This window comes from Chenopodium album, chromosome 22 (assembly GCF_948465745.1).
Source record: "Chenopodium album chromosome 22, dcCheAlbu1.1, whole genome shotgun sequence".
NCBI classification, from domain to species: Eukaryota; Viridiplantae; Streptophyta; class Magnoliopsida; order Caryophyllales; family Amaranthaceae; genus Chenopodium; species Chenopodium album.
The window spans coordinates 6,253,613-6,375,598 of NC_137855.1; the positions used below are offsets into that span (position 1 = coordinate 6,253,613).

The window sequence follows — 121,986 nt, forward strand, 5'->3', positions numbered from 1 at the left end:
TGCATTGCACGGATTGTTTATAGGTACACAATATAAGTTTTTTTTTAATAATATATTTTTATTGGAAAATAATAGTTTATACATGAAAAGTAGAGTGAAAATTGAATGTAATTGTAGAAGATATTAAGTTAGGGGAAAGTGCACCAAACAACATTTATACATGTATTAAATTAAAGCTATTTTAAAAAAAAAAAAATGAGAAAGAGGATTAAAAAATGAAAAGTTAAATGAGATGACATATGACATTGATGAAAAATAAAGTTTACATGTGTCATGATGAGCATCATGGTTTGTGTTTTTAAATAGTAAAAGTATAGATTTTTTGCATGCAGTGACTCATAATAATTAAATTTGTGCGAGACAAATCATCAATACAACTTACTTAGGAAATAAGTATATATTAAATGTCAAGTTTTAATTAGTAGACGTTAATTAACTTGGTTAAAGTCTAAGAAAATGATGTCCAAGATCAAATCTTATCCATGTTCAACTTTTTTTTACACTGAAAAGAAAAATCAAAGTTGTCATCCATGCAATAAAGTTAATTCTTTGAGAAACACATTAAGCCTAGCTAGCAGCCTTATATATTACAAGCTAAGGAGGCAAATAACAATAATCAAGCTAAGGTCATCGTGCATGCAATAAAGTTAATTTCATTAGTAGAACTAGGGTTAGATAGAAAAAATTATTATTGTATGTTTCATAAACATGTACACCTAAATTTTAAGCCTTTAATTAACAACAATTATAAAGCTTAAACAATTACAAACCTCTTGTCAACTCTTCCTTAAAAATATTACAGTATTTTCGGGTGGTCCACTTTCTATGATCTTTAGGTGCAACCGTGAAAGTAGAGGGGAAATTGCAATTAATATCATCAAACTCACTTCCTAGCTCTTAAGGCCTTTATATACTCCTATTCATAAACTTCAGTTCATTCATCTTGTACTTGTTTGTGTTAAAAAGCTGCTCATTTTCTGTCATACATAATAATGGAAACTACATTAGCTATATTCCTGGTTTTTACATTATTACTTTCATTCCTGTTTTCCTCTGCTGTTGGTCAGGATGGTCCTCGAGCTTTCTTCGTGTTTGGTGACTCACTTGTCGATAGTGGCAACAATAACTTCCTTGCCACCACTGCTCGCGCTGATTCTCCTCCCTATGGTATCGACTACCCTACACATCGTGCCACTGGGAGGTTCTCCAATGGACTTAACATCCCTGATATCATCAGTTAAGTTTCACAATATTTATGTTGCATGTTATCTTGTTATGTCTTAAGTCTTATGTGTTAGGCTAATGTGTTTTTTTTTTTCCTTCTTATAATTAGGTGAAAAACTTGGTTCACAACCTACATTGCCATACTTGAGTCCCGAGCTAACGGGGCAGAGGCTACTAGTTGGAGCTAATTTTGCTTCAGCTGGGATTGGAATCCTTAATGACACCGGGATTCAGTTTGTAAGAATCATACAAAATTTATCTTCACATTATTAATTGGTTTGCAATATATTTAAATATTTAATTTGTTCTCATCGCGATATAAGCTTTTTTTTTTTGTGTAAATATGAGCATGTATGGTTAATTTCACTGACAATGTGGTAAGTACAAAATGATGAAAAAAAAACATCTAAGTTAGAAGTACTGCCTTGCTTTACATGGTCCAATTTCGAGTGTGACAACTTTCCATTTTTGGCTTACTGCATGGATTAGTATATTTGTAGCATTTGCTCTTCAATTATTGAACATTTTGTAGACCTTTAATTCTCTCTAACCTAAGCTAGTTCAATGAGCTATATTATATAGTCTATACCATAGTGTACGATAAAAATAATTCATTAATTCCCACGTCTCCATGAATGTACAATAGTTTGATTATACTATATTTGGAAAATTGCATGGATCTTTCATACAAAAAACTATGGTACTCTATTCCTGAATGATTTTGTTCTAAATGTTCTTCTTACTGGCTCATAACGTAGTATGTTACTAGTTAAAAAAAATACTTGTTTTGATATGTAACCAAAAAGTCCCATAGATTATTTCCGAAAAAAGGACTGATGCTGCATTTTTTTTTTTCAGCTGAATATAATCAGAATCTACAGGCAGCTAGATTATTTCCTTCAGTACCAACAAAGAGTGAGTGCCTTAATTGGAGAAGCCGGAGCTCAACAGCTAGTAAACCGAGCTCTGGTGCTGATCACCCTCGGAGGCAATGATTTCGTTAACAACTACTACTTGGTGCCTTTCTCAGTCAGATCTACCCAGTTCACACTCCCTGCTTATGTTGATTTTCTCATACAAGAGTACAGCAGGATTCTTGAGGTGAAAATAAACTAATCTTATTTTTATCTTAAACTAGTGTAACACAATTTGGTTACATTTACCTGCAAATTGCAATACTATGCTGTCACATGAAAACATAAGTGCTATAAATTAAAGCAAGATTACCAAATATATGCCTTTTGTTAATGTCACAGACTTTGTTACCACTAGGCATTTTATGCATCCATGTTGAACTTTTTGTTGTTTACATTTATGACTATATTATGATAGTGGTTGATAGATCCATTTTAAGAACTAGTACTTTTATGTGATGTTTTTAATGAACTATTTTTGTTATATGTTACTCCGTAAAATAAAAGTTTATTAGCCATTTTTTTACACACTCAATTCTGGTTAATTTCTCCATACCTATGCTAGCTAGCAAGCCTAGCCTGCACGAACCGGTTGATGATTACCTCTATAAGCACACATAAAATTTTTGATGCAGAATGGAAGCATATACTTCGTATAGGTTTACATAATTACATGCTTAATTACTTGGAATTAATATGATTGCAGAAATTGTACGATTTGGGAGCTCGAAGAGTCCTAGTAACAGGGACTGGACCACTAGGGTGTGTACCATCAGAGATAGCACAAAGAGGCAGAAATGGAAATTGTGCAGAGGAACCACAAAGGGCAGCTGCTTTGTTCAATCCTCGACTTGTTGACATGATCAGTAAGCTTAACAACAAAGCTGGCTCGAATGTGTTTGTTGCTGCTAATGCATTTAAAATGCACATGGATTTCATTGAAAGCCCTCAATCATATGGTAATTATATATATTATGCCAAATATATTAAAAAAATCAGGGGAGATATATAATATAAGGCCTCTGAAGTAGCATTTCTTGTTCTTATGTAGGGTTTGTGACATCAAAGGTGGCATGTTGTGGACAAGGACCATACAATGGACTAGGAATTTGCTCAGTGGTATCAAATTTGTGTCAAAATAGGGATGCATACGCGTTTTGGGATGCTTTTCACCCAACAGAGAGGGCGAATAGGTTGATCGTTGACCAGATTTTGAGTGGCAACACAGACTACATGCACCCAATGAACCTCAGCACTATAATGGAGCTGGATTCTAGAGTTTGATTAAGTGATAAGCCTATGTATCGTATCGTATCGTAGTATCCATTTACTTTGCTAGGGAGAAATAGGTAGTCCTTGTTAAGTTATGCATGTCATGGATTTCTAAGTTGTTGCAGAGTTTAAGGTTAGTAGTAATGAGTGACTTTGTACGATTGCATGTTGGCCTATTGTGTTTGGGGGGGCTAAGAGGAGTTTTTTAAATGGAGAAGACTAGAACTGTTTGAAGATGGTGTAACCTAATAAGTAATAGATGGATTGTTATGTTCAAGAAAATCAACTCAAACTCCTTTTTGAATTTGTTCTCTTTAATTTATAGCTAGAATTGAAGGTTAATAAATTGTGCATGGCAAAATTGAACTTATTAGCAATTTATGCAACATGAATGTTGAATCAATTCCTCATGCGTGGTTATGAGCACACAAATGGTAGATAGAGCTATGGTTTCCTTACAAGATTTGTACATATCAGATCAGCTCGTCTTGATTATTTAGCTAGTTAATTGCAATCTGTGTAACCTATATGACCGCGACTAATCCGACAATATATTAAATTACGAAGTAATTTAGCTGAAAAAGATTATTTTTATACTAGAAAAAATTGGCATGAAAAGTGAATTATTGAGGATTAATCTTATATAGAGTAGGTGGCTCATAACTGCAGCGCAGTTCATGCATACAGCATATATAACTCCAGGTTCCAGCTATTCAAACTAATCAACAATTGTCACAATTAATTAAAGCTAATTATCGAGTTAAAGTCCTAATCTATTAGCAAAACCAACCTCACTAAAGGGGTGTTCTAGTTTAGGCAATGTATTACTAATTTACTATTAGCAACTCGATTTCCATCATCTTTTTCTCTTATGGTAATACTCCAATTAAGATGAAAGAATGGTCCATCTTCTATACTAATTTGCCGGAGCTAGTTGTATAGTCGAAAAGTCTATTGAATCACCACCTTGTAATCTTGTATTGCCTAGCTACACTATTCCGGGTGCCTAACAGTGTTCATCAATAGATCATTAGTTAAAACCTTTTGTAACAGAGTTGGATTTTAGACTCTTGAGGCTAATGCAGAAGAAAGTAATATGTGGTGGGTAGCTATTTGCATACTAGCTAGTCAAATTAGTCAGTTACTTTATTCTAATTAAGGAGAAATTACAGCAAATTTGTTCCTTGTTTTCTATTGAATATGCCAAAAGGAATATGGTTTGTCAAGCTAAGAAGTCTAATAAACATATAATGCATAAGTGATGAGATCTTGTTCATGCCCTTCATGGTTTTTAGACAATTATGTATAAAGCACTACCATTCATAAGTACATATTGATCAATGCAAATCAATATTATATATCAATTAACTAATTGGTCTCTCAACAAATGATCTAAGTAAACCTTTTGAATATCTTTGCACAAAGTTTCATTGACAAGTTGTCCTCTTGTCATTTTAAACTTTTTAAGTAGGGGGTGTTTGACAATTGGCTTTTGGCCTAGCTTTAGGCTTTTTAGTTTGGTCAAACAACCAAAAAAATATGTTTGGTAGTTGGTTTTTTTGTTGGCATTTAAGCTGGCTTTTCCGCCAAAAGCTGATAAGATTAGCTTTTTCTATTGGCTTTTGGCTTATAAGCCCACTTTATCACTAATAATTAGATAATAACCATAAATAATTTTACCAAACACTTTTGTAAAAGGCTGGCTTAAACAACTAACTTTAAAGCCAATCCATACAACTAATACTTCCATCTAGTCAAACAAGCCAAGTAAACAAGCCAACAACCAACTGCCGATTACCAAACAATTCCGTAATCTATAGGGCGTAATTTATTTTATCAAGATGATTTAATTACTCGTTAAACGTTTTTTTCGAAAGAATTTGCAATAAATTTTTAGAAATTATAAAACAATTGACAAAAGTTTTGTAAGACTTTTTTTTTTTTTTTTTGAGGGTAGTTTTGTAAGACTTTTACTTAGGGCTGATATAGGCAAAAACTGAAAACCCCACAAAAATGCAAGCCCAATTCAGCCATTTGGTCCCCCTCAACAAAAAAAAAAAAACAAAAATTAAAATCCCTTTCTTGGAGAAGAATGAAAGACCTCAACATACAGAGAGGAGAGAGCTAGGTTCTTGTGATTCTCAACTAGAAATCGCACAAATTTTTTTTTTTTTAAAAAAAATTCAATCTTTAGAGGAGAGAGAAAGAGGGTAAAAGAAAGAAAAGGAAGATGGGATTGACGAATTTTGTAGTGACAGTAGCAGCTGTTGGTGCTGTTATTCTTCTTGCCAAAAGCGACGTTAGACAATCTGCTGCTGTTTTCCGTCGCAATGTTCGTCACATTCGTAATTGGCTTGAAGAAGAATCTTCTGCTGCTTCCAAGTATATCTCTTTTTTACTCCCTTTCTTTAATTTTGATTATGGGTTTTTCTTATTTTGCAACATTTGAATAATTATTGTCATTTTATGATTTTATTGTTTGATGGGTTTTGTTGATTGTTTGTGAATTGCAACTGCTATTTGATGAAATTTGGGTTTTGGGTTTTGAGGGTTGATTGTGAATTTGGGTTATTGTTTTGATCACGAGGGTACAAGAGGAAGTTGTTTGTGGGTCAATCATGATTTTTGATGTTCTTTAGCAACTCCCAGATGTTAAATTATAGTACAAATAGTGGGTTATGTTATTTCGATTCTTCGATTACCTGAAGTATACGTGTTTAATTAGATCCTCGACATTTTGACATGGATATGGAAACTTTGACCCTTCATTTTGGACAATTATTATGGAAATTTTTCATGGAGAAGTTGAATTGGACTCTTGGACATGTAAACATGTCTGATATGAGTTCCCAAGTCCAAGTAACAGAGGCAGTTACAGTAACTCAGCGAGGTTAAAGGGAGAATCTCAATAGTAGAGAATACAGAATAGAAATTAGGAAGTTTGAGGCAATTTTGTGCACTGTTGTTGAGGAGTTTAATAGGGGTGAGTTTTTGTATATGAGGTAAAGAAGACTGACTATGTTGAAATATGCTACTCCTGTACTCCGATGTAAGTTCAAGGATTTATCGAGGTTTGCTACTTTAGATTTTATTTTTAGCTACTGAACGGATGAAATGATCAATTTGAGTGGGGTCTTTATACCATGTGGTAGTATAAACTGTTGACTCGAGAGTTTACTACTTATCAGGTTGTGAATACTGCAGTGAATGTTACGATGTTGAGGTAATTGTGACAGTATGTGAAATCAAGCCTTGTGGGCTTTAGAGGAAAGCAAAACTGAGAATTATAATCAACTAATGAAGAATTATTGTTATATATAGATCATAGGCTATTGTTGAAGAAGTTAGGGGAAATTTTATCAAGCAAACCTATGTCGAGGAGTTTCAAATAGTCATCTAGGGTGTGCTTTGTGTAAAAATTGGGAAATGAAAGCACTTTGAAGGAGACTATCAAATTGGTGCTCTTTTATAAGTGTAGAATCCTATTGAGTATTAACGTTGAGTAAAAACTTAGAGAATAGGTATTGAGAAATCTTAGGCAGTTTTGTGCACTATTGTAGAGGAGGCGAAAAGAAGATGAGATCTTGTGTTGGAAGCAAGGAGATTTGACTAGGTTGAACTATTCTAACCAATGAAATGAATCGGTTTTAGTTTGGTCTTTATCTCATGTGGTAGTATAGATTGTTGGTTAATTGTCACGGGCGTCAATGGGTCACTAGGCAATAAGGCATAATCATGGCTAGGGGGCTTTGTTATGGCCTTGTATTCTAATGAACACCCATTTGACGGTATCACAATAATGAGTCATTTAGAGGGTCAAATGGGCTCAAATTCGGTGGTTCACCATATTTTGGGCCAAGGATTAGCATGGAAGGGTGTCGGTTTTCCAAGACGAGATCCTGAAATATGGGTTTGGGCAGCAAGGAGTCCGGAAAAAGCAGGTTGCATCTCTTGGAGGTTCTATGGGAGAGAATTCTGGAGGGGATGACTTTGGAATATTTAAAGAAGATTTTGTACATAGTAGATAGTTTCTTGGTCCTTCTATGTATGTACATAAGTAGTGTACTTCTCTTGTACATTCTAGCATATATTTGTGTAGAACCTCCTTGTATGTAGATCCTTTGGAGGTGGGAATACTCTAGAAGGTAGTCTAGACCCTTCCATTTGAGGAGGTTAGGAAGAATCTAGAAAAACTTTGTAGGTAGGATGGAGTACTATAATTAGGCTCCTAGGGTCATTTGTACATATGAGCCAACACCTTCAAGTTGTATTCTTTCTTTAAGTAATCAAAGCATACTTTAAAACACTTACTACCTCCGTTTCTTTTTAGTTGACACATATTCCTTTTTGGGTAAATTTTTTACCTTGCATTTACAAGCTACCCCACTTGCTTTTTCATTCTCTATCACTCTCTCTCCTCTCCTTAATATATGTGCCTAAATCAAACGCGTCAACTAAATAGAAACGGAGGAAGTATGAACAATCTTTCTCCTACTTAGCCTACATTCGTAGCACATTTAGCTTGACTAATTTGAGGTAGTCATGGAGCACTATAAATAGCTAAGAAGTAGAAGAGCAAATTAAGTTAAATTGCCCTTATTTATTCACACAAGAATCACTACCTGTAAAATTGCACTTATTAGATTTTGTTACTTAAGTTTATGATTTTGTGAATGTGATTTGTGCTCTTATACATTTATACCATTCTTGGTATGTGTTTACTTGATTGTAATCTCCCTTGTTTTTTTTATGTAAGTGTATGAAATGTACCTTAGATTTAGACAAGAAACTAAGAACTTGTTAGCATCTTCCGAATGGCTGCTTTGGAGGTAAATTAGACAAGAAAATTATAGGATTTTTGTCTAATTCAAAAAAAAAAAAAAAAAAAAATAATCATCTTCCAATATTTTTATTTTTTTATAAAGTATTAATCTACTAATTTTTTCTTCAAGATAATTAAAAATATTATTCTTCCAAATAATTGTTTTTTAATTTTAGTACCTAAATTTTCAAGCTGTTTTACTACTACGTTGACTACTACCGTTGAAACCACTACACAAGCATTGTACTTTTGCGGTTTTGTCCACATATTATGAAAAATGTAAACAACAATTATCTAAAGTCATCAAATACATAAGAATCGCAAATTTTTCTCGTATTGACTAGTGGCTCCGACCCGTAGACATCACTAAAATTGGCTAAATTAATCATTCCTTTGTCACCCATTGATCGCATTTTGGGCTTATGATTTAATTATTGGGTTATCATGTGGAATCAATTAGATTTGTATTGATTTTTTATTTATTTACTATTTCCTTCACCCATTGACATACTTCTATGTTGGTTTATTGCTTTATTTTAAAATGATATTGTGAAATCATCATGTGTGCTTTGTGTTTATACTTGGTATTTTAATATATCCCATTTATGTCATTCACTCTTGTTAAGATTGATATTGCACATATGGTGGTGAATAGAAATGTCAATGGGGTGGGACAGATGGTGGCCTTCCCATCTCCATCCCCACCTAAATTTTTCATCCCATCTCTGCAGTGGGTCCAAAATTCATCCCATCCCTGCTTCGGTAGGTACGATTTCAAAATCATCCCCGCCTTACCCCGATATACACCCTTACCTAATCCCAACCCAAATCCTGCCTAATCCCCGCCTCCTAAATACACAATCCTACATAATTAGTAAAAAAAAATGTTAAATATTACACATTTTTTTGTTTATAATATAAGTGTATTACAAAGTATTATATTTACTATTTTATTTTACATAAATTTTTTATAAAATTGTATAAAAGTATATGGGGTGGGGATGGAGCGGGTACGAAGTGGGGTGGATGAGGCAAGGATGGGGCGGGTACAATCTAAAATCTACCTTGCCCCACCACCCGCCTTGAGACCCATCCCACCCTACATGGATGAGGATGAGTTGGGTCTCCTATTTGACACGCCCCACTGACATTTCTAATGGTGAATTAGAATTCTTATACAAAGCATTTAATCGAGGTAATTGGGTGTAAGGGATTGGGAGTGGAGATAAACCTCATAAATTATCAAGCTTAATTCATTAATTCAATTTTGTCCCATGTTTTCAAAAGGCAGGAGCACCAAGTCAAAGATATCGAGCTAGACTTGGCCATTAAAAAAGCATATAGAAGGATATGGCCATATGGGAATGAAAATTGTATAACATGTACGATCTTTCCCCTCTTCTCTAGTCAACTTTCATACGGTTGTGTGATAAAAGTGAGGGATTTGCCCAAACTATCACTATTCATTCTTCTCTTCTCTTATGATTAATCTACCTTAGTCACTAGCTGTAGCATGAGATTTTTAGTTTTTTATGTGGACTTTAGATTGTAGCCTTGTAGGCACACAAGATGAAATCAGATATGTGGAGAAAATTCAATTATATTGTTGCTTATAATGGGTGGAGGTTTGTAAAGGATGTAAAAAACCAATATTTCTATGATGTACTCATAAGATATTAACAAGTGATTATCTTTGCCCAGATGCATTCATATGGAGTTACTGTCATTTTTTTTTCAGTTACTTTTCCACCAATACAGAAGTTTGTGTTTAAGCATTTCAGTTTTAATGAGTTTACTAATTTGCCTCTTTCAGGTCTGCTGAGAAGGCAAAACCCAAAGAGCTGGATAAAGATATTCATAAGAAAGACAGTACAAAGGGAGACAAGTAGTTGTTTTTGGCAAATAGTTCAGGCTACATACGGGTCAACAGAACAGTATAATCAGTTACCGTAGATTTTATCGTATGTACATGGAAGAGATAATTTTATGCTTTAGCTCTCATGAACAAGCTAATTCTTATGAGGTTATCTTAGGTTCAGTTTGTTGTTGACATGATGGAGAAGAGTAATATGGCTTACATTATTCTCATTTTGCAGTCCTTGTGCGATGATTTATGGTTTTGTAAAGTACATTTTTGTAGATGGAGATAATAGTTGCATTGCGTGATCGCTTGATTAATTTTGCGATCTTAATAAATTTGATATCTTATAAACGCTTATGATATCTACTCGTAATAAATACAATTTTGACTAGCAGTAATAGCTTTTGATAAACTCATAATATATTAAGAAATACGAGTAAGTAATAACAAAGAAATACGAGTAAATAAGAACAAGGTTTATGGTGCATGAAATATAATTCATTTTGCGAAGCATTAAGAAAAATCAGATTCACAATCACAATATTTTATCAATCACAAACCCAAATTAGACTTGATATGATCTAACCTTACCCGACCTAGTGACTCAAATTGACACCTCTTCGTTGTATGTACAACCGATTATACATTTATACGATAAAAATAATTGACACCTCTTCGTTGTATGTACAACCGATTATACATTTATACAATAAAAATGATGAAATACGAAATGAATACGAATACCCCGCCAGATATGTATTTTAATTCTTAAACCTCCACAAAACCCAAGCCTTATCCAACCTTCTTCCTCACTCACAGCTCTCCAGCAATGGCGCACATCTTATCCTCCAAATTCCTCCCTTTCAATCCAATACTCCATTATTCTCCTCACTTTCTCTCTCCTCCTCCATTGAAGCCACCCAACTCCGTCATCGTATCGGCGGTCTCATCGCCGGAGCGGAAGTCCCGGCGCCGGCGACAGCCGAAGGGGGATGACTCTTCGACGGCATTGTCGGGGACCGAGAAGAGTTTAAGGCTAGTATTCATGGAAGAGCTGATGATTAAGGCTAGAAATCGAGATGCAATTGGAGTTTCTGATGTTATTTATGATATGATTGTTGCTGGTCTTAGTCCTGGACCTAGGTCTTATCATGGCTTGGTTGTTGCTCATGTTCTTAATGCTGATGAAGAAGGCGCTGTAATTCTCTTTAATCTCTTAATTTGTCTTTATATTTATCTAATTGATGAAAAAAATAGTAAATTTTGGTTTGTTATGTGATTTTGCAACCCTTTATTGTTATGATCATTATGGCCATAAATCTATTGCTAAAATTTTGTATTATTTTTAGTTTTTTCGTCCCACTTTAATATGCCACACTTGGTTAGAGCGTCATTTTCAAAAAATTGACTCGAATTATGATGATTTACTATGGGTTATTTATGTAATGTTTTATTATGATACTAGTATACTACACATCAAATCCTTAGATCATGTCAATTTGTTTGGTTGGTGGTAATAAATGGTGGCAAAGAGGATAGTGTAATTTTGCTTGGAATGTATCATCTTAATTTCTATAATAATGCATGCAAGTATGCAACCCCATCCCTGAACTTTTGAGATTTTCTTTGCAAATTTTCGTCCCCCAGGTGTATTAGATGGTAATGACTAATGAAAATTAGTGAAGACAAAGATACTTTAGGGACTTAGAGGTGAACTAGCATTACCATGAGAATAAATTCATTCCATAACGCTATTTTTTTAATTATATCCATACGGACTGTTATTTTTAACATGGAAAAAATTCATAATTTAATTAGTTAGATAAAATGAGCCTAGTAATTTGGGACACCCCACAAAATAGAAATGTCGCTAATTAAATAGAGTGTGTTTATAATTTTGATTAAAATTTTTGATAGCCATTGAATTATTGGGTTGTATTATTGGTGTTCATTGATGAGTTGAGGATTGACATGGATGTAGATGCAATCACTGAGAAGAGAGTTGAGTGTGGGGCTTATTCCTCTCCACGAGACATTTGTAGCATTGGTTCGTTTGTTTGGGTCGAAAGGCCATGCTTCCAGAGGCTTAGAAATCCTTGCGGCAATGGAGAAGTTAAATTATGACATCCGGAAAGCTTGGTTGGTTCTTGTTGGTATAATATGATTAGCATAGTTTTTGGTGGCATTATGTCGAATTTTCTTTTGATCTATCCATAGTGAGTCGAAATTTTGTTTTCAGAGGAGCTGGTTAGAAGCAATCATTTGGAAGATGCCAACAAGGTGTTTCTAAAGGGTGCTGAAGGTGGATTGAGGGCTACTGATGAGATTTACGATCTCATGATTGAGGAAGACTGTAAAGCTGGGGATCACTCCAATGCCTTGACTATTGCTTATGAAATGGAGGCAGCTGGCCGGATGGCTACAACTTTCCACTTTAACTGCCTTTTGAGTGTTCAGGTGTGAATTTCAATTTGCTTTTGCCTCTCTTTACTTTTTATATTTGAGCTTAGTTGATTAAAAGTATGCCAAGGGATGTAAGTTTCAAATTACTCCGTACATCTTTTTGTGGCCTTGTTGCCTGCTAAAACTTAAGCATGAGCTGTACATGTAGGCGACTTGTGGAATACCTGAAGTGGCATTTGCAACATTTGAGAACATGGAATTTGGAGAAGGTAGGCCGTTATCTTTCCACTGACTCTATGATGTGTTGTTTTGCAACATATGTATTTCAATTTTTGCAATAAAGGATTTTATCCTTGTTTGATTTTTAGAGTTTAAAAATACATTCTTCACCTCCAAAAGAAGCTAGCATGCTTGCAAGTTTTATACAGTATCTGAATTTTGTATCAACCTCACACAACATATGTTCACATGTCATAGACAAAGAAAAAGGAAAACAGTCTGCCATTTAATAGAAAGAAACGAGACACCAAAGGCCTAAAAGACAGCTTGGAGAGTAGGGGAATCATCACTTAAACTAGAAAATTGGAATCATACGGTGATTCTTTGAGGACGCAAAGACAAGGTTCCAAAGTAACATAGCTATGAAACAATTGAACAAGATAATAGAATAATACTTGTATTCAATAAGACCAAGCTACGTACTGGCCTGACAACTTGTAAACATGTATCAGCTATGCTGACAAGTGAGTAGTGACAACATAATAACTAACCTTGCCTAGCATGTACCCACTGCACTGCTAATACATCCCATCTCCCATAAATGAAAGAAAGCTCATGACCACCAATTTTTATAAAAACCTGCAGAATTTGTATGGGTAATTCTAACGCTAGACTGAGCTCATGGATGCTATATTAATAATTGCATCTAACTGTCTATATACCATGGTTTCAGATCTTACATCTTAACTTTTGCTTACCAGATTATATGAAACCTGATGCAGAGACATATAATTGGGTGATCCAGGCATATACAAGAGCTGAGTCCTATGATAGGTGAGTAATTCCATAATGATATTTGTCCATGTATGGGTCTATCAACTATGTATGACTCTGCTGTGTTTGCCTCAATTACTTCCTTCTATGTATGACAACTGTGTTTGCTGCAATTACTTTCTTCCTTTTTCATTGGTTTATTTTACATTTTTTTTTTTAGCTTAGCTGTAGTAAAGCTTCTTTATACAATACTTGTAGAAAACTTGTTTCTGTTAGTAGATGAAGTATCAGAGTTCTTCCATTTGAATTTAAATGCTTTCCTTCTAGTCTCACCTTGTCACTTGGCACCTCCTTGTTTTCCGTTAAATGGATTTTTTTTTTTTTTTTTTTTTTTTTTTTTTTTTTTTTTTTTGCTTAAAAACATTCAATTTGAATTCTGATTCACCTTCCATAAGGATGACAACCATGGTGTCGTTTCAAATATGTGTAACTTTATTTACTTCTTGGAGGAAAAAATAACTTTATTTGGCATTACCAACAGTCCAACATTATCAACACCAGGATTGGTACTAGAACTTTATTTATAAGGTGTGTTGGGGGGGGGGGGGATGGAAAAATCTTAATCATTAATAGAAACATTCAACAATTTTACCTTTTTTTTTTTTTTAATTTTATTTTATTTATTTATTTATTTATTTTTTTATCATAGCCATTGTGTTTGTCCTTTCTCTCCTGTATCTTTAGGCTACATAGCCTTCCTCCGTCCACCCCACCTCCAACCCCAAAAGGATAAAATCAATAACAACCGAGTCCTACACACCAGCTCATATCCTAGTATCATACCTTAATGTGTTGTACATAACCAATTGAAAAGCGAGGTTATATATTGTACGGAGTTTATGAGGAAAAACCAAACATGTTAAAGCTTAAAGGTACTACCAAATATGTTGGGTAGCCAAAGTCGTTTGGGTTTCGCAAGTTCCAAGTATTGAACTGTATGGTTATTCATTTGTTTCTACTTTTATATCCCTTGAAATATTTGCCACTTTTTCTTGATGGGTTTATGAATCTGAATTACTAATATCTTTTTATTTTGTGGATAGGAATTCTTAATATCTTAGTCGCTATTTACTTTAGCTTTAGCAGATATGATGTTATGCTTCCTTTTTTTGAAATTGATAGTATGCTTTTTTTTTTTTTTTGTTTTTTTTTTTTGGGTGTGATTACTTGTTGAGTATTTTATGTTTGTGCTTTTGAGCCATTCAGCAGTGTTAATTCCAAATGCCTTTTCTTTCTGTTAAATTAGGGTTCAGGATGTGGCTGAGCTGCTTGGCTTGATGGTTGAAGATTATAAAAGAATACAACCAAATGTGAGAACATATGCGTAAGTATCTTTAATTTGATTTACTTAGTTATGAGGATTGTAAGTATCTTTGATTTGATTTACGTAGTTATGAGGATTGTTGAATGCACGTCCCTTTTTTATTAGATAAAATTGAGTTTTGTAGCATTAGACCTGGCATATAGCAGTCTGGCATTCCATCTTATTTTTGTGGAAGAGCATGCACTGCTTAGACATTAGTTTACAGTATTGATCTTTACTTCTTGAGAATTTTTTACACTGCATCTTGGCCAATCTTTTTATCAGTAGGATTTTAAGCTTGTAATTTGGAATTAGATAAGCCCTTTCTAATCCAATTTACCTTTTTGTCAAATTTCTTGTGACATTAAAAATGTTAATGTCTTCAGGTTGCTGGTAGAATGCTTCACCAAGTATTGTGTGACACGTGAAGCTATTAGGCATTTCCGTGCATTGAAAAATTTCGAAGGGGGCGTAAAAATTTTACATAATGAAGGAAACTTTGGTGATCCACTTTCTTTGTACCTTCGAGCCTTGTGTCGAGAAGGTGAAAAATTCAACCTTCTTTGTTATGCCACTGGCAGAAATAGCTACTCTATCTTAAGACAGCATTTTATTTCCTCTATACTTCAGCATTGCATGCTTATCCTAATTATGCTAATTTTGGAAGCATATTATGCTCTTGATATTGCATAGTGGCAGAGAATTTATATAGTTGTTCATTCAATCATGGGCTGGGCATTATATTTTATTAAAGAAGATTGGAATTCTCAGTAATGTATGCTTATTTCTAATTTCAAGAGCCAAGTAAATATATGATACAATGTCCAAGCAGAAAATATAAATTTTAATGTCGCTTTCTTATTTTTTAAATTTAATATTATATAAATTATAGACTCATCATCTTTAAAGAGAATCCTACTTTGCGGGAATATTCTGCTAAGTTTCCTGTGCTTTTAAACATGTCTTAAGGTGCCAAATAACATGTTGGCAGCTCACTCTCGAATGCTAACTTGTTCAATCTGCAAAACAATCAATGCTTCAGTTACAAATAGTTTAAATATTCTGATGCTCGGGCTCCTAACTTATTTGCTGTCAAAATTTGATCCTAACTTGTTGTGATTTGGGTGGAGAACAGGAAGAATTGAAGAATTGCTTGAAGCTTTAGAAGCTATGGCTAAGGATAATCTGCCAATTCCATCAAGAGCTATGATTTTGAGTAAAAAATACAGGACATTAGTCAGCTCATGGATTGAGCCTTTGCAAGAAGAGGCTGACCTTGGATATGAAATTGACTACATGGCCAGGTGATTAATGTCTGTTTCTTGAGCTTTGGCTTCAGGCTATTTATATTTGGAAATAATTCTCGCAGTATATCATACGCAAAGAAAATTCCGGTGATTAATTATTCTTTTTGGTAAGCCCCCAGGTATATTTCAGAGGGTGGGCTAACTGGTGAGCGCAAACGCTGGGTTCCTCGAAGAGGAAAAACTCCTCTGGATCCTGATGCAGAAGGGTTCATTTACTCGAATCCAGTGGAAACCTCTTACAAACAAAGATGTCTTGAAGAATTGAAGATACGCCATAGGAAGCTTTTGAAACACTTGAGGAATGAAGGACCAGCTGTTCTTGGACCAAATGCATCAGAATTTGATTATATAAGAGTGGAGGAAAGATTGAAGAAACTAATCAAAGGTCGTGAGAAAAATGTTATAAAACCAAAAGCGGCTAGTAAGATGGTAGTGTCTGAGTTAAAAGAAGAACTGGAAGCCCAAGGTCTTCCTATCGATGGAACTAGGAATGTGCTCTATCAGCGAGTACAAAAGGCTAGGAGAATTAACATCTCACGTGGTCGTCCACTATGGGTTCCTCCAGTGGAGGAGGAAGAGGAGGAGGTGATCTCTTGGTTCTGGATCAGATTGCAATCTCTTGCTATCCTTTCCTGTTCTTTTTCTACTATATTTTTTTATATAATGGTTCTTTAATTAAAAAAGATTGTTTTGACAGGTTGATGAAGAGGTGGATGAATTAATTTCAAGAATCAAACTGGAAGAGGGCAACACAGAATTTTGGAAGCGTCGTTTTCTTGGGGAGCGAGTAATCTATGATAATGTAAATCCCACAGATGGGCAAGAATCAGAACCTGAAGAAATGATAGATGATGCCGATATTGTGGAGGATGCTTCGAAAGAAATTGAAGACGATGAAGCTGATGACGAAGAGGAAGCAGAAACAGAAGTGGAGGTGGAACAAACTGAAGGTCAAGAAGGCCTGGTAGACAGGGTGAAGGACAAGGAAGCTGAAGCCAAAAAACCTCTTCAAATGATTGGAGTCCAATTGTTAAAAGATGCAGACCAGCCAACAACCTCGAAAAAATCAAGGAGAAGAGCTTCTATGGCTGCAGAGGTATGAGAATTATGCTATTTGCTAACAAACACGCATTGTTTAGTGCTCTGCACGTTGTCTTGCCTTCTTTTTTCCTACTGTAGTCATTCTTGCTTCCAAGCACCCTGCCAGCTCCCCACCCTCATACACGATAGTGCTCCTTTTATGTTCCCTGTCCTCCACCCTTTTTTGGGGTTTGGAGATTGGGGGTTGGTGCAAGAATTCTCTGGCTTTAAAATATGTTAGGCATCATGTGTAAGGAACTCTAATTTCCATTTCTGTCAGCAGATGACAAAGTACTGTAGGTCTGGAGTATCATTAATTAGTATGAGATACTAAAAGGAGGTTTTGTATGATCAAGAGATCAGGTGTTTCTTTGTTTTGAGAGAGTTTGTTTGTGGACTTTGAGTGTATCTCAGAGAGTAGTTGTTGGTGAATCATGCTCCCTCCTATCATCACTTTGAAAAATCTTGTTACTGTACAATATAAGTAAATAACTATTATGTCCGGTCTCAGGAGTATAAACTCACTGACTTTCCAATTTTACTGATTAAAGTGTAATTTTTGCATAACTAAGTTTATATGGAGCCTCATTATATACTTTTGGGTTGCATCATGATGTTAATTTAATGCTTTGGTAATTGAGACTTATCAATCCTTATCACAAAGGGGGAGAAAACCCTCCAAAAAAGGGAGACCGATCTCTTGATATTTATGCTCCCTAGTGCAGGAATGTCAGGAAGTTTCTTAAGTTTGTTACTTGCAGGATTAATATAGACATGATGTATTCTGGTGGTTGGAAATATAAAAATTTGGTCATTACTACATTTCTAACAAGAAAGAAAGGATATTATTGCATATGGTCATCTACTTAGTGTTTTAGCTTGCATGTGTATCAGCCTGCCTCACTCTATGTCATTGGTGCAGAATGATGATGATGATGACTGGTTTCCCCTAGATTTATATGAGGCTTTTGAAGAAATGAGGAATAGAAATATCTTTAACGTAGACGATATGTACACGCTTGCTGATGCCTGGGGCTGGACATGGGATAGAGAGCTGAAGAACAGACCTCCAAGGAGGTGGTCTCAAGAATGGGAGGTTGAATTGGCTATTAAAGTTATGTCAAAGGCAAGTTTTTAAATTTATTATAAATCATGAATCCTTCATTTTTACCAGAGCCTGGATTTGACTTTTTTCCAGGAACTCAAGTATGAGAGAAAATTCCAAAAGATTAAGTTCTTTGGGCTGGCGTCACTAAATTTATTGTTTGCTTTACTTGCTGATGTAGATTAAAACACATGTAGATGTTAATTAATTGCTGAAAGTTGTATTCTGTCTCAGGTAATAGAGTTAGGTGGTATACCAACTATTGGGGACTGTGCTATGATCCTTCGTGCTGCCATAAAAGCTCCTCTTCCTTCAGCTTTCTTGACAATCTTACAGACTACACATAGTCTTGGCTACAGATCTGGAAGGTGAGTCTTGACATTTGTTTTTAACTTGGAATTTCTTTTAGTATACGTCTTTTTTAAGAAATTTCATTAATAGATATTCTACTTAATAGTACTGCGTAGTAGATGAGTTAAAATATATATATCTGTAAGTTTATAATGCTCCACATTCATAATAAACAACAATGAAGTCATGCTCTTTGACAAAGAAGAATAATTTCCCCGTAAACAACCTTGTTAATAGAGATTGAAACTGGACAGGGGAATGCTAAAGAAGTAAAAAGATGCTACTGGCTGGGAACAAACTTGAAACTTCTGCCCATTTTACGATTCCTATATTGGTCACTTACTTATTATCTATCAACTTCTGTGGAAATTCTAAGTTCACCTAATTGGTCACTTTTCTGTATACAGTCCTTTGTATGATGAAATCATCACTCTATGCCTTGATCTTGGAGAACTTGACGCAGCGATAGCAATTGTTGCTGATCTAGAAACTAGTGGAATCACAGTTCCTGATGAGACACTCGACAAGGTGATTGCTGCTAGACAAACACCAGACAGCCCTTCTGATGAAGCTTCTTGACCTGTTAGAAATCTATGTAAATATTATTGAAAATTTCCCCGTTGATTATGAGCTGTAAGGATTGTGATTTAACCTAGAAATTTAGAACCATTATCCAGAATGGACCACAGCGTGCAAATCTCAAGTTTATTACAAAGAAAATGGATGTAAGCTTGCAACATAGTGATAGGATTTCTTAGAGGAGACAAATGAATCCTTCTAAGTTGGATCAATACAATTTGGGTGATTGATATGTCTTTCAGTTTGAGTCTATTTTGGCAAGGGCCATAATCAAATTATTGTCTAATTATTATGTCGAATTTCGGATTAGGATAATTATGTACAAGTCAGTTTCTAGGGCCTTGCTTTGTGGTGTATTGTTGTATGAGCAATCCAACCTGAATGGAAATGCAGTTGTCTAATTTTAAATTGTATCTCTAATGATTGTAAATTTGCTTTGCTTCCAAGTTATGTAATTCTTATGTAATCACTTTAATATCACATGTTCTTTTTTTTAAGACGAATTATATATTTCTCATAAATTAAGTGTTTGTTTGATTGACATGGAAATTAAATTACTGTATGAAATATTCTCCGAGAAGTGCATCAATTTGACTGACATACGTGTCAATGCACAAATTTGACTATGATTATCTTAATTTATTAATTAAAATTTATATAAGTTAATTTTTGTATACATATACATTGAGGCTAATCTAGCAAACCTTGCATAAGTCAAAATTGTTATGTAAATGCCGTAAAAGTCAAAATGATTCACTTATTTAGGTGCTAAGAGAATTATAAATAAACTATTATGCTAAATTAATCACTATTTATAAATTCCCTCCATCCCACTCTAGTTTGCCTCTTTATCAGCATCCATATTTTTAAGTAGAGTTTTAAATTTTTGCTATTAATTAGACATTTTTTTACTAAATGAGAGAGAGTGTGAGACCCTAACTTTTAACTAAAAACAAGAGAATTATTAAAAGCAAATAACAATAAGCTCTCACCAAATGTATGTTAGAACAAAGGGGGGCAAAATGGCAAACTAAGGACAATCGTAAAAAAAATGGACAAACTAAGGGCTTGTTCCAATTTATTGAAAACAACTGAACTGATTTAAACTTAGATGAACTGAATAGAGCTGAAATGAATTGTTTATGAGGGAAAGAAATTAGGAACTGAACTAAACTGATTGGAGCTGAACTTAACTGAAATGAAGCTGAACTGAATAGGCCCCAAATCATGACGGAGGAAGATCAAAATTGAATTAGGGATCGAAATTGGGTATTACACTATTTCACACTTGCTTGTGGACTTGCCCTCTAAACACACCCCGCCCAAAAGAGGAACGTAAAGTAGGGCGGGTACACCGGTGGTTGAAGAAGAAAGAAAGTTGACGATTAGAAATTTAGACAAGAGGAAGAAGTTGTTATTAGTAAAGTTTAAGTTACAGAAATACACAACCAACTTCACCTTCTCCACTACTCCTAAACCTTCCTAATTCTCTCTCCTACACTATACTCTAGATCTTTGCTAATCGCTCCGCCATTTTTGCCGCACTACGATTTCCAATCTTCAAGGTTTTGAGCTTCAATTTCTACTCATTTTCATGTTGATCTTTCCAAATTTGTTTAATCACTCTTCATTTAATCCGCCATTTTTGTGCCAAATTCTAAAATTGCAGATTGAATTGGTAATCTTGCGGCATTGAGGAGGAGCTATGGCTGTTCCTGTTGAAGAAGCCATTGCTGCTCTTTCTACATTCTCACTTGAGGTAAATTTTTTTGCATATTTTTTTATTAATTTGAATTTGAATTTTAGGGTTTAATTTTGGTTCATTATGTATTTATTTTATGATTTTGATCATGTAATTCGGGAAATTAATCAGAAATATAATTCAATGTGTATAATTGAAGTCTATTTGCAATGTATGTATATTTATATTAGTATGCACAATTTGCTTTTGAATTCTGGAAGTGATGCCAAAAACTTGCTAAGGTAGTGAGACAATTGATCAAGAAATCAAGGAGATTATATTAAATCTGTAAATTGCAATGCTATTATATATTGTGGAACTTTACTCCTTTTGTTCAGTCTTTTATGGTAACTCAAGCAGATTAAGGATTTGTTTGTTGCAGTGTTTGGATTCTGAACCGACTATTAGGATTTCGTTGGTGTGTAGTATTGAATCTGTATTATAATGTAACATGGAAGACGAGATAAGGAAAGTTGGTTAAGTAAATAGTGGAGGTATACTAGTATTGTGCTAATTTTTGTCTAAGCCTCGTATCATTATACTATTCCAAGTTAAAATTTTCGAGCAACTTAAATTCCATGTAAAATTTTCTTGATTTATATATTGAAGTGAATTGAATACTAGTGTCAAACATCAACAACAGCATTACCATTAATCTATCATGTCCTGCTTTATTTGCACCAAAAAAAAAACCAAAAAAAAAAAAACAAAAAAAAAAAAATCATGTCCTGCTTTATGTTGAGTAAGTGAATATCCTACTTATTTCAATAATTCTGTGCTTGTTTCCTATGACGGAACAACTGAATCTCATGTTTCAATTATTAATAATTGTTATGTGGAAATTTGTGCTCTAAAGAGCTGAAAGTAGCTCAATGTTGCAAGCTACAGTATATTATTGGCACTGCTGATGATTATATTCCCTCATCTCGAACCCTTGGCGATTTGTTTTCAGTCTAAATTCTGAAAATTGTCAATACATACTCACCCTTGGTTATCTTTTTAGGATGACCAGCCGGAGGTGCAAGGGCCAGCAGTTTGGGTGTCATCTGATCGAGGTGCAACTACCAGTCCAATTGGTAAGTATTTCTGTTACTAATTTTTTTTCTTTACTACATCATTAATATTTATTTGTAATGTAATATCTCTTGATCTTTTAACTCCATTAATGCTTATGTGGATTACAAGACATGAAATGGGATGTTTTGTTTAGTGTTTTCAAAAGGTAGACCATACAATGATTAAAGTATGAATTAACTTTTTTTTTGCAGAATACAGTGATGTTGCTGCTTATCGCTTATCTTTATCAGAAGACACCAAAGCTCTTAATCAGCTGGTACACATCTTTGCCTGCAAGCCTCTACTTGTAAATTTTATAAACACTAGATTTACGAACCTCTAAAATTACCTCATAGCTGTCGTGTATTAATTGCCTTCTCGACTGATTATTTTAAATTTCTGTGATGGGCTTCTGCTTGGTGATAGGTATACATTTTAATATATTAACGTTGTTCATGCAGAACACTCTTATCCACGAGGGGAAAGAAATGTCATCTGTACTTTATACATATCGGAGTTGTATCAAGGCACTTCCTCAGGTGAATTTCATTTTCTTTTTTACTATGGGATATAATGATTTTTAATTTTATTTATTTATTTTATTTTATTTAGTAAATGTTATAATCTTTCTTTTGTATTATATACTGAAGCACCATGACACAAGTTATGTATTACCGATTCTGAAACCTCAGAGTTTCAGTGTATTTTATCTTTAGATCTTTTTATGAAATATATCTAGGCAAAGATATCTTGTTCCGCCCATGATAATTTTGTGATTCTAAAAGTTGGGAACAATTGCAGCTTCCTGATTCCATGAAACATAGCCAAGCTGAACTATATTTAGAGACATATCAAGTACTTGATTTGGAAATGAGTCGTCTACGCGAAATTCAACGTTGGCAGGCATCGGCAGCATCTAAAGTATGACCACATTATGTGTTTTCTCTAAGACCTCCAATGAATTACACTCTACCTCCTTGTATTATCTTACCAAAGCATGTATATAATCCCCTGTAATCCAATGCAGCTAGCAGCTGACATGCAACGCTTTTCAAGGCCTGAGCGACGCATCAATGGCCCTACTGTAACTCATCTTTGGTGAGTGAAAAAGCTATTTAATTAGCCTTAAGATCAATGTAACCTTGATTTAAACCTATTTCAACTAAGATGTTGAGCAAAGGGTTTCTGGCTCTACAGTCCCTGTAAAATCTAGGTTCTTCATGTATGAGATTATGTACATCAGTGGAAAATTTTGTTGGGTGTTATAAGAAAAAGTGTCTACATTCTGATCTATTAATTATAAGAACTCTTATTTATATTCCTTTGTTTCATCTTCTGACTTATATCTACGCACAACAATTATTCAATAATATCAGAATGTTTAATTTTTTTTTTTTAAAAGGACTCCATTGTCGAATATGTCGATACGTTGTCTGTCCCCATATAAATTCATATAGATTGATTGCAAAGTAATATCTTGTTGAAGCTTGAATCAGTGCCTAACCTCTGCAGCCAAACTTTTCTTCAGTATATTTTCATCGTGAAGGGGTTTGTTTACTAAGTTTTGACTATGTTTTCAGGATTCCTTGACTGCTCCTTTCTTAAGGATGTTGTCTTTTCTTAACTAAAGGGGAAAATGAAACTAGCATATACATTTTTCATGTGTCCTTGAAATTGTTTTCTTTGCTACAGGTCTATGTTGAAGCTGCTGGATGTTTTGGTGCAACTTGACCATCTTAAAAATGCAAAGGCTAGCATTCCAAATGATTTTTCTTGGTACAAAAGGTATGCTAGCTAATTATACTATCTTGATCTAATTGCTATGTCATTAGTTTTTGTCTTAGCCTTATAATATGCAGATGTTAGATATTGAGCCCTATATCCTTCTCCCATCCTGCAAAAGATTCATATACTTAAAAAAAGCTTGAATAGCTGTACAGTGTAAAATATTCAGATTTTTGCTCCTCCCTGATGTGTCTAGACAGGGAAGTTTCTGATGCTATCTTTTCTTTGGTATATTTTTAATATCATTAGTGATATCTGAATCATTGTGTGTGTGTGTGTGTGTGTCACCCCCCCCCCCCCCCCCCCCCAGGGAGGGGGTGTGGAGGAGATTGTGAATATCTGCCAGACCAGTTCTGTTGAGTCATATATCCTTTATTGACCGCCTCTTTTGAAAAATTTAAATGTAGGACATTTACCCAAGTTAGTGTTCAGTGGCAAGACACTGATTCAATGAGGGAGGAATTGGACGATTTACAGGTATTTCATGTCATATGCTCACTTGTAATTTAATATCTGAATTCTCCAGTTTGATTGATTTAAAATTAAATACTTATTTTATGAGTGTACTTTTTGGCTCAGTAGATTTTCTTAAGCACGAGGTGGGCTATTCTATTGAACTTGCATGTGGAAATGTTCCGGGTGAACAAGTATCCTAACATATACAAGTTGCTGTTTTTGTAAATTTAGATTTTTAGGAATTTTGTTTTGTTAGGCTCTTTTGATTGGTGGCAGTATATATTGTGCAAATGCTTTCTATTTTCCTCCTGGGATTTCCCTTAACGGTGGATAGTGTAGAAGATATTCTTCAAGCTCTGATAGTATTCACTGTTGAGTCACTGGAATTGGACTTTGCACTTCTCTTTCCGGATCGGCATGTTCTCTTGCGTGTCCTTCCTGTACTTGTTGTCTTAGCAACTACATCAGAGAAAGATACAGAAGCACTATATAAGAGGGTCAAAATCAATCGACTTATTGGCATTTTCAAGGTATAATAGATGATGTTTCCATAAATCTAAGACTTGTGGTTCATGATGCTTTTCTGTTATATATTTTGCCTTCTCGAATTATGGTGCAACATTCGATGCTTAGACTTTTCCTATCCTGATAATGTGCAGAGTGATCCAGTTATCCCTGCATTTCCAGATCTTCACCTTTCTCCTGCTGCCATTATGAAAGAGTTGTCATCATATTTCCCGAAGTTTGTCAGTCAAGCTCGCCTTCTTGCTCTCCCAGCACCGCATGAGCTTCAGCCTCGTGAGGCTCAAGAATATCCTTTTTTTGTTCTTCGTTCTTTCTAAAGCAAAATTTCCTGCTTGGCTGCTTGCTAACCTTATGCATTTCAGTATGAACACATGCAAGCATGCCTCTGATAATCAATTTACACACATACACGCATGTGTGCGTCTGCTGTCTGTATGCATGTTTTTGTCTGCAACTCTGTGTACACATGTATTATTCTATTTTTAATCGCAATTTCACACCTGAATACTCTCTCTCTCCCCCCTCCTCTCTCTTTTCAGTTTGTTCCTTGGATCAGATTTTGCTGCCCAAATTTTCTGTCTAATTTTTGAAGGATTGGTGATTTTATTCTTTCTTTTCTGCTTTGTGACATAAATCATTTTCTTGTCCAGTGATCTCTGTCATGAACACAATTTCTGATTACTTCGTCCTCTTTATCGTGTCGCTTATATTTGGAATGTGCCTTTAGTTGGAAAATAATACTGGTAAATTATTATTCAAGAAAACCTTGGTGTACCTGCAAAATGGCCCTTTGGCCTTTGGTTTCTTATGCATTTTCAGGTTATATTGTATAGAATCCAGCAGGATTTTCTGAAATAGAAAGAGTACCCAGCAGGAGTAGTAGGCTTACAGCTTGCTTCTCTGCTTTACTCTTCCTCAGTTTCTAACTCTGTCATCTATGTATCATCCTCTTCTTTTAATTTCTATGATGCACCAACATAACTGAAATCCTCGGCATAATCATCAACTAATTTTGAAAATCGGACTGGAAAACTTTATGTTCATTTAGCTGTTTCCTAAGTTAGTTTTGTTTATTGACTATGAGAGATGTGGCTATTTCTGGCTTGCCTTATGTTCATACAATAGTACAATACAATACAATTTGCAAGAGAATATTGGATATGCTATATTTCTTAACTTACATCACTTATCAGAGACAATATCTTATAGTCAACCATATTAGTGCTATTCGGGCTGAACACGATGATTTTACAGTTCGTTTTGCTTCATCCATTAATCAGGTATTGCTTTTCTAATGCTTCCTTGTTCATAACCTTCCACATGAAGGCATGAAGCACAATGCTGTATATGTGCATTATTTCTAGGATATGCTGAAATCTAAGTTCATTGTCCTGATACCTTTTTTTTTTTCTTATTTTATTATGCAGTTAGATTTATTAAAATCCACAGAGGGTGCTGAAGTTGAGTGGTCCAAAGATGTCAAAGGCAACATGTATGATGTGGTTGTTGAAGGATTTCAACTTCTTAGCAAATGGACTGGGCGCATCTGGGAACAGTGTGCATGGAAATTTTCTCGCCCTTGCAAGGATCAATCTTCTGAAGAGTCAAATAATGCTTCAACTTTATATTCTGACTATGAGAAGGCACTGGCACTTTTTGCATTAATTTCCTTAGTCTTGCAATTTATACATCTCAAACGTGTTCCATCTGCCTCATGTTATTATTGCAACAAGTAATAAGGAATAAAGAGTGGTTCTAATTTGTAAGGGACGTATAGTGCAATGTTTGTCAGTGGTGGGCAGAGAAAAATGTTGTTCACTAATGGACCAGCACACTCAGTGAACCAACAATAATCCTAGAAACAAGCTTACCTACCTCTGAAAGAAGGGGCTAATGGAATTCTTATTATATATATATTTTTAATTAAAGTATAATGTCATTATGTTTTCTTGTAATCAATATATTTGGTTTGCTGTAGGTGGTGCGATATAATTACATTGCAGAGGAAAGGAGAGCATTGGTTGAGCTTGTTGGCTATGTTAAAAGCATAGGATCAATGATGCAGCGTTGTGATACATTAGTTGCTGATGCCTTATGGGAAACAATTCATGCTGAAGTTCAGGACTTTGTTCAGAATACCTTGGCAACTATGCTGCGTACTACCTTTAGGAGGAAAAAGGATCTTTCTAGGTGGGCATTTGATTGATGACATCAATCAAGATCTATAGTTTAATATTTTAGAATCTGCAGTCTATTCATTTCTGTAAGCAACCCCCTGACTCTGGGCAAATAGTAGCTAGCCCCACCTGGCTATTAGTGATGATTGATGAAGTATTTTTCTTCTGGAGGAAAATCTTCATGGAAAGAATTCAAGTTGATGTATTAATCATATAAAAATTGCTATATTTCTGAGGTTGTAGCCAAGTGGCAATACTCTTCATCTCTTGAGGAAAAGCCCCAGGAACAAATCTTCCGGGGGGGGGGGGGGTGTTGTGTGTGGAAGTTAAGCCTTGGGTCTGGTCTTGAGAGAAGGCAGCCGATATCCCAAGGAGTTTGGTCACCAAAAAAAAAAGCCTATGTTCTCTAATGGTAGGATAGTCACTCTACGATATCTAGTATAGTCTATGATTCTATTGTTCTATACTAAAAATTTATTCCAAAATAACATATTGTCTTTACAATGGATTTCTCATTCTAGCTCTTTATAGGGATATCAAATATGTATCAGAGTATTAGACCCCCATTTCTCTTGCTCCGGCCCTTCAATCTCTTCAGTTCCTCCTATCTCACCCTCATCTTTATCCATCTCACCACCCTTACTTAAACTTCTTCGTTCTCCTCCCTTCTATTCTCAAGTTCTCCTGTACCCCGACCCCATGGGGTTTTCTAGATTTAGTGGTGGCTGGGTTGTGGAGTAAGCATGTAGCTAATATCTTGAATTAGTATCCAGATAAAAGTTTTGATGCATATGTAGCATAAGAAAAAGATGTTGTTAACTTGCTATTTCTGTTCAATTTTGCATGTCATCACTGAGGTTTTCTATTATTTAGTCAGACATTGAGTGTGGCCTTCTATGGGGTTGATCCCTTTTCTGGTTTTCCCCACCTAATACTTAGGATTAATCTTTTTTCAGGATTCTGTCTGATATGCGGACCCTTTCAGCTGATTGGATGGCAAATACAAGCAAGCAAGAGAATGATTTGCAATCCCTACAGCAAGAAGGTGAAGAAAGCAAAGGGAGCTACTTGTATCCTAGGCCAGCTGCACCAACAGCAGCCCAGGTCTGCTTACTGTCTGTTACTTTTCTTTAAAATATATATGTAGTTGGCTGGTAGCTATGGCATTTGTAGAGATCCTTTGCTTATTTTAGTGAGAGAGCACATTGTCAAATGGATGATGTTTGGTTCAATATAATTTTAAAAGAGAGAGTTGGATAAGCTGAGTGATGTCAGTGAGTCATTGGACTCAGCTAAGTGCTCAGTTCAAGTCATAACAAGCCGTAGCCAAAACAAACCTAAGCCTTAATGATCCCAAGCCAAGCTTAATCCAATTAATTAGTGAGGAAGCATATTGGTTTTACGATTGCCTTTTATTTTTCAAATCGTGAAATGGTCATTGACAGTAATCCTGAGTTAATTTAGGCTGTGAGCACCGATTAAGTTGTGGCTAGCTGATGGCTGCTCACATAGCTTTGGGTGAATGAACATTGCCTTGAGACTACCAAGCTCAGTCTGGGATGTTCTTGTTTATACACACCGCAAAGTCCTGTGAGAGTCACTTGAGTGTTACAGGCTAGGAGGCGGTTTCATAAAATACAAAAGTTTTTAGGTGTAGACGACATATAATTATAATAATATACGTAGTATAAGAAAAAAAAGAACCTAAACACCTCTAATTAAATTTGCTATAAAAGACCAATTGGAAACTGTTGAGCTGACCTGTGATTTTATATGATCAACCTGCTCTAGCCAATCTTGGCTGCTCACCAAGAAGGCCTAATTCCAAGTGGATCAGTAACACCATAAGCAATATTCATGGCTATATAAGTATAAACATACTATATGAAATCGTACTGGGGTATCACAGTGTGTATAAGATTATAAGCTATAAGTAACTGATTCAGCATTCATTTATGTTAGTTGTTTCCTTCCAAAATTCAGGTCCACTGCCTGCAGTTCCTGATCTATGAGGTCGTTTCTGGTGGGAATTTGAGAAAGCCAGGTGGGCTCTTCAGCAATACCGGTTCAGATATACCTGCTGAGGATTTGAAACAGTTGGAAACCTTCTTTTACAAGCTTGGCTTCTTCTTGCATGTGCTAGATTACACGGGTAATCATCTATTATTCTTAACTCAGCTCATTATTTCTCTCTCTTTTCTGGCTTGTTTGTTTATATAATAACATTTATATTTACCAAGAGGTGGACAGATGCACCTATCCTCCCCAATGCCACAGTTATATTTTGGTCCCTCAATAAATGTTGGTGTTGCTGGAAATAGTTAAATCGTGATCAACTACTACCTCCTGCTAAGTTGTTAATTTTCGATGTAATGCTAGACTTGCTGGCTTCTTGAGAAATTATAACTTTCTATGTAGCTGATCTTGGCTCTTGATTGTGTCTGCAGTGACAATAGGAACACTCACTGATCTTGGCTTCCTTTGGTTCAGAGAATTCTATTTAGAAACATCCCGTGTTATCCAGGTGAAATCACTTTTCAATTATGCACCATTCTTCTTGATGGATCACTTTGCCATTTGAACATGTTTGATTTGAAAGCTAGGTATTTAGTTTTAAATAGAAAATATCCTCCTTTCCTCGTCTTCACCTTCCCCAGCGCTCCTCTCACTTGTTTGTTTAGAAATTAACTTGTTGTATTTGAGAGTGGTATCATGACGAAGATGGTTGTTGTTGTAGTTAATGGAAGAAGTAAATATAGATTATAGCCTTGTCATAAACAGTAATCCCTTAAGTAGTGGGCCAAGTGTATCCAATTCAGCATCATTTAACGTGGAATGTATCCAATTAGATCTAAATTAATTCACTCCAAGTTTCAAAATCACAATGCATTATTATTTGTTGCTGGGGGGGTGGAGTTTTATAGCCTAAACATTACTTCGATATAATTCAAAAAGAATGTAACATACATAATTTTTTTTTTTTTTAAAGGTTAGAAATACAGATACAGAATAATGTTTTGGGTTTACTTCCCCCGAATATAGGGTATTCCCCCTTTGCGATGCAACTGTAACAAGTTGTTTCCAAACAAATCTTACGCTAGGGTAAGTAGTGGCTTGACTTTGGTAACCACATACATAGCTACTTTTGCTTCAAAAATTAGTGTAGAAGAGATCCATTATCACTGTCAAATAATCTGTATATTGGTTTTTGTTTAGGATAAACTGTATATTGCTTCCTACTGTTTCCTTTTAATTCTTATGTTTAGTTCTGCAGTCAATCTATAGTTTAGTACCCAATTCATCACACATATGTAGGCATGACACAATTTGTTTATAAACAAACAAATTGCAATTTTTAATTGAATGCTCAAATAGTCAAATGAATGCAAATTGACTTGTTGCTTGATTGCAGTTTCCAATTGAATGCTCTCTTCCCTGGATGCTGGTGGATTATGTGCTTGAGTCTCAAAATGCAGGATTATTTGAGAGTGTTGTTATGCCATTTGACATTTACAACGATGCTTCTCAACAAGCATTAACTGTGCTCAAGCAGCGCTTCCTCTATGATGAAATTGAAGCCGAGGTACTTCTGATTTACTTGCTACTCTTACACTGCTCATATATATTTCTGTTGGTTATTTCGACATGGGACTTAAAATTTTCTGTCACTCCTTACAGGTGGACCATTGTTTTGATATTTTTGTTTCCAAATTGTGTGAAATAATTTTCACATATTACAAAAGTTGGGCAGCGAGGTATGGCTGGCAGTGGATAGTTTCTTTCAGTCTGATACTTAATACCTTCATACTTTTGATGCTAACACTTTTTTTCATCTGTTAGAGAATTGCTCGACTCCTCATTCCTCTTTGCAGTAGACAATGGAGAAAAATACTCTGTGCAACCTATGAGATTCAATGCACTATTCAAAATGACTAGAGTTAAGGTGAGCATGATTTTGCATGTTGTTTGGGGTGACCATCACTCAATATAGTTTTGTGATCTTCCACCTTATATCATCATGTTTCATTGTGTTTACCAGTGACTTGTTCATTTAGTCATAGGCGTGGTCTTCAAATGTTCCTTAGAAGCTTATGAGAAATTTTCTTGAGTAGTTGAGCCTTGACTGATCTACTACTAGTACATGATGCTGTGATTCGCGCTCATGTCTATGCTGAATTTTTTCCCTTCTATTGCTTGAGGACTTGTGGTCCTCTGGCTCTGTATGTTTTTATTACCTTGATTCTCTGTATGATATCCAAAGGAAAAAAAAAAAAAAAAAAAAAAAAAGAGGGATATGTTATAAGTAACCAGATATTATTTGGATTAGGGGATTTTTTTTTTTTTTTTTTTTTTTTTTGAGATAAAAATTGTACTTGAATTGAAAAAAAACTCTCTTTTCTATTTTTGCCAAAATTTGAATGATATGTGACAGGAAATTGAAAAAAGGGAATATGCTCACTTATAAACAAGAAATAAGAACTTACAAAAAAAAAAAAACACAAATCGTAGTATGGTACCCTTTCACTCAACAACTCAATCTGTGCCCTGCCCCCCTGCAAAAGCCAAAAGGATAATTGCATCCTATGCTATAATAGTATAATGTCTATAAGACACATTGATCTTGCAGTTATGATCTGGAAAGGAGTAAAACCTCAATATATGTTAATTTCCTTCTTTTTAGGTGCATGTTTTATATAAGTTCGTGGGTGGGGCAATGCCTCTTGCTGCTAGGTCAATCCACTGCATCTTCTATCTAACATCTCTTCCCTTCTCCCATCCCACTCTTAACTTTGTTTTTCTTTCAACAATAAATGTGCTCATAGTTACTTGGAAGGAGCATTGATTTGAGATGCCTGATCTCACAACGTATGAACAAGGCATTCAGAGAGAACTTGGAATTTTTATTTGATCGTTTTGAGTCGCAGGATATCTGTGCTATTGTGGTGAGTGCTATTATTTTCTTTGATTCTGTCTTCTGAGGATAATGTGCTATCAAACTCATTTGTTGTTTTCTTTTCTGAATGTTTTATTTTACAGGAATTGGAGAACCTCGTGAATATCTTAAAACATGCCCATAAGCTTTTGTCTGAGGATCTGACAATAGACTCATTCAGTCTTATCTTCAGTGAGATGCAAGAGAACATATCTCTTGTTTCCTACTCAAGCCGCCTAGCTTACCAGGTCTAAAATATACCTTTTCGCATATATGCTACTGTGTCACTCATAACTTACAGCGCTTGAAATGTGGCTTGCCTGTTCCTGTCTATCATGATGATTATTTTGTCATTTTTTACATTATGATAACTTATGAGGCATGGACTGTTGTTGCTGCGATTCTGCAAATGCTGCCAGATATTTTAAATGATATGATGTTGACACAATTTATGAAAAATGCTGTGAGCTCTTGGATTTTCTATTCACTGTTATGAGATTAATTGATCAAGTGATATCCCTGTTGTCTCTGAGTTCATCAAGCTTGTGGACTCAAGTCTCATGTCTTCATGTACCCCTGTCGTCTCTGGATTAACTGTTTGTATTGCCTTGATGCCCCATTTTCTGTTTGACTTTGTGAGAGTGGTATAAATAGGTAGAACATTATCAGCAGATGTGTAACTTTTTTTTTTTTTTTTTTTTTTTTTTTTTTTTTTTTTTTTTTGGTGTGTGTGTGTGTGTGGTGGGTGGGGGGGGGGGGGGTGGTCTTGATGAAGGAGAGAAGTTTAGTTTTTTAGGATGTCCTTTTGAGTTCTTTGTTAAATACATGTCTATGTCACATGAGTTTGGAAGCTTTTTTGGCTTGCTTATTTATAGGCTCGAATATAGGAAAGCAGGATAAACTCTTTGAGCATTTGCTTTCTTTGCTATAACCTGGAGTGTTTGAGGTGGGGTTTCGGGTTCTGGTGGTTGTAGTGGGGTTTCAAGTTTGGGGAGTGGGGGTACTGTTTCGGTCGGTTGGTTGTGGTGTTTCGGTTATGGTGGTTGTGCACTTGTGGTGGGGGCATGTGGTAGGGGTGGGGTTGGGGCTGGTGTTGGTGGCTGGGGTAGTTTTCTTTTTTTTTAAAAAAAAAAAAAAAAAAAAAAAAAAAAAAAAAAAAATCTAACCATAGTTTGGTCTTTTAACCAAAGAACACACATTAATTTCATAATATGCGATAAATCAGAAAAGGGAGGGTTACCAAATCAGTGTCCCAATTTTTATTCAAGTAAGATTTTATCTTTGTTCTGAGAAAAAGATATTGTTGAATTGTTTGTTGCATTATTGTCTTTTGTTTCCTTGTCAATTGATTTCTATGAGGTGATATGGGGACATATAAGATTTTGTTGTAGATTCTTGTTGTGTGTATCACTGTATCCAACACTGCCTTTGATTGAGTTTCTTGTCCTGTCATTTGTAGATCTGGACAGAGATGCAGAATGATTTCCTACCAAACTTCATACTATGTAATACTACTCAACGATTTGTCCGATCACCAAAATCATCCAGTGGTCGAGTTCAGAAGCCATCAATGCCATATGCTAAACCAAACTTTTACTGTGGTAACCAAGTAAGATACCTGACTTATCCCCTGGCTAGACTCAATATAATTCTTTCTATTTCATATTAATAGCAATCATAAACTTAGTTCTAACTAGTATCATTTTAAATATGGTATATGAAACACTTTAGTTGTGACTTGTGAGGCACCAACCTTTGTACTATTATTGGTCTGTTATTGAACATAAGTTATGTAACTATCAAGCCAATGCTCTTGTTTCCCATGGTATGAGCTGAAGTTTGTCATCTATTTTGTCTCAGCATTCTTTTTCTTGCCTTATTGCTCAAAGGACATAAGAAATTTCATAAGTTTCTATTTTTTTATTTATTGTTTCAGGATTTGAATTCTGCACATCAGAGCTTTACGAGGTTGCACAATGGCTTCTTTGGAATGCCTCACATGTTTTCTATCGTCCGCCTTTTGGGAACCCGTTCTTTACCATGGCTGATCCGTGCACTGCTGGATCACATATCTAATAAGGTAAAAAAACTTGTGTGCAATTAGTTATTTAAGTGTCTTCCGTGTACACAACAATGGCCTAATATATGTCCTGCTTATTGGTGGGGGTTAGTGAGACTAAGCCGCAACTCGTGGCTTTATGCTATTTGTGTTTTTTTTTTTTTTTTTTTGAAGGGAAGATGCATGTATTTTTTAAAAGCTGTTTAGTTGACCTATATCTGTATCTCATCTGGTGTTACTTGATGAAACAGATTAGTTCACTTGAAGCAATGATTACAGGATTGCAAGAAGCATTGCCCAAATCAATAGGTTTACTACCCTTTGATGGTGGTGTGACAGGTACAATTTAATTTTTTTTTTTTTTTTTATTATTATTTTTATTTTTTTTTAGGGCAGGGGGTTTCCATTCTTTCAAATTATATAATAAAGATTTATGTAGGTTGTATGAGACACATTAAAGAGAAGCTTAACTGGACCTCAAAGGCAGAACTTAAGCAGGAAGTTCTTCAGGGAATAAAGGAGATAGGAAGCACACTGTATTGGATGGGTCTTCTAGATATTGTACTGGTAAGTCCTATAATTGTATCTGTATGTTCTTTTAATAAAAAATTATGCTTTATGGGTCCTTGACTCCCTAAGGGCTATGTGTAAAAATCTAAAAGTAGATATTTTAAACATTAATTAAGCATTGACGACACATATCAATGCATGATTTTGTTTTATCTCCAAAATTAATGCTCTGTACTATTTCAGGAAATTTATTCAATATTTTGACAATATGTAGCCTTTATGGATATATATAGCAAATCCATTTATTTAAGATTAAAGCACAACTTCTATACTCATGACAATGAATTATTGTTATACAATTGGCACAGTTCAGGAATCCTCACAAACAGTATAACAAAGTGACCCACTAATTGTGTTGATTTGATCTTCTAGATTGAGACTGCAGCAGAAGACCATAAATTCATAGAAAGAAGATCACTGTATTCCAAAATTGTGTATACACTTTGCTACAACTTGACTCTTGACTTCTGATAATCTATGTTTTGACTTGACATAACTATAGAAGGCGCTATTAGCATAAATCAAATACAAAATTTTCCCAGAATTAGCTGGAACATGGAGGCAGGATAAAAGGAAACCACTTTTCAATAAAGATATCTGAGTATCTGACCATATGACGATTGACTTCCCATCTTTGTTTGACCTTGGAGCAGGATAGGTTTTTCTTCTTTTTCTTTTCCCTAAAGTAACTAGTGGTATTAGCATTCTAGAACATTTCTCTGATACTCTATACAGTAGCGACTTGATATATGTTTATAGAATATGCTGCCTAATTTTCATGATTTTCATAGCAGATGAGCAAGAAACAACTTTTAATCATATATACTTCTATGTCGTTTGCATCAAAAAGTGCATAGCATGAGCAGATGAGCTCATCAAGTTATAGCCAAGCAATTGCTTGAAAGCTGAAATTTCTTCTAGTTATTCACAAAGTAGATTTTTTTATTTTTTGTAGAGAGAAGTAGATACAACACGCTTCATGCAACTCGCACCCTGGCTTGGTTTCATACCTAATGCGGATGGGCAAATCCTGCTATATCAAGGTGAGGGTGAAAGCCCTGTTGTCAACCTCATGAAGTCAACAACTACTGCGATTGTGTCGAATCCTAACTGCTCAAATCCAACTTCCTTATACACAATGTCAAAACAGGCTGAAGCAGCAGGTATAAAGACTCCTCCATATTCCAGCCATCTTCTCTATGATCAATTATTTATGGATGTCAAGCATGTGAAAAATACCGAAAGACTGATGTCATAGACTCATAGTTTACGTCATCATTATGCCATAACTACTTGCCTATTGACAAAAACAAAATGAGTTTCGAGTGATTCTTATCAAAGACATGGATGGACAAACCAAAAGTCTTGCAAACTGCTCTATGATTTTTTTGCTATATCATGTCGAAGGAACTCATGCAGACAATTTTCATTGTTTTTCAAACCATTCATTGACAACCATAGCTATGATAATGCTAGATTGCTAGGTATTTTGTATATGCATAACCTAATAAATTGCCTGGTTGCAGATCTCTTGTATAAAGCTAATATGAACACTGGAAGTGTTTTGGAATATGCTCTTGCATTTACAAGTGCAGCACTGGATAAATACTGTAGCAAGTGGAGTGCAACACCAAAGACAGGATTCATAGACATTACAACTTCAAAGGACTTCTACCGAATATTTAGTGGCCTTCAAATAGTAAGTGATGTGCAATTGCAGATTTGCAGGTCTTTTGTTCTTCGTTAATTAGCCATCAGGAACATGTGCTTCTAGATTATTAGGTTTGGTAATTGCCTGAGTATTTTATGCTGTGTAATATGAATTCTAAGTAGTTCCAGGTATAACCACAACGGAAATTTTTTTAGGTCATTGTGACTCTGCAGTCACGAGCTCACTACTAATAACACGGGCTATAACTCTTTGGGCTCATCTGAATAAGTTTTTACCAGACTAAGTTTTTGTTTACAAATTTAATTATTGGATCTAGTGGCATCATTTATCATCAGTTGTGTGACAGAACCAAATGCGCATTAAAAAGATGGAGGTTACGGGAATGCGCATATTAAGGTGGATGTGCGGGAACATTCTAAGAGACGGAATCAGAAATGAGGTTATTCTCAAGAAAGTCGGCATGGCAGGCATTGCACACAAACTAAGGGAAAATCGCCTGCGTTGGTTTGGGCATGTAAGACGGAGACCTGATGGTGCAACAATACAAAGAGTGGGACCATGGTGGGGTTAAATGAGGGAGAGGAAGACCAAAATTGACTTGGTTGGAAGGAGTTAGGAAGGATATGAAGTATATGGATTTGCAAGAGGATGAGGCCTTTGATCGTAAGGGATGGAGGAAATTTTTTGTCAACTACAAACGGAATAATCAATTTTTGTTCATGTAGCCGACCCCACTTATGGGATTAAGGCTTTGATTGATTGATTGTGTGACAGAACCAAATGTAACATCAGTTCTGGTCCTAAAGTTAGATGTAAAATCTGAAACTCTTTAGAATATTGGTGGAAAATAGAATTTCCAAAATGAAAATGTTCTGCATGAGGCTTGGGAAGGCAGTAGAAAATCTTAAGAATGCTATATACCAATATTAGGAAGGAATTTGCAACTGTATCTTCATATCTTATTCCTTCACTTTCCAGGATTTGATGAAAGCAATTTGTAGGCTTTAGGCTGTGTACAATTGTACACTTGAACCATTCTAACAGAGTATATCACCCTAGGTGGGATTCCTTTTTAGAGAATTGGGCTAATGTATGGTGCAGAGTGGTATATTACAGACTTATTGGCCTGATGTAATAAATCATAATGGATGCCATTTACTGGGAATTTAGTTCATATACTGCTTATATCAACAAAAATTTCTGTCATGATGATAAGGCCCATTTCATGTACTTAGCTGGATTAGAGAAAGGAGTAGAACTATGTATTCAATATGGGGAATTTGGGTGATTACCTTGGTGGGACTTGGGAGCATCGTTGGAGGAATTGGGATGATGGTATGATGTGATATCCCATCTCGAGGTATAATAATTATCTTGTGATGGGAGCAAAATTCTCTCGTATATAAACAAATGCTCACAATTTACTTGAGCATGCATCAGTAATTATCAAGATTTAAGAGAAAGGCACTTGAAACTTTGAAAGTATTGAAGAAAGATTTTTTTTTTTTTGTACAATTTCTAATGCCTTTGAACTGCAGGAACATTTAGAAGAATCTGTTCAAGGTGTCCCAAATAGTCATGAGATGCTAGGAGATTCAGTAGCTTGGGGAGGCTGCACATTAATATATTTACTTGGGCAGCAGCTGCATTTTGAGCTTTTTGATTTCTCATATCAAGTCCTTAACGCAGCAGAAGTTGAGGTTACAGAACTTACTCAAATGCATAAAATTGTTCAGGGTATCCAGGTAAGACTTCTTAATCTTCTTATTATCCCATCGTTATAATTATAAGGATTTTGAATTCTATCTACAATGATGCCTTCAGTTGTACATGTCTTTATATGTTGCAAAAACGTTGTCCTGAAATATCTCGGTTCCCAAAACTTGATAATGCATCTCACAGAAGCAGAAACCTGAGTCCTGAGTCGACTAAGCACAGAAATTTTGTTAACTTGTGCTGAACTAATTACTGAGAACAAATCTTTATTGGACCACTCTCTTAGATCTACATATGTCTTTACTCTAAAGTAGTAAGTAATCTTACATGTGGATAAATATCTTCGTTGGAAATAAAGATAATGTATTGTTGTCAGTATTATTTTGAGTATCTTCGATTTCACCTTTATTAATTTGAATCCATTTTCTCTGTCAGTCACAAACATATAATGGTAAAAAATTAGACTCCATGCTGCATCTAGGGATTCTAGACATCCCTAGAGTGACACCACATCAGGATTTACAGGGACGGGTTGGGGTGCCAAGGTGTGCTATAAGAGTTTTCCCAACATGATCGATAAACTTAATTCTGAATGGCTGAATAGGAATTGCTGGGGGGATAGTGTAGGACTGTAGGGTAAAATTTTAAGCCTGTGGCATGGACTATGAAGACAATAGTGATCCTGGGAGGAACACTCTTTTCTAAGAAATAGGGAGACATCTTCTTATAAGAGATTACCCTCATTGCTTTGATTCTTGAACAATTTTACCAAAAAATCTGACTCATGATTGAGATTTATGACTTATGCTTTCTGGAAGTTGTTTAGAATGTTTTGTGATACATTCCTTTAACACCTCAGAGCTAACTGATTTTTCTGTTTTTTGGACTGGAAGGGATGGGAACCCTTGATAGAAGCCATGAAGAAAGCCAGGAGGTTAAATAATCATGTGTTTTCAATGCTAAAAGCTCGTTGTCCTCTTGAAGATAAGGTAGCATGTGCAATAAAGCAAAGTGGAACACCTCTGCATCGAATCAAGTTCGAAAACACAGTTTCGGCTTTTGAAACCCTTCCACAGAAGAGCACTTAATTCTTTCCCTGTGTTAATACCACTAATTCAGGTTAGGTAGCTTTATAGATTCCACCTTATACTGAAGACTAAAAGGGCTAGTATCAGCTACTTCCAAGCCACAGTAAGAGATGCTAGATTGCCAGGGTTTATCTGTATATTAGAATTGCTGAAGTAAATGCTTGTTTTTACTGTCTTACTATCCAAACACAGTCGCTATCGAAACACGGGTTGGCTCAAGTGCTACTTCATGATCAAAAAGGAGCAACTGCAAGTGCTAGCAATAGTTGCTGGACTCGTCGTTGATTTTCAGCATTATTGGAGCGTCTCACCATTGTCTTGTCAGACAGCAACAGGTTGTCAGAATATATGTTATCAACTTGCCATGTATTGTATATGTTTGGTTTGTGTAATTTTGTAGCAATTGTACCTAATGTATACGTAGTACTATGTAATTATCATGCATGTCATAATCCTGTAGTAGTATTTTAAGTAATCGGATAATGTTGATTGTTTATTGCGAATAACTAATTAATCGTAGAACTGTCTGGGTGCATTGATGAATACTCTTAGTCATATCATCTTCCCTGTTGAAGATAAATATGGAGTACGGCACTATGATTAGACGAATATATTATATACGAAGTATATGAATAAAATAAAATAAGATAAGAGGATTAAATTGAGTGAAACATCACAATTCAAACATGTTATTGTCACCATACTCTATATTTTTTCAGATTCAATACTTTTATTTTTGAACAGTTAAAATACAGTTGCGACATCACTAATTTTCACTTTGGGTTCATTACATATTCCTAAGCATTATTTTTTAACTTCTTAGCACATTTTTTAGTCAAAGTTTAATAAAATAAGATGAACAGTTAACCTCAAAGGAGAAGAAAGGGGAGGTGTATGTTGATAATGATCGAACTTTATTTAAATGGTAGAAGCCCAAAGTTAAGAGCCTTTTTATTCAACAAAATAATGAATGTTTGGTGGATTGCTTAATTATAAAATCATGTGCCCTAAAATTATTGGTCAGATTGCATTTGTCGTTAAAAAGTCAGAAACAATATTTTGAGATCCTTTTCCAATTATAATGATGATTTTGCTTCTGCCATGGAAGGTATTTTTAAACCTTTGTCCACCATTATAATGGTTTGTGCTATAGAATGCCTAAATATACATATTTTGTTTATAAAAGACTAAGGGTATGTTCACTTCAGCTAATTTCAGTTCACTTCAGTTTAGTTTCTAGTTTTCTTCTCTCATAAAATATTCATTTTAGTTCAGTAAATGTGAACAATTCCTAAGACCTTATTTACTTCACCTTAAAAATATACTGTAATATTTAGTAAAAATAATATTAGGTTAGTTAAAATATGTTCAATTCGGTAAAAATTAATTTCATTTCAAATAAAAGATAAAAAAAAAAAAGCTTATCAAAATAAGGTAAAGTAAACCGGGCTTCAATATTATTTAATTAATTAAGACCTTACAAAATATATTTATCCTTATTAGACCTTGCCACAAAAAAAAAAAAAAAAAAAAAAAAAAAAAAAAAAAGTGTCAAATCATATTACGAAAGACATGTTAAAAATGTACTACTTTCTTTTGTTTCTTTTCTATTTTACCTACTTATGTACTCTGTATTCTTTTTTAGCATTTTTTTTTTTATCTTTTCTAAAATGAAACCTCAATTTTTTTTGACGCATACCAAAACCTGTAATAGAATACGGAGTAATTTGAACTACTAATTGAGATGCCCATCGTAACTTAAACCATACATTTAACTCGGTCTAGGAGTTTGACATGATTTGAACATAGCATTCATTACTTCCTTAGGCCTTTCATCACCAAGTTGTAAGGGCTGATTAACAAGTAATAGCTTTCTTTATTATTTTGTTAATTTAGCACTACAATATTAATATAATATAGTCCAATTTATTTGCTGGACTATGCTAATTTACTGAATATTCAACTTGCTACTTCTACTAGAACTTGTCAACTTGGCTTTTCTACGCTATTGTTTTTGACTTTTTTTTACAAGTCTTGACTTAATTCCATTGGATCTACAAATCTCTGACTTGTTGACTCTAGTATGAGTCCTCTCAAACAATATTTTCATTCCTAGTTTTTTTGTCCTATTGACTATTGTACATTGCAATTTTTGGCTTTGGTTAAAAATTACAAATGTCATGTAAATTTGGAGATAAATCTAATAATACGACGATAAACACTGATTTGATTGGTTATTACTTATTAATGTTAATCAACTAAAAGGATTAGAGGTAGGAGATGGATTAATTAGTTTACGCTTAGATGGATTCAATTGGATTGTATTATATTCAAGTGAGAAGTTATTTGGTTTATATTGACTTGAGTTCATGTTAAGTTGTATTGTTAATTGGGTTATGAAAATTAGACCAAGATTTGTCCAATTCATTTTTTGTGTAAATTGACTAGAGTTGGAAAACTTTAGTTTTGATGGTAGACATTCACAAGAATCAGACGAACAGACTTGACCTAAATAATCTAATTTATATGTAAAACTCATTTCAGTCAATTAAAGTTAGATGGCCCGAAATTGATCTAAACTAAAATAAAAAATAAGTCGATAAAACTCAATCCATTCTTCATTTAAAATACTTTTCACCCAATTTCAGGTAATTAACTCCCCAAATAAACCCAACTCATACCCAAACCAAACGTCTCGATTTGCATATCGCAAATGCCACCTCAACACGGCCTTTAAATTAAAAAGTTGTGAATTTAAGAGATCACTAAAGGGTGGAAAAGTGACTTTTTGGGAAAATCTGTCATTTTCCTGTACTGAAAACGAAGCAAAGAGGGAAAATCTCACTTGTTTTAAAAAAAAGAAACGTATTTATAATAATAATCTTCAAATATCCACTTCTGGTGGGTTGCTTGCTTCTGTATCTGAAGAGTTGGCCACTTTTCTAAACCCATTAAAATATTTTACCAAGCTTTTCAGACGGCATGATATGAGAGGGATCCCATAAATGGTGATTTTGCATGCTTTGTCGGCCATTTTCATCTTTTATTTTCTTCTCAATCACATAAATTGTTAACTAAATGATTGTGTTTTTTTAACAATTTTATTAGATGGGGTTTTCAGTCTTCCTCTTAATCATCACATAAAGTTTATTCTAATTTGATTTTTTCAAAAATTATAATTATCAAATTGGATAAAGTTTTTGAGTGAAATTTCATCAAGTCAAATACTTTCTTCTGCCTAAAAATCATTTCTGTGGGAAAGTTGAAAACTTTTTGCCTAAAAAAGTTTTTTAAGGTATGCAAATTCTTTTCTTTCCTACACCATTGACTTCATTTTCAATGAATTTTTCACAAACAGTTCTGATTGCAGAACTTTGGGATGATTAAATTGGGTCTAGTTTGTTTGTAAATATACTATAATCTTGAATTTTTGTAATTTTTATGTAAAATTTTCAGTTTTTCTTTTGGGTGAATTGTGAACTGGGTTGTATTGATTTTGGGGTTTGAAACTAATTTTGTAATGGGTAGTTTAAATTTGTCAAATTATTACAAGATTGTGATAGTATTTCTTGTTGTAAATACCCTTTTGAGTGATCAAACAAATGGCCTTAATTTGGAGGGTCAGTACCTTTTAGATTTGAAGAGTAAAGTGGTTGATAAATTTGATGATCTGGGTAATTGGAATCCAATGGACCAAAACCCTTGTAAATGGAAAGGTGTTTTATGTAGTAATGATAGTAACCCAGTTGTAGAATCTCTTAATTTGAGCAATATGAATCTAAGTGGATCAATTTCTCCTAGTATTGGTGGATTGGTTCATTTGATTCATCTTGATCTGTCCTTTAATGGGCTTTATAAGGACATACCCAAAGAAATTGGGAACTGTTCCAATCTTCAAACTCTATCTTTGCAGAACAATCGTCTTGAAGGAAACATCCCTAAAGCGTTGTGCAATTTGTCTGCTTTGACCTATCTGAATGTCTGCAACAACAAGCTTTCTGGCCCTATTCCTGAGGTGCTTGGTAATATGTCTTCTTTGTCAGAGTTTGTGGCATACACTAACAGTCTCAGCGGTCCGTTGCCTCGTTCCATAGGGAACCTGAAGAACTTGAGAAGGTTTAGAGTGGGGCAGAATTTCCTTTCTGGTAGTATTCCTGCAGAAATAGGTGGATGTGACAGTATGGAGTTGTTTGGTCTTGCTCAAAATCATTTGAGTGGGAACATCCCTAAAGAGCTCAGTTTGCTGAGCAACTTGACTGAGTTGGTTCTTTGGGGTAATCAGTTATCAGGGGTTATTCCGTGGGAGCTTTCGAATTGCACGTATTTGCAAACTCTTGCTCTCTATCAGAACAATCTTGTAGGTGAAATACCTAAGGAGCTTATGAATCTTAAGTTCCTTAGTAGTTTGTACCTATACAGAAATGCTCTGAATGGGACTATTCCAAGAGAGATTGGTAGTCTTTCTGCAGCAAAAGAAATCGATTTTTCAGAGAACTTGTTGACTGGAGAAATTCCTACTGAAATTAGTAAGATTGAAGGGTTGGAATTGCTCTATCTGTTTGAGAATCAGCTGACAGGTGTGATCCCTGAGGAGCTTACAAACTTGAAGAATCTCAGTAAAGTCGATCTCTCGATAAATTTTCTGACAGGTACAATTCCTGTAGGATTTCAGAATTTGCCTCAGCTTCTGATGTTGCAGCTCTTCAATAATTCTCTTGGAGGTACAATCCCTCAAGAGCTTGGATTGCGTAGTCGGCTGTGGGTTCTTGATCTATCTTCGAATAATCTGACAGGAAGAATCCCTCAGAATCTTTGCAGAAACTCTAACTTAATTTTGTTAAATCTGGGTGCAAACAAGCTTTCAGGAAATATCCCATCTGATATCATCAGCTGCACACCACTGGTTCAGCTTCGCCTGTATGATAATCGTCTCACTGGAAGTTTTCCAACTGATATCTGCAAGTTAGTGAACCTCACTGCTGTTGAACTGGGAGTAAATCATTTCAGTGGTCCAATCCCACCTGAGATTGGAAACTGCAGGAACCTACAAAGGCTTCTATTGGCGTACAACCACTTCACATTGGCTTTGCCTGCATCAATTGGCAAGATTACGCAGCTGGTGGCCTTTAATGTCTCATCAAACTCACTCAGTGGACCTGTACCATCTGATATCTTCAAATGCAGCTTGCTACAACGTCTTGATCTTAGCAGGAACAATTTTGTAGGCACCTTGCCTGATGAAATCGGAACTCTTTCTCATTTGGAGCTTCTCAAGCTCTCTGACAACAGGTTCTCAGGTAGAATACCTGCAGTTATAGGGAACCTCCCTCGTTTATTCGAGTTGCAGATGGGTGGAAACTTGTTTTCTGGAGAAATCCCTCCAGAATTGGGTAGTTTATCAAGCCTTCAAATTGGTTTAAATATAAGCTACAATAATCTATCAGGGAAGATCCCCTCAAAGCTCGGGAATCTTGCGTTGCTGGAATATCTCTACATCAATAACAACCAGTTAAATGGCCAAATTCCTACCTCATTGCAGAGGCTATTAAGTTTACTCGGGTTCAACTTTTCTTACAATGACCTCAGTGGTCCTATACCTTCTATGCCTGTTTTTCAGGGTGCAGCTCTTTCGAGTTTTGCTGGCAACAAGGGTCTCTGTGGCGGGCCTCTTGGTCCTTGCAGCAACGGCGACTCTTCACTCTCAATTCCTGGTAATTCTGGAAAGGGTGGTTTCCGTCTTGGTAAAATTGTTGCTATAATTTCAGCTGTTATAGGTGGTGTTTCTCTATTCTTCATTGTGGTGATTTTATACTTAATGACTCGCCCAGTCGATATTGTTACCCCAGTGGAAGATAAGTCCCTCAGTGATATAGATTCAGATATGTACTTCTTTCCAAAGGAAGGATTTACTTTTGAAGACCTTCTTGCAGCCACTGATGATTTTCATGACCGATTTGTGATTGGTAGTGGAGCTTGTGGGAAAGTGTACAAAGCAGTTTTACCTTCTGGTAAAACTTTTGCTGCAAAGAAGCTGGCATCGAATAAAGAAGACGGAAACATCAATGACAGCTTCAGGACTGAAATTTCGACTTTAGGTAAAATCAGGCATCGAAATATTGTAAAGTTGCATGGGTTCTACTTTCATGAAGGTGCCAATGTTCTCCTTTATGAGTTCATGCCAAGGGGTAGCCTCGGAGAACTTCTTCATGGGAATTCTTATAATCTTGATTGGCAAACACGGTTTCTCATTGCCTTTGGTGCTGCACAAGGTCTCTCTTATTTGCACCATGATTGTAAGCCTCGAATTATTCATCGTGACATAAAATCCAATAACATACTATTAGATGAGAATTTTGAGTCTCATGTTGGAGATTTTGGCTTGGCAAAAGTAGTTGACATGCCATATTCCAAGTCAGTTTCTGCAATTGCTGGATCGTATGGATACATTGCTCCCGGTATGTTCTTTCTCCACCATTTCTTTCTTTTTCATAGCATATATAATTACATGTGTTTATTTGTACATTGGTAAAAAAATTTGCTAGTATCCTGTTATAATTTCTGTATAAGCATTTGCTGCATCATATTTGCTGATGCAAGTAATTTTCTTCCAATTTCAGAATATGCATACACCATGAAAGTCACAGAAAAATGTGACATATATAGCTACGGTGTGGTCATGCTTGAGCTGTTGACAGGAAAAACCCCTGTACAGCCAATCGACGATGGGGGTGATCTAGTTTCATGGGTCAGAAACTACGTCAAGAAGAATTCATTATCAACTGGTATTTTTGACACTAGATTAAACTTACAAGATGAGAGTGTTGTTGCTCATATGACAATGGTCTTAAAGATTGCTTTGTTGTGTACTAGTATGAATCCTCACGACCGCCCCACAATGCGGGCTGTTGTGTCAATGCTCATTGATTCTAATGATCAAGAAGGTCACTATAATCTCTTCCCAAGTAGGGATGTCAGTTATAAAGACGAACCATTACAATCGTAGATTTTTACTCTTTTTTCAGATCAGATTTTCTTTTGTATCTAGAAATTATAGTTGTTTAGCAGGGCAGAATATCCTTGTATCAATTACAATAAACGGCTAAGCTATCCAAAAAACTTGTATATATATGAAATAATGAGGTCCGGAGGGTTGACAAAAGATTTTTCTATTACAATCGGATTGCATCAAGGGTCTGCATTAAGCCCTTTTCCTTTTGCAACGGTTCTAGATGAATTAACTAGACCATTTCAAGATGAGGTTCCATGGTGTATGTTGTTCGCGGATGATATCGTTTTGGTGGATGAGACTAAGGACGGGGTTAATGTTAAGTTGGAGCAATGGAGGCAAAGGTTGGAATCTAGAGGGTTTAAGCTAAGTCGGAGTAAGACTGAATATTTGGTATGTCGTTTTGGCAATCAGAGGGGGACAAGCAATGAAGTGGTGAGTTTGGATGGAAAGGATTTGACCATGAGTGAATGTTTTAAGTATCTTGGGTCGATCATCCAGAAGAATGGTGACATTGATCAAGACGTAACCCACAGAATTAAGTCAGGGTGGCTTAAATGGAGAGCGGCCACGGGAGTGTTATGCGACCGCAGCATTCCCCTACAGTTGAAGGGAAAATTCTACAGGACTGCCATAAGACCAGTGTTGCTCTATGGTACAGAATGTTGGGCTTCTAAGAAAGAGCATATTAAAAAGATGGAGGTTACGGAAATGCGCATGTTAAGGTGGATGTGTGGAAACACTTTAAGAGATAGAATCAGAAATGAGGTTATTCGCAAGAAAGTAGGTGTGGCAGACATTGCAGATAAATTAAGGGAAAATCGTCTGCGTTGGTTTGGACATGTAAGACGGAGACCCGTGGGTGCACCGGTGCGAAGAGTGGAAGAGTGGGATCATGGAGGGATTAAACGAGGAAGAGGGAGACCAAAAATGACTTGGTTGGAAGGAGTGAGGAAGGATATGAAGTGCATGGATTTACGTGAGGATGAAGTTTTGGATCGTAAGGGATGGAGGAGAAAGATTTATGTTGATGACTACACGGAATAATCATATTTGGTTCATGTTAGCCGACCCCACTTTTGGGATTAAGGCTTTGATTGATTGATTGATTGATTGATTGAATGAGGTCCATATTGCTTGAAAATTCAGCTCATTAACAAGATTACATCTTACATTTTCTTGAACTCTTCCTTTATGCCTTCTGTCTGTTTATCTATTTTGTAGCTTAATAAGTACTTATTATGTAAAAATTTTGGCTCCAACCCGTGGATATACTCCTTGTGGTATACTCTTCAAATTATCTTCACTTTTTTCACGAAAATTAAGTAGGGTTCGGATAGTAGTTGAATTGATAGTTGTATTACTGTACCAGTATATTTTATATTTTATATCATTTGTACATACATATCTAGTAATCATCATGTGATATTAATACAATATTTCATTTTATTAAATGCTGCTTCTTTAAGTTTTTCTTTCCCTTTGGACAATTGAGATCTTGTTTGGATTTTGGTCTTTGGATAGAAAGATGAAGTCATTTTGACTATATTTAACTAAGAAGAAATCTCAAAAGGAGATTAATTTGTACCCAACAAAGTGGAAACCATGTGCCAAATAAAATTAACCAAACAAATGAACAAAATTGTATAGCAGTAATCCATAACAACATTTTCCTTGAGTGGAATGAGATCACCCACCATGTCAATTTAAAAACGATGAAATCATGAATGAAGTCATGTTACATTCTCCTTGTAAAGTATCATTGAATTAACACAAACTGTATAATACAATATATTTATAATACTAATATATAATATGCTTTTGATACTAAGGTATCTCCATTTATATTGAAAACAAATACTACTTTTTAGGAAACAAAATAATATTCCAATGGCTAGTGAAAAAGGTGAAGCTTTTTAGGAAGATGGGCAAGTCTCTTTAAATAGTATTAGTATATTCAAATTGCCCTAAAACTTAAGGGTCGGTATTCCTTTAAACATAGAAGAACACCTTACTAACGAGAGCTCAACTTTTAGGGCCTGTTCTGATTGACTGAATTGAGATGAAGTGAACTGAATATTTTATAAGAAGAGGATATTAGGAACTGAACTGAAGTTAAGCTGAAGAGAATAGGCCCCTTATAGTACATGTAAAACACTATCAACAATAAGATACATATTAAGTCAATCATTATCTTTCAATACATTGATGAAACATGGTAATAATACCCCTTTTGTCTAAGGAACCTTAGGAGAATGTTAATGTCCTTTACTTGCATTGATGGTAAACAAAATTTAAGAGATTTGAATATCAAACCTCATTCAATGAAAATCACATGTATTACTTAGCTAGAAATAAATTTCTATTAATCCACGTTTATAGTATACAGATAGATGTAGAATTAAAACCAATAAAAATCTACAATAATTTGTTGTTATCATTGTATTCTAATTTACTCATTGTACCAAAACAAAAAAAAACTTATTTACTCACAATGGTCACCCAGAGTAAAAGCCCGGAGTTGACACTAATTTGCAAATAAAATGTTGTACTTCGCACTATATAGGATTATCCGGTTATGTATATTTAAAAATAAATAATTAAGGGGAGATATATTGATGTAATTGTTGCACAATTAACATACCTTTATTGTGTTACATTTTTTCCCTAGTTGGAAAAATCACTACCATGTAAATTTGATCTATGACATTCTAAAGCTCCATAAATTTTAGTAAAATAAAACATTTCGGAGTTCTAACATACAATATGATACACATAACTATTCCATCCATAAATTTAGATACGCCGCCAAGAAATAGATGCCGCCAAGAAATATACGTTGTACGGAGTATAAAATCATCCATAAATTTTACTTTATTTCACTCATTAGAATAACTTTCATCATGCAAAGATAATGAATTTAAAAAAAAAGAAAATATGGAATTATTCCTTAAATGTCAACATATAAATTAAAAAAAAATAAAAAAAATAAAAGCTAAACGTCGCCCTCGAATATCTAACTAACGCCCGCAAAATAAATTAAAATTACAAATTTACCCTTTTTTAATCAAAAAAAAATTACCCCCTCAATTTACCCCCTTCTTCATACTACCCACCACTACCACCTCTTCATACTAACCACCACCGCCGCCGCCTCCTCCTCCTCTTTTAACCACCAACTCCTTACCTTCGGTTTCACGATCTACATAGCCGCGTTAATGACGAGTAAAGACAAAGGGAAGTCGATCGCCAGCGGAGAAAATGTTTTTTTTTTATTTTCTGAATTCGCGGCAAACGCCTAGATTTTTTCGCACGTCCTAAGCTCAAACGCCTAGTTCGTGCGAACAACCATGTGATTGTATGAAAAATCTAGGCGTTTGAGGTGAAACGCCTAGTTTTTTAGAATACCCTAGGTTGAAACGCCTAGTTTTTTCGAATAGCCTAGGATGTTTCGAAAAAACTAGGCGTTTCAGCCTAGGGTATTCGAAAATCCTAGGCGTTTGGGTTTCGAATTTTTTGAAAAATTAATGCGACGTACTGATTCCGTACGATTCGACGAGCCTTCGGCGAGCGTCTAAGGTTGTGTTTTGTCGTTGTTCATAAGATCTAACGAATTTGATTTTGCAAAATTTAAAAACTTTGTTTGATTTTGAAACTCACGGTGGTTGGGGTGGTTGTTCGATGAGCGTCAGAGGTCGTTGACCACTAGAAAGAACGGTAAAAAGTATTGTGTACAGTAAAATTGTGAAATTAAGGTAAAATTAATTATTTTAGTAATCGTTATTATAAGGATAAATATGTAATATTATTTTATTTTGCGGATGTTAGTTAGATATTCGAGAGCGATATTTAACAACCCTTTATGTCGAGGAAAAAAAGACCAAAAAAAATAGGAAAACACAGTACAAAAATACAAAATCGAACTCCTTTAAGAAGATTCATACGACAAAACTTTGTGTTATACAAAGCCAAGTACGTATTTAATTCAGGTAACGCCAAACTATCAATCCATTTCCACCCTACACGTGTACGCCCCTGATTTCTCCTTCTTCTTCCTTAAATTTTCCATTTTCTCTCTCCTCTTTTCCTTCCGACAAATGGCGTCATTTTACTCTCTCTCCCTGACTCTCACACCATCTTCACCTCTTTCTTAAAACTTCCATCTTTATCTTTTCTTTGATCTCCCAATTTTTCAAAAGAGAATCTGTAAGTTTTAATTTTTCATAATTTATTGATGAAATTATTGATTATATGAAGTGGGGTTTTTGTATTTTTTGGTAATTTTGTTTGTGATCAATTTGTTGTTGCTGATGTTGATGTTGTTAGGGTTTCGGAATCAACGATGATTTCGTTGCGAAGCGAGTCGCGGCAACAGCTTCATAATCATAGTAATAATCATAATAAGAGTGAATTGCAGTTGGCGAATTTGGCGTTTGATGTTAAATCCGATGTTTCTTCTTCTAATGTTAATTTGAACCATTTTAAGGGCGCTGAGTCTCGTGAAGGTTCTCTTCTTACTCCAATTTTTTTAAATAATTTTCAATTTTTTTTGGTGTTTATGAATTAATTATGATCTCTGAATTCTGGGTTTCATTTTTTTTTCTTTCTTTTTTGGGTGATTGTTGTGAATCTTGTGATGATTAATAGTGTATTCGTTTCATGTTTCGGGTGTGTATAGAGAGTCGCGAAGGGCAGTGATGTAGACGAGAATTAATGTTATGTTATGGGGACAATTCCATATTCTAATACTTGAAACACTAATCTAGCCACAATCCTTATAATTGATAGTGGAATAACTAAGAAGTTTATTTTATATTACTATATTAATCTTTCAGGTAATGATATTCTTGGCACTTAAATTAGATATTAATTCTGTCCTAAATTGATTGTCACACTAACCTTTGTGTATTGTTTTACAATTTTATGTGATAAGTTGTTTTAGTTGGATGAGAGAGGGGGTGGAACCATAACTATAGGGGATGGGAATATATGGGTAATTAAATACTTCGTATTAGTGAGTTCATGCCGTAAAAAGAAGAGTGACATCTAGTTTGGGACGGAAGTGAAGGGAAAAAAAGAGTGGCAATTTATTTGGGACAAAAGGAATATGAATTATGAAGCAAAGGGGTCTTTTTTTTTTTTTTTTTTTTTTTTTTTTTTTGAGGGAAACGCAAAGGGGTCATTGTATATGAATGGATTAAAATTATGTAACAGGACCATGGTGGATTATGTGCTAGTTTTGAATCTTGGTAATCTTGTGATGTTTCTTCAAAAAAAGATTCAAGCTCTTCATTGTTTATATCAAACTGAGTTGGAAGCCTATTATTGGATGGGCTTCTTGCTCACTGGTATTCTGGGAACTAGTGCCAAATTTACAGCCAGTCTGTGGCGCTTCAGTTTGTGGGTAGGTGAAGGAAGATTGCATTATTCGCTATTATGTTGTGCTAATATTCACTCTAATATTTTTGGATTGGATGTAGAAGAAGACATGTTGCTGGGTGCTGCACACCAGTTGTACAAGAGTGGTGACTATAAGCAGGCTTTGGAGCATAGTAATACTGTCTATGAGAGAAATCCGTTACGGACTGATAATCTTCTTCTTTTGGGTGCTATACACTATCAGGTTATTGTTTTTCGATATTGGTTGTGTTTCTGGTTTATTTTTTAAACAGACTTCAGCTGTTCCTTACCATTTGTTTTGTCATTTTGCAGCTGCATGATTTTGATATGTGCATTACTAGAAATGAAGAGGCTATACAAATTGAGCCCCATTTTGCAGAATGTTTTGGCAACATGGCAAATGCATGGAAGGTGTTTATAATGCATTGACATGAGATCTATTAAAGCTTTAAATATATATAATGGCTGGAATGGACTTCAATTCTTGGTTTCTGTATGCTTCTTACAGGAAAAAGGAAATGTTGATGTTGCAATCCGCTACTATTTAATTGCTATTGAGGTATGTTCTTAGTGGCATATCTGATATATGCATATTATGTTGTGTGGCTGATCAGGCTGACCTTTGATTTGTTTTGAAATGGAATTTTGTTATTAATTATGGTTGGTATCAAAGTGGAAGCACAATTGTGTTTAAAGGAATATCCAGTTCAGCCTAATTGTGTTTAACATAAACCTATATAAATGTTGATTTTAAAGTGACCAAGTCGAATCTTGTTCTTTCCCTAAATTTTATTACAGTCTCATTTTCTTGTTCCTAATGTTCAATGATTTTTTTTTATTTTTTTTATTTTTACATTATGCTTACAGCTCAGGCCAAATTTTGTGGATGCCTGGTCGAACTTAGCTAGTGCGTACATGCGTAAAGGGAGATTGAATGAGGCAGCCCAATGTTGCCGCCAGGCTCTGGCATTAAATCCTCTTTTGGTTAGATCTTTGTTCCTGAATGCCACAACTTTGTATTTATTCCTTCTTCCTCCCCCCCCCCCCCCCCCACCACCACCCCCGTCTCAACCATTGTCAAATATGGTTCAAAGTCAAAAGTCTGGATTTCAATGGCATATATTGGCTAAACTTTCTGTGCATTTGATCAGGTCGATGCACATAGCAACCTTGGGAATTTAATGAAGGCACAAGGCTTAGTGCAAGAAGTAAGTCCTACACTATGTTGTGTTGCTCCTTTCTCTTAAAGAGATATGTTAGTTACTCATGGTTAAAGTGATGAATATAGCAGTTCGTCTGATAAGATGTTGGTCAATATTGAAGATAAGATATATTGTTGTATTCTTGCTCTTATTTCAAGTTGCATCTAGCTTTTTTCATTCTTTTTTTTCTTTTCCTTAAATTTATTGGGTGGGTGTGACGAGGAAAGATGTCCTGGGTGAAGTGCTTGTGTTTGTTGAAGGTAAATGCTTGTTGTAAACCGTTGCTAATTTTGGTGGTCTGTTACCTATAGATTGACCACACCAATATGGCAACGTGTAATGTTTAAGATTATGTTATCTAGCAGTAATCTCCATCTCCATCTACCATGGACTCTAAATTGCTTCTCCTTTCTTCCATCTCATCCAGTCTTTCAATTTTGGACTTACTGTATACTGGTTTTCAAAATATTATTTTATTTTTTTTTTAAAAAAAACTTTTAAGCCTATGTCTGCTTAAAGCATTTCTCTTACTTTTTGTGTTTTGGTTTTCCAGCTCCATGCTATTCTTAACCCTTATACTTCATCCTTCAGTTGATTTCCTTAAATGCTCACCCTATTGGTTTTTTTGAAGAGATTAAAATGGTAGATGTCATTATAACAAGTAATGTGGCTCTCATTATTTTTTATATTTCTGTTCACCTTAATCACCAGTAGAGTTACTGATTGGAGTAATACATGTCCTTAACTGTCTTGATTTACAGTCCAATACAGATATCAATTCTTAGCTACAGGGCAGGCTCAGATGTTGGTTGGTCTAGTTGTTACTTCCATCTCCGAGACTCCATATTCTAGAATCTATTTTTGTGCAGGCATATAGTTGCTATCTTGAGGCTTTACGTATACAACCAACTTTTGCGGTTGCATGGTCAAATCTTGCTGGCCTTTTTATGGAATCGGGTGATCTTAATCGGGCGCTTCACTATTACAAGGTAGTTAGATCTCATTTGTTTCCCTTTCTTTCCCTACTTCTTGTCTACTCCTGTGTGCAGATTAAGAATGTACTTTTTTTCCCCCTAAATCAAAAAAACCACTTGTGACCTTTATTTTTACTTTTCCTCAGGAAGCTGTGAAACTTAAACCATCCTTTCCTGATGCATATTTAAACTTGGGAAATGTTTACAAGGTAAATTGGTGTGTACTGTGTAGTGCTTATTGCTATGATGTTGAGTAGGTTAGTCAACTAATTGGTGCATGAAGAAAATCATTCCTTTATCTTTACTTTTTACAGGCTTTGGGAATGACTCAAGAAGCTGTAACGTGCTACCAGCATGCTCTTCAGGCACGACCAAACTATGCAATGGCATTTGGTGAGCTTCTAGCTATTTATTATCTGCCTCAATTACTTCTTATAATTATTAATAGTTTTGAGATTTTATAAAAATTTATAACAATGATTTCTTAATTGTGATGTTCTGGTTGTTTCTTCCCAAAATTGACAATGCTTTTTACACCCATTTCTGTGGATGGAATTACGTTCTTTTTTTGAACCTTGGGTTTGCAACGATAACTTGGTATATCCCAAGCTTTCGAAGACAACAGCGAATTGCTTCCTAGTTCCTACCATTGGTCCAATGGATAAAAGTCAGATTTTGCTTCACAAATTATAGAGCTTGCACTATAAAGTAGGCCCTGTCCATTGGTAGAAGTTTGCTGTGTTTAGGAAATTATATTAGCTATGCTCCTACTCCACCTTATTTAAAAATTAGAATAACAAAATGTCAATTATGTACAATATCTTATTTCCCCTCTATTTTTATAGATTATCTTGAAAGTATAGAGATGGACACTTGAAATATCTTTAGTCATGCTATTGAAAATACCCCTTTATTCAAAGCAAATACCTTCAGTAATGAGGTGGAGGAGTTATTATAGAGAGCCTGCAAAAAATTGTGTAAAAACCATTAGAAGGATTTATTTTGCAGAAAGAGTGGGCCTTGGCATATCCACACATGCCTTGGGAGTTGGCCCTGGAAACATATGTAAGAGTGCCCCCCTTTTTTTCTAACGTCAATTGGACTTTCACAAAATCTGGATGTTAATTTAGAGTCAAACAGATCTAAACTAAACAAGTTGATTATCATACTTATGAGTATGAGTCTCACAAGTTCGCACAAGTTTTTACGGAAACTCAGAGAATCAATTTACTCAACTCTTATTTAAAGTAGAAGTACATTCCTATAACCCCTTATATAATATGTATTATTAAACTCTAGATTCCCCCAAATATATGAATAAAAAGATAAATGATACTTGCAGAATTTCAACTTTCCTAATTTACATATGAAATTCTTCATCATAAACTAAAAAGATTTGTTATGTTTATGCTATAAAGACGCAGTTACTTGTTTATGATCTGTTGCCTTCAATTTAAAGTTGGGATATTTGATTGCACAAAGTTTTTTTTGGTTTTATATTATAAACTCAGTGCATATTTTTTGAAATTTCCACCAAATTAACTGTATGTTTGTGATATGGCATTGTGGTCTCACCAATGCCAGGTAATTTGGCTAGTTCGTATTATGAGCAAGGGCAGTTGGATTTGGCAATTCTTCATTACAAAGAGGCCATTAATTGTGATTCGGGATTTCTGGAGGCTTACAATAATTTGGTTTGTTTCTGGATACCTGTTGATTGTGAGGAATCAGGATGTATATTCTGCATATTCTCATGTTACTAGACCTGATTTCTTATGTTCTCTTGGTTAAGGGTAATGCACTTAAAGATGTGGGCAGAGTTGATGAAGCAATTCAATGCTATAATGTAAGTTTTTTCAGCTGGAAAAATGTTTATTATCCTGGATTTTACACTTACTAATTGTTTTCATCTAATACATTGATTTATTATTCTTTCTTTAGCAATGTCTATCACTACAACCCCATCACCCTCAAGCTTTAACCAACCTTGGAAACATTTATATGGAATGGTAACACTTCTCTTCGTTTTCCTCTATTAGTCTTTTTATATTCCTTGGGCTTTTGTTTGGGTATGTCTCGTACAGCTTTTACTAGCAGATATATTTTTTGATCAGGAATATGGTGGCAGTGGCAGCTACTTATTATAAGGCAACTTTGAGTGTCACATCTGGATTATCTGCTCCCTTTAACAATCTGGCAGTTATATATAAACAGCAGGTAATTTGATCATCTGGTTTCTTAGTTGTTTATATCTGATTTTCTTACACTCAAGTCTTCGGTCTTCCTGACTATTTTTTTTTTATTTTTTTTTATAGGGAAATTATGCAGATGCTATATCTTGCTACAACGAGGTTTTACGTATTGATCCAATGGCTGCTGATGGGCTTGTGAACAGAGGAAATACTTATAAAGAGCTTGGAAGAGTGACTGAAGCACTCCAGGATTATATTAATGCTATCAACATACGACCAACCATGGCTGAAGCACATGCTAATCTGGCTTCAGCTTATAAAGACAGGTAAGAATAATACTACAAATATACTTTTAGTTTTGTCGCTGAGCTGAGTAGTAATACATGGAGCATTCGTCTTGCAGTGGACATGTGGAGGCAGCTATTAAAAGCTACAAACAAGCATTGCAATTACGCCCGGATTTCCCAGAAGCAACTTGTAATCTTCTCCACACTTTACAGGTACTAGTGAGAGATGAAGGTAGTTTAGAATAGAAAGTATCTGCTGTGAAGTATTTAGGTCAATTTGAAAACAACTTATGGCTTAGTGCAAAGATAATGTATACTAGTAAATTCAGTGTTTTCTCATATTTTACATTTTTTTTTTTAATTACAATCGGATTATTGTATTATACTTAGCATTATTCAAAGTTTTTCCATCAGTTTTGGCATAAGGATTTTTTTGATGCTTAAATTGGAGTATGATCATGTTCCTGTCCTGTGGTGAATGCATTCATGCTCAACTTCCATTGCCAGTTATATTGAAAGTTCTGTCAGATGTAACTATTAATTTGTCACTTTCTTACAGTGTGTTTGCAGCTGGGAAGATAAAGACAAAATGTTTGCTGAAGTTGAGGGAATAATCAAACGACAAATTAAGGTTAGAGAAGCACTTTTTATATGTAAATTTCTGTGTATCTACCCCGGGATTGTTAATGCTGTATATAACATGGAAGTATTCGGCTAACTTTACTTTTGATTATATTGAATTTGATTTCAGATGTCAGTTCTTCCTAGTGTACAGCCTTTCCATGCAATTGCATATCCTCTCGATCCAGCACTGGCTCTTGAAATCAGGTATCCTTGCTTTTCGATTTCTGTCAACAGGAAGTTTTAATGTGAGGTCTAACTTATATCTTCCATCTCCTAGCCGCAAGTATGCGCAGCACTGCTCAGTGGTTGCATCCCGTTTTGCAATGTCTCCCTTTAAGCACCCTCAACCTATTCCAGTCAAGAGTGAAGGTGGCTATCAGAGGCTTAGGGTTGGGTATGTCAGATGATCTAGTTGTGTCATATCAATTGGAGTTTCTGGTGCCATATTCATAATATGTGTTTGGGCTTTGCAGTTATGTGAGCAGTGACTTCGGTAATCATCCTCTTTCACATCTGATGGGTTCTGTGTTTGGTATGCACAATAGAGAACATGTTGAGGTATGTCACTATGTCTGTGGCTATATCCTGAAGTTTAGTTTCTACCTGTTTTTTCTATTTGGTTTCTGTCCTCTTTTTTTTTGTGGTAATGAGATAAAGCTTACTCCTTAGGTTTTCTGCTATGCATTGAGCCCTAATGACGAGACTGAGTGGAGACAACGAACTCAATCTGAAGCTGAGCATTTTGTGGATGTTTCTGCTATGTCATCAGATATGATTGCCAAAATAATTAACGAAGATAACATACAAATTCTTGTGAACCTCAATGGCTACACCAAGGTAAGTATAATTAATCTGTTCATCATCTCGCATCATTTATTAGAAGTCATTTGCATTACTTCCAGCAGGAGCCTCTCAAATTTTTTTCTTTTATATTCCTTTCATGTGAACACAGGGTGCCAGAAATGAGATATTTGCCATGAAACCAGCACCTATTCAGGTTTCATACATGGGCTTTCCAGGAACGATGGGTGCATCATACATTGACTATCTGGTTACTGATGAGGTTGGAGGGAAAAGTTCTTTTGCTGCGAATGCATGTTAAATTGATCCTATTTCTTTTTGCCTCTCCCCTCCATAAATGCTAATAAGTAATATCTTTACTCCTCCATTCCAGTTTGTATCTCCTTTCCGTTCTGCTCATATTTACTCCGAGAAGCTCGTTCATCTCCCTCATTGCTATTTTGTAAATGATTACAAACAGGTTGTGTTTCCTGCCTTTTTTAATACCTTTGTTTTGTCTTGTACAAAAGTAATTATTCAGCTAATTCGGCATTTTTTTTTTACTCAGAAAAATAGAGATCTATTGGATCCAAATTGCCACCCCAAACGCTCAGATTATGGCCTTCCAGAAGACAAATTCTTGTTCGCATGCTTCAATCAACTATACAAAATGGATCCTGAAATCTTCACTGCCTGGTACATTTTTCATTTTCTTTCATTCTCTTTCATTCCATATGATATGCATAGCTACCTACAGCAATTTTTGTCTTCCTTATTGTATTATGCAATCACTTCTTTTCTAAATAACAGTTGATATCATGCTTTTTGTTTCAAGGTGCAATATTCTCAAATCTGTACCAAACAGTGCCTTGTGGCTTTTGAAATTTCCAGCCGCTGGAGAATCAAGACTACGTGCATGTAAGTTGGTTTTATTCCTTATTTTTGAAAAGGAATTTTTTTTTCTTCGATAATTATCATGTATACAAATATTCTGACCATAATTACTTTTAACTAGTTAGTGCTATCTCCAAAATTTAGAAAGTACCTTCACACACATGCCTGCTCCAACTGCAGACCTCTACCTATAACTGACCATAATTACTTTCACTAGAAAGTGCTTTTCTCCCAAATTTAGAAAGTATATTCATGCCTGCTCTATCTGCAGGCCACCATCAAGTTATTTTTTATCATCATTATTCTTCATTTGTTACAGATGCTGCTGCTCAAGGAGTAGGGCAAGATCAGCTTATATTTACAGATGTTGCTGTGAAAAATGAGCACATCAGACGCAGTACTTTGGCTGATCTATTTTTGGACACGTAACAGCTTTTCCTAATTTCTTTTATTATTAATGGGTAGTCTCGTACTATTGATTAATCTTGCTTCAGTTTTCGTTGACGCATGAATGTTGTCTTCCAGGCCGTTATGTAATGGACACACTACTGGCACAGATATCCTCTGGGCTGGTCTACCGATGATTACTTTGCCTCTAGAGAAAATGGCTACTAGAGTTGCTGGCTCACTTTGTCTTGCTACTGGACTTGGCGAGGAGATGATAGTGAACAGGTAACCATTAATGGTATTTAAGTGGTTTAATAGATTAGTTGAATTATTGCATTTTCCTCATGCTACAAAATTTTTCATCTGCACATTATCATATTCACATCCTATAAAGTGGATATGTATATACTTTGGATAAGGGTTTTCCCTTCTGAGAGAGATTCATCAGTTAATGGGCATGATAAACTACATTAAGTTGTCTGCCGTGCAAAATTTTTGTTTCCTTGCTAATTAAGTTTAGCTATTAAGAGGAGCTTTGATCTCCCATTGACCACTCTGTTCTTGGTATTGATAGTATTGAGGAGTATGAAGAGCGGGCAGTTTCACTGGCATTAAATCCTTTGAAACTCCAGGCCCTTAGAAATCAATTGAAGGCTGTCCGTTTGACTTGCCCCCTGTTTGACACTACTCGTTGGGTGAGATCTCTCTCCCTCCCTCTCTCTCCCTCTCTCTTTCTGTGTTATTGACGACTGACTGAACTTTTCACTTGGATTCCCAGGTTAAGAACCTTGATAGAGCTTTTTTCAAGATGTGGAATTTGTATTGCACAGACAAGCATCCTCAGCCATTCAAGGTCACTGAAAATGATATGGATTTTCCTTTCGATAGGTAGTAAAAACTAGCTGAACGGGATTGTACATAGCTTGTAGAGTACGCACATACTTGGTATATATCATTAGTGCTTGATGATACCTGAAGAGGACTTTTTTCTTTCAAGGTAAGGGGTCCTCTGATAATGATTGGGAGTTGTAACATTTAGAAATAAGTAATGTGATTATTATGTGCTTCTGATCTATCTAGCATGTAATTGAGGGTTGAGCGATTCGCCTGTTAACATATTATGTATCATAGCAGCAGAGGTAGAGAGAGTGATGTTCCCCTGGCCTTCACAGGTTTATCCTCCCGGTTCTTTTTTTCCCCTCGTCTTTGCATTGCTTTCTGCCTAGCAGTTGCAATGTTGTTGTATGTACAATTATTATTTTTGACTACGAGATTTAAGATGATCAGCATTATATATGCAATAATGCAATATATACTCCTTTCATCCATTTTAAATTGTGCATTACTGAGGGTGAAAATATACTACCTCCGGTTCAATTTACTCGCAACAAAGAGGTATTATTTGTGAGACATTAAATATTCCTTTGTTGCGAGTAAATTGGACCGGAGGTAGTATATATACCGGAGTACATCATATTGGTTTGCAACATGATTAAATGATGTATTGAAGTAGTAATCTAAAAATGATAAAAGTTTAATAGACTTAGAGCATGTTTGAATTAATTTGAGAGATCCATTTCAATGTCCTCCCTAACCCATGCAGTATTCACGTACATCACTTGATTGATATTTGAGCATAATATTTACACTAGCCTAAGGGCTTGTTCACTTCAGTTTAATTTCAGTTCAGTTTAGTTACAATCAGTTCAATTATGTACAGATTAGATCCTAATTTCCTTCTCTCATAAAATATTCATTTTAGCTCTATTTAGTTCAGTTCAGCTTAGTTCAGTTTAGTAAATGTGAATAGGCTCTAAGTCACTTGATTGATATCTGTATTTTGAGTCCAATGCACGATTTTTTACTTATGCTATAATGAATTTTATTATTAATTCAACAATAATTTGCCAAAATACAAAATTTAATTTTCAAGTGACATAAAAAATTGATTGATTGATTTTAATAACTATACCAAAGACATTAAGGGCAACTGAATATTGTTCGTTTTGGTATTGATTCAAAAAGGCAAGCATTAAGTTAGGTGTCACTTAGCACTTTCCTCAATTAATCAAGTATATTGCTCGAGGCCTAAATACTACGGAGTAGTTAAAGATAGTAATAGAAAATTTACATTAACGAATGTACCAGTCAAAATGGATCGATTAAAAAAACGGAGGGAATATTTTCCAATGGACAATGGTTAATGGTTTATGGATTGTGTTTCCTCCCTCTCATAGTCTCATTTCCTCTCTTCTTCACCATAATAAGAAACCAGAAGAATGATATCAACTGCAAAATCAATCCTTCGAAACTCTCTCCTCCATTCTCACCCCACCTTCCCATCACCATTACCTTCAACCCCTTTCTCTCTCCTCCATCTCAACTCCCCCTTCTCTCTCCTCTCCACCTTCTCCTCCAATGGCGGAAACCCCACCTCCTCCAATGGCGGAAAATCCCTTTCCTCCTCCACCAAAAACGACGACTACTTCGCCGCAATCCACCACATCTCCAACATCGTTCGCCGCGACATTTACCTCGAACGAACCCTAAACAAGCTCCGAATCACCGTCACCAACGAGCTCGTTTACCGCGTTCTTCGGGGGTGCTCTCGTTATGGGATCCAGTCTTTCCGCTTCTTCAATTGGGCGCGATGTAATTCTCTCTCCTCTTATTCTCCTACTTCGATTGAATACGAGGAATTGATCAAAACCCTAGCTAGAACTCATCATTGGGAGACAATGTGGAAGGTTCTTCATCAGCTTTGTAAGGAATCTTCCTTGAATTTCTCAACTGAGGTAATTGAATTTGTAATTCGTGAGTATGGTAGTAAAGGGTTTATTGATGAAGCTGTTAGGGTTTTTAATTCTTGCCCTAAAGTTTTTAAGTGTGAACAAACTGTTGGTGTTTATAATTCCTTGTTGTTTGCTTTGTGTGAGGGGAAGAATTTTTATGGGGCTTATGCTTTGATTAGGAGAATGATTAGAAAAGGGGCTATCCCGAATAAGGAGACGTATTCGGTGCTCGTTAATGCGTGGTGTAAGGCTGGGAAGTTGAGGGAGGCTCAGGAGTTTTTGGAGGAGATGAGTAAGAAGGGATTTAATCCGCCTGTTCGAGGCCGGGATTTGTTGATTGATGGGTTGTTGAATGCTGGTCATATTGAAAATGCCAAGGGTTTGGTTAGGAAAATGGCTAAGGAAGGGTTTGTGCCTGATATTAGGACGTTTAATTCGTTGTTGGAAGCAATTTGTAAGTCGGGGGAGGCTGAGTTTTGCATTGAATTGTTTAGTGATGTGTGTAAATTGGGGCTTTGCCCTGATATTGATACCTATAAGATTATGATTCCAATTGTTGCTAAGTTGCATAAGTTGGATGAGGCGTTTAGGCTGCTGCATTGCTCGATTGAGGAGGGTCATAAGCCTTTTCCGAGTTTATATGCACCGATTCTGAAGGCATTGTGTAGGGCTGGACAGTTTGATGACGCCTTTAGCTTTTTCAGTGACATGAAGATTAAAGGGCATCTGCCAAATAGGCCAGTTTACACGATGTTGATTAGGATGTGTGCTCGTGGGGGTAGATTTGTTGAGGCTGCAAACTACTTGGTTGAGATGACTGAGATAGGCTTGCCACCTTTGTCGAAAAACTTTGATATGGTCACTGATGGATTGAAGAATATTGGGAAGCATGACCTGGCAGAAAGGATAGAGCAGTTAGAAGTGTCTTTAAGAGGTGCTTGATATGTCAGATGATTGCGGAGCACAATTTTATGGTGCTTAATGATGTGATAAGGTCATCACGCTTGTTGATGGCAGAGATGTGACTTCAGCTCAAAGAGGCATATTCATGGGAAGAGTGGTAAGATTTCTATCATCCACCTCTTTTTTTTATTCTTGTTAAATCTTGCCGTATGCTTGGTTTACTAATCAGGCCTCTGGCTTTAATTGGTTGCTTGTATGATCCGTAGACTGTAACCTGAAATAATTACCACTTAGCAGATGTCTCCAAAGAGATTAACATTATGCATCCAGGTTCTTAAATTTATGCTTTTTTCTATCAGAGTGGTCTGAGAAGTGAGAACATTTAGTTGAGGGGATAAATTAAAATGCAACCTAAAGTGTTTATGTTACTCCGTAATTATGATAAGCAATAACTATGATAAGCGATAATCCTATTGTTCCATGCTCTTTTATTCTACATTAGTGAGAATATGTTTGCTGAATAGGTCATTATATGCTTTTAAAATCAGGTCTTTTCATGTATATTTATGGCTGTAAAGTTGGTATCTTTGATTTTTTATCCAGTGTTTAATTCTTGAAAATCCAAGGTCTATCTTTTCACATGAATGAGACTAATGAGGAATTTGGAAAATACTTAGAGAAGAGGGACAGCTGGAAAAATGTGTAGTAATCTTTCATTTGTGAGTATAAACTTAGGTTACAGCTTACTAGAGTATTGATTCACGAGTTGCCCGTGGTTTTCATCATGCCAATATTTTAGTGTATCTTAATGATATAGATCGTTAAACTTTGGTAGTTAATTGAGCTTTGGCTTACTATTATGTGCTGTTGTGTAATATCCTGCACTCCTGCAGCCATATCAGGTTGTAACTTAGAAATGAACCCGAACCCGATGAGCGTAACTTGGTGATAGAATTGTGTAACAGCTTTTCTTCCGCACATTTCCCCATCATGAAAGTTGATTTTGGCATATTCCAGTATGAATTTAATATTGTGCTTCCACTACATCCCAATCTTAAAAAGAACATTTAGCTATAGAGATCTTTGGCTTTAACTTATTGTTTGGATGGGAGGAAATGAAGAGAAAGGAAGGGAAGACAAAGGGAGGGGGACAAATCACTTTGTTTTGGATAATGGATTGATGGAAGGAAGGGGAGGTAAAAGGACGGATTCATTTTTCCTCCCTTTTTTTTTTATTTAACACTATCCTTCTAAATTGGAGTGATTTGGAGGGAAAATGAAGCTCCACTTTCCCCTTCCCTTCTTCCTATTTCTTTCCCCTTCCTTTCCCTTCTAAATTGTTATCCAAACATGAAAGTATGTTGACATTCTAATGTAATGATGTAACCTTTACACTTATACCTTCTGATTTAGACCCCATGTCTAAGGATTTAAATGCATCATCATATCATATGCATAATATTAGTGCTTGTGATGAGATGAAATTTTTTTACTGCATTTCAGGGGGTATAGTAAGAAGCATTTACGTCACTTGCTGAGCAGTGTCATGAATACCCAAGTGCAAAATTTGACCACCAGGCTGTGAATTAATTCATCGCACTTGTCCTGTAAGAGCTCCAAAACTGATGATTGATTGATTCTACTAGATCAAGCTTATCTGACTGACTACCTTTAGCTCCTTGGGACTCATCGCTCCTGTACCTCCCTTTCTCTCTCTGTCGCTCTCTCTTCCCTTATTTACCATAGGTTGGAGTTGTCAATGAGCAGCAGTCAAGTCAAGTGAAGAGCCTGGTTTACTTTTTTCCAACTTCCAGATCTTGAGCTTGAAGATCTAAGCGTCGGTATAAGCTGTTAAAGAGGATATCTTCCTTAGGACAATGTTATAAGCTGTTTAGATTGTTGTATCTTTATAGACACACTTATGATTAATCTAGTTCAGATACCTTAACTTTACTGTTGTTGGTTTTCTATCAAGTTTTTTGTGGATTCTTAGAAACATTGTACAGTACTTTAATTCAATTTTGATTTGAACCTATCTTAGCCTTAGCCAAAACATAGTACGGAGTATAAATTTGTGGTGACTCCAAATCAAGGCTTCTGTAAGACTAACCTTACACATTTTACACTCCAAATCAAAGCCTTAATAAATTGATTTTTTTTGGTTGGGGCAAATAATTAGGGACTGAGGGAGTAGAATCTAACAAAATAATTTTTTTCTTACGCTTTTGCTCATATAGTTCTCTTTGATCATGCTGTACCTTTATAATGCCAATAAATTAATAACGTTCATTACTATATATTAATAATGTTCCAATATAGTATTTAACAAGCATGTCTAACTTCCAATAAATTATTAACGTTCATACTATATATTTAATCTACAAGACTACAAGTTGCGTATGAAAATTACCATTTTATACTGATCATCAGTGTGGTCATCCACAAAAAATAGGTTATATTGAACTAAAAAATCGAATCCCTCCCCGCGAACTAGTGAATTATGTTTAGTATAAGTACAATCAATTACCTTATCATAAAGTCAAATAATTAGCCTTTAAACAAAAGGAAAAATAACAAAAATCATCCGAACTATTGGGTATCTTTGCATTTTAATCCAAACTAGTCTTTAAATTAGAATAACCAAAGGGGTACTTGCTCACTATGTTACTCGGACTCTTTCATTTACCTCACGTGTCCGTGTCGACACGACTCGTGTCGGACACCGACACCGACACTTGGACACTTCATTTTCAACTAAAAACACAATTTTTTTTCAAGAAAATGGGCGAGTCCGATACTTGGACACCCGTGTCTAATTGGACACTTCATCCGAGTCCAAGTAACATAGCTAGCTCAGATTAGTTTAAACAAGTTAGTAACCTTGCATAATTGTGGTTGATGACTAAATGCAATTCATACACAAAATTTTTCCAGTTCGGATGTACTTGTTACCAAATTAACAAAGAAAATATGATTCTAGATACAATACGTTAAAGAATGAGTTGTTAGTCAATCATTGACCGCACTGCGAGAAGAAATTCGTTTAGCATTCAATCTAAAGTTAAAATTATTACATAGATATTCACATTGTTTTTTCTTCGAACTACGTTCAGTCTATTCATAATTTAATGTGTCCAAATGGAGAGTACAAAAGAGTAATTACAGGATCAACAACCACGGCAACAAATTGATTGTGCAAGTTCTTCTCCTTCACCACTCACTTCACACTAAGGTAAGCTAAATGTGGTAAAATATTCCAACCTTGCCACAATAAATAACTAACCTCAGAAAGAATTTTCAGAATACAAAGATGTTTGTAGACTTGTCATTGACCTGAACTTGCAGCCACATTAGAACTTTCTAGAAAGCCTATCTGCATCACGAAGCTCCTCATCATTGGTCTCTGCCCGTACCTGCTTATCAAAGGCAACCTGCTAGTCTCTAGGAAGTCTTCAACTAAAATGGGGATCACTATCCCCCCACCATCAACTAAGAGGAGAGAAACGCTGCCATCTTCTAAAAGCTGTCAAGAAGAAAAAATCTTCCTGATATACCCTCCACTCAGCCACCTATTTTTCCATATACATAGAAGTATTTGAATTTAATCCTGGTTGAATAAATGAAACTCATACATCAACGATACAATACCAACATAAAGATTGAATTTTAAACAATGAAAGACTATACACACATAAATAGCGAGATCACTTGCAAAGTAAAACAACCAGAATCATAGCATGCAGTTATACACACACAAATCGTGATTTTAATTTTTAAAATACATTATGCACAAATTATAAGACATGGTAAGCAGTATGAAATTTTGGAAGGGGCAATGCATATGGAGAATATAACCACAACTTACCTTCCAGAGGTCATAACAAGATAGATGATCTAATATTGAACTAGCATAATTTGTTTGTACAAAATAACGACAAATTATAATAATTTCTCAAGTAAAATACTTGAATATTCAAGGTCCAAAATATTTGCATACATCACAGCTACTGATAAACTTCTGAAGCAGGTCCTTATTTGAGTCACTTAAATCATCAGAAGACAAGAGGCCAACAAACAATGAGAAAGTGTCTGCATCAGCTTCAAATCGCTTGCCAACCATAATATCACAATAGTATAATGCATTTGATAAGTCATTATTGAGAACATATCCTCTGATGATCGTATTATAGGTTAGATCATTAGGGGGGCAACCATCTTCCTCCATTATCCTCAACACTTGAGCAACTTCATTCATGAGCCCTTTCTTGCAGAAACCTTTGACCATTATATTGTATGTTTTAATATCAGGTTGCAGACCCTTTGATACGAGATCGAGAAGAATTTTGCTGCATCTTCAAGCTGTCCAGTCTCACACAAGTTGTCTATTAGGATATTGTAGATAACAATATCTGGCATAACACCATTATTCTCCATATCTTCGAGTAATTTCACTGCCTCGTCAAGCCGTGCATTTTTGCAATGGCTGTCAAGCAAGGAGGCATAGGTGACAAGATCTGGAGTAACTCCGGCAGCAAACATTTCCTTGAACAGCTTGCGCGCATGTGGGAGTCTATTGGCTTTGCAGAGTCCATCGATAAGAGTGTTGTAGGTAACAACACTAGGGGTTATATCCTTCCGAGACATCTCTTGGAATATGTTTAGGGCCTTGCCAATGTTTTTAGCCTTGCAATATCCATTAATCATAGTATTTAGACTGACAATATCAGGATCCCAACCATTTTCGACCATGAGATCGAGAAGGTTCTCTGCATCTACCATCTGACCACGCAAAAAATATCCATCCAGTAACGCATTATAAGTAATGATGTTAGGAGTCACACCTTTCTCAATCATGTGCCTTAGAATGGACTGAGCTTGATCAACACAACCATCTTTACAAAACATGTCAACCAGCATGCTGTAGGTCTTAACATCTGGTGCTATGTTGCTTTCTAACATCTCAGTCAACACACGCTGAGCCTCATCCCCACAGCCAAAATTGTAGAGTCCTCAAATCAAAGTATTATAAGTGACAACATTGGGTTTAATGCCCTCAGATTTCATGGAGGAGAACAGGTCTAGGGCCTCTTGTAACAACCTGTCCTTACAAAGACTATCAATAATAGTGTTATATATAACAACGTTAGGCTTAAAATGACATCCAGATTGCATTTTCTTAAGCAAAGTGAGAGCAGATGCATTGTCGCCAATCCTACAAAGCCCTTTGACAATAGTACTATAGGTAACAATGGAAGGTTGGAAACCAAGGTTGACAATTTTATTCAACAAATGAGCAGCCTGTGGTAGCTTATCACAGTGGATATAGCCATTAATTAAGGTATTAAAAATGACAGAATCAAGAGGATAACCAAGCTTAAGTCTTTTAGCAAAGATAGAGAACCCAAAATCAATACGACCCAAATGACAGTAGCAATTAGCAAGAATACCAGTAGAATGCATATTGGGTTTAATACCAAACAATTCAAGCTGCCTGAAGAGAGAGATAATGGTGGAATGTGGCTCAAGGCGTTTCAATTTGACAATAGCAGTAAATAACTGATTGAAATACATAACAGAAGGAAGAGGGCGCAAATTGATCATTTGATTATAAAGAGAAAGGGGGTTTTTGAGATCAGGAAACCCTAATTTGGACTGTTGAGTAACAAAATCAAGGGAAAACAGACGATCTTGAGAAGAAGAAAACAGTCGAAAATGGGAAAGAAAAGAAGGGGAAAGAGACTTACCGTCATCATCCAGAGACCAGAGTAGCGTAGTGAGCTCTTGCAAATCGCAATCTTTTTCATCTCCTTGTTATGCTTTGACAGTGTAAGGTTTAAAATAAGAAATGCGTTTTCAACTTTTTACTTTTCAGAATTTATTTTTTTTTTTTTCACTTTTCAGCACCTTTTTCTTTTGTAATTCGTGTAAAAAAAACAAAAAATTAACAAGTGTCCTAGACTAGTAAATTTCATGTGAAAAATCTATAATCTATAATTAACTAGTTCAAAACCCGTGCTATGTACGGTTTTACAATAATTTTTTACTATTTGTTTATTAGATAAAGTACAAAACGAATCATTATAAGTACAAAAAAAAAAAACATAAAAAAGTACAATAAACATTGTGATATACTATAAGATTAATCTCAATGTCTAAATTACATTACAATTAATGTGAGATGGAAGAATTAATAAGATTTTAGTATTCGTAATATGAAAACTACATCCAGATTGCATTTTGTTAAGAAAAGTAAGAGCAGACGCATTGTCGCCAATCCTACAAAGCCCTTTGACAATAGTACTATAGGTAACAATGGAGGGTTGGAAACCAAGCTTTACAATTTTATCCAACAAATGAGCAGCTTGGGGGAGCATATCAGAGTGAACATAGCCATTAATTAAGGTGTTAAAAATGACACAATCAAGGGGATAACCAAGCTTAAGTCTTTTAGAGAGAAGAGAAAAGCCAAAATCAATTTTGCCCAAATGACAGTAGCAATTAGCAAGAATACCAATTGAATGCATATTGGGTTTAATACCATACAATTCAAGCTGCCGGAAGAGAGAGATAACGGTGGAATGAGGTTGAAGGCGTTTCAATTTGACAATAGCAGTAAAAAGCTGATTAAAATAGAAAATAGAAGGAAGTGGGCGCAAATTAATCATTTGATTATATAGAAAAAGGGGGGATTTGAGGTCTTGAAACCCTAATTGGGATCGTTCAGTAACTGATTGGAGAAACAAGTGACGATTATCAAATGTATGAGCACGATTAGGGTGATGAGGGGTATACAGTCGGGAATAAAAATGAAAGGGGGGAAATTTGAAGAAATGAAAAGGAGAGAGAGGAATACCGCCATGAGAGAAGTCTAGAGAAGCACCAGCAATTCTGAAACTCATCTTCTACCTTAGTTTTCTTCGCTGAACAAAGTTTTTTTAAAAAAAGTGAATTCTGCAATTGAGAGAAAGGGAGAGAAAGGAGGGACCGAGGGACTATGAACAACTCATTTTTTGCAACATTTTTAAAATTGGTGCTTTTTTGCAATATTTTTTTAAAAGTGGTTAAATGCAAAAAAAATAAGATTTAAAAGGTAGTTTTTTGTAAAATTTCCTAATAATTAGCACATTTCATTTTATTTTTTTTGTTTGTCCATAAACATGGCTGCATTTTGAAAATGTATCGAGAGTGAAATATAACTCAAATGGTTAGAGCATCTCCAATGGCAAGCTATAAAGGCCTGTAGCTTGCTTTGCCATGTCAACTTTTAGAGCTACAAAGTACTCCAATGGTAGTTGTAGCTTGATTTTCCACATCAATATTATTTTTATTTAAAAATTGTAAAAATTAAAAAAAAAATTTAAAAATAAAAAAAAAAAACTATGAAAAGTGAAAGATACAGATTACAATCATTACATTACGAGTGAATTTGTTAAGTGAAACCTATTGTCTTGTAAACTCCTATTAAAAAAAAAAAAAAAAAAAATCTTCTCACCCAAAAAAAAAAAAAAAAAAAAGTCAATATCACTTATCTATATGTCAGTTGATAATGATGAAAATAATATCTTAATATTTATTATTGTAAATAAAGATAAAAAAAAAGATATTTTTAATTTAATTTATAAATGTTTAATATTTCCAAGCAGTGTAGCTTAACTCAGCAGTACTGCTCAAGAGAGCAAGCATTTCAATAATGCTCCAATGGTTAAGCAACACTTTTATTATTTTCCATATTTGCAAGCAAGTCCTTACAAAACACCATTGGAGATGCTCTTAGAAATTCCCTCTCAATTGCAGAAGATTCAATTATATTTTATTCTTGGTTTGAGGCTCGGCGTTATAAACCTTAGTCCTTGGCATGTTGGTAAGAGGATGATAATCAGTGGGAATTGGCCCGTATGTGGTCTAGTTTGATTAAGGTGTTTTCTGGTTATTGATAGTATTTAAGTTTTTATACTTGTTGGTTTGTTATTCAAATTACTCATGTCCAAGGCTAGGTATTGAACAAAGAGTACGGCACACTTATGGGATAAATGAGTTAATTGAGTAAAAGATAGTATTATTATTTGAAGTTGAATTGATAAAGGTTATTTTCAGAGTACAGAGTTATTTTTTTTTTCCTTGAGGTATCAATGTGTAATGTAGTTTTGAACTACATTGTTTAATTGAGCTAGTATTGTCAAATAATCTATTATTCTTTGTATTCTGTGGTGATTACTCAGCTTTTTGCTGACGTTTGTGTTTGTTGTTTGTTGTGCTATTTGTGTTTGCGGCCATGTCTTTTTCTTTTGGTGGCCCTGTGACGATCTATTTTGGAATTTGTCCTTAATGGTGAGCAGTCAAGGTTGTAACAGGTTGATCAAGTGATCGTAGCTAAATGAGCTCAAGTGTTTCGATTAGTTTGTTATAACAAGTTTGTAAAGTTGTATAAATAGCTCACCTAGATATATTGGGTTGTAATTAATGGGTTTTTGTAAGCCTTAACACTTGACAGGTTGTCGAGTGTGGCGGTGATACCCCTGATTTAGGTGTATGCTTCCGCAATTTTATTTAAAAGTTGTTTATTTTTACTTTAATTCATGTTTATTATTAGCTAGTAAATCGGGGGTGTTACACCCAATATCTTCCAGATTAGTGAGATGTTCCAAAGTGAAAAAATCACAGTGTCTCAACTACAATACGTTCCAAATTTCTGAAAATAAAATCACCAAGAACATGTTTAAAGTACAATCGTGATAAGGGTGATTTTCAGTCATATTGGGCCCAAGATACTAGAAATAATCATAGAAGCAAAAGTGTAAGAAATATTGGTATAAGACCCTGTTCTTTTGAGCTTCTAGGCAGAGCAGAGCAGAGTAGAACAGATTTCAGCAGAGTAGAGCAGATTTCTTATTATTATTATTATTATTATTATTATTATTATTATTATTATTATTATTATTATTATTTCACAAGATTGAAACTTTATGATTTCAATCAACTTAATAAATGATTAAATCAACAAAGTTTAACAAAATTGTTTTTATAATTATAAGTATTCATGTAATTTGTTAGTTCATAAATAATTTTATGTAATTTGTTAATAGAAAAAATTACATGAATAATCCAAACTGTGTTTGAACTTCTACAAACATGACAAATTTTGAATTGTTTTTAAGCAAGATAAACTTTGATATATATTTTCTTTAAACAAGACACAACTTGTATGTGACTTGTTATAACAAATTAAATACAAGTTATGATTAATAATCAATAATCATCATTAATAAGTAACTAATTAGTACTTAATTAAAATAATTACATTATGACTAACCCAATTAACTTCTAATTAATCCTTAACTAAAGCACCCAATAATTAATGCAATCCCCGTATTTATTAATGTTTTAAATATGAAATTTATTTTATTTATAATATTTATTTGTAATTTTCCGGAATTTAATTTCAAAAGTTTCAAATTATTAATTGGGTCAAAAATTAGGAAATTTTAGAAAATAACACCACAAAAAAACACAAATTTTGATTATAACACCACAAAAAAAAACTTTTATTATAACACCATAAAAAAACTCACAAATTTGATTTCACCACCACTTAACGGATTCTTGGATGGAATCCGTTAGTGGGGACACAATCTGACACGTGTCTATATCCTATAGGTTTAAAAAATTGAATTAAAAAAAAGGAAAAATTTTTTTTAAAAAAAAAAGAAAATCCCTAACCCAGTAGCTCTACCACCGCGCCACCTTATCTCAGCCGCTGACACCGTAGCCCAGGTCGCCGACACCCATTTGCCTCCACCAAAACCGGCGAAACCACCCACGCTGCCGTATTTTGCCATCCCCCTCCCCTAAAACCACCCACGTCGCCGAAATTCTCACCCGCACAAACCCAAAAACCGACGAAATCATCTCCCACACAACCCAAAAACCACCCACGTTGTCGAAATCCTCTCCCACACCATCATCGTCGCCGAAATTCTCTCTCTTACCCAAAACTGTCGTCGAAACCCCAACCCACACCAACCAAAAACCACCCTCACCTGACCCTAACCCGTTTCCAGAAATCAATTAGATCGGAGTTGGGCGGAGGCTAAACTGGGTACGGCGTTTAAGGGTTAGGGTGGTGCGTCGTTCAGGTGGTTGGGGGTCGAGGGTGGTCGACTGGGCGAACCAGCATCGGCGGTGGGCAGGAGAAATCGACGCCGGTGGTTAGTACGGTGGCTGGGTTTGAATTTTAGAGTTTTTCATTTTTTTTGTTTTTCTTTTTTTTTTTAAACCGATATATATCTGACATGTGTGTTATGTGGGGCCCACTAACGTTTTTTCGGATGGCGTTAGAAAGTGGTGGTGAAATCAAATTTTTTGATTTTTTGGTGGTGTTATAATCAAAGTTTTAAATTTTGTGGTGTTATAAAATTTGTGTTTTTTTTGTGGTGTTATTTTCTAAAATTTCCCAAAAATTATTTTAGCACAAATTATTTTATAAACCTTCATTTTACAATTTATGCCCGTACAAACAAAATCTAGTCCATTTTACTCTGATTTTGGAATTCAAACCAATTAGCTGCTGTAATGTTATACTTGTATATAAAATCGTATCCAAGGTGCTCGCAAATTAATTGAATTTTTTTTGGATACGATTATCTCTCCAAATCAGAGTGCTTTTGTCCCACAAAGACTTATCACTGATAATGTCATTGTAACATTCAAGGTATTTCATGCGATGAAAGAGAGGTGGTGAAAGGAAAGATGGGAATATTGCACTGAAATTGGACATGAGCAAGACGTATGACCTGGTCGAGTGGGTCTTTTGGAGCAGGTGATGTCGAGATTGGGTTTCTCTTCAAATTGGATTCATTGGATAATAAGTTGTCTTAATAGTGTCTCATTCGCTTTTATGATTAACGGCTGCATTTCGAGTTTTGTGGTTCCGTCTAGAGGGTTGCGTCAAGGTGACCCTATTTTGTTGTGTGCGGATGCTTTTTCGACCTTAATTTCTAAGGCGGCCAATAGTAATCTTATTCATGGTGCGAGAATATGTAGGAATGCTCCTAGAGTATCCCATCTAATTTTCACCGATGACAGTATTCTCTTTGCTAGAGCAAATGTGTAAGAATGCTCGGTGATAGCTGATATTATCAGCAAATATGAGAGAGCTTCGGGTCAGAATGTCAATCTATGCAAGACAGAAGTTGTTTTTAGCAAGAGAGTGTGTCCGAATAGAAGGCAAGAGATAATCGACATTTTGGGTGTTAGGGAAGTTGAGCGACATGAGAAGTACCTTGGCTTACCGACTATAATTGGGAGATCGAAAAAAGCGATTTTTGCTGGGTTGAAAGAAATTAAAGGGTATGGAAAAAGCTGCAGGGGTGGAAAGAAAAATTGTTGTCAAGACCGGGGAAAGAATTCTCATTAAAGCGGTTGCCCAAGCCATTCCGACATATATGATGAGTATATTCATTAGACCGTAATTGAGATTATTAGAAGTAAATCGAAAATAATTGGAATTATATTTATGTACTTATTTTTCCTACTTTTAAAACCTGTATTATAAAGCCGCTCTGCCCCATAATTATACGATCATAAAAAGACTCGCCCTATTTATTTAATAAACATATCAAAGTCATCTAACCCATATCATAATTGTGGCTTTTAATAGGGCTCCAAGGCCTCTTTGAGTTATTTCATTGGAGCGCACTCAACGTTTAACACGTAAAATAATTACAATTATAGCTCGTTATTAATAATAATAATAGGGTAATGCTATATGCAGCCCTGCATATAAGCATTTAATATATTTTCTTTTTTAGTATTAAGTTGAGAATTTATTGACAATTCACGAGTAAGGCCCTGTTCTTTTGAGCTTCTGGGCAGAGCAGAGCAGAGCAAAACAGATTTCAGCAGAGCAGAGCAGATTGAAGCAGCTATTTTTAAGCAGAGCAGGGCAGAGCAGATTGAAGCAGAGCAGAGTAGAGCAGATTTCAGCAGAGCAGAGCAGATTTCAGCAGAGCAAAGCAGCAAAGCAGCTCTAAAGAACGAGGCCTAAATCAGTGTAATAAATGTTTATTAATTATCAATTCTTTCCATTTTTAGCTTCTTATATCTTTTTCCTAATAACTATAGCACGTAATTTATATTAATAATTTTTTAATTAGGTTAAATAATTTTTGATTCATTATATGATATGTATAATATACTTTTAAAAAACAAAAAACCAAAAAATTGATGATGGAGCATATTTGCAGTGTCACTGGTTTGAGTAATGAATGATACACTAGCTGTGCCAATACCTAATTATAGACCTAATTTCAATCATCATCGATTCATCGGATTGGATATTCTCCTGCTTTCTGTTTTTCATATTATTTATTTCTAATTTCCTTATTATAAAATATTTACACATTACATCAAATTCTCTTTCTTTCTTTCAAAAAGACCTCCATTCTTACCTCTCTGAGTTATTTCATTGAAGCGCACTCAACGTTCTCCATTGAAGCTTGAATCTAATTCTTGTATCCCCCATTGAAGCAGCTTCTAAGGTATTTTGTTTCTTGTTGTTATTAATATCATCATATCAATTTCACAATCTAGGGTTTATATTTCATCTAATCTAATTTAATTATCAGTTCTTTAAGTTTAGGGTTTGTAAATCTCAACTATTTGTTCTAAATTCTTAGATTATGAATCATCATAACCAAAAGAAAAGAAAATTACGAGATTATTGAATCAAAAATCCCTAAAATTATGTATTTTTCGAGATAATTGAATATGAAATTAATTAATTTTTTTTTTTCCTGGGCCTAGGGCGGCCGCCCCTCCTGCCCTGCCTCAGGGCATCGATCCGCCTCGTTGTCGAGGATGAGTCAACTTCAGCAATCACAGGTTCATCAGCAATTGCAACAGCAGCAGCAGCAGCAACAAGTGAATCCGCAGCAGCAATTGCAGCAGCAACAAGTGAATTCGCAGCAGCAACAAGTGAATCCGCAGCAGCAGCAACAACAACAACAGCAACAATTGTTGAGACAACAAGCGCAACAACAGCAAGCTGCGCTGTATGGACAGATGAATTTTGGTGGGTCAATGTTGAATCAACCATTGAGGCAGCAACAATTACAACCTCAGCAGCAGCAACAACAGATAACACAGCAGCAGCAGCAGCAACAGCATCAACAACAGCAGCAACCGCAACAACAACAGCAGCAGCCGCAACAGTCTCAGCAACCACAACAGCAACAGCCACAGCAACAACAGCAACCATCTCAGCAGCAGCAACAACAACAGTTGCAGCAACAACAACAACAACAACAACAGTTGCAGCAACAACAATTGGGCAGTGGGAATTTGTCTCGGTCGACAATGATTGGACAAAGTGGGTCTTTGCCTGTGTTGTCTGGCCAAACTGCTGTGGCTGCTGCCCAATTTAATAATATACAGTCGCATTTGCTTTCTTCGGTATGATACTCTCATTGTTGATAAATGCATTGTTGTTTAAGCATTGGATAATGTTTATAGTTTCTGTCTCTTTTTTTTTTTCTTTCTAAATTTGCTATAGTATAATAGCAGTATATTGATTGTTTAGTGGAACCACTATGAATAAAAAAATGGTAAGTTTGGAAAATTGCTCTGATTTTGAAGGAAAGGAAAATATAGTTTAAGACCTAGAAGGAATAGGAATATTACACAATAATCAAATAGAGATCAGTAGTTCTTGTGGTGCAATAATGATTTAAATTCATGGAGGCTCCTTTAATTTTTTTTCTTAAAATTATTCTCTGATTTATATGGTGGAGGCCTGGAGGGTAGTTCTTTCTTAATAGCTGGTTAAGAACGCATAAATTTCATCCTTTTTTACCCCTTGTCTTTTTTTTCTTCAAATTTTGTAGCCTAGGCAAAGGGCGAATATCCTCCAAAGCTCGCAATTTCAATTACCAAATGCAATGGGGCAATCAGCGCATATGCAAGCATTGCAGCTGTTGGGTTTTGGTTCACAGATAAGAGCAAATGGTGCAGTCCCGTATGGGCAACGCATCAATCAAGCCCAGTTGAGGCAGCAAATAACACAACAGAATTCACTTTCGTCACCTCAGGTATAAGTTTACCCCTTAATCCTTTTCTTTATTTTGTGCTTTTGTTCTTTCCATCATTGGCTTGGTTTAATGATTTGAAACTTGCTCTGCTTTTATTACATGTTTAGCTAAAGCATGTGTTGCTTAGATCAGTTAGGTGTTCACTCTCCCAGTTGTAAAAAGGAAAGATTTTTACAATTGGAACCTAGGAAAGATTCTTTTCACAAAATAGGAATATGCACTTTTGACAAGTATTTTCATTTTACTCATATAACAATTGTTATGGATTGTTTTTATGAAGAAAGAGTTTGAAGAAGATTGTCCTTTGTTTCCGCTGAAAGTGTTCTCACTTATGGGATGCTTACTTGAGTAAAATACATGGCATGGTCTGAAAAGAGTTTATGTCTGCAGCAGGTCACTCAGTCCCCAAACTCTCTAGATTTCCCATCTCTTATCAATCCAGGTTTCAAGTTGAAAACTGAATTGTATAAAGCAGTTTTAAGTGACATTGTCTTCATGTATGTTGTACATAGAGGGGTTAGGGTAGCGAAAGAAACCCAAAACATTTAGGTTTAATCCGTCGTCCTTACCAAATTACTCGGTTCCATACGTTTTTTTTTTTTTTCCTTGGATCAGTTAAATTCATGATGTCCTACCCAAACGTTTTCTTCAGTACCTGCATATATTCCAAAATTTGTTAGGCTGATTAGTGACTTCCGTTCGAAAAATTGAAGGTGTGTGTTTACAACCCAAAGCAATGAGAATGCTTACACACTTTTTTTTTTTTAATTACATAATTATGTTATGGCTTTTGTTTAGTCATGTTTGACTTTTTTGGATATCTATTTGTAGACTTTGGATATAAGATGCTTCAGTTCTTGAACAGTTACTCTATCGGTTCCTGCCTTTGAGGCGAGGCAGGTTACTTATATTGTACCTCCCTAGTGGTAGCCCTGATGGGATCTATACTGGGATTGGTGTTGTTATTGACTTTGGCTGTGCGATTTTACATTCAAATAATTCAATCCATTTTGATTTTCCACTTCATGCCACTCTAAACTAAGTGTGCAAAAACAACACTTCAGTGGTTCAATTGTAAAAGTGGTTTCTAAGTATAATTTTTACAAATATGCTTTCAAAAGTATAATTCTTACAATGATGTCGTTTGCAGTATTATTTATTGTTCCTTAGTATAAAGACATGCCGGTTGTTTGGGTATGTCATAAATGCTACATTCCAGTTGGTGTGTCTTTGTGCATGGTATATTACTTTTTAATAATCAAGAGTGAAAAAGTGCAATATACTATGTGTTGGAACCAAAAGGTAATATCAGATGGATTGAGGTGAGAGCAAGGGTCCATTTAAATTCTTGTTTCCTTTTTTTTTTTTTTTGGCGCGAGAAGGGGGGGGGGGGGGGTTGTTTAGCCATCTTTTTATGTTACTCAAGTTTGTTTCTGCTTTGCTTTAAATGGTTTGTCAAAACGCTCTTAATTCTAAAAAGCAGGAAGACATCTTTGCCAGACTACTTTAATTTAATGTCTTGCTTACTCTATACCCAGCTTGTCCAGAACTCTAGATAAGGGCTCTACTGGAACTATAGGATAAGAACTAAGGTCAAGCCAGACATAGATGCTATATTTTATATAATTGATGATCTGTCAGGTGTTGTAGGGTAGGACTCGACTAGTTCAATCTTTAATCCTATAAGCTGTTAAAGATGGTTTAACTATCAGCAACTATTACCTTATTGATTGGCTGAATGTTCAGAAATTATAGAAAATGTGAACAATCTCTTTAGTTACATTAAAATCAGCCAGTCATTAATTATAAAGTGGGTCCATATCTTAGCTGGTCTGTGAGGATGACGTTTCAGCTTCTTTATTATTTAGGCACTTCCAATGCTATAGAGTGTTATGCGGCATAGCGAAATTGAATGGACGAGTTCCCTTCTATTAATGATGCTTCATAGCTCAAGTTTGCCGGATTGCTATTGCATGTTACCTGAATAGGTTCCTCTCGAAGTCTTTGCTTGTTGATAATTTTGTCACTTTGTGCTGATGCCTTTCCCAGGCAATCATGTGCTTGTTTCTTCTGGGTTCACTTGGGACACAAAATGATGAAACCTGATAAAGCTGGGCAATAAATTGTTGGTCTAATGTGCCAGGAAGAGTGATTTTAATGGCAGCAATAACTTTGAGGGGTCAATGACTATGTTGTGCTATTGTGGAAGGAGATGAGTGGAAAAGGATCCAATTTAATGGATTGGCAATTGAATGGGAATATAACATTTGAGTGAAGAGATCAATTTCTGTCATTTCTATTTGATTTCTTGTAATTTGTACTTAAATGATTGATTGTAGGATGTAAATGCTGCAGATAGTATCTATATTTTGTAGGCTACGAGGATGACTGGATAAGTAACGTATCTCTACAAATGTTCAGTGCATGTTTAGCAATATTTACTAGCAGTTAGCACTTAGCAGTTCTACTCACTGTCACTAGCAAATTGGTGCCAGCGTTTCATCTAATTAGACAGTGATCAGCATAACTAGTGGCTAAGTAGTTGTTCCATAAAAGACCTGAATAATATACTGAAATAAAAGATAAAATATATAAAAAGGGTATTTAGGGACTTAAGGTAATATATTGTAGTATGCTACCAATAACTATGTTAGGCTCACTAGATTTCCTAAAACACTACCGCAACCTCTAACCACTTTAAAATTAGCTATAGATTTGATGGGTTCAAAAGTCAAACACTAAGTGCCACCTTTTCTATATAACATGCCATTAAATATATACATATTCTTCCCTCTCCTACATTTTACTGTATATGATAGTGAACAATCTAAAATGCACATAGATGGATCCTAATGCGCTATCGTGTCTCTGTGTTTTGTTCATCATTAATGAGTCCTATACGTTTTACTTAGCCTTTAGTATGTGTGTATGCCCATCCTTTGTGATGAAGAATCTGACGCTTATTATATTTCCGCTTCCAGAAAATTCAGGGTCAGAGCATGTCACGAACGTCATCATTGGCATATATGAACTCTCAGTTGTCTGGCTTGTCTCAAAATGGACAGCCAGGTATGATGCAGAACTCTTTGTCTCAGCAACAATGGATGAAGCAAATGCCCGCGATGTCTGCCCCTGGATCACCATCATTGCGTCTGCAGCAGAATCAGAGACAGATCTTACAACAGCATATAAATCAATCTTCTCAGTTACAGCAGACCATGTCTTTGAATTCCCAGCAATTATCTCAGCTGGTTCAACAGCAGCCCTCAATGGGGCACCCTCAGGTGCAGCAGCAATCCCTGCAGCAAATGCGGCAGCTACAACAGCAACCATTAGTGCAGCAACAACCATCAACGCAACAACAGCAATTACAGCAGCAGCAGCACCCGCAACTGCTACAGCAATCACCAACTATGAATCAGCAGCAGCAGCAACAGTTATCTCCAAGGATACAGGGACCAGCAGGCCAAAAGTCATTAAGCCTAACTGGATCACAACCAGATGCTACTGTATCTGGAACAACTACTCCAGGGGGTAGTTCAAGTCAAGGAACCGAGGCAATGAATCAACTTCTTGGGAAACGAAAGATACAAGATTTGGTTTCCCAGGTGCTGTCCGGTTGATTTTTTTTCATTTCATAACATTGATTGCAGCTAATATATGGAGGATTTGTGGAAAATTGAAAATTGCAGTCTTTATTACAAATCAACTCTGTTTCTGAAAGTTTTTAGCACTTTCCATTTTTCGTGCGTTTTTGAAAGTTCTCAACACTTTCAATTTATTTCTTTTTTGGTAAAACCTTTTTCTACCTTACCCCTCTTATCCTACCATATTTGCGTCTTTTCACTCACTCTTTCTTACTATATCCACCTCTCTTACACCCACTCACCACATACACTCTCCCTCCAGTTATTTTAATTTGTGTGCAAATGATATAAGTTAAACTTTTAAAACAGGGGCAGTATAGTTTCTCATGACCTTCCCAGATTTGGAAATTCATTGCATGTGCTATTGAACTACTGCTAATTTATAACTTGTCAAAACTGAATGCTCATATAGTCATGTGTTAGTAATTGGGGGTATTTATTGGTTTGGTATGGTGCAAGACTGCCTTAATTACATTATGCAGCTAGTGCTATTTCAAGAAATTTTAAGCCTACAAAGTTAATCAAATATTTTATATTTAAACATAAAAACATATACCCTTTTTATTCCACTTTCTTATGGCCTTCTTTTGTCCTATCCTACTTTCTTCACATTGGCTCTTATATGCAATTGATTTGTTCTCAGGTGGATGCACATGGTAAGTTGGATCCTGAAGTTGAAGATCTTCTCCTAGATATTGCTGATGACTTCATTGATTCAGTGAGTGTTGCTATCTTTTTAGCTGATGAATTGCTTAAGCTTTTGATATTGTAGACCTCATTAGTTTTCCATCATGGTTTTGGTTGTGGTTAATGTAATGGTTGGGGAAGGGTATTTTCTTTGTTTCCTGGTAAGATTTGATAGCATGTTCTACCATGGCTCTTGGACTACAAGACATCTGCCAGCTTACTTAAAAGAAAATGTTTTAATTTCTTGTTAGTGTTATCACTCTGGCACAACACTATTATATTGTCATTTATTTACCTTCATGTCGTTCCCACTGTCCCACAGTATCTTTTTTTCTTAAGTCTTGAAATTCTGATTGTTGTTCTTTGTGTAACTGGTTATTGTTGCTCTGCTTTGCAGGTTACTACATTTGCATGCAATTTGGCAAAGCATCGAAAATCTTCAACACTGGAATCCAAGGATGTGTTGCTACACCTAGGTCTCATTTCTTACCTCTTACAAGCTTAACTGGGGCATTGTTTGCCTTATTGGTGCATTTGTTGATCTCTATTATTTTCTGTTATGCTGTACTCTTGGAGGAAGTTGAATCTGCTTCTAGTTTCCATGTTAGTGATTATTTTGTTTTCTACAAAGGAGCTAAATATGCAAGTTGAAGGATCTACTGTTAATTTCTAAGCTGAAAAAAAAGGGATTACAAATCACATTCTGTTTATTGATTTTTTTTTAATTGGGAATAGTATCAATCATATGGTATTGGGGATGACAGTTTAATTTGTTTGCAGCATGATGTCAAGGTACTTGTATATTATGTATTTCAAACTTCACATGCTTATTGAAAAGAATAGTTGAGAAAATGTATTTTATTTTTTATTTTTTTTATTTTTTATTTTTTATTTTTTTATTTTTTTTTTGTCTTTTGCCTTTCCTGTAACTATTATCTGCCAGTTCCAGGTTCCTTTTTCTTTATTATGTTTTCCTTCCGGAGGCTAACCAGAGGATTTGGTGGGAGTATGCATGATCTTGAGATTATGGTTCTGAAATTATTGCTTGCATCACGATTCTAGGTCTCTAGCATGTGTTGTTAGGATCCTTTTGAAAGGTATTAATTTTTGTTTCAAGGAAATACTGGAAGCTTTACCTTGATGAATGGATAATTAAGTATGTGCGCGCATATCATTATGTGATAATGAGGGTTAATGGTATGTTTTAAAACAGGTGGATAAATTGGAAACCCTGAAACTTCTCTGGCTTAAGACTATAGGAGTAATTGTCAACTATCCTATTTTGTTTGTTTGCTGCAACCACCAACATGTAACTAAATTGGAGGTATTGAGTTGTTAAATGTGATGGCTGAGAGATGACACACTGCCTTTTTATAGGATCTCACACTGAAAATTGAAACGATGCTGACTGCCTGACTGTTCCACAGACCTTCAATTGTTTATTGGATAAGTGTTCCATTTATTAAGAATTAGAATATCTAATTGAGCTTATGTCTTCTTAATGTTAAATTTTCCTTTGCAGAAAAAAATTGGCATCTGACTATCCCAGGATACTCTAGTGAAGATCGGAAAAGCAACACCGACAGTGTAAGTTCTTGCTGTGCAAATGTCTACTTTTGTTTGTTATGTACACTTTCTAAAAATTTTGTGATAAAATGATTTTTTTATGGCTTTTTAGGCTAACATAATAATCACTTTTGACTGTTTTGAGCGAGAGGGAGAAGAGTTCACATGGAAGGAAGTCTCTGGCTTTCTTTGAACTCACAGAAACCTAACTTTGCTACTCGTATATATTGAGAAAAACTACGAGGCTATTATTATTAGTATTATTATTGTCATGATATTATGATATTATCATTATCTACGGGGGAAGAGAGATTAGATTAGTTCTAACATGTTGACATCTGGTGGTTGCAGCCCTCAAGTGATGTGCACAGAAAGCGCCTTGATATGGTACGTTTTTATTACATTTAATTTATTTAAATGTCTTCTTTTTTATGTGTTCTTATTTAAATGGCACGTTTTTATGTGCTCTAAAATTGTATGGCAGATACGTGCTCTGGTGGAGTCTTCACAATCAGAATTCCACTCAAACAATTCTAAAGAAATGGTGAAACAAGGACTTGGTAACTTGTCTGGTGCCAACCACATTATGAAAGCCTCCCCTAGTCCAGATCAACTTGTTGCACAATCAACTGCATCTCAAATGCTTCAGCAGATGACAAGGTTCTGATAGAGCGCCCCTGCTTTGTCTGTTCAGCTACAAATGAGTGAACATTTTTGGTAAGCTTCACCTCTGTATTGTAGTCAAAATCTTTGTTATATTCTTGAACGACTATCTAAATAATATTCATTACTTTTTTGTCTGCTGCCGATGTTGTGTCCACAATTGGGGCAAGTGATATGAATTCATTCAATGATCTCATGCATGTCCTAGACAACCCTGAATCCTGCCATGATGGTTCAAGTTTTGATGTACAACCTAGTATAGTGACCAATTTCTTTATCTTGTCTTAGTGTGCTGTTGTAATTGTTTGATTGTGTGTTATTCGTTTAATTATTTTCATCAGCATAATGTAATAAGCAATTACCTCCCTCCCTGTATCATTTACATCCTCTCGCGCTGTAGGTTGATAAACTGTGAGGGGTACAGATCTGCACAGCTAGGCGATTCTGAATAAATGGAAAACGCTAAGATGCGCCGAATAAGATACTGACCAACTCGAGACATGCTAGGAGTTCGTTTCAATTATCCTGTGTATATTATTGTGGAAGATGATGAGCTAAGGAGGTTTGTCTACAAACTACATAGCTGTATATTATGTGCTTTCATAGTCATACCATGCTGTAATTTTATTTATATTCAAGAGTGGAGTTCGAATTTCACGAATGAATTGTAATAGGAAGCATTTTTTATATTCTTTAGAAAAGTTATTATAGGTGAATTTTTATACTGTGAAATTTTGCCCTCGTTAGATTATTCTGATATTGTAATTTGATATGTCCTCTGTCCTTAATTGATCTGAAGTAGACTTTAGACCGCATTTTTATTTGAGATTGTATTAAGAAATAGGCCACTTTATAAAATTAGTACACACATTAATATTTTATTTTTTATGTATTACCTTATATGATATCTTTTGAGTAAGATTTCCATGAAATTATCTTATTAGTGTGGCAAAGATGTGAAATACAACTTTGTGAAGGATTTTTGTGGCATTTTGTTTATCATTTCCTTAAAAGATACTTTGTATTTCTTTCCCGTATTGATCAATTATTTAGGATGGAGAGCAATTTGCACATCTTATGGTTTACTTCATGAGATGACGTAATTTAGGCTTTTATTTGAACTGTTCAAACTTGAGGCCTGCGTCAGAGACCTAGATTATACAACTGTTTGTAACAGGATGAAGGCAGAAGCTCTGAACCTTAGACTTAAACTTAAGGAAATGTTTAGCAAGTGCTATCTCATACAAAATACATAACTATATTCTCAATTCAGATGCCTATTCTGAAATATACAAAAGCATCTGCAAATTTATAAGTAAAAGAGCATAGTATATGCTGGCTACTAAAACTCAGAACTATAAACCAAAACAAAACTACAAAAGTCTTAACTTTGTGCTTCTAGGAAGGCATGGAAGGCCATCTGGGCATCTTTGTTATTGTCTTTGTCATCTTCCTTGTTGTCATTGTCATCGTCATTCTCAAACACGAAGGCAGCTGTCACTGGGGACTGCATATCGCTCACGCTACACCTTAGCAGCTCCATTGGCAAATCAAAGAAGAGGTTTGCAGATTCTCCTTCCTCATTCTCCAAGGAGGAGGCCCAAGACCCACACTCAAACTTCTCCAATGAGACTCTCCTCGATATTGCCATTGGTTCGCTCTTGCACGATGCTTGTGTCATTGTTGATGCTGTTGAGATGGATCTTACAGTTTTGCCCTTTCCTCTAGGAAGGAAAAGGCACAACTTCCCGCATTTAAATTTTTCCTCCGGAAAATTTGGGTCTCTACTTTTGCTCCTTTTCATTGTACTGCTATGGCGATCTACATTGCCAGGTCCAAGTGGTGGCTTGGAAAAGCCACCATGTTTATTACTATTATTGTTGTTATTATTACTACTACTGCTCTGATCTTTTCCCGAGTTGTGGCTTGATTTCTCAAGCCAGAGATCAAAATCATCTACAGGACCGCTTGTTCTCCCTTCACCAAGAGACTTGCTCTTCCGCGTGTTAGCCTCCACCATAGCAAGGTGCGTATCATCCATCACAGACTGCATTCTCGAGAGATTATTTCGAGGAGCAGCAGCAGCCTGTTGGCTATGATTCTTTTGATACTTTTTATATAAACTTTCTGGGGAAGAAGAGTTGGAGCCTGGAAGACTCGAGCTCACAAACTTGAGCTTTGGTGGTGGTGAAGGAGACGGTGGAGCATTAGGGCCCAAATTCTGATTAGTAGGAGGAGAAACCAGTCGAAAGCTGGCTTGCCTTATTGTGTTTGACCCTTGCAATGAAATAGGGTCAACCGAGATCTGTTTCTCCCTTTCCGAGCTATCCCTTGTAAGGACAGCTCTGGGGGGCTCAATAGCAAAGAACTCAGCTCCCTTCTCATTATCAATAGTCATAAAAATACCGGCCTCATCATCACTGAAGTTGCTGCCGTTTGAGTACCGAGCACTGTCGCCTTTAGAGGATGTGCCCATGACAGAAGAAGGAGAAGGATGCATATTTTGTGTATGTTATATTTTGTACTTCGTATATAAAATAAAACTCATAAAGGATGATTGATTGAAATTTGAATAAATGCAAGACAAATAAGAGTATGTATGCAATGAATATATAAACAAGAACGTGCATGGCATATATTTTCATTGCTAAGATAGTGATTTCCATGTCTTTGCCGGCGAATATAATAATAGGTTGACATAAAATTTATTCCCAGATTTATTCTTCATTAGATGAGGTCAACTCCAACTTTGTATAGTAAATAAATTAATCAATTTTGTTTACCTTTGCTGGTAATTACATTAACAATTTAATTAATTAAATAAATCTGTACACCTTTGCCGGTAATTACATTAACAAATTAATTAAATAATTTTGTTTAACTTTCCTTTTCCAACAGAAGTTCTGATTTGCAGCTGTTTCATACATACCAGGGACTAGATAAAATTACATTTAATCAGAAGAGAGTCCGGATGCTTTGTAGCGAATGTTGTTATACAAGGCTTTTGTTGCTGAATTAGTACTTCTAAGCTCAAATTTTATACATTCTATCCCTGGCTTCTGGTAAAACGGACTAGGAGATCCCTGCAATACTGATATTGCATCTGTTGGCTTGTTTAAGTTTCACCGAGGCCTGTCTTTGATTATTGTTTGACGATTTGTAGGCAGTGTGTGCAGTCGGGATAGAATGATTGTAATTTTAGACTAAAGAGTTATGGACTTAAGCAATGTATTCCTGAGTCCTGACTAGCTAAATTTAATACATTTGTGGATAGTAGTTTTCAATAGATGATAGACCAGAAGATTTCACAATTCTTGCTGTCATGTTTCCCTTAGCAGTTTACACTATGTCATTTGCTAAGTTACACATTCATGCTAGCTTCAAAAGCCCTTATAAGTTTTCAAGAACTTGATATTCTATTACAAACATGACTACATGAGAGATGACTTTAGTGAACGTCAGCTAGCTTAGTTGTTTAAAGTTTTACAGGTAACACTCAAGACTTCATATCGATTTCACTACAATAAAAGCACGCAAATGGATACAAAATACAATATCTGCTTCCATGAGCACCATACAAGTTAAAGCAAGCTCAAAAAGAAGTAAAATCAAATGTTCCAAATCACAGATATTAATGCTTTTTCCTACAATTAATCAAAAGTTACACATTAAATATATGAATTACTGATTCACAAGTCACTCACAATATCTGTGTACACCTCTGCCACAGCTGATCATATATATATGCTTTAGTCATTGCTCCTTCCATTTTTCCTGATTATCACTTGCTCAGTTTTCCAAAAATATTTTTAGCAATTTCTTGTCTGCATCATCGATATTTGGATCAGTGAGTAAGCCCACAAATGACGATATAGTGTGATTGTCAGCAGCAAACTCTTTGTTTCTCATTAAGCCAATAAGCTCTAAAGCTCTCCTAACATCCTTACCATCTATAAATCCTCTAATAATTGTATTGAAAGTGCGTTCATTTGGAAAGCATCCATTGTCCTCCATATTCTTCAATAATTCATCGGCTTTTGCTAGCAACCCTTCTTTACAAAACCCTTTTATCGTTATGGTGTAAGCACACACATCATGCAGTCCATTAGCTGTGAGAAAGGAGAAAATGTCCACTGCTTCTCTAAGGCGATTAGCTTCACACAAACCATCCATTAGGATATTGTAAGTACAAATATCAGGGACCACTCCAGTATTCCCCATATCCTTCATTGTTGCAATTGCCTCGTCAATTTGTGCATTCTTACACATGCCATCAAGTAATGAGTTCCAAGTTATTACATTTGGCTTTAGTCCATGAGCTTCCATTTCGTTGAAAAACTGGTGTGCAAGCTTGAGCTGATTGTCTTTGCACAAGGCATCTATAAGAGTGTTGTACGTGATAACATTAGGGGTTAATCCATTAGAATGCATCTCTTGGAGCAGACCAAGAGCTCTATCAATCTTTTTAGACTTGCAGTAGCCATTGATTAAGCTGTTGTAAGTAATTACATCAGGTTTGCAACCATTTTCAACTATCAAATCCATAAGCTTTTCTGCCTCATCCATCTGCCCACGTAAACAATACCCGTCCAATAAAGCATTGTATGTAATAATATCGGGAACCAGACCTTGACTTGTCATGGATTCAAATATGGCCCGTGCTTCATCGACCATTCCTCCTTTACAATAGCCATTGATTAAAATGTTGAAAGTTACAACATCAGGTTTGCAACCATCTTTTACCATCAAATACATGAGCTTTTTTGCCTCACCCATCTCACCATGTAAACAATATCCGTCTAACAAAGTATTGTAAGTGATGATATCGGGAACCAAACCTATGTTAGTCATGTTCATAAAAATGTCCCGTGCTTCACCAACCTTGCCTTCTTTACAATACATATCAATCAACGTGTTGTAGGTCTCAATGTCAGGAGTTATGTTGTTCCTCAACATCTCAGTCAGCATTTCTTGGGCCTCTTTCTGTTGCCCCAAAGTGCACATACCTCGAATTAAGGTATTAAAGGTGACAACATTAGGGGAAATTCCCTTGACTTTCATCTCCTTGAAAAGGCAGAGAGCCTGAGGTAAGAACTGGTTTTTACAGAGACTATCAAGGATGGTGTTGTAAATGACAAGATCAGGCATAAAATGGCCATAAGACTCCATATTTGTAAGGAGTTTGAGAGCACCGGCATTATCACCGGACCTACAGAGACCTTTGAACATAGAACCATAGGTGACTAATGTGGGTTGGAAGCCAAGCTTGAGAATTTTATCCAACAAATGAACGGCTTTGTTGAATTGATTGGAATGAATGAAGCCATTGATGAGAGTAGTAAAGGTGACAATATCAGGCTGATAACCAAGCTTAATTGTAATAGAGCACTGTATGTTATAATATCAGGAACCAATCCTATCTGAGTCATGTATTCAAAAATGTCCCGGGCTTCACCAACCTTGCCATCTTTACAATACATGTCAATCAACATGTTGTAGGTCTCAATGTTAGGAGTTATGTTGTTCCTCAACATCTCAGTCAGCATCGGTGATAATACATGTCAATCAACATTTCTAAGGAGTTTGAGAGCACCGGCATTATCACCGAACCTACAGAGACCTTTGAACATAGAACCATAGGTGACTAATGTGGGTTGGTAGCCAAGCTTGAGAATTTTATCCAACAAATGAACGGCTTTGTCCAACTGATGAGTATGAACGAAGCCGTTGATGAGAGTATTGAAGGTGACAATATTAGGGTGATAACCAAGTTTAATAATGTTGGCGAGAACAGAAAGCCCGAAATCAACAAAGTCCAAACGACAGTAGCAATTAGCGAGGATGGTAAGGGAATAATGATCTGGACGAACACCTAACAAATGTAGCTGCCTGTAAAGAGAAATGACAGTGGAGAAAGGGGGGTGGGGTTTAATCTTACAAATGGATGATAATAGTTGATTGAAATCGATAATACCAGGAAGTGGGCGAATCAATTTCATATGATCAAAAAGAGAAAGGGGGGTTTCAACATCAATAAACCCTAATTTGGATTGCTGTCTAACAAATTTAAGAAACAATTTGGGGTCATCAAAATCAAAATCAACATCAACATCAACATCAACATACTTGGTTTGTTTGGGACGATAAGAGTAAAATCGGGAATGAAATAGAAAAGGAATGCAAGAGGAAAGATGGAGAAGATTACCTAAAAATGGCGAAGAAGCAGAAGCAAGTGAAAGTAAAGCTTTGGTCATCATCATCGTCTCACTCCCAGAACCAACTGCAAGTAAACCAACTGAGAGGGGTTTGAACAATTCAATGAGCAGTAATTTGAAAGCGTTGCTCTGAGCAGTTAGAGATTACATGCATGAGGCATGAATGGGAAGATAGAAGTGATAATGTGATATTACTCATGCCTAATTCTTGAACCGAAAAAGATTCAAGAATGATACTACGGAGGGAGTTGAAGGAGTGAAATGGGTGCTGGGATATTTTTTTTTTTTTATAATTTTATTTGTTTGATATTATTCTCTTTTGTTCTTGTTTACCTTAATTTTTTTTTTTTTTGAGAAAACTTGTATGAAATTTTTTTGACCTTTTTACGCCCGGAACTAAAAAGTGTCAAGATGTTTACCATGGTCCCTAATACCCTCCAGGAGTCCGATTGGGTGGGTGGAACCAACCAATTTGCCTTAAAACAGTCAATTTACCCGTTCGAAACTTGTACCGATTTCGTGAACTCGAGCCTACCACGGACATTTATGACAACATTAAATGGTCATATATGGTTCCAAACGTCATTATATGACCCTAAGATGTATCCCTTAGGGTCTCAAGACTTTTCTCCACCGGGCCCCATAACCTCAAAAATTCCTCAAAAAGCGCGGATAACAGCCTGCAATATTGGAATTTTTTGACCTTTTATCGCAAGGAAGTAAAAAGTGCCGAGATGTTTAGCATGGTCCCTAATACCATCCGGGAGTCCAAATGGGTGGGTGGGACCATTCAATTTGCCTTAAAACGGTCAATTTACCCGTTCAAAACTTATACCGATTTCGTGAGCTCGATCCTACCACGGACATTTATGACAACATATAATGGTCATATATGGTTCAAAACGTCATTATAAGACCCTAAGATGTAACCCCTACGGTCTTAGGAATTTTCGCCATCGGGCCCATAACCTCAAAAATTTCTTAAAAAGCGTTGATAATAGCCTTCAATTTTGGAATTTTTTAACTTTTTTTCGCATGGAAGTAAAAGGTGCCGAGATGTTTACCATGGTCCCTAATACCCTCCGGGAGTCCAATTGGGTGGGTGGACCATCCAATTTGCCTAAAAACGGTCAATTTACCCGTTCGAAACTTGTACCGATTTCGTGAACTCGAGCCTACCACGGACATTTATGACAACATTTAATAGTCATATATAGTTTCAAACGTCATTTTATGACCATAAATTTTATCCCCTAGGGTATAAAGACTTTTCTCCACCGAGCCCCATAACCTCAAAAATTCCACAAAAAGCGTGGATAATAATAGCCTTCAATTTTGGAATTTTTTGACCTTTTTTTGCTCGAAAGTAAAAATTGACGAGATGCTTACCATGGTCCCTAATACCCTCCGGGAGTCCAATTGGGTTGGTGAAACCTTTTAATTTGCCTTAATACGGTCAATTTACCCGTTCGAAACTTGTACCAATTTTGTAAACTCGAGCCTACCACGGACATTTATGACAACATTTAATGGTTATATATGGTTCCTAACGTCATTATATGACCCTAAATTTTATCCCCTAGGGTCTAAAGACTTTTCTCCACCGAGCCCCACAACCTCAAAAATTCCTCAAAAAGCGTGGATAATAGCCTTCAATTTTGACCTTTTTTCGCCCGGTAGTAAAAATTGCCGAGATGTTTACCATGGTCCCTAATACACTCTGGGAGTCCAATTGGGTTGGTGAAACCTTTTAATTTGCCTTAAAACGGTCAGTTTACCTGTTCGAAACTTATACCGATTTCGTGAACTCGAGCCTACCACGGACATTTATGACAACATTTAAAGGTCAGATATGGTTCCTAACGTCATTATATGACCCTAAATTTTATCCCCTAGAGTCTCAAGACTTTTCTCCACCGGGTCATATAACCTCAAAAATTCCTCAAAAAGCGTGGATAATAGCTTTCTATGTTTGAATTTTTTGACTTTTTTTCCCCGAAAGTAAAAATTGCCGAGATGTTTACCATGGTCCCTAATACCTTCCGGGATTCCAATTGGTTGGGTGGAACCATTCAGTTTGCCTTAAAACGGTCAATTTACCCGTTCGAAACTTGTATCGATTTCGTGAACTCGAGCCTACCATGGACATTTATGAAAATATTTAATGGTCATATATATATGGTTCCAAACGTCATTGTATGACCCTAAGGTTTATCCCCTAGGGTCTAAAGACTTTTCTCCACCGGGCCCCATAACCTCAAAAATTCCTCAAAAAGCGTGGATAATAGCCTTCAATTTTGGAATTTTTTGGCCTTATTTTGCACAGTATAAAAAATGTCGAGATGTATACCGTGGTCCCTAATACCCTCTGGGAGTCCAATTGGGTGGGTGGAACCATTCAATTTGCCTTAAAACGGTCAATTTACCCGTTCGAAACTTATACTGATTTCGTGAACTCGAGCCTGCCACGGACATTTATGTCAACATTTAATGGTCATATATAGTTCCAAATGTCATTATATGACCCTAAGATGTATCCCCTAGGGTCTTAAGAATTTTCTCCACCGGGCCCATAGCCTCAAAAATTCTTCAAAAAGCGTGGATAATAGCCTTCAATTTTAGAATTTTTTGACCTTTTTTCGCACGGAAGTAAAAAGTGTCGAGATGTTTACCATGGTCCCTAATACCCTCTGGGAGTCCAATTGGGTTGGTGAACCTTTTAATTTGCCTTAAAACGATCAATTTACCCGTTCGAAACTTGTACCGATTTCGTGAACTCGAGCCTACCACGGACATTTATGACAACTTTTAATGGTCATATATGGTTCCTAACGTCATTATATGACCCTAAATTTTATCCCCTAGGGTCTAAAGACTTTTCTCCATCGAGCCCCACAACCTCAAAAATTCCTCAAAAAGCGTGGATAATAGCCTTCAATTTTGGAATTTTTTGACCTTTTTTTGCTCGAAAGTAAAAATTTCCGAGATGCTTACCATGGTCCCTAATACCCTCGGAGTCCAATTGGGTTGGTGAAACCTTTTAATTTGCCTTAATACGGTCAATTTACCCGTTCGAAACTTGTACCAATTTTTTGAACTCGAGCCTACCACGGACATTTATGACAACATTTAATGGTCATATATGGTTCCAAACGTCATTTTATGACCCTAAAATGTATCCCATAATGTCTCAAGAATTTTTGTCACCAGGCCCCATAACCTCAAAAAATCCTCAAAAAGCATGGATAATAGCCTTCAGTTTTGGAATTTTTTAACCTTTTTCGCCCGATAGTAAAAATTGCCGAGATGTTTACCATGGCCCCTAATACCCTCTGGGAGTCCAATTGGGTTGGTGAACCTTTTAATTTGCCTTAAAACGATCAATTTACCTGTTCGAAACTTATACCGATTTCGTGAACTCGAGCCTACCACGGACATTTATGACAACATTTAAAGGTCATATATGGTTCCTAACGTCATTATATGACCTTAAGATGTGTCCCCTAGGGTCTCGAGATTTTTCGCCACCGGGCCCCGTAACATCAAAAATTCTTCAAAAAGCGTGGATTATAAGCCTTCAATTTTAGAATTTTTTAACCTTTTTTCGCCCGGAAGTAAAAATTGCCGAGATGTTTACCATGGTCCCCAATACCTTTCGTAGCCCAATTGGGTGGGTAAAACCGTGGAACCATTCAATTTGCCTTGAAACAGTCAATTTACCCGTTCGAAACTTGTACCGATTTCGTGAACTCGAGCCTACCACGGACATTTATGATAACATTTAATGGTCATATATGGTTCCAAACGTCTTTATATGACCCTAAAATGTATCCCCTAAGGTCTCAAGAATTTTCGCTACCGGGCCCCGTAACCTCAAAAATTCCTCAAAAAGTGTGGATAATAGCCTTCAACTTTGGAATTGTTTGACCTTTTTTCGCCCGGAAGTAAAAATCGCCGATACGTTTACCATGGTACCTAATAACCTCCAGGAGTCTAATTGGGTGGGTGGAATCATCCAATTTGCCTTAAAACAGTCAATTAACCCGTTCGAAAATTGTACCGATTTCGTGAGCTCAAGCCTACCACAGACATTTATGACAACATGTAATGGTCACATATGGTTCTATACAGCATTATATGACCATGAGATTTATTCCCTAGGGTCTCGAGACTTTTCTCCACCGGGCCCCATAACCTCAAAAATTCGTCAAAAAGCGTGGATAATAGCCTTCAATTTTAGAATTTTTTAACCTATTTTCGCCCGGAAGTAAAAATTGTCGAGATGTTTACCATGGTCCCTAATACCTTTCGGGAGCCCAATTGGATGGGTGGAACCATCCAATTTTCCTTTAAACGATCAATTTACCTGTTTGAAACTTGTACCGATTTCGTGAACTCGAGCCTACCACGGACATTTATGACAACATTTAATGGTCATAGATGGTTCCAAACGGCATTATATGACCCTGAGATATATCCCCTAGGGTCTAAAGACTTTTCTCCACCGGGCCCATAACCTCTTAAATTCCTTAAAAACCGTGGATAAGCCTTCAATTTTGGAATTTTTTAACCTTTTTTCGCACAGCAATAAAAATTGCCGAGATTTTTAACCATCCAATTTGCCTTAAAACGGTCAATTTACCCGTTCGAAATTTGTACCGATTTCGTGAACTTGAGTATACCACGGGCATTTATGACAACTATAATGGTCATATATGGTTCTAAACAGCATTATATGGCCCTGAGATTTATCCCCTAGGGTCTAAAGACTTTTCTCCACCAGGCCCCATAACCTCAAAAATTCCTCAAAAAGCGTGGATAATAGCATTCAATTTTGGAATTTTTTGACCTTTTTTCGCTCAGGAGTAAAAATTGCCGAGATATTTACCATGGTCCCTAATACCCTCCGGGAGTCCAATTGGGTGGGTGGAACCATCCAATTTGCCTTAAAACGGTCAATTTACTCGTTTCGTACACGCCTCTTGTATTGGCTATAAGCTTTCACGGAGCCTGTATGTAGTCGAATAATGATCATATATGGGTTGATACAATATTTTTTTACCCTTGGATGCATCCCGTAATGATCCGTGAAATTTCGACACCGGGTTCCGACATCTCCTAAATCGCTCCGATTTCGTGTATTATAGCCTTCATATTTTGCTTCCGTATATTATTTTTTCACCCGGCGAGTTCATGCATCCAAGTACTTCCAAGGGTTCACAAAGGGATTTGGGAGTCATAAACAGTGCTCGGAACCATCTAATTCATCCTTAATCATCATGTCTTAAGGGCCTTTGGAGTCGTAAATAGTGCCCGGAACCCGGTATGCCTTGTCCTTGGGTGCACATGCCACACGGCCCCTTGTACCATCCAACATCCCAACACTTAGGCTTTGTGACTTGTCTTAATCCCGTACTTTGCATTTTTTAGCATACGAGATGCATCACTAATCTCGTTTTAATTTCCAAAATATAGGTATTTTTAGGGAGTAGAGTAGGGGGAGGGACGAATCGAAGCGACATAGGGCTGAATCTCAGTGGATCGTGGCAGCAAGGCCACTCTACCACTTACAATACCACGTCGCGTATTTAAGTCGTCAGGAAAAGATTCAACCTGTCGCTTGGTAGAAGTTGTACTAGCTTCAGGGCGGCTCTCACGGCACATCCACCGCGCGAGCTTAGCCTACGACACGTGCCCTTGGGGGGCGAAACCCCTACTATAGGACGACAATCGAGCGGTGGGCGCATGAGTCGCTTCTAGGCTGGATTATGACTTAGAGGCGTTCAGTCATAATCTAGCATACGGTAGCTTCGCGCCACTGGCTTTTCAACCAAGCGTGATGACCAATTGTGTGAGTCAATGGTTCCTCTTGTACTAGGTTGAATTACCATTGCGACACTGTCATCAGTAGGGTTAAACTAACCTGTCTCACGACAGTCTAAACCTAGCTCACGTTCCCTATTGATGGGTGAACAATCCAACACTTGGTGAATTCTATTTCATAATGATAGGAAGAGCTGACATCGAAGGATCAAAAAGCAACGTCGCTATGAACGCTTGGCTGCTACTAGCTATATCACTTTTCTGACAACTCCAGCTTTAAATTCAAAAGGTCTAAAGGATCATTAGATCACGCTTTCACGGTTCGTATTCGTATTGAAAATCAAAATCAAACGAGCTTTTACCCTTCTGTTCCACACGAGATTTCTATTCTCGTTGAGCTCATCTTAGGACACCTGCATTATCTTTTAATAGAGGTGCCACCCCAGCCAAACTCCCCACCTGATAATGTCCTCCGTCCGAATCGGCCCGCATAGCGGACCTTAGGTCTAAAAGGATTGCCCCGCTTCCGACTCACGAAGTAAGAAATATGTATATATTATATAGTTATTTTCTATTTTCTAACAATGAAATGAAAAGGAAAAAAAATAGCATTCATAACGTTAATAATATAAGCATCCATAAGCTTCTCTCATTCTCTAAACCCCAAGCCTCTATTGTTGAATTTTGGAGAGGCTTCTATCAGTTTGAATTGGGTGAAAGCCTCCAATAATCTTTGTTTCTTGTCTTCGATCTTTTTCTCTTTGATTTTATTAGGTTTATAATAAATCTTCCTCATTGTTTTAATTGGTGAAGAATGATAAGATGTGGATCGCAAAATTTATCAATTTCTCGATACTGTCAAATGAATTAGATAAAAATCATCCTCAATACAACAAATCGTTAGATTATTGTCTCTTCAAAAAGGTTGTAGATTCTAGCGATGTAAGCGAAAGTTGTTCGACAGTGAAAGATCTACTCTATGACTGTACGGAGTAGTTTAATAAATCAAATGAATTCTTTATTTGATTCAATATGTATTCGTTAAATTCGAAAATCTTTTGCTTTTCATAAAGCAGAAAACAAAAACCCACACAAACAGAATTAACTCTATCGATTACTGGAGGTGGGCAAAATAGAAAATGAATTAAACTTGGAAATTAGTGTTTAATGCAAACCCAAAATACAATTCACATTCCCCAATTCAACTTCAATTAAACTACATATAACAGCTCAGCTTAGTCAGCCAATGAGAACAAGCTCTAAATCAACCAATCTAAGCTGAAATTACCTATTAACTACAGAATCGAAATGAATATAAGCATTATAAAGAATTAAAGTACGTGGTCAACTGGTGAAGTACTCCTACCAATTTAGCCTGTTGATTTCGGTTCAATTGTGACATTTTTTTTTTATCTTTTTTTAATTTCTTTGGGATTTGGTAACTTTTTGAGAATAACAGAAAGCAGCCTATCAATTACACTACTTCAACTAATTTTGTAAAAAAAAAAAAAAAAAAAAAAAAAAAAACCTAATCACTCACAACACTTAAGGGGCCGTTTGGTTCAGACGGGGTAAACGGAATGGAATCAAGAAAGGGATTGAGGGGGAAAAGAAATGATACCCTTTGATGTAGTACACTAGTACGTTGTTTGGTTACATAAGTAATAAGTTGTCTTCCACCAAAACTTACAGTTTCTCCCTCATATTAATGGAGCACCATCCACACTTCAAGCCTTATCCCTTCCCGGCCCTATTATCACCGCTACCTTCACGTCGCTGCCCCTCTAAGGCACCATAACCGACATTTTCTCTCTCATCTTATTTAGTACCTCCACCATGAAATATATATACTTGTAAAATCAAAGGTTTTGAAGGTCAAATTCACCCTTAAAAACTCTAGATCTGGAGTTTTTATGGGTGTATTTGACCATCTAAAGTCATATTTGATGATATATCAAGGTAATTTTTTTACTTATAATTTATTTTTAATTTTAAAATTAGTAGTAATTGGGAGGTTGTATGTGGTTTTTCTGGTGGTGGTGGGGCTTCGCGGGGTGGTTGTGGTGGTTTTGATTAATGGTTGTGGTTGTATCATGTTAGTTTCAAAGTGGTTTCGTAGAGCGTTGGAATTGTAGGGGCGTTCGACGGTGGGGTCGTCGGTGATGTTGACGACTACGGTGGGGTCGTCGGTGGTGGTGTATGTTTTAATGGTGGTCAAAGTTGGTTATGGTTGTTGGGTGTAGAGGATTTTGGGGTAATGGATGATTCCCTTGGGGGGGCTGGGGAATCATGATGGAAGGAAATTGGGTAATCAGGGGGGAAAGGGAATGATTAAATTAGACAAACAAACAACATTAAAGGGAATCATAGCTGTTGATTCCCATTCCGTTTCTTGAAACCCCCCAACCAAAGGCCATTCTGTCAAAAATGATTACTTATCGCCATTCCATTGCTCAAAGAAGTACTAAAAATAATCTTGCTGCTATAGATCATAAGTAACACACAATCACCTCCAAGCACCTAAGAGTCCAAGACAGATTCTAGCAGCTAACTATACTCTTCCATTCTGTCAAATATGATTACTCATCATGGCTTAGATAGTAAGATATAGCTAAACTTTAGCTCTGGCTCCATTAATATTTAAAGGCTAATAAGAAAACAAATGCAACTTGTTGGCAGATACCAAGTAAACACACACAAATTAATACAATAGGTCAATACACATCTGCTTCCATGAGCACCATTCAAGTAAAAGCAAGCCCGAAAAGAAAAAAAAAAAAAAAAAAAAAAAAAATCAAATGTTCCAAATCACAGATGTTGATGCTTTTTCCTACAATCAATCTAAAATTACACATTAAATGTAAGACTTACTGATTCACAAGTCACTCACAATATCTGTGTACACATCTCTGCCACAGCTGATCATATACGTATGTTTTAGTCATTGCTTCTTCCACCTTTGCTCCTAGTTATTGCTAACTCAGTTTTCAAAAAACTTTTTCAGCAATTCCTTGTCTGCATCACCAATATTTGGATCACTGAGTAATCCCACAAATGATGATATAGTGTGATTATCAGTAGCAAACTCTTTGATTCTCATTAATTTGATGGTAAGGGAATAATTATTTGGACGAACACCTAGGAAATGGAGGTGCCTAGAAAGAGAAATGACAGTGGAGAAAGGGGGGTGGGGTTTAATCTTACAAATGGATGATAACAATTGATTGAAATCGATAATAGAAGGAATAGGGCGAATGAATTTCATATGATCGAAAAGAGAAAGCGGGGTTTCAACATGAGTAAACCCTAATTTGGATTGTTGTCTAACATAATTGAGAAACAATTTGGGGTCATCAAAATCAAAATATTTAGATTGTTTGGAACGATAATAAGAGTAAAATCGGGAAAAATAGAAAGAAGAAAGAGGGAAAAAAGGAGGAAGAATACCAGAAGAAGATGAAGATGTAGAACCAAGCAAAAGTAGAGCTCTGCTCCTCATCATCATCATCATCATCATCATCATCATCATCATCATCGTCTCACTCTCAGTTTTCAGTTCTCAGACAAATACCAAATACCTGCTAGTGTTGGCTACTGCGAAAATTGAAAAGGAATAAAGATGATGAACAAATTTCTTAATTTTTTTTGACGGAAAAATGGACATCAACTAAACTACTGTAATTCAATAGTAATATGAGTGGGACTTGTCTCCAATAGTCCAATAAATAGCAACATGCTTTTCAGCTTTTGTCTTCAACATCCTTTTTTTTTTTGAGGGTTGTCTTCAACATCCTACTCCTTATTAAATTGTTTTTCAAATTGATTGAAAATACTCCCTCCTAACCTCCTTTACGTTTTTTTTTTTTGTTTTTTTTTTTTGTTTTTTTTTATTTTTTTTTTAAGTTCTATTCTTATTAAATGAAAAAATAATCATTAGTTTTAAATTTCTTTCTTTTTACTAATTTTTTTCAATAATAAATCTTACATTTCTTTAATTCCCCAGATTGAAAAACTAGTTTATTTATATCAATTTAGACCTACTAATCTTTAAATATATTAGTCCCAACAATAATTTCTTCTAAATTTAAACTTGTACGGGATAAATTAAGAATACTCCTTCAATCTAGTTTTATTCAAGGAACATGAATTGAGAATAATGTTGTTATTATAAACGAATAGCTCACATTTTTAATAAGGCCAAAAAAAAAAAATTAGCTCACATTCTCAATAATGAAATGATATTACTCATATAATGGTTTGGAGTTACTTTAATGGACAAAATAAGCTTACTCTTATGAATAAATAGGATTACTCACACACACGCGCGCGCATACACACACACATATATATATATAAATAAGGATTATTCTTATAAATGAATGTGCACAAATACAAGACTTCGGCCCTGTTCTTTTGAGCTTCTGGGCAGAGCAGAGCAGAGCAAAGCAGAGCAGATTTCAGCAGAGCAGAGCAGATTGAAGCAGAGCAAAGCAGAGCCGAGCAGAGCAGAGCAGATTTCATTAATATTAATATTATTATTATTACTAATATTATTATAATTACTAATATTATTATTACTATTACTATTATTACTATTACTATTATTATTACTATTACTATTATACTACTACTACTACTACTACTACTACTACTACTACTACTACCACTACTACCACTACTACTACTACTACTACTGCTGCTGCTGCTGCTGCTGCTACTACTACTACTATAATCATTAAATTTTATTATTAAATATTAATTATAATTAATAATATTTATATTATTAAATATTAATTATATTATTATTATTAATATTATTATTATCATATATTAATTATTTTATTATTAATATTATTATTATTAAATATTAATTATATTATTAATATTAATATTATTATTAAATATTAATTATTATTATTAAATATTATATATTATTATTATTAAATATTAATTATATATTATTATTATTAAATATTAATTATATATTATTATTAAATATTAATTATATATTATTATTATTAAATATTTATTATTATTATTAAATATTATTTATATATTATTATTATTAAATATTAATTATATATTATTATTATTAAATATTTATTATTATTATTAAATATTATTTATATATTATTATTATTAAATATTAATTATATATTATTATTATTAAATATTTATTATTATTATTAAATATTTATTATTATTATTAAATATTATTTATTTATTATTATTATTAAATATTAATTATTATTATCATTAAGTATTAATTATTTATTATTATTATTATTAAATATACATTATTATTATAATAATTCAATATTAAGTATTAATTTTAAGCAGGGCAGAGCAGAGCAGATTGAAGCAGAGCAGAGCAGATTTTAGCAGAGCAGAGCAAAGCAGAGCAGAGCAGCTCTAAAGAACGGGGCCTTCCTCTTTAATTTTTCCTTCACTATTTCTTTTGGTAAATATATCGGAATAGAGATTAGCCCTAAGGCCCCGTTCTTTAGAGCTGCTCTGCTCTGCTTTGCTCTGCTGAAATCTGCTCTGCTCTGGTCTGCTCTGCTCTGGTCTGCTATGCTCTGCTCTGCTGAAATCTGCTCTGCTCTGGTCTGCTCTGCTCTGGTCTGCTATGCTCTGCTCTGCTGAAATCTGCTCTGCTCTGCTTCAATCTGCTCTGCCCTGCTCTGCTCTGCTTAAAATTAATACTTAATATTGAATTATTATAATAATAATGTATATTTAATAATAATAATAATAATAATAATAAATAATAATTAATACTTAATGATAATAATAATTAATATTTAATAATAATAATAAATAAATAATATTTAATAATAATAATAAATATTTAATAATAATAATATATAATTAATATTTAATAATAATAATATATAAATAATATTTAATAATAAATATTTAATAATAATAATATATAAATAATATTTAATAATAATAATATATAATTAATATTTAATAATAATAATATATAAATAATATTTAATAATAATAATAAATATTTAATAATAATAATATATAATTAATATTTAATAATATATAATTAATATTTAATAATAATAATAATATATAATTAATATTTAATAATAATAATATATAATATTTAATAATAATAATATTATTAAATATTAATATTTAATAATAATAATAATTAATATTTAATAATAATATTAATAATAATATAATTAATATTTAATAATAATAATATTAATAATAACATAATTAATATTTGATAATAATAATATTAATAATAATAATATAATTAATATTTAATAATATAAATATTATTAATTATAATTAATATTTAATAATAAAATTTAATGATTATAATAGTAGTAGTAGTAGTAGTAGGAGCAGTAGTAATAATAATAATTGTAGTAATAATAATAATAATAATAATAGTAATAATAATAATAATAGTAAAAATAATAATAATAATAGTAATAATAATAATAATAATAGTAATAATAATATTAGTAATTATAATAATATTAGTAATAATAATAATATTAATATTAATGAAATCTGCTCTGCTCTGCTCGGCTCTGCTTTGCTCTGCTCTGCTCTGCTTCAATCTGCTCTGCTCTGCTGAAATCTGCTCTGCTCTGCTCTGCCCAGAAGCTCAAAAGAATAGGGCCTAAGTCCCTAACAAAGTAACAAACTTAAAACATCTCATTATTTTGGTCTCTTATATTAAACTATGAGATCGATATAGGGGTGGCAATACAAACTTTTGAACATGGCAATCTAGCAAGTAGGTGTAAGTTGGTGTACTACTTCGTATGTGTTTGATTCTTATCCTAATTAGTTTATATGCAAACTAGTATTCTTCTAGTTTGTATTCCATGATTTGGAAATGCAATGTAGAAAATTTATATGGAATCAGGTTGATAAAATTTAATATTCGTCTAGATTAAATTAGAATATAGTGATCTATTATCATATGAAATCAAACAGTCAATGTATAGGTTTTGAATTTATTAGCCATTTTGAAATAAAAAAGAAAACTATTTTTTAGCTGACTTGTATTCCTTTTTGGTAAGTTTTTTAGTTGACACGTATTTCTTATTAGGAAGTTGATTTTTGGTTGACCCTACTACAAACTTGGTTTTTTTTTTTTTTTCTTGGGATACTACAAACTTGATTAAATAAGCTAAATAAAGCACATGATCTACCCATTTCTTTGTGAAATGAGAGAAACAAAGGAAATCTGTCCCTAAATTAAACGTGTCATCACTCATTTTAATAGAAATAGAGAAAATATAAATTTTTTTTTAAAGGGTTACATCCAAGTACTTAAATGATACGAGTACCAATTTTATTCCACTTTTTGAACCAAATTCCTCATTTTGTTGAGAAAACGAAAACTCAAGAGTCAAGAGTTGGCATTTTATTAATCAAATTCAATCCTCCTAAGAATTATTTCATCATCTCTAAAATTGAACTTCTTCAGTTTACTCAAATGCACTCACACACTCACATCCACACTCAAATCTCTCTTTTCCTCCTACTCTCCTGGTTAAATAACTAACTAACTTCCAATTAAACAATTTTTACCCTAATTTAACTCTCTGCAAATTAGGGTTCTTATTCCTATTCTCTTTTTTCCGCTGAAACATCGATCTTTACAAAAACTTCAGCTTCCATCAATGGCGAATACAATTTTAACTTAACCCTTTTCAAATTAGGGATTTCAATTCCATTTTTCAATTTCCAATTGCCTTCAATTTCTGCAGAGTACTGTAACCAAATTAGGGCTTTTGCAATTGAAGAATGGCAAGTAAAATTGGAGTTTCTGGAAAAGAATTCATTGCAAAAGCTTCAGCTTCCATTAATGGCGGTAACATTACTCATCTTCTTTCATACCCTCTTTCTTCATATTATTCTTCTTCTTCAAATTACCAGAGCAATTCTCTCTTCTCCGCTGAAAATGAAGTTGATCCCAAATTCTTCCTCGGATCAATGAGACAACAATGTAAGATGGGATTTCGCAACCTCAACGACGCTGTCTCTCTCTTCCATCAAATGACCCGTATGAATCCTCTCCCTTCTTATTTTGATTTTACTGTTATTTTGTCTTCAATGACCAAGATTAAACCTCGTTACCCTGAAATCTATTCAACTGTAATTAATCTCTCTTCACAATTGGAATTGCTGGGTGTTCCTTATAATCTTTATTCTTTTAACATCCTTGTTAATTGTTATTCCTGCTTGGGTCGTGTCGATTTCGGGTTTTCGATTATGGGAAAAATCATTAAGCTTGGGTTTCATCCCAGTATTGTGACCTTTAATACCCTCATCAATGGGCTTATTTATTCTAATCTGTTGGAAGAGGCTGCTAGATTGTTTGATCAAATTGTTAAGCTTGGGTTTCAACCCAACCTTGTGACTTATGGTACACTGACCAAAGGTCTTTGTAGAATAGGGAACTATGCAAATGCTCTTAATTTGCTTGTGACGATGAACTCGGGTTTTTCTCTTAATAAGCCTGATATTATCATATATAACACTATCATTGATAGTCTGTGTAAGGATAAGCTTTTACCTCAGGCCACCAAACTTTATTCCGAGATGAGAGGAAAGGGCATTCAACCTGATGTCTTAACTTATAACACCTTAGTTCGTGGAATGTGCACTTTGGGGCAATGGGAGGATGCAAAGAAAATGTTGGATGAAATGTTGGAGAACAACATAGATCCTAATGTTGAGACCTACAACATGTTAATTGATATGTGTTGTAAACAAGGGAAGGTTAGTGCAGCACACGCTATACTGGGCCTCATGACCAAAAGGGGTAAAACTCCAGACATCTTTACTTACAATTCCCTGTTGGTTGGTTATTGTTTGTGTGGCCAAATGGATGAAGCCACTGAGCTTATTGATTTGATGACGAAAATTGGTTGCAAGCCTAATACTGTGACTTATGATAGCTTGTTAAACGGATATTGCAAGTCTAAGAAGCTTGACAAAGCCCTAGATTTGGTCCAGGATATGCGTCTTAGAGGATTAGCACCTAATGTTGTTACATATAGCACTCTTATAGATGCCTTATGCAAGGACAACAGACTCCAGTTCGCACGTCAAATTATACAGGAATTGGAAGCTGAAGGAATCGTACCTGACATAATTACTTATAACTCATTGTTTGACGGGCTCTGTAAAAGCTCACGGGTTGATGAGGCAATGATAATGCTGAAAGGAATATCAAGTTGTAGAGTAGTCCCTGATATTGTCACCTACAATATCCTAGTTAATGGCCTTTGTCAAGCTGGGAGACTTGATGAAGCAGTGGATATTTTGTCTTCTCTCCGAGCCAAGGGTTTAGTTCCTGACAATTATACTTACAATGTAATTATAAATGGATATTGCAAGTGTAAGAAACTTGACCAAGCCCTTGGGTTGTTCCATGATATGTGTCTTAGAGGATGTAAACCAAATGTTGTTACGTATAACACTCTCATAGATTCCTTATGCAAGGAGAACAAAGTCCAGCATGCAAATCACCTTATCCAGAAAATGAGTTTACAAAACCTCACACCAGATGTAGTAACTTTTAATTCATTGATAGATGGCCTCTGTAAAAGCTCACAGATTGATGAGGCAATGACAATGTTGAAAGAAATGGTAAGCAGTGGAACAGTCCCTGATATTGTCACCTACAATATCCTAATTTATGGCCTTTGTCAAGTTGGTCAACTTGAAGAAGCAGTGAACATCTTTTCTTCTCTCCGAGACAAGGGTTTAGATCCAGACAATTATACATACAATGTATTGATAAGTGGATATTGCAAGTGTAAAAAGCTTGATCAAGCCCTTGTCTTCTTCCATGATATGCATCATAGAGGATTGGAACCTGATGTTGTCATATATAGCACTCTCATAGATGCCTCATGCAAGGAGAATAGGTTCCAGTTTGCAAATGAACTTCTGGAGAAAAAGAGAGCTCAGAACCTCACACCAGTCACGGTTACGTGTGAATAATTGATTCATGGCTTCTGTAAATGCTCACAAATCGATGGGAGGCTGGAAGGAATGACCACTAGTGGAGTAATCCCTGATATTGTCACCTACAATATCCTAATTGGTGGCCTTTGTCAAGTTGGCGACTTGATGAAGCATTGGGAATCTTGTCTTAACTCCGAGCTAAGGTATTACAACCAAACAATTACAGATACAATGTAATGATTGAGAGATGCTGTTTGTAAGGGTTATCTAATGATGCTTTTGAATTGCAGGATAATGGCTGTTCTCCAGATGATTGAACTTAAATTATGACTATCAGAGGATTTCTTTGTGGTAATGATGTCCAAAAGGAATCCCAGTTTTTCAGAATCATGAGAAGCAAAGGCCTTGCACCTGATGCTTGTACAACTTTGCTGCTTCATTACTTGATTGCTGCTCGCTACGTAAGCAATGCCAGTAAAGACTTGGCTTCGAGTGACTCTAGAAATTGACTAAGCTTGCAGCTTAATGCTGTTAGATGTCAATTTTCTGATTGTGGTAAATCTGCTTCATGCTATTCCTCAGGTTTACTTGTTGAATGTTTTGTAACATAGTATTCATTCTTGCTCATCTTCCATTATCTGGTTTAAGTAAATATACTACCCCATTTTATGAATCATACAAATCTGTGCTTCTTGTGTAGATAGGTTTTTATATATTTTTGACAAGGTGGTGAGAGAATTAGACAGAAGGAAAGGATTAAGTTTCTGTGAGTAGATTGGATAGGCAAGTCCCTATTGACAATTGTTCAACTTTGTATCATTACAACATCGCTATTGAGAGGCGAATCAAGCAGCATATTCCATAATTAATTTCGGCCATGATGCCCAACTATGCTATACGGTGTTTGAAGTATTAATATATGCATTTCTTTGTATGCTTAGCTCTAGCCAATTAATGCTATAATGCTAGTTGATATGGTATCCTAGGCTACTTTCTTAGGTAGGTAGATGTAATTTTGGGCACGAATTTAGCTTATCAACCCTGTGTCGGTCTATACTTTGTGCTGTGCATATAAATCTTGATGTAAGATCTTCCAAACATTTTGCTGTTCCGCCTAAATTCCCATGAAACATGCTTCTAACATTCATATAATAATGAAGTCTTTGGTGTTCTTCAGAAGGATATGAAAGGAAGAGGAAAGGTGGGAGCTGAGAGGAAGGAGATCATTTTCTATTGTCCGGATAATAATTGGTTTAGCTAAGTAACAAGTGAAATGACTAAAAAGAATAAGCTTTTCTTCTTTAATGTGCCAGCTGCAGTTCAGAGGATTGCCAATTCAGCTTTCATGTTACAGCTTAGGTGGTTTATTTATTTGCATATTAGAATCCTTATGTTTTCAAATCTACAAGTTAGTTGCATGGATATCTTTCTCTTGAGGACACTTTAACTATCTTGTAGTAGCAGAGCCGCAAAGGGTTTGATAAATTATACAGAATTATGCAAGGAATAGCTCTGCTGGTTGAGTTGCATGATAGATAACTATCTGTTTGCCTTAGTGTGCTATCTGTTTCTCTTCAACATATTCAGAGCTTGTTTTATGTCTGATCATGTGTATATTCCATTATTTTCAGATGTAAACGCTGTGCTATGATGGTTCTGATTCTTCTGAAACATTTGGAGACAAATACTGCTTGGAGGCTTTCCTATATTGAAAATAACACTTGCTCATTGTATTTTTCTTAATTTTTTTAAAAATTACATTTGTTTCCAAGGGAGAAAATGGATTATTCACTTAAATTATTTAAAGTTCTAGAGGAAGCTTAATGTTTGTACAAAGTATGTTGCAAATGTACCAAAGGAGTTGGAGGGGCAGCATATATGATATGGCTGTTTGATAGTTTCCTGCTTGCATATGTTCCAAGCAGGTTGAACTGTTGCTTTTATTGAATTCTGAATTCATTAATGGATTAGTCTTACACTAATAAGTAATAACACTATTGTAGGTTAAAGTGCTTTTCGACTATTGAATTAATTGAAAATGCTACTGATATTTTGGGCATGTTTTCACATAAATAATACAGAGTATTATAATGTTTTTTGTGAACGTAATACTGGGACGCATATAATAAAAGTAAGGATCTCAAGTAAAAATTAGCCAATTCAAATTCAAATACATGATGAAAGCTACCAAGGGTTTATGGTTATTAACTTATTATATATCCTACATCCTATATATCTTTTTTTTTTGAAGAAATAAAGGGTAGTATATATCTAAATGCAATACATGATGATTATAGTTTATACTAGATGAAGCCCGTGCGATACACGGGTCGATTTTTTTTTAAAAAAAAATATTTTTCATATTTATGTGATTACATTTGTTATTTTATTAGCTGTACGTAATATATCATTTTCTTTGTATTTGTTTTAAAATATTAGATAAAATTCCTAATCTCAAAAGATAATATTTCGTATTTAATTAATGTAACTATTAAAATCTCATTGGTTAATTATGCTTATGTGACACTTGAATTATTTATTGGATATAACTATAATTTATAATCCTACGTGGCACGTTAACTAATCTCAGGTGGCATAATCCTATTGTAGCGTTTTAAAAATATTAATCCTATGTGGCGCTCTAATATTTTTTTAAAAAATATTAATCCTACGTGGCTCTCTAAAACTCGGGAAAAAACTCCCGATGCACGGTAGTTTGATTATTTTTTATTTTTGTATTTATTAGCTAAAATTTGTTATATATTTAGATAAAATTCCTAATATTAAAAGATAATATTTAATATTTAATTATTTTAAACTTAAAAATCTCATTTGCCAATTTTGCTTACGTAGCATTTGAATTATTTAATTGTAAAAGAAATTAATAATCTCTTATTTAATTGGCTATTACTAAGATTTATAATCCTACATGGTGCGCTAAAAAAATTAGATCCTACGTGGCTATCTAAAAACTCGGGAAAAAAACTCCCCTTTATATATATATATATATATAGATTTTATCTCAAAGCTAACTAATTGAGTTAAAAGAGGTTTTTTTTTATAAAAAAAAAAAAAAAAAAAAAAAAAATCTTGGTGAGAGTACCAAAATGTGTACACAGGATTTAATATAAGGTTTTTGGTATCACCCTAAAACTTCAACCAACCAAATTAATTAACATTCACATTGAAATGTTTTCGTACCAACCATAAAATTTTTAGTCAAAATAAGCTTATCATAATTACATTTATTAGTTTCCATTTATATCGTGTTATTTATGTAGACCTTAACTCCAAGCAACGGTTGAAAGCGGTCATAGACTCATTGAATAAACATGGGTTAGCATACTTAGCAAGTACTAGCCACTTAGCCTAAACTCCAAAGGGCTAGTTTCAACCTAAAACCCTAAACCCTCAACAAATTAAGGATTTCAGATTTTCAATTCAGACTTATTAATTTATTATTACACATTTTCACCCCCTTCAACTTTCACAAGAATGGCAAACAATAAACTTGCAGTTGGAAGAAAACTTATTGCAAAAGCTTCAACTTCCATTAATGGCGGAAATATATTCCTTCGTCTTCCCTCTTCTCTTTCTTTCTGCTACCCTTTGTTCAGTTCTCTCTCCTCCCCAAATAATGAACAAAACCCCAAATTATTCCTCAATTCAGTGATACAACAATGCAGACATGGTTTCCACAAGCTCGACGATGCTGTATCTCTCTTCCATCAAATGACTCGTATGAATCCTCTTCCTTCTGCTGTTACTTTTAATTTCATATTGTGTTCTATGATTAAGGTTAAACCTAAAGAACCCATTAATTATTCAACTGTAATTTCTCTCTCTGCACAATTGCAATTATTGGGTGTTTCTTGTGATCTTTATTCTTTGAACGTCCTTGTCAATTGTTACTCTTGTTTGGGTCGTGTCGATTTCGGGTTTTCGATTTTGGGGAAAATTATTAAGCTTGGGTATGAACCTAGTATTGTGACCTTTACTACCCTTATTAATGGCCTCATTCATGCTAATTTGTTGGAGGAAGCTGTTAGATTGCTGGATAAAATTGTCAAATTAGGGTTTCAACCCACTATTGTTACCTATGGTGCTTTGATCAAAGGTCTTTGTAGGATAGGGAACTACGCGAATTCGCTTGGATTGCTGGCAATGATGAATTCTGGGTTTAGCTCTTGTAATCCTAATGTTGTCATATATAGCACCATAATTGATAGTCTTTGTAAAGACAAGCTTTTACCTCAGGCTGTCAGCCTTTTTTCCGACATGAAAAGCAAGGGTGTTCGGCCTGATGTCTATACTTATAGTAGTTTGATTCGAGGGATGTGCACTTTGGGGAAGTGGATGGATGTAAGGATATTCTTGAATGAGATGTTGGAGAGTAAGATAGCTCTCAATGTCACGATCTACAGCATGTTGATTGACATGTGTTTTAAGCAAGGGAAGGTTAAGGAGGCAGAAGCTGTAGTGGGACTGATGAATAAGCGGGGTGATGCTCTAAATATTATTACTTACACTTCTCTGTTGGATGGATATAGTTCATGTGGTCAAATGGATGAAGCCTCGAAAATAATGGATTTAATGGTGAAAAATGGTTTTGTGCCTAATATTCTGACTTTTACCAGCTTGTTAAATGGATATTGCAAGGTTAAGAAGGTTGACAAAGTCCTAGACTTGGTCCAGGATATGCTGCTTAGAGGTTTAAAACCTGATGTTGTCACATATAGCTCTCTTATAGATGCCTTATGCAAGGAGAATAGACTACAATCTGCAAGAAAGCTTCTCAAGGAAATGGAGACTCAAGGCGTAAAACCAAATGTATATACTTATAATTCATTGCTTGATCATCTCTGTAAAAGTTCACAGGTTAATGAGGCATTGGAAATGGTGAGACAAATGGGTGAAATCAGAGTGGTCCCTGACATTTTTACATACAGTATACTAATTGAAGGCCTTTGTGCAGTTGGGCGATTTGAAGAAGGAAGGGATATCTTCTCTTCTCTCCAAGCTAAGGGTTTAAAACCTGACAAATATACATACGATGCAATGATTAAGGGGCTCTGTAAAAATGGTTTACCGGACGATGCTATTGAAGAATTAAAGAAAATGGAGGACAATGGCTGCTCTCCAGATGATTTTACCTATAATGCAATTATAAGTGGTTTTCTTTCAGCCAATAATTTCAAAAAGGCTTTAGAGTTTGTCATAATTAAATCAAGCAAAGGGTTCCCACTTGATGGTCACACTACTTCGCTGTTAAGTGGCTCATTTGCTGATCACAATGTTAGCGATGCAGACAAAGCTTTGTTTCAAAAGTTTCTAGAGAACCAGAAGCACAAGTAAACAGCTTAAAGGTGTCAATGTTCTGATAAGATCTCTATTCCATAAGCTCTCTGGTCAAAGCATCTGTTGGCTGTTGCATGGTAAAATTTCCTACGTTCAACTTGCGCATTCTGGTAATGTCTTTTTGTTTATATAATTAATTTCTTTTGATGTGGCTGTGTCATATTATGAGCATGAGAAACTAATTTTAGTTTTGCACCACTTATCTGATAGTAACTAATCATAATGACCCATGAACAGTTTGGTGGAGGTAATGGACTGGATAATCTGATTTATATATTTATATAAATAAGCAGAAATTAAGGCTGAAAGCTTGAATTAAATTAAACTTGCTAATGGTTTCTTACAAAAGGAAGTAGGTTTCGCCTACAAATCTCATATTAGTGAATTGAGGTAACAACTCTCAAAAGGATTCACTCCAAATATTTCCTACCATTTTCTTTCCCCTCCCTCTCTTTATACTACGGACTATTAACCTAGTAAAATATGACTAGAATACCCATACTGCCCCTCCTTAGGTTAGTCTATTACAGAAAGCAGACATATATATTGCCAACATTGTCCGGAATATGGCAGAAATAGTGCCAACTTTGCTAGTAGCAATATCATTAGACTTCCACACAACCACACGTATGTATTAATTTCTCAAAATTTACAAAGTATTCAGTCTAATATTTCACGAGAAACTCTTGACCACTCTCTGTATGGGATTGTTTAGTTCAATCTTCTGTTTCCACTGCCAGCTCACATATCTCAGTAAATTATTCCGTTTCTACCATTGCCAATTGTTACTGCCTCATTATACATACAGATTATCAAGCCTGCTTTTTCCTTGTTGGTAAAAAGCCTTAAATTGGTTATTAGCTTGACAAGTTGACTTGTCATGGTTATTTCCTTGGTCGATGGTCTTATTCTTGTTAATATGTTGTTGGATAAGATTGTCATGTTTAGAATTCAACCTGACTTGGTTGTCTGTGATGCTATGTACAAGGTCTTTGCAGAACAACAAGAATGTTGGTGCTCTCCGCTTTTAAAGGAGATGGGGTCTCATGGACCTGTAAGTCTGGTGCTAAACTGCTAATGATGCTTTACATTATGTCATCATTGATGGTCTTTGTAAGGACCAATTGACCAATTATTATATCAATTCTCAAGCCCCTAAATTTTTGCAGAGATAATAGGCATGCACATTTTGCCCAATGTCATCAGACTTGTCACTTTATTCCTCAGTTTTAGGTATGTGCTGTTTGGAGCAGTGGAAAGACAGCCGGGATATTTTGGACAGAAATATAACAGCAGCACCTGATTCTCACACTATGCTGCTTTATTGCTCACTTGCTACTAAGATGTTGGCGGCAGATTAGGCTTGGTTTTGAGAGTTTTTGGAGGACAATTGCACAAGTTAACACCTTATGAAGTTTAACGTCAATGCTCTGAAATTTCTGCAGTGTTTCTCATCTAATTCTCGAATAATTTGAGATGTGGTAATCTCGTCTTCCTTAAACTCTTATCTAGAATTCTGGTTAAATTGGATATGCTTCCCCATTTTCTTCATTTCATGAGATATGCATGTCTAGTTGAAGCTTTGCAGTTTGCACCTTTATCAGAAATAATCACTCATGCAGTCAACACACAGCGAACTGAAAAGTCATCTATTTCATTATGGTAAATTCTTAATTTTTCTTATTATTTTTCTTTAGGAGGCTAAATTTTACAAAGTATGTTATAGCAAAGAGCTTGAAGAAATTATGAAGTTGCACAAGACTTGCTCTGCCACAATGATTTCAGATGGAAGTGGAAATTTTAAATTATTGGGATCACGTATGCTCTTCTTGAACCCAGTTGGCTTCAAGAAGCAGCAGATGGCCTCCATAAACTAGACAACTTCCCGAGGAAGCAGATGTCTTCTCTATTCTTCCGCCTAAAGGGTGAGAAAAGATGCACTTGCCTATTTGTGATTATGGAAGGATGCAAATAACTACTCCAGAATAATTCATCTCCAACACTACAGAGTAAAAATATTAAAGAATTTATATGTGGGTGTTAGGAAGGTTTTGGGGCTTCTCAGTCATACATTTACAACTGGAACTAAAAAAATTCATACCTTGTGCTATTTAATTTCAATATGTATTGCTCACACAAAATTAAGCTATTTATGTTCAATTCCATTTCTCTTGCTTGGAAAACCTTTTTGTTCATCTTTGCTGAAGAGAATTTTTTGGTTTGATTTTTCTCAAAGAAATTGTAAAAAAAATTTATGTCAAACAATAGCTTCTCTGTTCCTAGGCTATCTCATATTCTGTACGATGTTCATCCCTGAATCCATGTCCAGTATTATGAATAAGATGCTTTTGCCTTTCTTCCACAGTTGAAAGGAAATAAGAAAAACAGAGCTTCTTTTTTTTTTTTTTTGTTTTGAGACAAGAAAAACAGAGCTTCTTGTGCTGTATCTTGTAAGCCTACAACTTATCATTTGTATTCTCAACTCTTACCAATTTTCATTAAATTTTAGTCTATTCATACATGGAAACAGAACACCAACTGATCATTTGAGGATACAAAGGTTATAATTAAAGCAGTATTATTAATTTATATACATTCCAACATTAAACTGAATTACTAAGGAAGACCTAGCTAAATCTAATCAACCTCCATTAAGCTGAATCTACCTTAAGTTAAATTAAACTGCATTCCTGTCAAACAAGTTGCCATCTACCATTAAATCTCGAAAAATTCTTTGATCTTGCGATTCTTCCCTTCCTGGTTGCGGTAAACTTCAAGAAATTCTTTAAAGTAGTAATTCCGATAGTGTTGAGGATGCTGATTGTCGATCAAATTTTCAATTGGACCAATTAAAGCATCGTTGTCTGGGCCATAAAACATTGCCAGTGACACTCTACTTTGGTGTTCATTAGTCACTACTCTATGCAGCACGCTTTTATATTTACCATTGCTTAAAACCTACATCCAAAGACAGAAAGACAGAATGAAAGTGAGACACAAAGGTAGAGGTCAGAGTATTGCTTTCATTGTTTGAAATAGTCCAGGTTAAAGGATCATAATTTGTATAAAGAAATGCATCGAAAATCAACAAACCTGCAATTGGTCGCCTATATTGACTATTAACGCATTTGGAACAGGATCAACCACAATCCATTTGTTGTCCTTCATGATCTGTAGACCCTCCACATTTGAAGTTGGTAGCACAACTGTCAGTGCATCTCTATCAGTGTGAACACCCAATCCGAGTGTAAGGTCCGGGTTTGAACAAGGTGGGTAGTAATTTGCTTGAGCCCTAAACAAGGGAGTTTTCCCTAACCTATCTTGTAAAACATCTCCCTCCAGTCCCAAACCTTGTGACATCAAATTCAGAAGCATACTCATGACAAATCCGATTTCTTTAGCATATGCAGTCACTACCTTCCTACAATAACAAAATCAATTGTGCTTAAGAATGGAAGTAGTACAAATACATAACATAATCCCAATAGACCCTAAAACTGAACAACCAATTACAGGCCAAGAAAAAACCAATGAACTATAATCAGAATGTTCAGAATTTCAACCTAGTCCATATCTCCAATGCAAAAACTGACCAATCGCAATGCTCAAAATGCATACCTGTAGTTTGGAGGATCTGATGGCAAAAGTTCAGCAAAACTGTCATCAGCCGGGTGCCAAGAGTGTTTAAAAACCTCACTCCACATGCTAAATTTCTTAGCCTTTTGGTCTCCCTTGTCCTCAGCTTTTCGGAAATGATTACAAATCCTTACATCTTTAGTAGGATCATCTGACACAAGAAGAGCCTTAACTTGAGGAGGAAGATGAAATAAGTCAGTAACAGCAGACAACATGCTTTCACAAAGCTCTTCTGTTACACCGTGATTTATGATCAGAAAAAATCCATACTCCTCAGATGCTTTTGCTATCTCTTTGACAAGACCATCAATATCTCCCCTTCCCATATCTATTATTGGAACACTGTCACCTGACTTGGACACTTCCGCTAAATTTGGCCTTCTTTCCACAGGAAGGATGAAATTGGGAGTAAGAGACAGTGCAGTTGATGAGGTAGAAGATTCATTGTCATCTGAGTTTGCCCACTTGAATACATTCCCAGACATTGCAGATACTTTGGTAATACAAAACCTTTAGGGAATGCAATGCCACGCGTTATAGGTAATGATCGCCTCCACTTTCCATTCAAGCTAATACAATTGTTGCAAGCCGGAGAAAAAAGAGAGTTTATCATTATCTGAAGATCCGATTACAAAAGTATGATTATTCGGTTATTTATTACAAAAGTGTGATACATAACATTTCAATTCAAAAGAAAAGGAATGGCCATTACATATTAGATTACTTCAATATAGATAAATTACATGTATCATGTATGTTTGTATGTATATATGTACTTGTAACACGCAACTAAGATACCAATATACAATTAGAATTTAGATGTGTTGCAACCTTAAAGACAATTTATGCCTAGGTGTTAGTCTTAGGAGACTTTCCTAACTTTTGTGTATGGTAAAATAGGTGGGGATATCAGATTATGTTAACTACAGGCTTTACTCTCTCCCTTCAAGATTGTCCCATTTAGAGGAGTCAGGTGTCCGAGTCAGGTTTGGTGAGGTCGAGTCTAGTCTAATTTCAAACTTCGGTGACCACCCCATGGGGCAGCTGCAACTAACCCCCAATCTCGAACATCTTATCTCCGCCGTTTCATACTCCACACAACACCCATCAGCCTATAATTAAAAACCCAGCTATTTCGTTCATTCCAAATCATTCACAAAACAAATTCCACCAATCCACCTCTTTATATTTATCCCATAAACAAACCATTCAATCCATGATGACAATATAAAATACCACAAAAATCATGAACATCCAAGCAAATTTGAGAGAGAAAATATGATAATCTTATATTCCTTCCAAACGAATTTAATTTACAGAAAAACATTGATTGAATTAGAGTATGGAAACGATTTACAAACCTCAATTGACAACGGAAAGCGCAAAGAAAGATTATCTGACGGAGGAGATCGAGAGCCCTAGTGACGAAAACTGAGTGAGTGAGGTGACCGAAAACCAAATTGAATACAAGGTGCGGGGGCAATCCTGTGGTTTCCTGAAACCCGGCAGTACGGGTTTTATAAAATATTTTCTCCTGTGTTTTATGTTCAAAAAAATTCGGTTGGAATACAAAGTAAATCAGCTACCGTCACTACTCACTAGAATGGGTACAAACTCGGATATGAAACGAGTACGTAATACGATTGTTTTAAAAAAATAAAGGGTACATTAAGTAAAATTTGGTGGAATTGGTGGGGAACTCACCTTGTGACTTTGAGGTAAGGTCACAAATTCAAGTGTCATTAACTACAAAATGTTACTCCCTCCGTTTTTAAATACTTGCTCCACTTTCTTTTTTCGACCGTTTTTAAATATTTATTACATTTCCTTATAGAAGTGGAAGTAAGGTAAGGCCAAAAGTTTTATTTCTGCATATCGCTCGAATTGGAAAGCTTTATTATATGTGTGTAATTAATTTCTCTCACTTAGTGGACCCAACATATATTCTCTCTCCTCCAATTAGCTCCACTACTTTTGCCTTTTACATTTTTTTATTCTTCCACCAACCCCACTACCTCCATATTTTAATACTTTCTCCGATTTCTCCTAAAACTCCTCACATGGAGAAATGGAGCAAGTATTTAAAAACGGAGGGAGTATAATATAATTTTACTACAATATCTTATGAAATTTTCAATAATTTATGATAAATAAATTTTATTTTATACACTTTTTTTTAAATATTTTATGAAATTTTCAATAATTTATGATAAATAAATTTTATTTATACGTAGTAAGTATATTTTTAAAAAAAAATAAAAAATTCATCGGATTGAATAAATTTATTTGAAAAATATTTTAAAACATAATAAAAAATTTGGTCAGATAGGAATTAGATTCAAATAAGATTGGATTGTGCTTTCATTACCTTTCAGTAGCCAAACATTGGAAATAAAATCTCCTTCTTTTCCTTTCTTTTTCCCCCCATTCCTCCCTCCTCTTTTCCTTTACTAACAATGAGCCAAACAATTAGTAAAAAAATATATAATAGAATGATCCAACATAAATGTTTTTTTCAATGGAATTCAAAATAAATGTTGAAAAAAATGATGTATATTTTATTCATGAAAACTACGGATGGGGGATTATATTAAAATCAATAGAAGTCGGATTACAAAAGTTTAAAGGAATTGGGTTAAGGCAAACCCTCTCAGACCCTATATCAAGGCAAGTAGCCAAATTTGGCTAACTAAAATTAGCTGATTTGGATATTATAAAGAAAAAAAAAAAAACAGATTTCGAGCCCGATCTCGATCAAACAATCCAAAGTCGTGTCTATGTCCGATCTCGAAGGCGGCAACTTGTAGGCATGTACAATTTATATAAGTGACACGTTATATACGAGTCAAAAGTCAATTATTGACTTGATATTACTTGACTATTTATTTAAATTAATTGTTTTAGGTGAAATTAATTAAATATGCAAGTTTTAATTATTTTAATTAATTTTCTCATTTAATAATAGAGAAATCCTACTAATATTGGATAATAGATGGGTCACGATTAGCAAGTCAAAAGCCTAATACAAATATAACCCTAACTCGGCCTAAGAGTCACACACTCTATAAACCTAGGAGAACTTGAAAACATCAAGCACATCACAAGTCAGTGCAGTTCAACCTCTACATCAGTCATTGGTCTACATCAAATGTTAAGGATTGAGAGTCAAAGTCTTGCATCAACTATTTTTGATCGAGATCAAGCTTCAACAGCCCTCAATTGAGAATCAAGTTAGCTCGTGAAATAAGTCAAAGCTAAAGTGGAAATCGAATCAGATGAACAAATTATAGATTGTACCCTAAATTATCAAATTAATAAATTAACATTTTATTTCATTTATTTTGAATCTATATTTTGCAAATTTAAAATTTGTGTTTAAAACCTCTAACAGAACCTCTAAGTAAACCCTGACTGAGTAACTCGAGTAACCCCTGCATATATTAAAACTTGTGGCTTATCATTAACCAAACTAGGTTATCATTAACAAAAAAAAAACAAAAAAAAACACACACACACACGCATAAACTAATAGGGATTCTCCGTTCATCTATAGTATTAGGGATTTAGGGTATGTTCACTTCAGCTTAATTTCAGTTCAGTTCAGTTCAATTCAGCTCCAATCAGTTCAAGTTTAGTTCAGTACCTAATTTTCTTCTCTCGTAAAATATTCATTACAGTTCTATAACCTCTATCAGTTCAGTTTAGTTCAATTCAACTCAGTTCAGTAAATGTAAATAGATTCCTTGTATTGCAATTGTAAAAAATACAAGTAGAGAAAGTTACGGAAGCATCACACATCAACATCACAAAAACAGTAAAATATCCGAAAAGCATAACATAAGTTACATACCAAAAGCTCCAAAAAAAAGTGCACTTGTTTAATAGAAAAAGCCAGCCGCCGTTGACCAACACCAATAGTGGCAATTACCAGTAGTTCCTACTTCCCGCTATTATCTACCGTCTATCTCTATCTCTGCTCAACCTCCTTCACATTCTCCTCCATTTTCTCTCTCCTCTCTTTTTCTCTGCGTTATGGCTCTCACTGCTGGTAATTTTCTCTCTCCTCTACTCAATTTCAAATTTTACCTTTCATTATTCTCGATCATTGCCTGTAATTTCACACAATTTTTGATAGGGTTTTCTGATTTTGAAATTCCGAAATTCAGTTGTTATCTTTGTCAGTTGATTATGTTTTTAGGGTTTAAGGATTTTCGATTTTATTTGTTTGATTCATTCGAATATTTTGTTGGAATTTGGCGTGTATATAAAGCTTTTGCATGTTGATTTTGAGTTTTGACTTACTCACTGATTATAATATTTGGATTTTTGTTTGGTTTCTAGGAATTTCTTGCTAATACTGTAAAAGAAATTTGGGGAATTGTTCAGAATTTCATTTTTTTTTTTTTAAAAAAAATCAATTAACTTTCCTAATCGGCATAGTATTTGCTCATTTATTCTCGACCGATTACGACTTCTATTATGTATTCGGGTATGCCTAGACTCTAGAGTTACCGCGAGCCAATAGTGTTGTGAATATGTGATAGACTAATAAGATTGTGTTTTTGTTATAGTTTATTAAACAAGTTAAAGTAACCTAAAACTGAATGTGTATTACTCTAAACTGTGCTTGGAGAGATGAGGATGGATATGATTATATAATTACAATTTGTTTTGTCCTATGAAGGAGTGGGATATGAAAATTCGTGTAATAGTAATGGAGTGCGCATTGATGAAAAGTGATGGTGCCGGAGTGTGGTTTTGATGGGTCTTATGAATTATGAGTCAAGCTTTTTGTGTCATTGGATGGTAAACCTGTTGTCGTGTTGTGCCTTCAAGGGAGATGGTAGTGAACTAGTGATGTTAGTTTGCCTAGTTATGTGCTATAATACCAAGTGAAGTATTATAGAAAGAAACGAGAAAGAGTAGTTAGTGTATGTAATTGAAGCATATGAATGAGTATGATCTCTTTTTGTATTATATGGGGAAGCACATATATTTGCTGATACTGACTACTGAGATAGGGATAAGTCGATAAGATTCAAATGTAATTGGAACGTGCTTTCTCAGAATATTACCGGGACTCAACCTAAATGAACTAGTTAAGAGAGACCAAATGTTAATCTAAGCAAGTGAGTAATCCCCTGCCCTCCTGTCTGATCAGACATTATCAGAACTAGGTTCCTTTGAAGCTCCTTAGCATTATCTGAAATACATCACACCATGTTGATTGCGAATAAAGTAATGACATTTCAGAATGACGTTACTTTCTAAGTTTCTAGTAGCCTTGGTTATAGATTTAAATCATCCACTGCGTCCCTAGAGTCATCATCAATTCTTGTACCTCAGGAAAAGACACAATATGCATTTCGACTTTTGAATGTGTTTCTCTCGGAACAACTTATTTCTGTTAACTGCTGAGTTTTCTTCATACTCTGTATATCTATCTGTTAACCACAAGTTGAAAACAGATACTCGATTTCTCTGCTTGCTGGAATCTAGAATGAGTAAATCATTTTTTTAGTGATTTATATTCTTTCATATTGTAATCCTTAATAGAAATGAAGCGTTACCTGATTTCTTAAAACTTATGTTTTTCTGCCTTTTTGCATTACTGTCAAGTCATTTTTATATTCCTAACATTGCTTTATTATTATTTCTAACAGATGTTGGAGAAGCTATCTTGGATAAAGATGGGGGACAAACTGTGATGCCAACACTCTTCAAACTAAATCGTTGGCAATGGTGGATTTTGGTGGGACTCAATATTTTCTTTCTTGTAGCAGGACAAACTGCTGCTGTACTTTTAGGAAGATTTTATTATGACAAGGGTGGATCTAGCACGTTAATGGCCACCCTTGTTCAAACTGCTGGGTTTCCTATCCTATTCATCCCGCTTCTATTAATTCCAGCTCCCCCCAGTTCTCCAACCCCATCTGATTCAGTTTCTGGAAAGTATATATGCTTAATATATATCTCACTAGGAATAGTTCTTGCGGGTGACAATTTGCTGTATTCGTATGGACTCTTATATCTCTCTGCCTCCACATATTCTCTCATTTGTTCTACCCAATTAGCTTTCAATGCTATCTTTGCTTACTTCATCAATTCCCAGAAATTTACCCCGTTGATTCTAAATGCTGTAGTCATTCTTTCTTACTCTGCGGCCCTGCTAGGGGTTAACGAGAGTTCTGATGCACCAGAAGGGGTGAGCAAGGTACAATATGCCATCGGATTTATGTGCACCATTGGAGCTTCAGCTATCTACTCGCTCTTGCTTTCACTGATGCAGCTTGCCTTTCAAAAGGCACTGAAAAAAGTTTCATTTTCTGTTGTTTTAGAGATGCAAATCTATCCATCAATAGTTGCAACTATAATTTCTGTTGCTGCCTTATTTATAAGTGGGCAGTGGCGGACATTAGAAGGAGAAATGCATGGTTTCCACACCGGGAAAGCTTCTTATGTGTTGACTCTGGTCTGGACCGCCATATGTTGGCAGGTGTGCTCAGTCGGTGTGGTAGGCTTGATTTTTTTGGTTTCTTCATTGTTTTCAAATGTTATAAGTACTGTGGCATTGGTTGTCGGTCCTATTGCTTCTGTCATCGCCTTCCATGACAAGATGAATGGTGTCAAGATAATTGTTATGCTTCAAGCACTTTGGGGATTTGCCTCTTATCTCTATCAAAATTACATTGATGATTCTAGATCAACCGAGCTACGGAAACAAATGGAAGCCAATGAGAGGAGGGTTGCTGCTTGTTAATATGGTTCATTAAGTTACACAGAAATGATATAGCATTATTTTCTGTAGATGGCCAAACGGTCATCCTGTATTCATCAGTTATTTGTTAGGTGTCATCTTATTCAGAAACTTTGCAAAAATAATATGAGTTAGTATATTATTGCCATGAATTGTTCTCCATGTAATTCTATAGTTATTCTTTCAACTGCTTGCAAAATGATTCTTTCAACAGGCAACAACTCTTGTACCTGGTAGTTTTTATTACTGAAGGCAGTTCAATAGTGAAATGGTCGCTTCATCTTTTCTTTTTTGGTTTATTAAAACACGCATCTTGTAAACTAATTTACTATTTAATTTTTTTTTTGAAGACAATTTACTAATTTAAGTTCATAACTTTGTATATTGTGGGTGCCAACTAGCTTAGATTTGTCTACTCGTACATCAATATTGACTTTTAGTCCTTACTACAATGTGTTAAACTACTACTTTTTTTTTTTTTTTGAAATGAGTGTGTATATGTAGAGATTTATTTACTTCCACTTATCTAAACTTAATTTTGCTTAAAATAATTAATTCTTTGCTAAAACTTATGTAAAATTGCCAATTGTTTCAAAAAACAAAAAATAAATAAATTGCCAATAGAAAAAGAGCTCCTCTTGAGGAAAATTTATTAAGTGAATTAGTGTAAACACAAATAAGTAAAATAATTTTTATTTGGCAAAAACTCTATTTATCAAAAGTTTAGCTAAAACTTCATAATATAAGTTAATAATGAACTAGGCTAAGTTACTTTTAGTCTTTTCCCGTGATAGGGAGACCATTAGCGTACTATCAAGGGAGAAAAGTTCATTATAGAAAATGTCCGTATGTAAACTGATTCCAATTTTCATAAGAATTAGTAACAAGCCAACAAATCACCATCTCAAAATCCAATTCAATCTTTTAAATGACCAATACTTAATAATTGCTAAATTCATCCTATTTTTATGATAGAGAATATCCATAGAATATTCTCATCTTAGGTTTAGGATATATTTTGTATAAATAGAGAATATCCATAGAATATTCTCATCTTAGGTTTAGGATATATTTTGTATAAGATTATCTTTGAT

General features: G+C 35.2%; 13 protein-coding genes and 3 pseudogenes across 19 annotated transcripts; 11 read left to right on the plus strand and 5 right to left on the minus strand.

The window, feature by feature from the left end:
• Positions 1-948: 948 nt before the first annotated feature.
• On the plus strand, positions 949-3,783 carry LOC145605220 (GDSL esterase/lipase LTL1-like). The gene is made up of 5 exons (XM_081661258.1): positions 949-1,236; positions 1,334-1,461; positions 2,083-2,325; positions 2,845-3,097; positions 3,190-3,783. The coding sequence occupies exons 1-5, from the start codon at positions 993-995 to the stop codon at positions 3,420-3,422; spliced, it is 1,101 nt and encodes a 366-aa protein (XP_081517384.1). The 5' UTR covers positions 949-992; the 3' UTR covers positions 3,423-3,783.
• A 1,691-nt stretch (positions 3,784-5,474) lies between these two features.
• LOC145605967 (uncharacterized) lies at positions 5,475-10,327 on the plus strand. Its single transcript, XM_081662034.1, has 2 exons — positions 5,475-5,792; positions 10,046-10,327. Exons 1-2 carry the CDS (start codon positions 5,641-5,643, stop codon positions 10,119-10,121), a joined length of 228 nt encoding a protein of 75 aa, XP_081518160.1. The 5' UTR covers positions 5,475-5,640; the 3' UTR covers positions 10,122-10,327.
• Positions 10,328-10,878: 551 nt separating this feature from the next.
• On the plus strand, positions 10,879-19,689 carry LOC145603613 (uncharacterized). 3 transcript variants are annotated; one of them, XM_081659558.1, is made up of 13 exons: positions 10,879-11,291; positions 12,075-12,246; positions 12,333-12,550; positions 12,705-12,765; positions 13,477-13,549; positions 14,796-14,873; positions 15,239-15,396; positions 15,988-16,156; positions 16,279-16,744; positions 16,857-17,255; positions 18,162-18,365; positions 18,579-18,712; positions 19,103-19,689. In XM_081659558.1, exons 1-13 carry the CDS (start codon positions 10,923-10,925, stop codon positions 19,272-19,274), a joined length of 2,673 nt encoding a protein of 890 aa, XP_081515684.1. In that variant the 5' UTR covers positions 10,879-10,922; the 3' UTR covers positions 19,275-19,689. The 3 variants fall into 3 exon arrangements, with proteins under 3 accessions (XP_081515684.1, XP_081515685.1, XP_081515686.1); XM_081659559.1 differs by having other exon boundaries at positions 13,498-13,549; XM_081659560.1 differs by lacking the exon at positions 10,879-11,291 and having other exon boundaries at positions 12,081-12,232.
• A 920-nt stretch (positions 19,690-20,609) lies between these two features.
• LOC145603611 (protein PIR-like) lies at positions 20,610-39,600 on the plus strand. Of its 3 annotated transcripts, XM_081659553.1 has the most exons (31): positions 20,610-20,839; positions 20,944-21,033; positions 22,019-22,091; positions 22,284-22,348; positions 22,533-22,610; positions 22,873-22,992; positions 23,099-23,169; positions 23,764-23,856; positions 24,264-24,333; positions 24,439-24,503; positions 24,647-24,842; positions 24,972-25,123; positions 26,024-26,117; positions 26,265-26,480; positions 26,816-27,027; positions 27,971-28,118; positions 28,998-29,166; positions 29,462-29,538; positions 30,427-30,597; positions 30,693-30,769; positions 30,855-30,957; positions 31,838-31,957; positions 32,052-32,195; positions 33,407-33,556; positions 33,884-34,027; positions 34,258-34,345; positions 34,446-34,573; positions 35,532-35,739; positions 36,103-36,275; positions 37,787-37,993; positions 38,858-39,600. In XM_081659553.1, exons 2-31 carry the CDS (start codon positions 20,980-20,982, stop codon positions 39,050-39,052), a joined length of 3,861 nt encoding a protein of 1,286 aa, XP_081515679.1. In that variant the 5' UTR covers positions 20,610-20,839; positions 20,944-20,979; the 3' UTR covers positions 39,053-39,600. The 3 variants fall into 3 exon arrangements, with proteins under 3 accessions (XP_081515679.1, XP_081515680.1, XP_081515681.1); XM_081659554.1 differs by lacking the exon at positions 37,787-37,993 and having other exon boundaries at positions 20,611-20,839; XM_081659555.1 differs by lacking the exons at positions 20,610-20,839; positions 20,944-21,033; positions 22,019-22,091; ... (3 more) ...; positions 23,099-23,169; positions 23,764-23,856 and having other exon boundaries at positions 24,262-24,333; positions 24,436-24,503.
• A 2,438-nt stretch (positions 39,601-42,038) lies between these two features.
• Positions 42,039-46,194, plus strand: LOC145603612 (uncharacterized). The gene is made up of 2 exons (XM_081659557.1): positions 42,039-45,507; positions 45,670-46,194. Exons 1-2 carry the CDS (start codon positions 42,573-42,575, stop codon positions 46,053-46,055), a joined length of 3,321 nt encoding a protein of 1,106 aa, XP_081515683.1. The 5' UTR covers positions 42,039-42,572; the 3' UTR covers positions 46,056-46,194.
• A 3,940-nt stretch (positions 46,195-50,134) lies between these two features.
• On the plus strand, positions 50,135-60,126 carry LOC145603628 (putative UDP-N-acetylglucosamine--peptide N-acetylglucosaminyltransferase SEC). Of its 2 annotated transcripts, none has more exons than XM_081659574.1 (29): positions 50,135-50,264; positions 50,385-50,563; positions 51,539-51,681; positions 51,771-51,869; positions 51,967-52,017; positions 52,326-52,442; positions 52,610-52,666; positions 53,530-53,649; positions 53,781-53,843; positions 53,949-54,027; positions 55,219-55,328; positions 55,427-55,480; positions 55,576-55,643; positions 55,749-55,851; positions 55,950-56,152; positions 56,230-56,326; positions 56,673-56,744; positions 56,865-56,941; positions 57,015-57,131; positions 57,211-57,295; positions 57,407-57,574; positions 57,690-57,800; positions 57,912-57,998; positions 58,086-58,213; positions 58,353-58,435; positions 58,731-58,836; positions 58,937-59,083; positions 59,373-59,493; positions 59,577-60,126. In XM_081659574.1, exons 2-29 carry the CDS (start codon positions 50,401-50,403, stop codon positions 59,688-59,690), a joined length of 2,943 nt encoding a protein of 980 aa, XP_081515700.1. In that variant the 5' UTR covers positions 50,135-50,264; positions 50,385-50,400; the 3' UTR covers positions 59,691-60,126. The 2 variants fall into 2 exon arrangements, with proteins under 2 accessions (XP_081515700.1, XP_081515701.1); XM_081659575.1 differs by having other exon boundaries at positions 51,542-51,681.
• An 893-nt stretch (positions 60,127-61,019) lies between these two features.
• LOC145605134 (uncharacterized) lies at positions 61,020-64,445 on the plus strand. The gene is made up of 2 exons (XM_081661158.1): positions 61,020-62,650; positions 63,997-64,445. Exon 1 carries the CDS (start codon positions 61,078-61,080, stop codon positions 62,530-62,532), a length of 1,455 nt encoding a protein of 484 aa, XP_081517284.1. The 5' UTR covers positions 61,020-61,077; the 3' UTR covers positions 62,533-62,650; positions 63,997-64,445.
• A 1,074-nt stretch (positions 64,446-65,519) lies between these two features.
• On the minus strand, positions 65,520-69,437 carry LOC145604949 (uncharacterized; annotated as a pseudogene).
• A 5,315-nt stretch (positions 69,438-74,752) lies between these two features.
• Positions 74,753-84,047, plus strand: LOC145605092 (transcription initiation factor TFIID subunit 12b-like). Its single transcript, XM_081661109.1, has 10 exons — positions 74,753-75,029; positions 75,295-75,942; positions 76,374-76,577; positions 79,559-80,185; positions 80,868-80,942; positions 81,309-81,387; positions 82,434-82,498; positions 82,829-82,864; positions 82,962-83,194; positions 83,541-84,047. The coding sequence occupies exons 2-9, from the start codon at positions 75,349-75,351 to the stop codon at positions 83,142-83,144; spliced, it is 1,863 nt and encodes a 620-aa protein (XP_081517235.1). The 5' UTR covers positions 74,753-75,029; positions 75,295-75,348; the 3' UTR covers positions 83,145-83,194; positions 83,541-84,047.
• Positions 84,048-84,524: 477 nt separating this feature from the next.
• On the minus strand, positions 84,525-85,640 carry LOC145603814 (uncharacterized). Its single transcript, XM_081659801.1, has one exon. The coding sequence runs from the start codon at positions 85,638-85,640 to the stop codon at positions 84,525-84,527; it is 1,116 nt and encodes a 371-aa protein (XP_081515927.1).
• A 1,131-nt stretch (positions 85,641-86,771) lies between these two features.
• Positions 86,772-89,289, minus strand: LOC145605420 (uncharacterized). The gene has a single exon (XM_081661467.1). The coding sequence runs from the start codon at positions 88,367-88,369 to the stop codon at positions 86,930-86,932; it is 1,440 nt and encodes a 479-aa protein (XP_081517593.1). The 5' UTR covers positions 88,370-89,289; the 3' UTR covers positions 86,772-86,929.
• A 5,573-nt stretch (positions 89,290-94,862) lies between these two features.
• LOC145606491 (25S ribosomal RNA) lies at positions 94,863-95,834 on the minus strand (annotated as a pseudogene).
• Positions 95,835-102,266: 6,432 nt separating this feature from the next.
• Positions 102,267-107,038, plus strand: LOC145604961 (uncharacterized). Its single transcript, XM_081660955.1, has 3 exons — positions 102,267-105,344; positions 105,432-105,696; positions 106,773-107,038. Exon 1 carries the CDS (start codon positions 102,970-102,972, stop codon positions 105,175-105,177), a length of 2,208 nt encoding a protein of 735 aa, XP_081517081.1. The 5' UTR covers positions 102,267-102,969; the 3' UTR covers positions 105,178-105,344; positions 105,432-105,696; positions 106,773-107,038.
• Positions 107,039-108,636: 1,598 nt separating this feature from the next.
• On the plus strand, positions 108,637-112,667 carry LOC145603815 (uncharacterized). Its single transcript, XM_081659802.1, has 4 exons — positions 108,637-110,576; positions 111,488-111,553; positions 111,669-111,980; positions 112,197-112,667. The coding sequence occupies exon 1, from the start codon at positions 108,637-108,639 to the stop codon at positions 110,494-110,496; it is 1,860 nt and encodes a 619-aa protein (XP_081515928.1). The 3' UTR covers positions 110,497-110,576; positions 111,488-111,553; positions 111,669-111,980; positions 112,197-112,667.
• A 223-nt stretch (positions 112,668-112,890) lies between these two features.
• Positions 112,891-114,748, minus strand: LOC145604520 (protein DMR6-LIKE OXYGENASE 1-like; annotated as a pseudogene). The gene is made up of 3 exons (XR_014104940.1): positions 114,118-114,748; positions 113,593-113,920; positions 112,891-113,457 (listed from the first exon to the last, which is right to left on the minus strand). The product of XR_014104940.1 is annotated as a protein DMR6-LIKE OXYGENASE 1-like (transcript).
• A 3,277-nt stretch (positions 114,749-118,025) lies between these two features.
• LOC145604521 (putative purine permease 11) lies at positions 118,026-121,040 on the plus strand. Its single transcript, XM_081660409.1, has 2 exons — positions 118,026-118,183; positions 119,799-121,040. Exons 1-2 carry the CDS (start codon positions 118,168-118,170, stop codon positions 120,893-120,895), a joined length of 1,113 nt encoding a protein of 370 aa, XP_081516535.1. The 5' UTR covers positions 118,026-118,167; the 3' UTR covers positions 120,896-121,040.
• The last annotated feature ends 946 nt before the right edge of the window (positions 121,041-121,986 follow it).

Excerpts from the sequence above, each read along its gene's own strand:
- LOC145603612 (XM_081659557.1), top strand. The coding sequence starts at position 42,573 with ATGGGTAGTTTAAATTTGTCAAATTATTACAAGATTGTGATAGTATTT. Across the intron at positions 45,508-45,669 it reads GTATGGATACATTGCTCCCG|AATATGCATACACCATGAAA; the intron begins GTATGTTCTTTC and ends TTCCAATTTCAG.
- LOC145603628 (XM_081659574.1), top strand. The coding sequence starts at position 50,401 with ATGATTTCGTTGCGAAGCGAGTCGCGGCAACAGCTTCATAATCATAGT. Across the intron at positions 55,644-55,748 it reads GGAAACATTTATATGGAATG|GAATATGGTGGCAGTGGCAG; the intron begins GTAACACTTCTC and ends TTTTTTGATCAG. Across the intron at positions 57,575-57,689 it reads ACCTCAATGGCTACACCAAG|GGTGCCAGAAATGAGATATT; the intron begins GTAAGTATAATT and ends ATGTGAACACAG.
- LOC145605967 (XM_081662034.1), top strand. The coding sequence starts at position 5,641 with ATGGGATTGACGAATTTTGTAGTGACAGTAGCAGCTGTTGGTGCTGTT. Across the intron at positions 5,793-10,045 it reads GAATCTTCTGCTGCTTCCAA|GTCTGCTGAGAAGGCAAAAC; the intron begins GTATATCTCTTT and ends TGCCTCTTTCAG.
- LOC145605420 (XM_081661467.1), bottom strand. The coding sequence starts at position 88,369 with ATGTTCAAAGGTCTCTGTAGGTCCGGTGATAATGCCGGTGCTCTCAAA.
- LOC145605134 (XM_081661158.1), top strand. The coding sequence starts at position 61,078 with ATGATATCAACTGCAAAATCAATCCTTCGAAACTCTCTCCTCCATTCT.
- LOC145605092 (XM_081661109.1), top strand. The coding sequence starts at position 75,349 with ATGAGTCAACTTCAGCAATCACAGGTTCATCAGCAATTGCAACAGCAG. Across the intron at positions 75,943-76,373 it reads AGTCGCATTTGCTTTCTTCG|CCTAGGCAAAGGGCGAATAT; the intron begins GTATGATACTCT and ends CAAATTTTGTAG. Across the intron at positions 80,943-81,308 it reads CTGATGACTTCATTGATTCA|GTTACTACATTTGCATGCAA; the intron begins GTGAGTGTTGCT and ends TCTGCTTTGCAG.
- LOC145603815 (XM_081659802.1), top strand. The coding sequence starts at position 108,637 with ATGGCAAACAATAAACTTGCAGTTGGAAGAAAACTTATTGCAAAAGCT.
- LOC145603611 (XM_081659553.1), top strand. The coding sequence starts at position 20,980 with ATGGCTGTTCCTGTTGAAGAAGCCATTGCTGCTCTTTCTACATTCTCA. Across the intron at positions 25,124-26,023 it reads CAGCCTCGTGAGGCTCAAGA|TTATCAGAGACAATATCTTA; the intron begins ATATCCTTTTTT and ends AACTTACATCAC. Across the intron at positions 28,119-28,997 it reads CTGCACCAACAGCAGCCCAG|GTCCACTGCCTGCAGTTCCT; the intron begins GTCTGCTTACTG and ends TCCAAAATTCAG.
- LOC145604961 (XM_081660955.1), top strand. The coding sequence starts at position 102,970 with ATGGCAAGTAAAATTGGAGTTTCTGGAAAAGAATTCATTGCAAAAGCT.
- LOC145603814 (XM_081659801.1), bottom strand. The coding sequence starts at position 85,640 with ATGCATCCTTCTCCTTCTTCTGTCATGGGCACATCCTCTAAAGGCGAC.
- LOC145605220 (XM_081661258.1), top strand. The coding sequence starts at position 993 with ATGGAAACTACATTAGCTATATTCCTGGTTTTTACATTATTACTTTCA. Across the intron at positions 1,237-1,333 it reads TAACATCCCTGATATCATCA|GTGAAAAACTTGGTTCACAA; the intron begins GTTAAGTTTCAC and ends TCTTATAATTAG. Across the intron at positions 2,326-2,844 it reads AGTACAGCAGGATTCTTGAG|AAATTGTACGATTTGGGAGC; the intron begins GTGAAAATAAAC and ends ATATGATTGCAG.
- LOC145603613 (XM_081659558.1), top strand. The coding sequence starts at position 10,923 with ATGGCGCACATCTTATCCTCCAAATTCCTCCCTTTCAATCCAATACTC. Across the intron at positions 12,551-12,704 it reads ACTGCCTTTTGAGTGTTCAG|GCGACTTGTGGAATACCTGA; the intron begins GTGTGAATTTCA and ends CTGTACATGTAG. Across the intron at positions 12,766-13,476 it reads GAACATGGAATTTGGAGAAG|ATTATATGAAACCTGATGCA; the intron begins GTAGGCCGTTAT and ends TTTGCTTACCAG.